This window comes from Astatotilapia calliptera, chromosome 19, assembly GCF_900246225.1.
Source record: "Astatotilapia calliptera chromosome 19, fAstCal1.2, whole genome shotgun sequence".
In the NCBI taxonomy this organism is placed as follows: domain Eukaryota; kingdom Metazoa; phylum Chordata; class Actinopteri; order Cichliformes; family Cichlidae; genus Astatotilapia; species Astatotilapia calliptera.
The window spans coordinates 13,726,882-13,860,636 of NC_039320.1; the positions used below are offsets into that span (position 1 = coordinate 13,726,882).

Below are 133,755 nucleotides of genomic sequence, written 5' to 3' on the forward strand. Positions count from 1 at the left end.
TGAAAACCCTGAATCATCCCCTCGATGGTAAACAGCCGGGGCTGAGGTAATCAGAAGGAAGCGAGGAGTGTCCAAAAGGCCCGAGTGTGTCAGAGACCAGGAGAGGAGAGACTGTTTACCCCCCTCTTCTGGAATCTGTCAGCCTCGCCTCAGCCTTTGTTGTTCACCTTCATTTTCTGAACAGCAGACTTTTGGCTTAAAATTTTACCCCCAGAAAAGACACACAGTTAGCCCAGTGAAAAAACTGTAGTGATTATGGGGTACTTTGTGTTTTGTGTGTAAGTCCAAATTCAGAGTGACATATGGGGAGTTTTCTCCCCCCCCCCAAAAAAAAAAACAACAACTCTTCAGCATATTTGGAAGGAAATGGGGAGAGGGGAGGCGGGGTGGATTTCAGAGGCTATGCAGCATTTGCGAAGCAGCGTAGGGTTGTTGATGCGAGCCATGTTGAGGATGATGGAGCTGAGAGGCTTAACTAATTTTGGAAAGAGAGAGCAGGAGGAGGAGGAGAGCGGAGGGGGGGGGGGATTTGGGGCCTTTTGTTACAGCCTGTTTGATCTGGGAATTTGGGAAAAAAATGGCCCAGAGATGTCGTGAAAATGAGAGAATTACAGTTCGGGTCCCTCACTCTTCTTCTTCTCCTTCTCTTTTTTTTCTTTTTTTTTTTAATCGAACTCGAGGAGCAGGGGAATTCTGATGCACTCCCGTGTCAAAGCAGCAGATACCCCCCTTCCCACCACCTTTTTTTTGGTTACAGATAATAACTGGATCTAGTTAAATCCTGATTGTTAATTGCTAATTACTCCTCGTGCATGAGGAGCCAGGAGAGCGTGGCTAAGCTGATCAAATGAGTCTTCGCTCTGGAGCTTGTAGGTTTTCCCGTTTTGTCTCGTCCCCGTGTTGTTGGGGCGTTTGGAAGGGCTTGTTTTCGATGGCTTTTGACAAGATAAATACTGATTTTTTTTTCTTCCCAAGAAGGGTGGGAAGCACAGAGTGGGAGGTGTGCTGGAGAGAGGAGGGGGGCCTTATTTCCCCTTGGGTGTGATCACAAGCATTTGATTTAAAGCTTTCATGGGTTAACCAAAGCACATCCCGCAGGTGTTTTTTCTCTGGAAGGCAGCTCTCGTTACCCAGCGAGCTGTTTGGCTTCGGTTCAACGTGCATGATTGTCGTAAAAGATGAAACTCAATTTGCTTAAAAATACTCAAACTGGCACCCAGAGAGAGGATTTTTGTGGCTTAATGGAGTTTTTAAAGGTAGCATTTGGCAGCAGCCTCTTATTTAAAAGCCTCAATCACTTCATTATCAGATTCCGAAAAAAGAAAGGTAAAGAAAGATGATTGAACCTCTTTGATGCCATCTAGGGTTAGGCTTCACTGCTGATGTTCTTGTGGACATCATCTGGCGGGTTATTTACACTCTTTATTTAGTCCTCTTGCTCTGCAGCTTTTCTCTTGCCCCTCACCCCCCAGATTCCTCCATCTCCCTCCTATCTTAAACCTCCCTTCCTCCAGCAGCTACCTGAGGAGCTGTCAGTCTGGATTGCCGCGCTGTCTGTTCATCCTGTCAGGCTGAGGGACGCGTCCTGATCAGCCGTGGACACTGATAGACCTGTCAGGTGAGATGACAGCCACGAGTGAAGACGCGTACAGACAGGTACATGTAATGTGACAACGCTCCTTCATCCCTCCTCCACCGCCACAACTACAGCCGCCACCCGCTCCCACTTCCCTTCACTTCCCCTCCCTCGGAAAAATAAATATCCATAAGTTGGAAGAGTGCACACGGGATGAGCATGTTTCTTGACGAGTTGGGGGAAAGTTTTCTTTTGAGCCTGAGCTGATGTGATGCAGCCACGTGATGAAGTTTGGTGTCATGTCAGCTGCAGTTTCTGCTTATGATTTGCATAAAATGTAAAAGATTTTTCTTCATCTTCTTAACATCTATTAATAAAGATAAATGATACCCCTGAACATAATGCACTTCTATAGCACTGAGACCTCAGAAATGCCACATTCGCTGTTTGGTTTAAACTTCACATGAGAGCCATTTGTTTGCAGCCTGTGTTTGACATCATTTTTAGCTCCAGTTACAAAGTCATATGGTTGACACATCGACAGTATTCAACCAGAGCTTTAAATTTTTAAAAAAGTGGAGATTTACAGCTCTCAAAACTACTGCAGGTTTCACCTATATAGCTCAAAAGACTGACATAGCTATGGTTATGGACATTTTGAAGCCTGGGTTATCAGATAGCCTGACCTTCCCATATTTGGAGACCTGTCAGCATCCATTTGGCAACCTTAGGTGGCTCCTCAAGGGTTGTTGAAGGTTGCTGACAGTTTGCTAAAGCCCCCTTAAAAAAGCCTAGAGACTGGTAAGAAGCTCCTGCTAGCCACCAGTTGCTAGGGAAAAGCCTGTATTGATCCATTGGTTGGTGAGTGGTTGCTCTTGGATAATCCTGCCTTCTGAAACACAATATGTCTAACACGTAATTCAGTATGACTCAAAATGAGTGACTGAACCTACAGAAAGCTATTTCCCCATAAAATGTGATAGAACAAGGACTCTTTCTGCAACCATGGTTATCGCCTTCTGGTGGTTATTAAAATGAGGCGCTTTAAAATTCAAAATTTTAGAGTCAGCCTTAAGTGGCTATTAGAGGAACTGCAGTTTGGTTTTTTTTTGGTAGATCTCCTTTGGCTTTTTTGTTTTTCACTTGGTTTCATCACATAAATTAGTTCTTACTGAAGAATTTATCACATAAAGGTCACTCCCACTAACTCCTGGGTATTACCACAGATTTCCTTAGAAGTAAAGCTAAATATTTCAGTGGTGGAGAAACATTGGGAAATTAATAGATGGATCAGACAGGGTGATCAGTTGGGATTGGTCATAACTTTGTTAGCTGTTTCGACACACTTGCTCGGCCATCTGGTGCACAGTTGCTAGCTGAAAATTCTTAAATACCCTGTACACTGTGCTGTATGTTAACAGGATTTCTGGAATATGTTCCTCATGAGTGGCCAACCAAAGCTGTAATACTTTGTTGAAGATAGGGTTCAGATGCTTGTAAATACCAACATTTTATGCTTCCAGCTTGTTAAATGTACGACTTTTCTGCTTTTTTTAAATGTTGGTGTCTTTTTGAGCTCTTACAAGCTTACCTTGTAAGATGGTACAAAGACCCATAGGAACAATTCGTGCTTTCACTAAGAGCTGTAATATCACAAATGTCAACCATATTAAGAAAACAAGTTCCAGGCAAGAGACTTCTTTGAAAAACATCAAACAAGCAAGTCCACAGAGGACTCATTTTGAATGACCTGAGCTTCAACTGTTTCCTGACGGGGAAACATTTGACCATAGAAGAATAGTACATCCTTTCAGCACATAAAATCTGTTATCACCAGTTTAACCGTATGTAGATATCTACACAACTTTATCAAAAAAAATTGTGTTTGGGCTGGGCAGTAGGCGTGACTGTTCAATACCTCAGCTTCACCCTACCGTCATAAGCCCAAAATATCCACTGAATGTTTTTTGTTAGTGTTTTTTTAAGCTGTATTTGGTGGAATAGTTTGAAGTTGTGCTACAACCAACACCAGATCCAGATATTATCAGCCCTTTAAATGGCCATTATCAACTGTTATCAGTCACATGCACAAAGCCAGAAGGCCCATTCTTCTACCTTCTTTAAGGCTTAGTAGCCTGTTACGATCATTGTGATAGATGTAGGTCACATGTAAAGGTTGTGTAAAATCTGCATTAAGCTACTGTATTTGACATATCTTTTGCCAAATACACTCTTTATTTTAACCTAAACCATGATCTTTTTGTAACTCTTTTATAACTAGTAATTGCATTTGGTGCCTAGAACTAAAGCAAAACACAGTAACACCAAAAAAAGTCAGGTCCAAGGAAAAAACTCAAATTTGTGAGACACAGTTGGATTGGGTGGATTAAGCCTCTACCACCCCTTCAGCTTCTAAATGGGCATTTTTGTTGCTATTTGAACATTCCCACTTCCAAAAAGACCTGTAGAAAAAAATGGTTTATCAAGTTAATGTTACTTAAATGGCTTCCATAAGAGAAAATCGCTTTACCGGGCAATAAAAAAACATTTTTATTGACACATGAAATAGACACATTTTAGGAAGTAAATGCCTAAAATACAACAAATACACTTTTCCTAGTGTTTTGGATCTGCAAACTTATTATATTACTTAGCCAAAACTGGAGCCAACAAGAAGTTGTTGTGAGTCTCCATCGTGTATGTTCTCCACAGGATTGATAATGATGTAGCTGCACATGCCCAGTAGGCCTAAAATGGTATGTGAAACGTTTAGGTACTTCATGGAGAGAATAAATGCATCAGCTTCTTGTGAGCTAAACATCACTGATTTTATATGCGTCCTTACATAAATCTTAACAAATTACACATTTATTAAGTTTTAATGTTGCAACCCAACTTAGTAAATGTCTGGTCTGACACAACCCAGGAGCTTTAAAAGGATTTACACACAATCCAGTGCTGAGAAAGGTAGCTTTCAATTGTGAGTCACTTGGTTTTAGACTTGTTAGCACCAGTTTTGAGCACTTTACATTTTCTAACATGACTGTTGAGTAAAGTTTAGTGAAATTACCAAAACCTAACTAATGCACTGGGGCCAGGTTGTATATTTGCAGGACAGGGATTTTCGGGGTGGGGTTGGAGGGGCCTAACAGAAAATCTTTGCTCAAGGAGTGCATAACAGATGAATCCAGCCATGGCAGAAAAAAAGGAGGTGGCGGGGGAATCATAAGTGAAGAACAAGGTGCCAAGAAAATCATATTCTGAAGTATTATGGGTAAAAGAATAAGAAATAGTGCCGTTACAGCAAATGTGATCAGAGCAAAACATGAGGGAAGGAAGATGTGGGGGTGGCAGTAGTGGTCGTGGGAGGAAGGGGGCGGGGGGGGGGGGGGGGGGGGGGGGGGGGATGCCAAGTGAGACAAAACCCCCTTGGCAGCCTAATTAAATTTTCCACTTTTCCACACTCACATTAAGCTTCCATCGAGCCGGAAGGAATGGACGCACCGGAGGAGTCGACCCCAGGAAGATCACCCGCCACCACCGCCTCCCCTCCCTCTTGCAGTTCCACATTTCCGTTTGACCAATCACAAACAAGGTGTGTAAGTACCAACTGAGGATATTATTCGTTTCATTAAGAACACATTAAAACCTAAAGAGCTCCTTTTTCTTTCCCCAGTGGGTTTTTCTTGACTGACATGTGTCTCCATGTATCACGATCAGTCCACGTTTCATCCATCCTTACCATCCGTCCTTGATTTGGGAACCAAATCAACGTGATATCGAGGTATAAATAGACCTCCACCTCAGGCATATTTTGCCTGTCCTTTTAAACTGTTTTTGTGTGACAATTTACAACTTTAAATGACACGCAAAGTAGCTTCAGTTAGGGAAAGGGTCAAGTCAGGATTAGGATGTTGTTCATGGAGGTCTGAAATAGCAAGTTTGATGAAACGCAGAATGTTTTTTACTTATGCCATTTCTTGATACCTGATAATATGGCAGGAAATTTAAAGGGTCTTTCCAGGAATTTTGTTCAAATGAAGTAGCACAGAGATGTTTGAAAAGGCAGATGTGATTTAATCAGAAACAGTTCTTGAGATCTTCTTTGGATGTTGGCTCCCTGTAAGAAAGATCCTATATTGCTTCAATAATGTTGTGGTTTGGGGGCTGGGGAGGCCAATCCATGACTGTTGGTGTTGAATTGTGCATTTTTCAGGGCATGGCTGGATTTTTTTCCTATTTCTTAAACACATGATTTTCAGAGAGTGTTCAGTTAGGTTTTTAGTCCTGCTACTTCTTCTTTTGTCCTCCACTTGTCCAGTTTCCTCAAAATTTTTAATAGCACAATGCACACTATGCTGATATAAACCAAGTTTCCAGCTAATAGCTATTTGGAAATCACCTTGTTGGTGCAACAATACTATTTTGTGTCTGTCAAAGTATGTTATCATTGACATTTTACATTTTAAAATAAAGAAACATTAACAAATTGTCTTTTTATGACAGTCTGCTAGGAATAAAGTGCCTAAAAATGTAATTTTAATTGGCTCATTGTTTGGTTATGTGTAATCACAACCCTGATTGGGTTATGCACCTGTTTTATACCCGAATGATGTGTTGTTCAGTGTTAAGTGACTTAAAACAGAAGCAAAAATCATTCCTTTAAAAATGGTCAGGTAAAAGCAGCTGGTGTCCAAAAAATAATTTGAAAGACTTTCAGAAAGCCTAGAGAACCTCTGCTTAAGACCCCTTTAAAACAAATGCAGAAACTCTAGTTCCTTGGAAGCTAAGTATAAAGAAAATTCCTTTTGTTCTGTATGAAAACAAAATGGTTAAAACTGTGTTCAAGGTTGTTGCTTTGCCATCAGTGTGTTCAGCTCAAAACTGTAATTAAAACATCAAATTTACTCTATGACACGTAGTAAGATATCAAAGAAGCAGCAGCGGGAGAGATCTAAAAGCGGATCACTGATGCTGTATATCTCTTCATCTTATTCCACAAAAGATTTTCCTCTGAGGACCTGGATTCACGGAGCCACAACAATGAGGATTATTCTGCAGTGAAGATACGCCTCAGAGTGCTGTAATAGCGAGCGAGTTACTGGTACACACAGCGATGAAAACAAAGCAGTCTTTATGTTTACACAGAGAAATGCAAAATTGCCTCTAAAGACACGCCAGCAATGATCTTCCCTTAAGCTGTGACAAGACATGCAGTTCTGCTCAACTGAAATCCCCCGTTTTTTTGTTCCAGAGAGGTGAATCTGCTGCTTTTACAGTAACTGATTCAACCTCATTTTTACCGCCTCCTGGGAAAATTGTTCTAGTGGACAGGAAGTGATGTGTTAGTGTTTCCAGACTTCCAGAAGAAACAGAGAGTTAGCTAAAACAGATCAAAAGCCCTGAAACTCAAACATCAGCAAGTGAAAATCCAAAGGTAAAATGATGTCACCGTCCCGCCCACACTTGTTGTTTAACAGGAGATTTCTGGGAAGTCTAGTGAAGACAATAATGCAGCATTTTAAACTTAAAGACTGAGACATTTATGTTCAACGGGAGCAGAAGGTAGTGTGATGCTCAGTCAACTGAGGTCAAGCAGCAGCAAAAGTACAATTCAACCAAAACCCATTAACATTCCAGGCTGCGCGGACCTCAGACTAGCATCCTCATAAATTACACTGATAACCTTGTTGACGGAGGGAGATAAACTCGCCCATTGTGAGAAGCGCCCACAAATGCCATTTCATTGGACTGTTTTGGGCTCAGGACGAGGAAAACAACTCGCAGGAGGAACAAAACAACACGTAAAACTTGTTTTTCTCAGGCGCCCAGCATTTTTCCTTTCCTCTCTTTCTAGAACTGGGCGAGATGAGGTGGGGAGGTGAGGGGCGGACTGTTGTTTTCTTCCACTGAGAATAAGCAGTCCAGTAAAAGTGGAAGGAATGGCGGGGTCGTGTTTATTTGCGAAATCGCAGGTGGCTGTGTTGACCTGCTCTGAAGTCCCCCGACCACTCGTGTTCTTTTCTCCTCTCGGACGCCGTTATTTGTTCACTTCTTCCACCACATGCTCCAACATTTCCCCTTCTCTCTCTGTCTCTCACTCTGTTTGTGCCTGGGCAGCGTTCCATTCTTCTTTGTGTCGAAGTGCAGCGTGCCTGTGACGCACTTCCTTCCATTGTATCAGGAACTGATACCTTAATGCTCGTGAAGCAAGTGTGCGTTCGGGCATGTATCTGTGAAGGCACGGGTGATTACGGGTGTCTTGTCGTGGCTCTTTGCCTGCGGTCACTCCATTAAATGGGGCTGTTGGGTAAATTACAGAATAAAGCCTCTTGCTGGTCTGCAATTTCCTGCAACAAAATGTATGTTAGATTTCCCACAGTGACATGAAAACAAGTGGTGGCTGAAGTCGGGTTAGATGATGTCATTTGGTTTGTTTCTCTACCACAGCAGCAAACAAGCATGAAGGCTCTCGCTCTTTTTTCAGTCAGAGTTGAAGCACATGACTGTTATGGAAAAGGTTTGCTGTTTGGTTTGTTCTCTGGAAGTTATGACAGAAATGGCAAATGCTGAAATGCATTTGTTTACTGTAAAGAGAGACAGTCATACTATAATGCATACACTTCTCATGTCCATCCTCTCATCTAAATCTCGGCAGAAGATCAGATAAACTATAATTTATCTGTTTCAGACACATAAATCCTCACACATAATATATAAATATCATAAATAACATAAATATCTCAAAACTTCAGCTCCCATGAGGTAGTGGCCCAAGGATTTGTGCTTTAATTTTCAGAATAACCCTTTAAGATATCATAATGAGTATTTTCTCAGAACTTTTCACAATCTTGTTTATAACAAGTGCTGTTTCCGCTTAAACAGATTCCTTGTTATATTTTGATATGTCGCATTTCAATCCAGTAAGTGGGGCTGTTCTCTTCGTTTGAGTTGACAAACAGTCATGGAAAAGGATTTGTTTGCCTTCTGGAAGTTATGACAGAAATTCAAATGGTTCACATGCATTTGTTTACTGTAAAGAGAGAGAGTCAGCTCCACATCCAGCAGCGGTGATGTGTAGGCAGGTTTCAGGTTGCAGCACTGTAACCACACTTCAGCCCTGCAGGAAGCGCTTCTCCCACCTGGCACCTTTTCTTTTAACTACTGATATTTATAGAAGAAGAGCCTCTTAACATAATCAATACTCTTCGAGACTGCACATTTCACATCAAGCTTAACAATTACCATAAAAAAAGAATTCAGACGTTCCCTCTGTCTTCATCTGTATAAGCCATCACTTAGAGGGAACCAATTACTTCTCATTTTCAGGTGCATATTTTATTCTTGGGCTTCACTACATTTGCTTTACATGACTCATATATATATATGTGTGTGTGTGTGTGTGTGTGTGTGTGTGTGTGTGTGTGTGTGTGTGTGTGTGTGTGTGTGTGTGTGTGTGTGTGTGTGTGTGTGTGTGTGTGTGTGTGTGTACATATATGATGAGAGCAAAAAACGGGTAGATGAACAAATATAAACACAGTTTCAGCTGATTGGGCAGGGATAGCTCAGTAGGTAGAGTGGTTGCCCCATGATCGGAAGGTCGGGGGTTCGATTCCCCTTAACAGCTACCCTGAGGTACCCCTGAGCAAGGTACCGTCCCTACACACTGCTCCCCGGGCGCCCAATGGCTGCCCACTGCTTCACTGAGTGAATGGGTTAAATGCAGAGAGCAATTTCCCCACGGGGCTCAATAAAGTACAATAATGTACACACTTTCTTTCTTTCTTTCTTTCTTCTTTCTTTATAAAAGCTGAGGAGGGGTAGCAGTTAATATCGCCAAATTAGTAGAATTAGCATGGAAGTAGAATTAACATGGGATTTATTTTTGCATCTCTTTGCTTACTATTGTAATATTGTAATATCCAGGGTGCACACCACATCTCGCTCTATGGTAGTTGGGATAGGCACTAACCACGCCCCCCATCGACCCTGTCAAGGATCAGCGAAAAAGAATGGACAGATGATTGGTCACTGTAATAATAGATACTCACCACTTTATTAGGTACACCTTGGTAGTAGAGGGTTGATTCAACAAGGTGGTGGAAACATTCCTCTGAGATTTTGATTCAAATTGACATTATAGCATCACACAGTCAATGCATCAACATCACATTACTTCCAAGATGTGAATATCCTGTTCCACGTCATCCCAAACACGCTTTACTGGATTTAGATCTCGTCACTTTTACATTTTAAACCATTAATACTCAGACTTTGAAACTTAAACCAAGCTCAGTTGGCACTACGGGCTCCAAACTTTGCCGAGGAAATGTTTTCATGTTCCAAATTCTGGTGCTACCGTCTGAATGTTGCAGTAGAAATAGACAACAGGAAACATTTTTCCAATTTGTTGTTGTCCAGTTTTGATAAGCCTGTGTAAATTGTAGCTGAGAGGTGTGGTCTTCTGCTGCAGTAGCCAATCTGCTGCAAGGTTCAAAGTGTTGTACATTCAAAGATGCTCTTCTGCATACCTTGGTTGTAACAAATGGTTATTCTAGTTACTGTTACCTTATAGCTAGTAATCTAGCTAGCTATATTCCCTGGGAACAGGGAAACATAGCTAGCTAGCCCAATTCTGTCCACGGGAGAAAAAAAATCCAATAGCAAACAAATGTAAAGCTAACTAATTAACAATGATATCTTTCTTGATTTGTCAAGAAAAAAACATGGCTTCTTTTGCTGTTTCTCCTTATTTTTCTTAGCTATGATGTAGTGCTGTCAGGGTTTATCTGGTTAAAATGATGTTAACGCCATAACTGCGTTAATGCAGAAAATCTCCGTTAGCAAGATTGGTGATCACGGCGCTAATGCATTGACGCCGTGCAGCCCTCACACGGGGCAATCTACTACTATAATAATTAAAGTTACTCAGTAATTTAAGTAAATGACAGTCTTTTTAGTTCCCATTGCACCACAACTTTACCTCCTATAATCCTAATTATAATTTAAACCATACTTCACCTACTCTAATTTTAACCCTTATAGCAACCTAAGGTCCTAGTCTTCTTTTAAAGACAATTTCTTTATTACTTTTCCTTCTTTTTGTATTGCAGGTGTTTTGTGTTACATTTTTAATGCAGAGGTTGAAAATTAGCATATCGTGTACCAAACGTTTAGTTCCATGTGTAAATGAACTACTGTCGACCATATTTGCATGTAAGCCAAAAGTGATATCAATCTTCTCATTTAACACTTAACACTTAGCAAGAAAGCAAGGTTCTTTCCCAAAATGTGAAAGCTTTCATTCGAGATAAAATCAATGTGTTTTAAATACCAAGTGATAGTGAAAGGATTTTTAAACTAAATTTAGATTTTGCTACAGAAAACTGTTTCTGTTAATGGCTTTAGAGTTGATTTGGGAAGCTAAATTTAATAATAATATTTAAAAGGGTTCAAATTTATTGTGAACACAATCTCTCATATTTAACTCAATATATCAACTTCCTAAAACACTGGATGTCACTTTTCTCCTAGTTCATAATGAAGGGTTTGCTGCTTTATTTTGATATCAGAACTGATAAAACCACATCCTCAGATTCTGAGTAAAGCTCCAATCTTGTGTAAAATGAGTAGCTCTTTTTGAGATTCTCTGTGCAGTGTTTTGAGCCATGTCTGTCCAATGCAGTCCTTCAAAGTCAGTCTCAGGTGTTCCTGAATGATTGTCATAAGTGTTTAATTAATTGTTTTGCTAAATGGGATCTGGCATTAAGGCTGAAACTACACCAAAGCAGGCCAGTTGTTTGAGTGGATTAGAATTCAGTCCATATGGACGTAGTCAGGGTGAAGATGTTGTTGAGCAGCTGCTGAGCTTTTTGCATACCTGAATGATGTGACCGGCCTTATTGGAGAGTATGCGGCCAATGAATTCATCTTCTTCTCTCTGCAATCCCACACTCCGGAGGTCAAGAACGTTCAAATTATCCCTCTGCGCTGCTGTGTTTGACTGCTTTACATGAGTCACCACAGCAACCAGTAAATGAAATCACTGAAGGATGCTTGCTTCAATTCACAGGAGCTGTCTGCCCGTCTGGCATCCAGCCTTTTTAAAGCCGTGTTCCTGCACACTGGGCTTCCTGATGAAACCGCTGATTAGATTTCCATTCAAAACCTCCAACTTGCACAAAACACTGTGACAAAGGAAGCACATGTTTGCCACAGCATTGTCAGTGCATGCGCAAGGAGGGTATCAGCTCCCTGCTAGATTTTGCTCGGCTAACTCAAAAATGCAGTGAACTCGGTGTTGCTGTTGTTGCATAATCAAACAGCACGTGAAGTGTGTTAACAGACCACTAGCACAGTCCCACTGTCGGTCACTCTGATTGTTCTTTAACCCACTCTGTGTGCTCACAGTCAGCACTTTGTTACCTACGTGTGTCCTACTGGCTGCACCTGAGCTGTGAGATTAGCCACACTGATCATGTTGAGCTATTATCCAGGTTAAGGTATTACAACATGACAACATGACAGGCGACTGACGGCAAAGGAAAAGGAAAACAAAGTGATGCAAGGGCAAAAAAGAAAAAGTGAAGGAAATATGTAGTGAATTCTGAACAGTCTCCTCCTCTCTGGCACACTGAGCTGTTTTCCAGAGAATTATGTAGCAATGAAGTGACTCAGTGTGACTGTAAATGCACTTTTCAGGAGGTTTGTATGTCATTTAACCTTCAAGTCATCCAGTTGTATATTTTTACATGTCCTGTTATGAATTTATGAAGTGGAGAAATGTTTCTTACCATAAATTTGTCATTTTACAAACAGCAGGACGTTTGTGTATATGTATATCTATATATCTATTTCTATACATATCTATCCATCCATCCATCCGCCCGCCCGCCCACGTGTGTGTATATAGATATATATGCATATACACATACACACACATGTCCTGCTGTTTGTAAAATAACAAATTTATGGTAAGAAATATTTCTCCACTTCATAAATTTTATACACACACACACACACACACACTAATGCAGTTTATCTTTCAAGCTCAGGTCCTCCAGCAGAGAGAGGCCTGGGAGCTTGAGGGTCCTGTGCAGTATCGTTGCTCTTCCTAGGACTGTGCTGTTCCTAGTGAGTGGGGGTACCACAATCCAGGATGAGACAACAAACATCCACGAGTACATCAGAAAGATGGCGGCGTGCTCAGTGAATACCTCGGGCAGCAGAAACCCAAGAAAGGGAGCAAGAGAAGAAACCATCATGGAAGGACAAGCCCCTGCATGAGACCCTTGTTCTTGGGATATATATATATTTTTGTGACTAAAATATATTCATGTATGATGTATTACTATATATAAAGCCTATAGACCAAGCTTTCAGCAGTATTCAAGTCATTAAAATAATCTCTAGCTGTACTATAAAAATATACACAATAATGATATGCACATTATGATACTGTATGCATACTATTCCTATTTAAAAAAACTCAACAATAAATCAAATAAATAAAAAACAATATTTAAACTGTGGTACAGCCACTTATCATGCAATACATTTCTATGAGGGGGACTGCAAATGAGCCGGAAAATTATACCAAATGAAATGTTTTTTACACCCATTCTCTGTATTTATTTATAATCAGATGTTCTAACTTCTGGTTCTACGTGACCCCCAAAAAATGTTTCTTCTTCTTGGATATCTTGGAAATGTCCCTGGGTGTGGGAAATTGGAGAATCAAAGCATTCAGTATTTATCATGGTTGAAGAACAACTAGAAACTGACTCCAGGGTGTATCTTATTTAGGGTAATAAATTGTTTGTGGCACTGACACCAGGAACACTCAAACAGCAGTACAATGAAAATCACACAGCAAACTTGTTGCAAAGATTTCTATACAGAACAAAACTGCAAAATGTTTTACAACGTAAAAAACACCACTTTATTTTAGAGCTGAAAGTACAGCATTGTAATTTAACGATTATTTTACAGCACACTTAAAGAAAAAAAAGTACTCTACTGGATCATTGACAGCAATGACCAAAATTAAATGGACGTCTTGTCATGGATTTGTTATTATTCCTACGATCATGCTTGCGAAACACTTCCAGTAATCTTGGGGATTCTGATGTTATGATGACTGCAATATAATCCATAACGTGCCCTATATCTAACATCTTGTTGCGCAAAATAATGTGGTTGGGAAAAAGGAGTCAAAAGTAGCTTTAAAGTACTCATAATGTGCTACACAACAGAAAAAGTGAAAATCAAAAAAACAACCCAACATCAAAGGACTGTGATCCTGCAAACGGAAAACGCTGTGTGACTGATGTCTATGATGCATGATTAGATGATCATTTCCTACTATAGGCCATGTTAGGTGGTTTCATGAAATGGGTTTTGTTGTTAAGTTATAATAACTATCTACGTTAGCGCTTATTAATATATTCTGTATGTATCCCCCCCCCCCCCCCCCCGAACCTGAATTGACTGCCCTTTGTTTACAATCTCCTCATTCGGATTTATGCGGCGGTACCTGAAGGCAGCATTAGGCATCAACTCTCCTGCGTCACGAGCACCTGAAGCGCGTCTGCCGCGGCCAGGTAAGCCTCTTGCGCACGGACGTTCAGTGGACATTCAGCGGACGTCAGGCTGAATGAGATGTTCTGTATAACAAATTCCTTCTGATGTGTGATGGATAGATAAGATGATCTCAGTGCGCACATTGAACATACACCCTCTTGTGTCACCTGACCCCTGACCTTGAGCTCCTTGAAGCTGCAGTTTTTCGGAAGTCGGAGAGTTTGCGATTTAACTCCAAGAAACTGAAGACAAACTGGAGCAGCAGCGTCTGGCTGACTGACTGTTGCGTGTCCCATGATCCTCAAAGATCAAACTTGGACCCATATAAAGGTTGTCACAGTGCCACATCGTGCTTCTCCCAAATTGACGCCCATGGGTGCGTCTCAAATGATATTACGGCATTAATTATGGGATGGCAGATTAGATTACCCACCCTTTAGCTATTTAGCAGAAAACGCGTCGCTTAGCAACACCGCTGCGTTCAAAAGATTAACCATTAATTAGTATCATTCAGATACAGAATTACTCAACATCTTCGGGAAACTAAAACGCACGACAGGCAGGGCGTCACAGATCAGTGCGCAGGTCAAAAGGTAACGGGGCGAAAATGAATGACACCCAGTAACTCTGGAAAGGGTGACATATAGGAGAGCTGCAGTACCTGTATGTGTAACTGACGTCTTCACGTTATGAGCAAGCGAACAAAGTGAGGCAACGGGCGGCTGACTGGTCACCCCAGAAACCCCCCGCAGATTATTTTTCCCTCAGCGCAACTTCCCCCGGTTCAAACTTTCTGATGGGAGCGAGGCTTTCTGGCAAAGACGCGCGCGGCACCAGCAGTTATGGTGATGCAGATTAAAATAGGAACCGTGGCAGATGGGATTAGACTTAATGCGCCATTTTATATCGTGTAACGTGTCACATTCTGGGCGCTGCGCCCTTGTTTATGAGGTGCGTCCGAATTACAATTAGCCCACATTTCACCGAGATTCCTTTGAAGCCGCCGTGCTGCACTAACCGGCGGGCCACATTAATCTGACCGTCCGTGTTGTGTGCCACCTCTCTCCAAATTAGGCACAATGCGGCGGCGCCAAAGCGCACAAAGGTTTAATTGTGCAGAAACGCCGCGTGTCCAATCGCCGAGTGTGTATATGAGCAGCAAATGAAAGCTGGTGGACATGAAATAGTTACACCCACCATGACACCCCCCTCCTCTCTGTCTTTATTTGATTTATCGAATTTTCAGGCTGTGCACAGCTACAGATATGGATTTCATTTTGAAGCTGAGAAACTTTTAATAAATGCTTTTACTGCGCAGCACTCGCTCCCGGTGTGTGCGGGTGCACGCGTATCCGTGCAGAGTCGCTTTAGTTCTAAGTTTCTAAGCTTTAATGTGTTGGTTTTTCATCACTGCCGGGTGGCCGAACCTGGACCGGCGAGCTGTGAGCTCCGAGTCCGGACCACAGCGCGCGAGGGGAGGGAATCCCTCCAGTGTCTGACGCTTCCTTTACCAAGGAAACCCACACGCGCTCGCTGACGCAACTGCCCATTTTAGGAAACATGCGTCAATGGACCCAAGCAAGTCAGACAAATAGTGAACTCCGCGGCAGCACTGACGTCCGTAACAAAAAATAAACCCCTCCACACATGTTCTGGACCACTTTTATCGAATCCCAGCTTTTCGGTTTTCTCCCTGCTGTCCGCAGAGCGCAGGATGGTGCTAACGGATCTTTTCTTTTTCACTGCCTTTTGCAGAGACAACCCCTCCCTGCTGAAGTCGCAACGCCCCATGCGTGACGTAGGCTCTTTCGTTGGTGTTGAAAAGCCGTTGCAGTTCTTCATAGTGCCATTGAAGTGAGTCATCTCTAGGAAGTGTGGTAAAAAGGAAAAGAAAAAAAAAGTTCGAAGTGTTCCGTGAGCAGCAAAGAGAGCTCAGAGGAGTGTAGCTGGCAAGGCGACGGAAAATATTGAGAAGAGTAGAGAGGCAATAGGCTTTAAAGCGAATGTTAACCTGTGTGAGTCACTCTAACTACATGTTTGATTGTCGCTGCTGGATCTGACTGCTGAAGGTGTGCTGCTGACTTTAAGCTGAAGTTTGCGCACCTGAGAGGATCTTTTGCAGCGTAGTGTAGGTCTACCTGCGGCTCCAGGAAAAAAACAACAAGAAATAGACTCTACAAGCAGGGATAATACACAAGGAAAAAAACGATTTGTATTATCAGTAAAATGTTTTAGGTCAGTTTACAGGAGCAAAATTGCACTTTTGTTTTTTTCTCCTGCTTTGGAAATTAACGACTTCTCGAATCAGAGGATTTTTTTTTCCTGTTGGTGCCTTTTTTGCATCGGGGATTTAAAAAAAAAAGGCTCTCAGAGCTCAAACAGTGCACTGAAATCTTCCTCTTTCCTGGATCATGTACCAGGACTACTCCGGGAACTACGACACCTCGTCCCGCGGCAGCAGCACCTCTCCGGCCCAGCCAGAGTCCTTCACAAGCGGCAGCAGCACGATCGGAAGTCCGATCTCTACCTCAAGCTACCAGGTAACAGAAGGAAAGGACTGGCTGCAGATTAATCTATTAATGAATGCATTCTGGATAACATGAAAGTGTCAGTTCGTTCTTGTGCAAAGTCCGATTTTTAGAAAATTATTCCATCGTGTTGCTACTTCCAGCCATTAACTGAATTTAAACAGGAATTTTCCGGGTCGCCTGGAGACACAAATCCGAATGAACCCAGTGACACGGTTCGAATCAGTGACTCAACAGGGGCAGTAGTCAATCTGTGCATAGGTGCAGTCTAATAATATTACAATGATTTTGCTTTTATAATATTTAGACACTGATTATTTTGTCTAATGTTACATTTCTCCATTAGTGCGCACCGCAGCTGGCGACAATGCGCGAGTTTGCGTAAATTTATGGTACAATTGTCTTATGCCAACAATTTACAAAAAAAAAAAAAAAGACACATACGTGGTTTGTGCCCTGTTGCAGGAAAATTTGGCACACTGGAATAAATCCGAGTCTGTGATTTACAGATGTTAATTTCGCCTTTCTTTCTGCCAAATTCCCTGTGCGTTTGTAAAACGAACATTTCTGGGTTCTTTGCGAATTGTCTCACAGAGACGAATGCGTGTAAAGCAAATGCACACCTGAGCTTTTTACACTTTTCATGCTGTGGTAATGATAAACTAGCTAGAGATGAAGCTCATAGTGGATGCAACAGGCATTTCGTGTTGGGCTGTGAGGTGTTTCAATATTCCATATGTATTGCTGCAGAATTTATCTAAGTTCCGTTTAAGTGACCACATGTTATTATTCCACATGGAATCAGAGTCTAATTCGATCAGGCGGGTCTCGGGCTGCACATGGCACGTTTTCTCCAGCTGGAAACGCGCTCTGACTGGGAGCGCAGGGCAATCAAAAGCCCGTTCTTCCTCGTTGTGTTCACGGTAGTAATTGTAGAGATGCATCTAAAACACCAAAATCTCATAAGGGTACGTTTTTACATAGTCTGAGTGAGACTTTAGATACAGTAGAGGTGTGACAGTGTAATGCCGTGAAGACGCGGTATCTCAAAAATATGAGGATATAAATCCGGGAACAGGCATGTTGTTTACCCCCACACCCTCTGCCGTGCAATTCTGTGGAAAAGCCTCCTCGGGCTCACGCAACATTACGGTAAAAGACTTTTGGACAGCGTGTATCATTGCTCTGGTTCCCTGTAATCACACGCTGGCTGCCTGTTTCCCATTACAGGGTTGGAACATGAACTCTTCGCTAGTTTATGGAGACATATGTAAACGACCCCCTCCCCCCGCGTGTTTTTGTAAGACCAGTATCATTTTAATCGGACTTGTTTGGCTCTAATGTCATGATTCCACTGAATGTCCTTTGTAGGCAGTTATTCATTTCCTGGTTTATATGTATTGTAAATTCCAGTGCTCTTATTCTGAAGCTAATCTGGCCCAAAAATTCCACTCGCATAATTCTGGATAATATGCCTGGCTTGTTACTGCTGTCTGCTTCCCCCCTTACTGGAACTGACCGCGTTTCACATGTGCTCGACAAATGCAATACACAATGACTCACCAGATAAACAAAGTTGCAAGAGACTGCCGGGATATCCGACGGAAAGTCGGGAATAACGGGGATGTGGGGACGTGCGTAATTTACGCACACGGGCTGGCAGTCCTCCTTTTTGATACCAGAAACAATGATCTAACATCACTTCTCGTGTTGACAATGTTTGTACAAGACCTTGATGCACAAATGTATATAGGCACGATATGTAAAATGTTTGTCTGTATGACAGTCTGAACAAAAATCTACCATTCTGGAACACATTATATCTTGAGATGTTCTCACAAAGCAGTGACTGCATGTTTTGTTTTGTTTTTGTTTTTTTTCCACTATTCCCCCCTGATTGCATGTTTCTTTAAAAAAAAAAAACTTCTGTGAAATAAATTTAATAAAGTTTATTCCATTAAAAATATAATTTTACATTTCCCATCTGCCCCGTCAAATCAAAAGTGAACTTAAGAAGACGTGAAATGGCTCTCTAGTGCACTGTTATGTCTCATTGTAGTAAAAATGAGATGCAGTGGACACCTTGGGCTTTCCCACATGAATCACTGCATGTGTCACTGTTTCACTCCAGGGGTTACATACAGTGTTTCGCCTATGTGGACTGAATCACCACTATAAGCTTGAAATGTGGAAAAATGTGTGACTCTGATGACGGTGGGTGGTGGTGCGTGCATCTCTGTGATGGTACTCTAAGCACAGCAGAGATGCTTCTGGAATAGATCAGAAGCAGCACATTAGGAAATAAATCTATCCTCTTCTGGAGACTTTTATCTTCATCATGCATCCTTTTTCACCATCTTTTCCCTTCTCTTTCCAGAAGTACAGGGTTGACATGCCCGGCTCCAACAGTGCCTTTATTCCCACAATCAATGCAATCACGACAAGCCAAGACCTGCAGTGGATGGTGCAGCCCACTGTCATCACCTCTATGTCCAACCCTTACTCCCGCTCCCACCCATATGGCCATCACCTGACCAATGGTCCCAGTCTGCTTGCGCACAACCCACTGGCTCGGCCTGGGGTCATCCGCTCTATCGGGGACACCAGGAGAGGACGCAAGAGGGATGAACAGGTAACGAGCCAAAGCTAACCACTGTAAAAAAACAAACAAACAAAAAAAATCTCTTTGATTGCTTTTCTGCTCACACAGAGCTCCTATTTATGCTCTTCGCTTCGTATTGATTGTGTGTGTGTCTGTCAAATACCTCATTCTACCTTTCATGCTCTTTCTTTTCTCGCCCTTAGCTGACCCCAGAGGAAGAGGAGAAGAGGAGGGTGAGGCGTGAGAGGAATAAGTTAGCAGCGGCAAAGTGCCGTAACCGTCGGCGGGAGCTCACCGAGATGCTGCAAGGGGTGAGTAGAAGACCTGCGCCAGGAGATCACCATCAAAATGTTCTTGTTTTTGTCTTCATAGAAAAATACCACAAATCTAAGTGCTGCAACATCTTGTGGTGAGAACCATTAGCCAGTAAAGCCCCATGCTTCCTGTTTTGTTTTGTTTTTTCTGTAAACTTTTTCATCTTTAATATTTTGTAGAAAAACAAAAAGGAAACAGAAACATATTTGCATACACAGAGAACACGGTGCACTTGTTTAGAGGCCTGGCAGGACTCCAGATTCTTGATGAGTGATTGAAGTCCACACCTAAATTTACAACCTCACATTACTGGTTTGACTCTCGCTGCGTCTCTGAGTGCAAGGTCTGAGTGAAGAGATGACAGGCAATGAAAAGCTTTTTGTCTCGGCCAGCTGTAGACAGAGGTAGGGCTGTCTCACAGTGCTGCCTGGCAGACAGTAACGGCATCTAAATGGACTAATTACCCAAATTACAGTGAGGTTGAGCTTGTCAGGCCTTAAAAAAAAGAACCCAGGAATGGAATTTGCTGCAGGCAGCTGTCTCCATGAATGCAGGACATTTTGTAAAAGGGGCAAATTGCTTGTCTCACAATTCCACATAGGGGTATACAGCATGCGCGCGCACACACACACACACAGTCATACAGTCACAGCCAATGCTTCAAGGAAAAACAAAAATTAAACTGCATTATTCATACACCTGCTTTAAAAAATAGAAACCTAGGAGTGTTGCTTTTCAGTGACATTAGGTTGGAGTGTTCGAACTCTCTGAATAACTGATACTATCACTTTAAGAGTCTCGCTGTGCGCCTCCTCTCTTGGCTCTTCGCGTACCACTTCCTCATACCTTTGCCCATGAGTCAAAGTTCTCAGACAGCATGTCAGCTTATCTTTATGTCTCATGTCTCACAGCCGATGAAAGCCTTTATGGTGTGGATTTGTGTCTTTTGTGTCTCACGTTAATGACACACTGTTTGATGCGGATCTCATTTCTCTGAGACACAAACAAGGCACAGTCATTATGTGGCGCTCAAATTCAAGCAGAAGGCTTCGAGATTACATGTTGTTAGTCCAAATGGTTCATGACAAATTTCTGGGTTTAATAAAATTGTGGCGCTTGGGAAAACTGAAGCAAACAGACAGTGCCCTCTTTTGGCTTCTCAGAGAACCACACGTACAGTCTGGAAACTTCATATTACATACTTCACAAGTGCTGAAGATGATTTTTATCACCTCATGTTCATTAGTAAGATGTTGCATCATGTTTTTATTAAGTTTAAACAAATCGTCTACCACTCTTTGGTGGCTTGGTGATAACAGGGATGAAGTTCCTATGTATTTATTGTCTCTGTATTTCCACTGTCCAATTAAGGCAAAATGCAAGTGGTAGTTCTAAACTTTACTTCATATTCAACAGGAAACCGAGAAGCTGGAGGAGGAGAAGGCAGACCTGCAGAAAGAGATCGAGACCCTGCAGAAGGAGAAAGACAAGCTGGAGTTCATGCTTGTTGCCCACAATCCCGTGTGCAAGCTGCCCATCGACGAGCGCCACCAGCCATCCGGGCAGCAGTGTAATCCGCTCCCACTCACCATGCGCACCAACATGGGCACACGGGCTCAGATGAATCAAGTGGTGGTGAAGCAGGAGCCCGAGGACAGGGACGAAAATATGGGCAAGCTTCAGCGCTCAATCATCAAGCCCATTTGTCTGGGAAGCAGCAGCATCGGTGGCGGGATGTACAGCCCAGATGGAGACAGCCTGAACACTCCAGTGGTGGCAGCATCTACTCCGGCTGCCACACCAAATGCTCCAAACCTCATATTCACCTACCCCAACATGGTGGAGCCCGAAAGCCCCTCGCCCTCTTCTGAATCCTGCTCCAAGGCCCACCGGCGCAGCAGCAGCAGCGGCGACCAGTCCTCAGACTCCCTCAACTCACCGACCCTCCTGGCCCTCTGAGCGAGGGCTCGTCTCGGCGCGGCTGAGAAACAAACACTGTGGCTGAAAGCAAACACAAGGATCGACTGCGCGCCCTCGTCCCCACCCTCCCTCCGGTGTCTTTAAAGACGCAAGAGCACACTGAAAAGTCCAGACCAAGCTGACCATGTGAGCCGTTTCCCCCCTTTAGAGGGAGACCCACAAGGGCTACGCTGCGTGTTTCTTCTCGTTCTGCTTCAGTGTAAAAAAATTTTTTTTTTATTCGTCAAAGTGTGTGCACCGACTCTGAAAAGCATCATCCCTTCACCATTTCAACTCCAGAGTGTCAACGTTTACTGGGCAGACAATTCTGAAGAAAGACATGCCTGCATTTGGCAGCCGTTGGTTGATGTGATTACAGCAAGAGAGCGCGTTCTTAATATAAATATATTTTTGAAAATGTTCAAAAAGCCATGTGTCCGACACTTGCACTCTGCCAAGACGAATCAATAAATAAATCACTAAACGAGGTCAGCTTTCTACTGGAAGGGGAGAAAGAGACAATGAGCAAAGACTTCCTCTCATCTCTTTTCCCACTTCGATTTGTCCTTTCAGAACTCGATTCAGGAAAAGAGTGTGTGCACATTCCTGATGTTCTTTCCATCTCTTTAATTGTATTTATGACCTGTGCTGATTAAATTTTACAGTGTTTTGTTAAGACATTGTCCTCTCCTTTAATCTGCCTGTAGAAAAGCAAAGCAGTCGTCCGCAGGGTGACCCGAGCACTCCTCAGTGTTGCAAAGGATACGAGCCAACTTTCAATCAACGACTAGTTCCTACTCTCTACTTTCTATTTTGCCATAGTGGCTTGACTTTACAGTAGTATTGGTGTGCTTTTCCTCAGTGATTCTGTACCTGAACTTTACAACCTGTTTTTGACAAAGTGTATGTGATTTACATTGATGTCAGGGATATCTCTCATGTGTAGTAGAACCCAGTTGTGAAGAGCGTTGCAGGACTGCTGGCTGCTGATTGGTCTAGCCAAAGTGTTGCAGAGGTGGTACTTTACTAAACTCCGTCGCTTCAAGAGAGGTTCGTCTTTTCGGTCGAAGAGTTTGAACGAAACCCTCCTCGGCTTCTTTGTGCCGTTCATCCTCTAAACAAAGCGCTTACCTTTTTCCAACTCTGGTCAGGTTTCAGAAAAGCCGGGGGGGGAAAAAAAAAGATTTTTATGACGCGTGTAATCTTGTAATTCGTCCGTCTTTGTCTGAAAAGGAGGGATTTTGCTTAAATTTGAAAAAGCCACTGTGGTCTAGACTGTCGCCAGCTGCCAATGATGTCAACCCTGTTTATACTGTGTTTGTAAATCTGTCACTTTTAGTAAAGAAATGATGTTTAAATTCAACTCAGATGTGGTGATTTATGGGTGCATGAATACAACATCGAGGTACTCGGTTAGAAACGTAGTGGCTTAAAACGAGGGCCAGATGTGGTTCACTTTACGAGAATAAGGAAGGGATACGAAGACTCTCTCAACAGCTGGCCTGACATGAAAGAGTGGACACCTATGACACTTCTTTGTCTTTATTTTTATGTGTGTAACTTAAAGGGTTGAGGGTTTAATGCACTGAGAAGGACACAACAGCGATATCTGAGACTTTTTTCTTTTATTTTTTTCGTTTACTTCAGACATTCCTAATGACTATCAACGTCAGGGGTAAAAGGAAGGTGCCATCGCAAACCTTTTTGCTATGAGAAGAATAAGGGATATGGTTGGGAGAGTTTTGTTGCGCTGGTTGCAGAAAACAGACTTTTCAATTCAATACAAGCTGCTGCTACTTGTTTGGAAAGGCTCGGTAATGGTTGATTTACTGTGGCTGGTTGTTATCCTGCATGAGAAGGTGGAATGATAACCAAAAACATCACCATGTCTGTATGTTGAAATATTCTGGAGCCCCTCGACACACATAGGAAAGCCATTGACTGTAGATCTTCTACTGTACATGTCATCTACTGTCTCTGTCCTCTGTTTTACTATTACTTCTTTTCCAAATGCTTTAACTGTTTAAAATGATTCAAAATTAATAAAAAACAGCAATATGTATAGCAGTGTTTGTTAATTTAAAAGAATGATGATAATAAAAAAATAATAATTTTCACCTTGAGTTTTTGTCCTTTATTGTTTTGGGTTTTTAAAAAATGCATTTCAGACAATTAATATTACTGCATTAATTATTCTGTTTGAACTAAACCAAAATATTTTTTTTACATTTATACTTGGATGAACTGTCAAGTGAAAAGCAACACAAAAGGAATTCAAGAGCATCGTAAATATAAATGGGTATTACATTTTCGGTGAAGGTGTTATGTTCAAAATTGTTCACAGAATATATTTTAAGAATATATTTGAGTCATATATAAAGAAGACAACTTCTCGTGTCATCTCTTCACCAGAGTATGGCATCAGAAAGCGGCCCATTGTGCTAAAAGAACATATTATCTACTAGTGCAAAAGATCTCAAAGTCTGGTGACTGAGTGGCACGTTGGGGAGTGAACATAAGGTTGAGAGATCCAAATGAAAAATACATCCATCAAATGAAATTATTGCACATTCAGCTTAAACTAACCTTCCAGTCAGTACAAAAGAAACCCCTGACAGCTTTGGACTAGGGTCAAGTTTGCCATCATCTTAGTTTGGGATACATAAACTGTATAGGTGCAATGCACAGAAACAGACATCTTCTAATTAGTGCTAATAGCCCAATAAAATACCAGAACTTCACTCACCAAAATGACAGCCCAGCCTACTTAGAGGGTGGTTTCGTACACATGGCATTAGAAATGTTCCAAAATGCACTGACAGGTATTTTGCCTATGAGGTGTAGAGAATCATCAGCTGATTCTGTGTTCACTTAATAATTTAAAACATGTGAAAGTGTGCATAATCATCTTAAGATCTGTCAAAGCACAGGATAAACTGACATTCTGCAGGCTTTACCGTAAAGCACACATGCAATATTATTTATTTATTATTACTTTTGTTGTGTTGTGTTATTTTTTGCGTAGTGCCAATTTCATTGTACTGTTGTACTATGTATGACTGTGCAATGACAATAAAGAGTTATCTTATCTTTTATGTATATTTTAAAGCCAACAGTCACTAAATGGGTATAATATAAAATGACTTTGCTATCATGGATAATGATAGCATGATAATGATTTAAAATTCACCTCTTAATTCGTTTGCCTTGAATATCAGGCACACTGCACTTTGAACATCTCTTACAATATTTGTCCTTTTATGAAAAACGGTGTTTTAAATCCAAACATGAGTATTTGCAGCCCCCAAGTGGTCAAATGTGGGAATTACAACAAAACGTTGAGATGGAAGTGGAAGAAGTTGGGTTTAAAATCTGTAGACCATAAAATATTACAGATGAAATTGGCATCATCATCATTGTCATTCAGTCATATTGATGGTTTTCTTCAGGAGGACAAACTTGTGGGCCCAATGGGTGGTGTGGCGATTGCCTCACAGCAAGAAGGTCCTGAGTTTGATTCCACCACCTGGACGGGGCCTTTCTGTGTGGAGTTCAGTGATGCGAATAACGGCGTTACAAGTAACGGCGTTACAAGTAACGGCGTTACTAACGGCGTAACTGAGATGAGATTGCATGAGGGACACGTGCAGGCATTGTGCATATGTGATGCCACGTGAAAAACCTCAGTTGGCATCAATGTAGCTTGCCATCACCAGTGTGTGAATGTGTGTGTGAATGGGTGGATGACTGGATATGTAAAGCGCGTTGGGATCCTTAGGGACTAGTAAAGCACTATATAAATACAGGCCATTTACCATTTACCATTTATGACTTTTTCATATTTGCATGACAGTGATATAGGATGGATTACACAGGTATCAGTTGGGATCACCGTTGTCTGTTCCCAGAAGTCAGTTTTACTTCACACAACAGAGGTAGAATGTACACTATCATCTTTATATATTCCTAAAACGTAGCCTGGTAGCTGATTAAAAGAATTTGTTGATACATGTACATATTTATTTAACTGTAAACTCTAACATTTATACCTTTCATGTGAACATAATCTGATTAATTCCAGCATTTCACATTCATAAATGTACTAATTTAATAGTTTTTCTTTTTTCCTTCTTTTTATTAGTAAGGATGTTATTGTGATATCTATAGAAAATTTAAAAAGAAATTTAATTAAATGTATTTTTGACATTTTCCCTGTTTCATCTGTTTTTTTTTTTTAGCAAATTGTCATGGTTCCGAGTCTGATGACTCAGTGTTTTGTGAGGTTTTGGTTCTGTACTCCCTCTGTTCCAGTTCAGTCGGGTCTCTGTGTAAAGCCTGTGTCTCTGAGTCTGTGTCTCTGCATGTGTGTTGCATTTCCTGTTTTACTTTGAAGGTCTTTGTCTTATTTCAGTGTATTCAGTTTTGCGTGCTCCCCATCTCGTCTGTGTGATCAGTGTCAGCCATGTCTCCCAGCTATTTCTTCTTGGTCCATTTCACCTCTTGTATTTAGCGTCTGCATCTTCCCCTGCTCATCATTCCGTCGTCCCTCATTCTACACTCTGTGTTACGTCTGCCAGCTTACCTGCCTGTTTAGTTTATTTGTATTCTCAGTTTAGCTAGTTTTCTGTTTTTTCTGCAATCCAGGAATAAAGCCGAGTGTTTTTGAGTTACGTTTGCCTCTGTGAATCCTGCTCTTGGGTCCACCATTCCCGCCTGCCTTCACACAGCCATGACGCAAATGAACTCAACTCAGTCCTGAGTGAGGCGCCAGACACACCCAAGTAAGCAACCTCAATCAGAGCAGGGATACTGTGGCCCCACCTTGGACCAAGGCCTGGGGAGGGGCTTATTTCAAATGCCTAGTGGTCAGTCCTTAGCCCGTGGGACCACACCAGAGTACATTAGAGTTATATTAAGAGTAACAGACAATATGAATTTTAGCTGATGATGCTTAGATTCATTCACTAAATTCTACCGGTATACTAACTTTAAATTGTTAAGTATAAAGACAGTATCATCAGTACACGGTCAATGTATTATATTGTTGAATTCAGTTGTGCAGTAAACCTCAGATCAGCAGCAGCAGGTTAGCTGGTCACAGCCTGTACACAAAGAAAACTGCTGTTGCAATAGCGAATGTTGGTGTGTTTTCGAAATGAAGTCAAAGTATTTCTTTCTTCATACTCTCTTAAAAGCTTTAGTTAAATTGGAATATTTTAAGATATTACTAGTCATGGGCATCGTGCAATGAGTGTCTTTAAACAAAGAATTCAGGATTACAAACAGTGACTTGATAATTGGATTATGTGAAAGGACCAGTCTAAAAAAAGAGGTATATTTGAATAAAATACAGTTTAATAAACATCAACCACTAAAACACAAACCATAAAATAGATCACACCAGATAGAAATGGCGATAAAGCACTGAGATCATCTGAGGTAGCTTTCACAGCCTTCCACCCAGATGTCTCCTAACTTGACTTACATCAACATATTCCTGTTGGATTTTCATTCTCTTATTAGCTAGAGCTTAATTTAACAAAAGAATTCTTAGTTTTCTTAATTTACAGTTTACAGGCATTTAGTGAAATATTGCAGTAAACTATTTCTGAAAAAACAAACAAAATTAGTGCTGTCAGCGTTAATCTCGATAAAATGACGTTAACGCCATAACCGCATTAACGCGGCAAATCTCCGTTAGCGAGTTAACACGGAACGCCCCGTGCGTGGGGCTGCACGGTGCTAACGCTAACGTGTTAACAAGCTAACCGCACTAATGCGTTAACCAAAAATTTTAAAACAACTATCATTTCTTCACAGGTGAGCACTGCTTGGATGTAGACAACAGCAGAAGAAAACAAGAAAAAGCTGGATGTTCAAGACATGAAAGAATCCTCACCTACCCAAACAGTAAGCTACATAAACTGTATCTCTTTCTGCTTGTACCACTTAGAATTGACTACATCAGTGGGACAGCTCACATTGAAACAAAGTAAGAAAGGCAAGGCTGAGATGGTTTGAACAAAGAAGAAGGAATAGTGAATATATTGACAGAGGCTCTTTACATCTTTACAAGATGTGAAAAAAATTGGATTTAGTTATGATAACCAAAGATAATTTGCACATCACCTGTTTCTTCTTATTAGGGCTTAAAGTTTGCATTGTGAGGTGGGCTCTTTGAGTGAAAGACGGTTCACCACGGGGGGTGACTCATACTTGCAAAGAGACTTCAAGTTGTATAATTACCCTTAGAGTCTGGTTGTTCTGGGTGTACTCAGCCTCTTTGCCTACTTAGAGATGAGATACGCTTCAGCCCATCCGTGACCATGAATTGGATGAGCCGTCAAGAAAATGGAAACGGTTAGAGTCAGAAAGGTTAAAACAGGGTATATTGCCCTTGCGGCAACTCATTAGCCAATGAGGTGAACAGACAGTCTTCCCATAAACTGCCAGGGAATCTCACATGAACCCAAGATTTATTTCTTTGCAAATCAGTGTTGTGTGCCAATCACAGGTAAACCCTTCCGCTCATAATGCTTCCAAATGTACTCAGTGATGGCGCTCTCTTGGTTAAGCTCTTTCCTGAACAAGATAATAAAACACTTGGGAGCCAAGTGACTAAAGAGGATGCTGATGCAGGAAGTAAGGATGGCTGCACCTTCTATTGCTGGTTTGTACTTCCCTGACATGGTGAGATAAAGTGGGAGGAAGATAATCCAGATAACCATGAACAGCATCATACTGACAGTGATTAAAGAAGCATTTTTATACAAATCTGGCAGCTGTCTACCCTTGAATGCAAAAAGGAAACAAGTAAGGCCCAAGCAACCATTGTAGACTAACATGGCTGAACCCAAAAGTACCCAAAGGACGTCATCTCACACTGGTGCAGGATAGTTTTGCCCACTTGGATCTCTTGAGGAGTGGGTGGGTTGAAGATCAGCCATGACACTGATACGGCCACCTGGATCCCAGAGACAACAGTCACAAGCACCAGTGGTTGATTTAGCTTCTTTATCCAGGGCCCAATCGTCAGATCAAAGTTGAAGCCCAACAAGATTTGAAACAAGTTGGCCAGAATGCAAGAGATGCAGAGGGTAAAGACTATACCAAAGAGCGGCAAACCTACGCAGTTTAAGTTCTGAGTAGGTTTGTCAATGAAAGTGAACGTAAGGCAGAAGCCAGCCAGCAGGGACAGCGGGAGTTCTAAGATTGATTGCAAACAGAACAGCAAACACAACAGTAACAATGATCCCAGTGGCTGCCAGAGAACAGAGGATGATCGAGAAAGGATCAGACCACGGGAGAAACTCAACTGTTTTGTTCAAACACCGATGCAACTTTTTAGACGAATATTGCCTTTCACTGCAGGGTTTACACCTTGAACCTGCACAGAGAAAGACAAATAATATTTAAAAACATGAAGAAAGAGAAAATATTTTCTTATTCAACATGCAAAAGCCTAAATGTAGACAACTTGGTTTTAAACATGGAAGTTTAACTGTAATATCTGATTACAGAGCAGAAGTGTGAGAGTAATATTTGAAAATATTTGCAAATTAATGTAAAAACTGATATAGGATAATTATGGAAATGAGGTCACGTTTTTAACAAATATGGATTGCATTTATATAGCGCTTTTCGAGACCCTCAAAGCGCTTTACAATTCCACTATACATTCACTCTCACATTCACACACTTGTGGAGGCAAGCTACAGTTGTAGCCGGAGCTGCCCTGGGGCAGACTGACAGAAGCGAGGCTGCCATATTGCACCATCAGCTCCTCTGGCCAACACCAGTATGCAGTAGGGTGAAGTGTCTTGCCCAAGGACACAACGACCGAGACTGTCCAAGCCGGGGCTCGAAACGGCAACCTTCCAATTACAAGACGAACTGCCAACTCTTGAGCTACGATCGCTTTAATAAAAGCACTATAGTACTTTATGGTAATAATCAACTTTATAATTGTTATTTGATTTTTTTTTAAAGAGTAATAACAATGTTTACATGCGAATCTGTTTTCTTAGAAGTACCTTTATCTTTGTTTAAGTTTCTGTGTCTTGTGTTTGAGCTGGTTTATGTGGCAAAACTGAATTTTAAAGGTTTATTGCTCAGGTATTAATAAAACCAGTGTCCAAATGGTAATAAACTATTCAAAAGTCAGTAGACGTTATTACTTTACTGTATGATGTGAGTAATTCTTGCAAATAAGTATCATAAATTTGCATTGATGTGACTATATAGGATTATTAAGCACAGCATAATTTAGATAATCATCATCTTACCTTTTCCAGGGGAAAACTCTCCAATCACACATGCAACACAACGTTGACAACACTTCCCCTCTGAAACTCGTATCCTGCTCCACAGGTTTGAGCAGTTGTAAGCGGACACCTTAAAAGGAAACAATTGCATTACTACATGATATAAATTATGTTGGGAAATAAATTCATGTTAGTTGTCCTCTCACCGTGTCATTTATCAGGTCTTTGAAAAGATATAATGGGATTTTAATTTTTCCATCTGGACTGTATTTCCCAATAGTTTCTATTTTTGCACCCTGTTTGAATTCAGACATGTTCCAGTATACGATATCATATCCCATCCTAGGATCTCCATCACTATTGAAGGATATGTGTGTGGTGCTCATGTTAAAGTTGACTCTTTGGATTTCTGAGAGAAACTGTAGAGATAAAACATTGTAAATCAACCAAACTTTTCTACAAACTAAAATATAAAGTTTAAAACATTTTTTTGTTTTACTGTTAGTAGGAAAAGGCTCTGCAACAATAACAGAAATATTGGTAACTTGTGGCAAGAAGTTAAGTTCCCAAAATCTCAGGACATTAAAAAATGATCAGCAGCGAGTTTCAAACCATTTAAAGCCATGAATGTGATGACAAATTTAAGGGTGCTCTTTGAAAAATATATTGCACAAGTTTCTATACAGGGATATGCTTGTGTAGTTCTCTTCCTGGTTTTGTGTATGTGATAGGGAGAGTGGAGGTGGGGCTCAGGAGGCAACACACCTGTTAGCAGTTGGTTAATTGTACTTTATAGAGGTTTGCTGCTAAACTTCTCACTCTCTTCTCCCCAACAAGCGGGAGACTGATTTTATTTATCCTTATTTTTTTGCAGATACCAGATACTCTTGAAAATCAAGCAAATTTATTATATAATCCTTTTTAGGGACAAATGTATAAAAATTATTTGTCAAAGACAAACAATTGATAATCAACAAGCTATCTTTACTGTACCTCTGAGGCTGTGAATTTGGGGCTATGTTCACACTGGTGGTTGTCCCACTTCAGCAAGCATCTGAGCCCCTCACCAATGACTTGAACAGCTAAATAGATCCTATAAGATTCATCCTGGTCGATGTAAGAAGCCAAGAAACTCGGTTCCAGACATTGTCTTTCTTCTTCAGACTGATTTGAACAAAGTGGATTCTGCGTCAGGTAATCTTCGAGAAGGGCGTTTTCAGTTCAATTAAACATTGAGATGACACAGTCTTTAAAGCCAGGCACCTCTTTCTGCTTAAATATGAACCCAAAAACTTCTCCTGCCAGCTCGATGCCTGACATTGCAGAGATCTTTGGAGAGCTGGACCATGCATCACTTGCAATCCACGTTCTGTTAACTTTGTGTTTAATAGCTGCTTCCAGGATGATTTCTGCATTAGTCTCCTTTGTGAAGAGAATGATGGCCTCAGCAGAGGAGTTTTTTATTTTTTCCAGTAGTTCATTTAGCTCAGTTTGGGTCTGGGAGTTGTTTGTCATAAAATCAGCTGACAAGAGGTGAACAAAGAAACTTCTTCACCAGCTCAACAATACCTCTTGCCTGATATTTATCGCTCTGCACTGTTCGCAGAAGCTTGAATCTGTCGCTGAGAAACTCACTAGTTGATGCATAACCAATCTGTTAAACAGACATAAGGAGATATTACAATACATCAGTTTCAACAGATATACAATCTAAAGATTTAGTTGCCAAAATCATTACATTTCTACTGGTCCTTATTATTATTAATGTCTCTTTGTGTTTCTAACTGAGCTTTGTAGGACAGTATCAAATGAATAGAAAACAAACCTGGGCAACTGATGACAGAGCAACAATTCTTGCTACAGCTATCGATACTTCCGAGTACCTTTCTCCAATCACCACCTTCATTTGGGGCTCTGATGGTAATAAACAGCTTCGTGGGTCTGACTGACTCTTCAGCAGCTCAAGAGTCGCTCTCACAGCGAGGCCGACATCTCCACAGGTGTCATAGATGTCGTATCCTATGGTGATGTTAGGTAGCTTGATTTTTCTGATGGCGTATATCATTACCTGACTGCGGAGGAACATTTGTACATCCTGTCCATGAAACAGTGCAATATTATGATTGTAACACTTACATTGTATTATTTTTTTTTATTTACTTTAAATATCTATGTGGGATCTATATGTATGACTAAGCTGGTGCATGACGATTTAAAGGAAAAGCCTAACCTGTTACTTTGCACAGTGAGGGGTTGTTGTTTCCCTGTGAGAGATCTTTTGTTTGCATGGTTTGCATCCACCTGTTCTCCAATCAAAAAGGTTTATGCAAAGGATGACACAGTATATCTGAGTGATCACTGTTATGGGATTGGTTTCTTCAGGATGACAATGCAGATTGATGTGTTAGACATTTCTTTCCACCATCACCATCACAAAAGCACTAAAAACAGGGGAATATTGCTCAGAAGAATGGTTTTCATTCCTCCATTAGATTTTTGTGTCTATAAATGCTGGAGATGCAAAATGCATTTGATTTCCATCCAAGATATTTTGAGAAGAGGAAAAAACATATGCAGAGCTCAAATTCTAAGTAATCCAAAGGTATTAAGACTAGGTTTCAAGTTTTTTTTAATTGAAAGACATTACTGATCCAAACATGTGGTGCAGTTTTCACAGCAACCCATGAGAGGGCAGCATGTTTCATTTAACAACCTTCATTGAGAATTATATGCCTAATAGTACAATCCGTTTTACTTTAATGAAATCAATCACTAGAAATGCTATCATTCACTATAGCTAGAGCGCTGTTTCAATGATGTTGCAAAAACTGTTTCTGTTACATTCAGTATTTAAAGTGAGGATCATGGGACCTGATCAACTCGGTGAAAGATGTGAGGATTAAGCTATCGAACTCAAATCAAATTCCTTAAGTCAAAAGAAGTAAGAATGATATTATACATTATACAAACGCCTAATCTGTATTTTTTTATTTTCTTCTTTGGTATTTCTCAAAATAATATTTATAATATTCTATGCATTTTCATATATTTCCCACATTTATATGTAATTAATTAATTAGTAGGATTATTTTATTTTGTCACGTTATGTCGCACTGCACTGTTACAGGAAACTAAGAGCAGCTTTTGCTTTGAAACCGCCCTCCTATATGGATTGGGCCTCCGGTTCCCACGCCCTATGGGCCGTGGAGCAGATCATATAAAGGCGTTACATCCAGCTGTAGCAGCGGACACCCAGAGGGCACCCTGAGGAGGACCGCAGAAAACAGACATGGCTTCATTAATGTGGGGACTGGTCTGCGTTATCGGCGTTGTCCTGGCACCGGGATCTTTAGGCACTTTCTCACAGCCCCGGTCGCACATTACGCCCCCAATTCCACGAGTGTCCCCGCAGGTCCCCCCGAAGTTCTATGGGCGCCTCGACGATAACAGATCTACTGTCCAAACCTCCGACGAAGCACTAAATGACGAAAAATTTCACCAGCACCAGGCGGATGATTTTACCGTCCAAGGAGTCCAGGAGCAGCGGAAGGCGCGAGCAGGTACCAACAACTACCTGACAGGAAGGACGTGATATCCATCCACCTGCTGTGGACGCAGTGTGCAATGGTCCTTTGCTCTCACTTTGTATATATTTCTTTATAATATAAATTCACAATAACAGTAGATAATTTCTTAACTTTGTTGTAACTGATTACTTTTTGAAACGTAATAGTTTCTTTATTTTACTTTTTATGTAGGTGACTTTTGAAACTAAAGTGAATTTAAATAGTGCTTAAAATATATGTCCAAAAACCTTTTTTAAAGCAAGCAATCTTTTTGTTACTACTAACAATCTGTTGTTTGTCTAATTATCTAGACAAACTAACAGTTTCTTTGCTTATCCATTATATTTTGATAATAATAAATAATTTTACGTTCAAGAAACGACTTTGTTTTGTTTATCTTTTATGTTTAACAACTTTTTTTCTGTATAGTTTAACAGTTTATCGGTTAACACGCCTTTCTTCTATTAAATGGTAATCTACTGTTTAACTCGTTTGTAACTAGTTTGTAAGTGTCTACCTGTACTGCCATACCTTTTTTTCTACTCACAATTTCACTTCAGTCATAGTTTCAGTTAGCTGCACTGTTTGTCACTCGCTTATTTTTATTACATACTATTAGCTAACGGTTTAATCTCTTTGGCATATATTTACTGAGTTGTTTTAACCAATTAATCATCACTTATCTATTGTACTAATTTATAATTCTGCTTATCCCTTCACTTACTGGTTAACTGCTCAGACTTGCTCAGATTCATTACCTACTTAAATTGTACGTTTCTAGAATCATTTATAGAAAAAGGTCATCGAAAATTATTTTTAGCATGACTGGTGTTTTGTTGCTTTTTCTTCTCTTTTTGCACTAAATTAAAGCAGCCAGAGCTTTAATTCTTTTCCCTCTTAACTTTTCTTTGTTGCTTGGCAAAGATGCTGGCACATATTCCACGTCTCAGCCACTACAAAAAAGTCCAAAGCTGCTTTCACCGCTGCAAGACAAAGCTGCACCGCTTGGATCCTGGAAGCCTGCTGGAGACTCCAGAGGATCCATCAGAACTAATGCAGGTACTAAACTGAAACATTAATAAATCTGTTTAATTTCTAGAATGAGTTTTGATTTGTGACTGAAAATAAAACTTTGCAGTAACTGTTGCAGTGCTTGTCTTAAGATAAACTGATTTTCATTAAAAACCACAAAAACATGCTATTTTTTTTCTTAAAGCAACAAGAACCAACTGCAGAAATCGACCAATAGATCTGGTTTTCATCATTGACAGCTCCCGCAGTGTACGTCCTGCTGAGTTTGAAAAAGCCAAGGAGTTCCTGGTGGACATGGTGGACAGTTTGGCCATTGGCTCTGATGCCACTCGAGTAGGCCTCGTCAATTATGCCAGCACCGTGCAAATCGAGTTTCTGCTGAACACATATTCTGACAAGTCCCATGTGAAGCAGGCACTGGCCCGTGTTGAGCCCCTTGCTTCAGGCACCATGACAGGGATGGCCATTAAGACGGCCATGGACAAAGCTTTCACCATGGAGGCAGGAGCCCGAGCTGGCTCTGCAAGCATCGCCAAGGTGGCCATCATAGTGACAGATGGGAGGCCCCAGGACAAGGTGGAGGAAGTGTCAGCATCAGCACGAGCAGCAGGAATCGAGATCTACGCTGTGGGAGTAGACAGAGCTGATGTGGCGTCCCTCCGACTCATGGCCAGCCAACCTTATGATGACCATGTCTTCTATGTGGAGACTTATGGTGTCATAGAGAAGCTCACTTCCAAATTTAGGGAAACTTTGTGTGGTAAGGATGAAGATGATGATGATGATGATGGGAGTGAGGATAAACGTGTAGATCCTGGAAGTGATGATTACAGCCTAGATAGCAGGAAGGAGGGTAACAGAATAAATGAGCATGATGATAAAGGAAACAACGGTACGTCAGAGCCATCCTTCTTTTATTCAGCTGTGATTGTATGGGCAGCACCATAGAGGGAATCTCCATTCTAAAGTTACAGTCCTCTTCTTTAGAACAAGGACAAGGTAACTAGTGATTTACCTCCAAAAAGGGCATCATTAACTATAGCCATTCAGATGGAGAGAAAGTAAGAATGGTGTTGATGTTGCCGGAATTAAACACGCACAAGTTATACTAACCAACTTAAAAGAGAAGACCAACCTCCTGTCACTGGTTGATCTGCTGACTTGGAGGAAACTCGAAGTACTTTGATACCTTAAAATGGTTGAAACCTGATATGATGCTGTCTTTATTTTCACAGAGAGCGTGCTCCGCTTCACGTGCAGCATTGCAGTTTGCGCCTCATGACATGTGCCTTGCTTAGTTACCTGCAGGCCTGCTCAGGTGCTCTCCAATTATGGCCTTCGCAGCCTCTCACATGAAATTAATAGCCACGTATCATAAAAAGTCAAATAATTATTTTATTTGAGTAAAATCATTTTAAGTGGAAATTTCAAGGTTTTTCAGTTAAAAAAACAGTTGATATAAAAATGCCAAGCTTAGTTTCTCCTTCCAAATTGTGGTTCCACACAAACTAACAAAGTCTATTTCTTATGCTAGCCATGCACCATTATACATTATGTCAAACTTTGCAAGACTTTTAACATGCTTTTAATATGCAAATATTTGTGTTTGGATTTTATCTGTTTGACTTGTACTTCATGGAATTGTCTTTTTTTAAGTTCTGGAAACTTGAATTTAAAAACACCTCTTTCTTCACAAATAACTCTTTGCTATAACATCACTGTAGCTGAAGCACAGAGATGAATCTAATTTGCATGATGCAGATTGCTAGAAGCATACTTGCAGCATACTAACATAGATGCGCAACACAAAATAATTGATTTCAATGAATCACTAGACCTAAGCCAATCAGACACTGGAGTGTTTCTTTTCAGGTTTGGAGCCATGTGCTCAGGGACACAACTGCCAGCATATTTGTGTCAACAGTGGCGACTCTTACAACTGTAAGTGTCGCCCGGGCTACATCCCTAACCTGGACATGAAAACATGCTCACGTAAGAGTCTTTATGTTTTTCTTCACATTTATATCCATTGTTTAACCTTTTTTCTTTTTTTACCATCCCCCCAACAGAAACATGCATTGGTGTCCTGGATGTTTGATTTGTTTTCTTATAATCCACTGGGAAAGATTTAATAAAAGGCATTTTTTGTAAACTTTCAAGGGCATTATAACCATGTGGTATGGGTAACTAACTGGTCAAACCACGTTATAGTATATGAAAGATCTAATTTTTTACCTATATTCTTTCCTATTTTTCTATATTTACCAGGCTTATTGTCTAGCTGTAGTTTCTTTGTATAACCTTTAAATATAATCACAATAAATCCAACTGCCTCAAATATGATGATATTTGAAGAACATACCAAACAAAAGTCATCTGCAGTGACAATGTGAATTATACCTTATATACTTTAAGCATTTTATCTGCCTCACTTTCATATTCTTCCTGTGCATGAACAGAGGCATTGGGAGTATATATAAACTCATATTTACTAAACTTGAGAGCAGAACATCCATGACTATTGTGCTTAGTACAGTGAACTCATCTGCTGGCTCATACTTGGATCATCCACTGATCCTGAGACTCTCTTTGATCCAGGCCCATCTGGGTGCTCACATTACAAGGAATTTGGAAAAAAGTTCCTATAAAATAAGATGATTCTAAGGGGGGTAGGTTGAAACTTTATTTCAGATTTGATTTATTTTATATTGAATGATATTAAAACTGAAAATTGCAGAGAAGGAGGTGCAGGAAGCATTTGTGTTGTGCTAACAGTCATTAAGAATGGATCATTTTAAGGAACTGTTAATTTTATCCAAGTCAAGAGGTCGGTTTTAGAGCTTTGTTACTGACAAAGTAGATGGATTTATATGCTTTATTGCATTAATTTTGGATGATTGTGGAAATACTTTTCGAAAATATCTTGAGCTGTTCATCTGTTTTGTAAATGGATGGTTCATTAAAGCTGATCCGTCCCAGGTATACTTCCCAGGTTAAAGCCCACCCATCTACACTAAGGCGGATAAGTAGCAAGCAAAATGGATAGATGTATGAAATAATTTTTTTTAACCATATGAAATTTGGATTTTGGCTGTATGCGTCCCATCTACCACAGTAGTAGACACAACTAAAACTTATATTTTTTAACTGTAATCTGGATAAGAAAGGAAAACTTATTTCAAAATTTCACATGTTGTGAAACTCCTTTTGAACATTAGCTGGTTTGGGCACTTTGTTCTGAAGACACACACACTGCATACCAACTCTTGTTACTAATGTTTTGGGTTGCTCTAAATAGATTAGGACAAACACTATTCAGCACAAATTAAATAAGCAGGGCATGGTGAAAGCCTGCATTAATGAGCGGCACAAACTCTAATAGTGCAGAAAAGCCTTCTTAGCTGTTATTTGTAAACTGAAAACTCTTTCACTCAAACGTGAATGCGTGTTTCTTTCCAGGTTCAGATCCATGTGCCCGGGGAAATGACTGCCAACACATTTGTATCAACAGTGATGACTCGTACACCTGCAAGTGTCGAGTTGGATATGTACTGAATGCGGACCAGAAAACATGCTCACGTAAGTATATGATTTTTTTTATCAATTGATTTGCTTTTGAGAATTCATATTTATTAATAATGTTGTTAATTGTGCTGAGTTTGATTTTTGGGTTTGGACATTAAAAAAACTCACCTTAACCTTTCAGCACATTGTATTTCCCATGGTCTGGAAGTAAGTAAAATCTATCCCGACCTTCAGACTTTGGCCTGTCAGGTGAATATTAGAAACCAGTACTAAGAAGAAGCACACATAAGAACTGATGTTTCCTCTCATTTGATTGAGATCTGTGGTCAAATCACAGAGCAAACAGTTTAAGGGAGACTTCAAGCTAAGGCATCGAGCACATGACAGCGCCTGTAATAAGCGCCACAAGTTCAGGAACTGCTGCTGTCAATAGAGATTCTTACCTTGGTATGTATCAAGATGGGTTAATGTTGAATGCAGACCAGAAAACATGCAGATGTATGCCAGGGGTGAAATTTCCAGGGGGGTTAGGTGGGTTATGACCCGCCCCCCCCCCCCCCCCCCCCCCCCAATAAAATTAAGAATTATCTTGCATCTGGGAATTTACCCAGATTTATTTATTTAGACAGAGATCTTCACCCCCCCCCCCCCCCCCCCCCACACACACACACACACAAAGTTACGAGAAGATGTAAGTGCGTGAATCGTGAATCGCAATTCTCCATATGCACGTCGCTCAGTTTATGTAGGGATGGCCAGATGAGGACATTAAGCTGGGAGTGCCAGCTTAATTTAACATTTATTTATAAAATACTGACCCATAATAACGTTCAGGGGCTAAAGATACAAGCAACTGTACAAGTGACTCTTTTCAGATTTGTGATATGTGACCAGAAAAATGAGTGCAAACATATTTGTGCCAGTGATAATGATCCATACCTCTGCACATGTCATGAGGAATATATGTTAAATTCAGATCAAAAACATGTTTACGTAAGAATAAATGTTATATAATGGGCCTTTGTGATCAAGAAATTTTGTTTTTCATGCTCCCAGAATAAGGATGAGGTTGTTTGTTGTTATTATTTTTAATGGCAGCAAGTTTGGTAGACAGGAACTGACAGACCAAAGGGTAAAATATTTTTAACTCACTTTGGCAAGGACTGCATAAAGCTAATATTCTCATGTATTGTTTACTGAACTATTCTGTTTTGGTCTTTTAACATTAACTCTAAAAGGCAAAATTGCCAGTCACCAAAAGGCCAAAGCTTAGCTCTGATTATATAAAACATCACATCACGTGTGATCTCTTTTCAGGTTCTGATCCATGTGCCCACGGTCATGATTGCCAGCACACTTGTGTTAACAGTGATGACTCATACATCTGCAAATGTCGAGTGGGATATGTATTGAATCCAGATAAGAAAACATGCTCACGTGAGAACCTGGATCCTTACAATTCAGATGTGTCTTGGTTTTGCTTCAGAGTCTGCTTTGTTGAACTCTGTGACTGAACCAGGTAGATGTTAAAGTTTTTTTCTTCCAGGTTCAGATACATGTCCCCAGGGACATGACTGCCAGCACATTTGTTTCAGCACTGGTGATTCATACATGTGCAAATGTAAAATGGGATACACATTGAATCCAGACCAGAAAACATGCTCACGTAAGAAACTTAAATCTCAATATGTTTGTTTTTCATAAACTAAAGGAGAGTTTTTAACAATAGAAGTGGATTGGATCGTGTCATCAGTATAAGTCAGTCAGATGTGGAGCTGTTTCTTTACAGGGTTGGACTTTTGTGCAAAAGGACATGATTGCCAGCACATTTGTGTCCACAGTGACGATTCGTATCTCTGTGAATGTCACGTGGGATATGTTTTGAATGCAGACCAGAAAACATGCTCACGTAAGACTTTTCAGTATGTCTGTTTGGTATCAGTGGTGTGATCTAGCATTTCAAAGCATGCCCACAAAACTGCTGTACTTCACCAGAGTGTAGTTTTTCATCTTTAGTGTAGCAAAACTCATCATCTCTTGTACACATGGTCTATTGTTCTGATCTGAAATTACTTCTATTCTTTCAGTGAAAGATTTAAGAGATTTGAGTTACACAGCTCTCTGCGCTTCCCTGACTGAACACCATCAGTTAGAAGTGAAAAAATGTGTATTCCTGATCAGTTGCAAGTGATTGTCAGTCACTGTGAAACTGATTGCTACATGCCACTCGCTAGAGATAACTGTGTCGTGTGAGGAGTTGGTGAGGGGTTTCTGAAGGTTGCTGGTAGTCTCTAGTATTAAATAGGCTGCAAAGAGTTATATGGTGCTGTACCAAAAACCTCTTAGTGATTGTTCTAGTTTCTTACAAGTTGCCGTGACCACCAGTAGACTTGAGGTGACTCCTGTTGTGATTTGATGCTGTATAAATAAAACTGAATTGAATTGACTTGTCTGCAAATAATCTTAAACTGCTCACCAAGTGATAGAGATGTGTGATTTGATGCAAACTTGAAATAAAGACTGTTTTCCTTCAAAGTAAGATTTTAACATTTTCTAATTTCACTGCAATTTGGAGAGTAAACAGGGAGTGTTTGCAGACAGGTCAAAATCTTTCATGCAGACTGTGGGCAACCATGGCAGTTGGCTAGCAAATCACAAAGAGGTTTTTGGTGCAGCACAATCTTTTTTTCTTATTTCATCTGGCAACAGTCAGGAAATATTTGCCAATTGGCCGGATAACACACATTTTTCCATAGTAACTGGTGGTTGGCAGTGGGCTACTGACTGGTATCTAAGCCTATGTGATTGAGGCCTAACCAAGTATTCTTTATACAGACAACTGATTATTTGTTTTATCATGAGGTGCTGAGGGGATGAGTGTTTCTTTTCAGGTTCCAGTTCAGATGCGTGTGCCCAGGGACACGACTGCCAGCACATATGTGTTAATAATGGGAATTCATACATCTGCAAATGTCGAGTGGGATATGTGCTGAACGTGGATCAGAAAACTTGCTCACGTAAGAAAGATTTGTTTTTAAATTTCTTAGAATATTTTGTTATGCCATAAAGATTCAAGAAATTGTGGAGCAAATGTATTATAGTCTAAGGAGCTTGGAAAGAAAGGTACAAAACAAAAGTATTATACATGATATATAATGCTAGAAAAATGATTCAGGGGGACCTAATGTTAATGTGTCATCAAAAAGTTCTGTGACACCTCTCATAAAAAGCTCATAAGAATGTACATTTGTACAGTTTCTGCTTTAAAGTAATCTTCTTGTGCACCTCAGGTCTGCCTCCAGCCCATCTGTGACATATGTTAGGTTTCAAGCCAACCAAGAGGCTGTAAGGGCCTTCACTAGTATCACCTCTTGGTTGGATGGTGCCTGTAAAACACACCTAGAAGCAGCATGAGATGCTTTAACTCGAATAACATTTTAAGGAAGTGGACAAATTTGCAGAGAACTAATTTGGCAGAATTGTTTGGTGATCAAGAATTGGCTCCTTCTTCTTAATCCAATGTGCATGGGTACATGCTGGCACAATGGCAGGCATTGTGAATGTCCCTGTGAATGCCAGAAAAATAACAAAAGTCCTTATGGTTGTACTATTAACCTGAAGCCTGTAGGTTTTGATACTTCAGACCCTCCGCTGTTGTTAATAAGAGCTAGGTTTTAGAGGCGCCAGCTCTTATCAACAGTAATGATTCCCAAAATGAAAGTCTGGTCAGTTTAACAAAGAATTGGATGTTTGCTCTCTGTGCATACTTGAGGTTCGTTTTGAAAGTGCAAATTCAATCTGGCACGTCGTCAGAACGGGAGTGACCGAAACTTAACAGTGGCATTTGACAAGAGGTGCATAAGAAGATAATCTTCAGGGGAGGTCAGCCAAATTTAAATGGATTTCTCTCCAACTGAGTGGGAGTGGATAACTTTTTAAGCCATGCCTCGTATTATGAGAATGAGAACAAAGCTGCGGTTGACAGAATAACCAAGTCAATTAATATTATTGCAGGTTCAGATGCTTGCGCTCAGGGACATGACTGCCAGCATATTTGTATCAACAACGGTGTTTCTTACACATGCAAGTGTCGAGAAGGATATGTGTTGAATACAGACCAGAAAACATGTTCCCGTAAGAATTTTACCTTTTTGTCAGCATAAATCTTCAAGCCTAGGTTTTCTGTAATGTGCAACTGATATGGTGGATATGCAATATTGTTTTACTAAGAGATGTGGCACATGGTTTCGGTAAGCCCTCAAAGGTGAGATGCCAGTATTATATTTGTATTTACAGTCATATTCTCTGACAGTGTCTATAGGCTTCACTATTTTCCTAAATGGAATTTGTATGTAAAAATCTGGATGAGCTCAAAGATTTATACCTATTATGTGATCCCTGGTGTCTGAGTGATTGGAAAACCCACAGGTTCTACCACATCTATCTGAGCACCCACTTTACCTGAGGGTAGGGAGGACATTGCTATTTAACATAAGCATTGACATGAGTGATATTTGTTATATGCCTTATGGATAATTTACCTAATGCAGTGGCAACATAGACTCCATCTGACCAACAGTTAATTCTGGTCATTGATGCTGTTCATGTTTGTTGGTCATAGCGATGGCCTATTGGTGTTTGATAGGCTCACCTCTGGCAAATTGGAGTCATAGAACTGAACATGTTGACTGTATTTGTTCTGTTGGTGCCTTTTGGAGCATTTTAATTGAATTAACCTACAAAGGATATAACTTGCTTTGTGATGCAGACCAAACGAATAAAGAAAAATCTGAAATGTACAGACCTGTACAGTTTATGGATGTAGACTACTAACCAAGCTTAATGGCATTAGCCAATAACTCAGCCCTCCTTCTTTATTTGTCAAAAAACAAAAAAGAAAAAACTCAACCCCCTAAGCAAACAAACAATCAAACATCAGCAGTCAAAACCCATGAGTAACAGCACATGTCATGCCATCCTTTATATACAGTCTATAATACAGATATAATAAATTCCATTGTATCTGCTTGGGAACATGGTCAAGCCTATAATACTGAATCTTCCCATTTAAGTTTACATTTTTTTGCAATGATATCTATGTATTAATGTTTTGTGTTTTTCATTTTGTATCCTTCATTTTGTGGAAAAGTCTACAGCTAACGAAGATCAGTGGCAAGCATTACATGTGCTGGTCCAGCAAAGATTATGACATGAGATGCTAGAACTGGAGTGGAAATTTTGTGATGGAGAACTCTGGCCCAACTAAAGAAAAATCTTTGACTGGAGTTATTACCTGTTATTACTGTTTCTTGTTTCTTTTTTTTTTTCATTGCTATTTGTAGTACATATATGTTGTACATGTGAATAGTATTTCTTTAAGCATTGATTATATGTCATGAAATCCATGTTTATGATCTGATCTCCCTCACAAAGGACAAATCATGTTGGTTCTTCTGATGCATATCATCTTATCAATAACCACCAACTCTTTTTATTAAAAATAACATCTAAGATTCATAAGATTTATTAATCTTTAAAACAGTTTACTTATTGAGCACTGATTCTTTGAAAGGTTTAAAACATGTTGGTTGCTGCTGTTGATCCTTAAACAAGTGGAGAGCTGAGAAGACATGAAAAAACACCTGTGATATTATTTGACTGTCTCAATAATTTTATTTTACTCTTTCAGAGGAAATGAGGAGTGAAATAACCGAGGATGCCTGCATGTGTGAAGCTCAGATTGTGTTCCAGAAAAAAGTACAGTCAACCATTCAGGAGCTGAGCAGAAAGCATATCCTTTTTCTTAAAAATGTGATAACTGCATGAAAGAAATATCTGTCTTTACTTTGTGTCTCAGCCCGAGCCAAACTATCTTAGCAACTGAAAAAACTGAGCAGGGGCATTAAATATCCTGATATATTTTTTTATAGAAATACGTCATTTTAAATCAAAATTTCATTGTTTCAGTAACACAAATGAATAAATTTTAAAAAAGCATTTATATATTTCACACACCTGTCCCATATCCTTGTTCCACTAACTGGTGATTGGTACCATATCTTGATGTTCTTCCAGAAATGATAAAAAACAGTACCATCAGTTCTACTCAAAGGTTCTACTCAAAGACACAAGGATCTCCCGGTGTTTCAAATCTAAACAAAGTAGGGAGGCTAATGTTGCTCCCATGAAACTGAGTATTCAAATCTCGAACAAGATTTGTTGTTAATTCATAAAAACAGGACAAACTTTGTCTTCTCATGTAAACGGATTATGTTTCCATGCAAAAGAGCCCACTCAGTCACTTCAAGGTTAAGTCAAAACTTGCTTTTTCTTTGACTCTGTGTCTCACTCGATGAACTCTCAGACAAAGTGAATCAGATTGAAAGCCACCAGCAATATTAAGAGCATCAATACCATCAGAGGACAAGTGCAGGGCATGCATTACATCCAGCTTCACGACCCATGGGAGTCAACCTGTAAACATCTGTAAACTGGAATGTTAACATTTCAGTGAAAGTGTGCGTGGTTTTGATTTTTGTCATATTAAATATGATTATTTTTTTTAATTTGCTGCCCAATCTGTTTTTACTTCTTGCTGTAAAGTCAGGTAAAACTGGTGTACATGTTTACATATACAGTGGGGCAAAAAAGTATTTAGTCAGCCACCGATTGTGCAAGTTCCCCCACTTAAAATGATGACAGAGGTCAGTAATTTGCACCAGAGATACACTTCAACTGTGAGAGACAGAATGTGAAAAAAAAATCCATGAATTCACATGGTAGGATTTGTAAAGAATTTATTCGTAAATCAGGGTGGAAAATAAGTATTTGGTCACCTCAAACAAGGAAAATCTCTGGCTCTCACAGACCTGTAACGTCTTCTGTACGAAGCTTTTCTGTCCCCCACTCGTTACCTGTATGAATGGCACCTGTTTGAACTCATCATCTGTATAAAAGACACCTGTCCACAGCCTCAAACAGTCAGACTCCAAACTCTGCCATGGCCAAGACCAAAGAGCTTTCGAAGGACACCAGGAAAAGTATTGTAGACCTGCACCAGACTGGGAAGAGTGAATCTACAATAGGCAAGCAGCTTGGTGTGAAAAAATCAACTGTGGGAGCAATCATCAGAAAATGGAAGACATACAAGACCACTGATAATCTCCCTCGATCTGGGGCTCCACGCAAGATCTCATCCCGTGGGGTCAAAATGATCATGAGAACGGTGAGCAAAGATCCCAGAACCACACGGGGGGACCTGGTGAATGACCTGCAGAGAGCTGGGACCAAAGTAACAAAGGTCACCATCAGTAACACACTACAACGGCAGGGAATCAAATCCCGCAGTGCCAGACGTGTTCCGCTGCTGAAGCCAGTGCATGTCCAGGCCCGTCTGAAGTTTGCCAGAGAGCACATGGATGATACAGCAGAGGATTGGGAGAATGTCATGTGGTCAGATGAAACCAAAGTAGAACTTTTTGGTATAAACTCAACTCGTCGTGTTTGGAGGAAGAAGAATACTGAGTTGCATCCCAAGAACACCATACCTACTGTGAAGCATGGGGGTGGAAACATCATGCTATGGGGCTGTTTTTCTGCCAAGGGGACAGGACGACTGATCCGTGTTAAGGACAGAATGAATGGGGCCATGTATCGTGAGATTTTGAGCCAAAACCTCCTTCCATCAGTGAGAACTTTGAAGATGAAACGAGGCTGGGTCTTCCAACATGACAATGATCCAAAACACACCGCCTGGGCAACAAAGGAGTGGCTCCGTAAGAAGCATTTGAAAGTCCTGGAGTGGCCTAGCCAGTCTCCAGACCTCAACCCCATAGAAAATCTGTGGCGGGAGTTGAAAGTCCGTGTTGCTCGGCGACAGCCCCAAAACATCACTGCTCTCGAGAAGATCTGCATGGAGGAATGGGCCAAAATACCAGCTACTGTGTGTGCAAACCTGGTAAAGACCTATAGTAAACGTTTGACCTCTGTTATTGCCAACAAAGGTTATGTTACAAAGTATTGAGTTATATTTTTGTTATTGACCAAATACTTATTTTCCACCCTGATTTACGAATAAATTCTTTACAAATCCTATCATGTGGATTCATGGATTTTTTTTTCACATTCTGTCTCTCACAGTTGAAGTGTACCTCTGGTGCAAATTACTGACCTCTGTCATCATTTTAAGTGGGGGAACTTGCACAATCGGTGGCTGACTAAATACTTTTTTGCCCCACTGTACCTGGGTTCCTATTCAAATATGGATGACAACTTGTTTATCAACATGTAGTCAACTAAACATCTCTGCTTCTATAATTGTTGTTTATTGAGTAGACAGCCTATTACTTTCCTATTGTGCATACGCTACTTTGAGAGCTTTTCTATGTCCGTGCAGTGTAGCTCTTGGCAGAACACTAAGCCTCCATAGCAGAAAAATATAAGCTAATCTCTTATGTAACAAGAGTTTTATAGTTGTCCGTCAGATTGCAGCATTCTAAAAAAGACCAAAAATGAAGGCTGATTCAACAGGCTTATGGCATGTTACATCACAACGATTTATTATACCCCTCCCTTTGATACCTGGATTGTTTGATAACCTTTTTATTATGATTATAATTATTGTTTTGCTTGCACAAATGTGATTAGTAATTACTATTTTGTTTGAAGGAGATGGAAAGTAGTTCAAAGAGTTTAAGTATTACCAACTCTTCCAGTACTTTGCACACTTGGCCATGAAAGTCTGTTTTCGTGAAAAGTTTTAAAAACCTGACTTACTCTATATACATGTGCTGTTTAAATAGACGACCATGTGCATGACATAATGTATATTCGTACTTAACTGTCTGTATATTGATTTTGTAAAGGGTATTTAGTGGCAAATGAAAAATAAATTTTCTGAAACAAAGGATTTAAAATTTCTTATATTGTGTTATTTACAAATTTATCATTCATTTTAACACTTTAACTGTCTGATAATAATCTTTATCAGACAGTCTATGATCAGGAAATGTTATATTTTTGTCTTTTAATATGTAATAACTTAAATATTTAAACGTATTTGAATAATCTTTTGGGCACATGAGAAAATACATTACCAAACATGACTGGAAGCGCTGTCCAATGCCTTTCGCCTCAGCTAATAAAAAAACTACAACTACCAGGGAGCACCGAGTCTCCCAGTTTCCGATTTACCGTTACCACGGGAGACCGAGGGAAGCTACAGGCTCTGAACACCCAAGGCAGCCACCATTAGCTACGAAACATCGATTTTGAACTGTTTTCCAATATATTTGCTGATTTAACGTACTTTATCTGCAGGGAATCTTTAAATTTGTGAGTCATGATTTTATGAACGTCTCTAGCTGACGGTAACAGTTTACCATTGGCCACTTAACACTAGCCGCTAACTAGCTAAGTCAGCAATCTATGCTAAAGTAATCGTCACATTCACCAAATGCTGGAGCCTGGAAATTTCAATGTGCCTGTTATTTGTGTAATGTAACATTATCGCCACAACCATGTTTATATACCTCAGCAAAAAGGTAAGTTCGCAGTTATCTGACACAGCTCACTGGCCACAAGTACGCCAGGAGGACGTAGTGTTGGGTAACAGTTATCTCCCGTGTCTTGTAGATCGCTATTCCCAATAATATCCATCTAAAATGTGTGTCTTGGAACAAAGATCAAGGCTTCATCGCTTGCGGAGGAGACGATGGTCTTCTGAGAGTACTGAAGCTGGAGACTCAGACAGGTAAGATAGTTAAAAAGGTGCACGACTAACAGAGGCATGCACACAGAAGGATTTCCTGCACCTCAGAGAAACCCTTTGATGGTTAGAGAAAGTAAACAATGATTTGCGTTAACGTTAACAACTATAAACACGTGCAACTAGGATGACCAGGTGTCCTCTTTTTTTAATGTGCGACTGCAAGGTAATTAATGTAAGATTATCCTCCAAAACTAAAAATTTAAACAGCATCCCACCTTTTGATTGGCTTTACAGGGTCTCAGTAAAACATGGCACACTCAAAGGAGCTTTAATCATCTTTCTTTTCCATTTTTAGTGTTCCATTCATCCTTCATCAGTTTGTCTTGACCATGTCTACGTGACTAAATTGACTAATTGATGCTGCCGTCTAATTGGTTGATGATATGTTTATGTTAAATGATAGTTGAATAGGTTTACCTAATGGGTGTACCTAAGAGCTATTTTGCATAAACAACCTGCTTGTCACTGGTAGCATTACAGTATATTGATGTCACATTGTCGCAATGACGAATAACACCCCATACATTCAGCTGTGTGCATTTGTTACAGTCCAAGTTGTTATGTAATGCAAATGTGATTCGGATTTAAGGTATTTTGAAATGCTCTTAAAGCGTCTTGGAAATCGTTTTACACTTTCATAATACTGTTGGCTCAGCTCTTGTGCCGCTATGTTCAGTCAACCTGCTGTTGTTAGTTAGGGCCACTGTTTCTTAATGTTTGAGAAAATGTGTGAAATGATTGATGAAATTAGTGTTTTTTTTGTCTGCTGCATTTTATAAGCCCTTTTATTAAATTATGTTTTATTTTTCTTTATTAATTTATACATTTGGACATTTATTGCATAATATTGTGATTTTATTATCCAATTCAGGGTCAGTTGGTGTACCTACACCAACTTTCACAGGGCAAGAGACTAGGTATATCCTAAACAGGTTGCAAGTAAAAAAAAAAAAAGAGAAAAAACAAACAAAATTTGATCAGTTTCAGCATCTTATGTCTTATTGTCTTTGTAGATCTTTTTGCATGATTTTTAAATCATTACTTTCATATTTACTTGTCCAAACCTATTTTGGGAAACATGATTGTATATTTGCTAACCATTATAAACACCTCTGGAACTACAGTTACTTGGTGATGATCTGATCTCTTTTACCGTCCTTTGTAAACAGATGATGCTAAACTTAAAGGTCTTGCTGCACCCAGTAATCTTTCAATGAACCAGACTTTAGAGGGACACAGTGGTGAGTTATTTTGTATTAAGTATTTTTTGGCCAGTTTTAGTTATAGGATATTAGTATTCACAATTCTAAAATGAGACATCAGAAAATGATCTAATATTCAATAACTGCCTCCCATGCAGGTGCAGTGCAAGTGGTCACGTGGAATGAACAGCATGAAAAGCTGACGACCAGTGATCAGAATGGACTCATCATTGTGTGGATGCTTTATAGAGGTGATTATTCCATCCAGCTTGTACTGCTGCTCCTGGTGCAGCAGTATAAGCAGAGACACCCAGACCTCCCTTTCCCTGACCACATGCTAAAGCTCTTCCAGGAGAAGACTCAGGCGTTCCCAAGCTAGCCAAGTGTTGATTCTGTTCATGTTGATGTAGCGTCTTCAGTAGGAGAAACGTTTTATCACTCATCTAAGTGACTTCTTCAGTCTCAGCTGGCTGCAGGTTTCACCAGGCTTGTAAACAGTACATTTGCATTATGAAACTAGCACCACTGACATACAAAGGACTGTGAGGTCCGTTTCTTGATCATTAATATGCAAATTGTCATGACCGTTCATGAACTACTGATCAATGGCAATTGATCAGTGGCCATGAGTACCATTCACAGAGAGTTGGGTAGTACCTTCGATTAAAGCATTGTAAGATGGTGAAAGACGCACCCTCAGGGCCTCCCATCAATTCAGAAATGGTCTTTCCCTTTTTATGTAAATGGTCTCCTTGACTACCCGCTCAAACCAGCGTTCCTCCCTGTCCAGGATGTGTACATCCTCATCATTGTCCTGGCCTGAGGAGTTAGCTCGTCTGTGTTGTGCCATCCACTTAGCCAGAGATTGTCTGGCTTCCCCGATGTTTAAATCATGACAATCCTCCTGGGACTTTACAGCGCACACTGAATTACTCTGTTTGTGCCGGGGAACCCGATCTTTGGGGTGGACCAGTTTTTGGCACAGCATGTTTTGGGCTTTGACAGCCACAGAGACACGGTGTTTAGAGAAAACGTGTCTCAGCTGTTCCGATACTCCAGACACATAAGAGATCACTAAAGGTTTTCGATTGGGCAGCAGTTGTCTTTTTTCTCTCCTGGATTGCTCGGAGCTTTCTTTAAGTTCCTTCCCAGCTTTGACAAATATCCAGCTGGGATAAGCACATTTACTCAGGGCCCTCTTGATATGATGTTCTTCTGCTTCTCTGGCCGCTGTATCTGTGTTGTAGTGTCCTGATGACACCCAGTTTGTGCTCCAGTGGATGATGAGAGTAAAACTTTAAATACTGATCCGTATGCGTTGAAAGTTGATCTCACAGCCCACATCCTGCCAGTGTCTTCCAGGTTACTTCCTTCAGAATCCCACAAGCTCGCCAAGCTTCATAGGGCTCCTTCCACAATCTGGTTCACACTTGGTTTCGAACTCATACAGTAGCTCAGGTTCCTTCCTCATCAGATAGGTGAGATTTAATGTCCTTATAAGCAGTTTTAGTAATTGGGGAGCGAGCCAGTAGAGCCTCTGACCCTGACATTGACCTTGGGTGTGACCCAGTCGACATGGCATCAGATACCTATGCCCCCTCTTATGGGTGGTGGATCCACAGGAGAATGAGGTCGTCCGTCTTTTGCGCTGAGCCAAGCCCAAGTTGTCAGGCAGTCACGCTCAATTACATACTTTCACTCTGTGTCTGGGTACAGCGTGACCCAATGGTAACCACATGCCGGACAGAGTAAGTATGTCCTTAGTTCTTTTCTTTATTAGCATTATTTGATCATTACTGCATGCAGGCAAAATACAGAAACAGGTAAAAAAAAAACATGTCTTTAACATTTTTTTTTTGGTCTATTAAGGTGCATGGTATGAAGAGATGATCAACAACAGGAACAAGTCAGTAGTGAGGAGCATGAGCTGGAATGCAGATGGTCAAAAGATCTGTATTGTGTATGAAGATGGGGCTGTCATCGTTGGATCTGTAGATGGTAAACTGCTGCTTACTTAACAAAAATAATATTTGTGGAATTTTCTGAGTATGTAAATATGAATATATCCTTTATTATATATCCTCATCTCTTAAGGAAATCGGATTTGGGGTAAGGAGCTAAAGGGAAGCCAGCTTGCTCATGTGGCATGGTCGCCGGACAGCAAGATACTCCTCTTCGGCATGGCAAATGGTGAAGTACACATCTATGACAATCAAGGAAACTTCATAGTAAGTTTGTAAGCTTAAAAACAGTTAATTCTGTATGCTACTAGAATAGCTTTGCATGATTCAGAGTTGAACATAATGCTGTTTTTTCTTATAGTTATAGTTCCTTATAGTTGAGCAAGTTAATGAATTGTCATAAACTCTAGTTTTCTAGCTACCTTAATTGTTTCCATCCCCATCTCCGCCTCTATTCCACTGTGATAAAGTATGACAGAAACTAGCATGACCATAAATAAACATGAAAACCAGCTGAGACTCGATATAAAACAAGTGCATATAAAAGTATTAAATAATGCAACTATAATATTTTTTATTTTTATTTTACTTCACTGTGACTCAAGCAGAGGAAGGATATATGCTAACTCTTATTGACTCGTGTTGGCTTTCAGATGAAAATGACCATCAGCTGTCTTGTCAATGTGACTGGAGCTGTCAGTATAGCAGGTATCCACTGGTATGCAGGAAGCGGGGGTTACGTCGAGCCGGACTGTCCATGTCTCGCCATCTGTTTTGACAATGGAAGGTGTCAGATCATGCGTTATGAAAGCGATGAAAGTAAGCCACAAAAACAAAATTTAATTTCAAATTTCGTCACTCGTGTTAAATTAAACCTTTTTACAGTTCTTTTTTTGGTGCTCATACCCCTTTTCTTCAGACCCAGTGTGCATTGATACTCTGATGAATGTGGTCAGTATCCAGTGGAACCACTGTGGCAGTGTGCTGGCAGTGGCCGGTTCCCTTCGAGGTGCAATGGAGAAAGAGTTCAATGTGGTGCAGTTCTACACTCCGTTTGGAGAGGTGAGCATTATGGCTTTGATATAAGATGGGATTTTGCTGTTCTATATACCATCTGGTACTGTCATTTGGATCCAGGTTAAGCATGCATGGGGAGCTGATATTGTTGGAAATCTTGGCTCAAAGTTCACTGATCAGAGGAGCCTGATTTTTGACTTACATAATTTTATCTAGACTTTCAACACATTTTGTACTGCTTAGTACAATAATCAGTAATCCTCAGTAATCTACGAAAGGGCAACAATATCAGCATGATCTCAGTACTGAGGAGAGTCTGTACCATAGAACGGATTTAATCGATAAAGAAGATTTTACTCTGCAGCAACAAGCAAACAAACCCACTACACCAAATTAGTTTGTCTTCAACCATCTCTCCTACAAATGCACACTTTTTTCTTTTAAGCTAGCTTTGTGTAGGGGACCGATGGGTCATTTCAAGAAAATAAGTTTATAGTTGAAACACTGAAACTTAAAAAACCTGAAAAAGATGAAAAACCACTCTTATTCATATACAAAAATGGGCATTTCATATTCCACAGGTCTGATGAAAGAGTCAGTTTATAAAGATAACAGTCTTCCTGCAAGTCTCTAGACAGTGGAATTAGAACAGCAATTTTCTTTTTATTGTTGTTGTTGTTTTTTGTTTTGTTTTGTTTGTTTTCACTTGCTTGTCAGCAATGCAAACCAAGCTCTGGATATAGATGTACAGGGACGATTCCAGGGAAGCAGTAGTGCAGTCTATTAGTCAGTCCCAGTGGGTGTTGGACTCCACCCACAAGTACAAGCCAGCAAGAGCTTGAGAGATGGATCGGTGCAGCATCAGTATTGTGGATGTGGATGCTGTATCAGTCTGTTTTGGTGAGGAGAGTTAAAATGTACTTCTGCTGTCACCTTTGACCACTGTTGGTAGTTACTAAAGAATAAAGTCTGGATATCTTTGAAATAAGTGTCAGAAAATGGATAGACAGTGTTCTTAAAGACAGCCAAACACTGTCTTTTAACTTTGTGCACATTTTGGACTGAAACCATTGTGATTACTGAGAAGAACTCTTTGGATGTTTGTACTTCACAGGTTTGGTTAGTTGAAGTGATATTAAAAAGTTGTGTGACATTTTTTTCGTTAATGATCTTCTTTGTCTGTGCAGCATCTTAGAACTCTCAAAGTGCCTGGGAAGCAGATGTCAGGAGTTGCCTGGGAGGGAGGAGGGCTGCGCATTGCCCTGGCTGTGGAGTCCTTTATCTACTTTGCCAACATTAGACCAGATTATAAGGTGCATGCCAACACATGTGATTCATGAAAAATGTCTTTTGCCCTGGTGAACATGATGGTAAATCTCTAGGTTTATCATTGTTTGGAAGGTTTAATCTGCTTTGATAGCTAAAACAGTAGAGCTAAGCAGTCTATGATCATATGTCTGGGTTTAGCTGTATCTATCCATCCTTTTTCTGTCTTGTAACAGTGGGGCTACTGCTGCAGCACGGTGGTGTACGCCTACACAAAGCCAGAACGCCAAGAGTACTGCGTGGTATTCTGGGACACTAAAAACAATGAGAAGTTTGTCAAGTATGTCAAAAGCTTGATGTCCATCACCACCTCTGGGGACTTCTGCATCCTGGCTAGCAAGGCAGATGACACCCAGCCTCAGGTATGAGCGCCTATAGATTACATGACCTTAAAGTGATAGTAGAAGCAACCAAAATACTGACAGATCTCTGCTGTTTTCAAACACTACAGACTACTTTAATACACAAATTACTACTCTGTATGACTTTAAAGGTACTTTTTGTAATTACCCTCTGCAGAATTTTACTGAAAAATTTGCCACCAGGGGGAAGCCATTTACAAGTGGGTGTGTTCTGCTCTCTGATGTGTGCTACAGTGTAACTTTTGATATTATGTTTTAGCTTCTCACCAGGCGTTGCCTCTTCCTTGGCCACCACTGCAAATAAGAATATGTTAAATAAAGGTTCCACAGACTTACAGTGCTAGTCTTCTACTGGTGCTATTTGGAAAATAGAGCACTAATTTAACTAGTTTTTCTCTTCAACACAGCATGCACATTTTGGAAGTAAAGTCATAGATCTATGACTTTACTATATGATATTATTTCTTTAAATTGTGCTGATAATTTTTATTTTTGTTATTTTTGAAAGTTTAAAAATAATTCTTAAACACAAGAATTTACAAAAAGTATCTTTAAGGTTCATACTGAAGGGCTGGGCGATATGGACCAAAATTAGATGGATGGTTGGATAGCGAGAAAGAGAGACAGAGACAGAGAGGGTTTATTTAGATGGCTTTACATTCCATCAGACCGACTTAGAGACACGGGGGAAACAAATGCTAACAAATTAGCTAACTATAAGAGCTGCAAAACAAAGAGTTAATTTATACCCAGAGTTAAGTTATTTTAACAAAATTAAAAATGACATAAGAAAAATTTTAACAAAAACTTAAATATAACTAAACAGCATAAATCATTTTTACACTACACATTCCACATTGCATTCCCTATAAGGAATACTGAATGAGTTAAAGTAAATTAAGTTCTGAACATAGACAGGTTAACATTAAGTTAACTTCTCTAATAGAACTCATGTAGATTCAATAAATGTCAGATGTAATGAGAATGTATGAAAACAAAAATTTTCTTTTGTTACTTTGTTATTTCTGTTTTTATTTATTAATTGTTGTTTTTAAGTTTTTATGCAGTGTAACTAAGATAAAGATAATTAAAATGTGTTGTGTAGAGTATTGGTGCATAAAGTTACCAACTTTATAGTCTGCAAATGTGGCCAGGGTTTAAACATGAATAAGGCACATGCCATTTTCTGAGTGATAAAAATGATTGTTTTTAATTCCTTGGCTTTGAAGAGTAATTTCCTTCTCAGTGTGCTCCAACTGCAAAACCTTGTTTGCTAAAATTTTAAGTTATTATTTGTTGTTGGACCAGAACTTCAGGTTCTGAGAGTTGGATACAAGCACTGGTGATTCTTTACATTGCTATGAAATTATGTTGCTATATCTTTTAAAAATCAATATATCGCCCAGCCATAGTTGTAGAGTTAGAGAAATCCAGCAACAGAGGTAATAAAAATAGTGGATTTGGACTAGTGTGAGGATCACAAATGTTTCTCTGCTGTTTTGCCTCCTGTTTTTTCTAATCCGTCGCCACACAGGAGGATGCTGAGGTAGAATCTGCGAGTCATGGGAGGGTAATGTACAATTTAAAAGCTCACACCCCCAAAAAAGAGGACAATTTGTTATGACATAAAGTTTTAAATTGACCTGCAGGATAATGTCACTCCATTTTGTGTTTTTCAGTATGTCCTGATTTTGTTCAACTCCATCGGGACACCACTTGACTCAAAATACATAGACATCGGTGAGTTTCATATGATGAGAAATACTTGTGGTGCAGCATTGGTATGATTAAGGCCACTGTTTGTCTTTAAGTCAGTGTGAGAGATCACACCACATTCATAGAGACATAGCTTACATCCTACCTCCAGCCACCCAGCTTCCTTTAGCACTGAACACTGGCTGCCTTTATGTTGCTCAGTGGGCTTTGCATATCCCAACTTGATAAACAGCGTTAAATGAAGTGTGTGTCAAACAGTAGGTCTGGAGACTGTTTGAGAATTTCTCCACAAAATTTAATTTGCAGAAAATGTTCAAGGTGTGCTGTGAGATTGCTGCTGTCACCCACAATAACCTTGAGCATCTGTATGAAATGAGGGTCCTCTCAAGGGCACAGCATGCTTTTACATATTGAGACCCTGATGTTTTAACCACGGAGAAGCTTTGATCTTTTCAGAGCTGGCACTGTTAGATTCACACAGTCCCATGCTGTTATATATTTTAATCTTCTCCCTCATGTGATGCTCACTTTTTTATTTCTTCAGATCCAATGTTTGTTACCATGACTAAAACCCACGTTATCGCTGCATCCAAAGAAGCTTTCTACATGTGGCAGTATAGAGTGGCAAAAAAACTGACTGCCCTGGAGATCAACCAAGTGACAAGAACAAAGAAGGAGGGAAGGGAAAGGTGAGCTCACATGTTGCAAACTGGTCACGGGGACTGGACGGGTATAGAACAAAGCCAGGTATTAGCCAGAGAGTAAATCATGGAAAGATACGGGAAGGCCAGGTCACCACAGTGTTAGAATCTGTGAGCCAGTGGATGAAACCACAGGTTTACTGTCTCACTGTTGCTGTGTGAGACTTGATAATGACGGTGCAATAAAAAGGCTTCATTCATGTGAGTTTCCAGACCAGCGGCTTGGTGTGAACTAATGTTCTGCCAGATCTATCCTAACACCTGGATTACAAGTCACGTCAGGTGAACTAGAAGCTGTTTGCCTGTCTGGCTGTCTGTCTCTGTGGCTCCTTCTCATGTGTTCTGACTTCCTGCACCTCCAGGGTCTATCACATCGACAGCACTCCATCTGGAGCTAGTGACACCAGCCCAGATTTCACAAAGGCCTTCACAGTAAGAACGTTGTGTATCTCCTGTCTTACATTTCAATAAAGTGACACTTCTTCTGTTCTAAACTTAACACTTATTATCTGATTACATTCAAATTAAACACTCTTATCTCTGAACTCTCAAGTGTTTCTGTTAATGCAATTAAAATATACAGATAAATGGCTTTAAAAGTACTTATTTAACTACTGACTGGTGAGAAAAGGATATTTTTTATAATTTAAAGTAAGATGGATTATTGTGATTCTCACGTTGTGTATGTGCACTTATGTTTTATTTCAGGCAACTCGAGATCCCATCTGTTGCATTACAGCTACAGATAAGACCCTGATTGTGGTATGTACAAACCTGAATTTATAAAAGATGCACATGAACAAAAATACAGACCGCAGAAACTTAACAACCTCACACCCCCAAATACAGCTGATTAAAGCTGTAACTATTGCATGTGAATTGTGTGCCTCCTTTCTCTCTGTCTTGTGCTCAGCCTCCCCAAGTAAAGTCTGAATGTGAAAACATTTCTTCATAGTTAAACAAATATTAACCAGAGTTTTCTTCAGTCTGAGAGGCTGGTCTGTGACATGATTAAGCTAGCTATAACTGGAGTTGATTCATATGAATATGTTGTTTTATATGTTTTTTATATAATTTGTATATGTGAATATTCATGTTTTCTTTGCTTGCTGTATCCACGTCAGTCTGGCAATGAACCATATAATGGAATCAAGAGTAAAATAACTGTGTGTACGTCTTCACAGGGTCGTGAGTCTGGCACCCTCCACAGATACAGTCTCCCAAATGTTGTTCTCGTCCAGAAGTACACTTTGAACAACAGAGCCCATTATCTCTCCCTAAACTGCAACTCAAGGTAAGTGTTGGTGTTTTATGGTGTTACAGGTTAGCACCAGTAACAGGTGTGCTTTACTGAGTAATTTTAGGTTGTATTTTTGAGTCTAATGTCGTCGTGTATAATGCTTATTTTTCTTCAGTCGTCTGGCCATAATCGACATCGCGGGTATTATGACTCTGTTGGATCTGGAAGTTCACACTTCCACAGATAATGGGACTGGAAACCAGCCATCCACAGGAGATCCATCTAAGTTTGAGCGCAAAGATGTTTGGGACATGAAGTGGGCAAATGATAACCCTGATCTGTTTGCTATGATGGAGAAGACCAGGATGTATGTATTTAGAAACTTAGACCCAGAGGTGAGTCCTTAAGTAGTATGCCTGATGTACAGCTCCAACTTAGACTGCACTAACATTAATGTTATTCTTAGTGAGGGTAATTTGTTTATTTAAAAAACAGGAACCCATCCAAACATCTGGATACATCTGCAACTTTGAAGATCTGGAAATCAAATCTGTCCTACTTGATGAAATCATGAAGGTAAATGTCTGAAACAAGTTGCATGAAGCCCAAATATAATATGTAATGCAGTCATATTTATTTTTTAACTATGTTTACACAAGTATGTCTGTTTTTGAAAGACTATAAGATGTTAAGGGTGAATATGTAGGCATTTTATTTGGAAAGTTCAGTGCTAGCTAGCTAATCTTGACTCAGCTCAGCCGACTCGGACAGGTCGGTTTTAACACGTATCCACATCATTCAGCTGCTTTTCCAGCGAGTTCCTCATCCTGCACTCAGTCTACAGTTCAATCGCCCTGCATAGGAGCTGTGACAGTAGTTTTCACTTGCTCTGCAAACTGCACAGATCATTACTCTTAACTGCTACAGGTTCTGGTCAGACTGACCAACAGCAGTTTGACACTGTGACCTTGGCAATCACCTAAATTATTGACTATGCCATGGCCCCAGCGACTGAAATTTCAAAATAAAATATTTGACACTGCTATTCTTAATTATCATTTAAATAAGGAATATTCCATTACAGGATCCAGAGAGACCAAACAAAGACAACCTCATCAACTTTGAAATCCGCTCCCTGAGAGACAGTCGGGCACTGATTGAAAAAGTGGGCATTGAAGAAGCTTCGCAGTTCATTGAAGACAATCCTCATCCAAGACTTTGGTAATTAAAAAACTTTCCACCTCTGTTCTTAATTCAATATTGTTTTTTTAAATATATATATGTAGTAATCAAGTCTTTATTTTATCCTTTTCATTCTTTCAGTGTTCTGCTACAATTTCCTTTTGCAGTGATTAAATTTTCTTTGCATGTTTTGGTGCTACATTATTTCTGTAAGCCAAAGAACACTCTCCTTTCTAAATCTGCCAGGCGTCTGCTTGCTGAGGCAGCCCTCCAGAAACTGGACCTTAAGACGGCTGAGCAGGCTTTTGTCCGTTGCAAAGACTATCAGGGCATTGAGTTTGTCAAGCGCCTGGGAAACTTGCAGAGCGAGCCAATGAAGCAGGCTGAAGTGGCGGCTTACTTTAGCAGGTTTGAGGAAGCTGAACGCATGTACCTGGATATGGATCGCAGGTACAGTGGCTTTTTCTGGTATCCCAAAAAAATCTCCCTACTACCTCCCATTTAAATTTCCTGTAGTGAAGTGAATTATTAATGTTGCTCCAGTACATATTTCTTCCCCCATCCTGTGAAATATGGTGCAAAATGACCATGTCTGTCACTGCAGGGATCTCGCTATCAGTCTCAGAATCAAGCTTGGAGACTGGTTCAAAGTGTTGGCCCTGCTCAAAAGTGGTTCTGGGGACAGTGATGATGCTCTGCTTGAACAAGCCAACAATGCCATTGGAGACTACTATGCTGACAGACAGAAGTGGTATTGAAGTTTTATTCACCCCTTTTTTCTGAGGTTGTTGATTCTCTCTTACAATCTAATCTTCAAGTGTTACTGGTTTCATTTTTTCATTTTTTAAACTTTATGATACATGCCCACAGAATCTGTCATTTTCATCCTTCATCCTTTATAGTCTATCAAATCAGATCTGCAGTGCATTCATTTGTGCGGATGGGATGAGGTGGCCAGTTCTCAGTTGAATAAAGTTGAACTTCAGGCTACTTTATGCAAACTAGAGGTGTCCTGTGTAACCGAGTGCCTCTGGATACCTGCAGACAACTTTTAACACATATGCAACCACTTCATGTTAATAATGAAGTGGCTGCTAAGATGTTATGTTAGGCCTTTTCAATCTGATCCTGAGCAGAATGTAATTGAGGAAGACATTACTCGAAATAAAAATGGAGACAATCATGGAGGCAACGAGATGAGAGGGTCTGCGTCGACTGCTCCTGTATGCCAGCCATGAGGAGAGGTGTATATCTGGTCATCAGTTGTTAGACCTCAAATTGTGGCTCTGACCTCTGTTGTTTGTGATTATTCATTTTAGAGATTATGTGCTCCTGTCATACAGTCATCAGATGTGTCTGTCAGTCTGAACAGCTGGCTCAGTCTCACTCGGAGAACACTGGATTTAAGAGCTGACTGAACTGGCATGTAGTGACTATTGTTTCACTTTCAGATTGATTGTCAGCTGATTGTTTACTGCTGTGCAGGAGACTGTCTAATATTTTCACATCTTTTATATTTCGTAAACCATTTTTAACTCGTTATCCAAGTACACTCCTTGTTGGAGAAAATTGTTGGGAAAACATTTGATTTAATCTGAAGCACTCGAACTCTTGGTTGGCAAAATGGATCAGCTGGATTGGGAGAGAAGTGCAGAGAACAGCCGCAGCTTTTTCCCCCCCTTTTTAAAAAAAAAAAAAAAACAACTTTAAATATGATTTCTTTTCAAGGGTCAGTGCTGTGCAGTACTATATTAAGGGTCGTAACCAGGAGAGACTCGCCGAATGCTACTACATGCTAGAGGACTACGATGGCCTTGAACGTTTGACCGCCGCTCTGCCAGAGAATCATAAGCTGTTACAGGTGAATCAGATGCTCTTGGATCAAATATATATATATATATATTAGGGGTGCAACGATACTCGTATCGATATTGAACTGTTCGATACAGTGCTTTCGGTTCGGTACGCATATGTATCGAACAATACAAAATTTTTAATTTATTTTATCAATTTTCCTTCTGACGATGCTGTCTGTGTTGAGCGCTCAGTGAATCTGTGTTCGACTACTCCGCCTAGGCTGCACTGTCGAGCGCAGATCCACTGAGCGCTCAACACAGAAAGCATCGTCAGAAGGAAAGTTGATAAAATAAATTAAAAATTTTGTATTGTTTGATACATATGCGTACTGAACCGAAAGCACTGCATCGAACGGTTCAATATCGATACGAGTATCGTTGCACCCCTAATAAATATATATAAAAAAGAAATAAAAGTCCCTTTACCCTTTTTAACCTTTTGCATAAGCATGCGAGTAGAATTAGTATAATATATTTTTCTGTTACTTGAAGACTTCACGGAGTGAAGTTTGTTGTCTGGCTATACAGCAATGACATTGGAATGTCGTTCGGACTGGAGAAGTGTAGTCGGATGGTAACAAAGAGAGGGAAGGTAGTCAGAACTGAGGGGATTGAACTACCAGAAGGCAACATTGCAGACATAGAGGACAGTTACAAGTACGCATATGTATCGAACAATACAAAATAAATTTTTAAATTGTTTTATCAACTTTCTTTCTGACGATGCTGTCTGTGCTGAGCGCTCAGTGGATCTGCGCTCAGCGCTCAGTGGATCTGCGCTCGACAGTGCAGCCTAGGCGGAGTAGTGGAACGCAGATTCACTGAGCGCAGGGCAAGCTAGCGAGACAGAAGTTAAGCTCTCCTTGCAACATGGCAAATTGAACCTCCCCCACCCTCATTCAGACCTGGCGTTTGGAACTATTTTGGTTTTCATGTGAGGTATGACCCTGAAGGTAAGCGTCATGGACTAAAGTAAAACAGTATGTTGGATGTGCCACGCAAAGCTCAATTACATGGGTGGGAGCTAGTGTGTTAGCGCAGTTAGCTCATTAACGTGTTGGCTGTCCAGCCCCATGCACGGGCCATCTGTGGTAGCTCGTTAACGGAGATTTGCCAACGTCATTTCAAAGAGATTTACGCTGACAGCACTAGTGGGAACACAACAAATATGACTGCACATTTACACCGACATCATCCTAGTGCAAAGACAAGTGGAAGCAGACAAAAACAACAAGCACGCATGCTACAAACTTTACCAGTTATTTAGACAGCCGTTAGCACATGATTCTTCTTATGGGGACCTGATATGTTTAATATGCTGCTGAGAATATAGCCCAGAAGAAGCATATTGTATAGCTTTTATTTTGGAAAGAGCCATTTCTCTGTAATAAACTCTCTTTTCCAAAGATGAGTGATTCCTCAATCAGATACAGGGCTCACAAAATCGCCTGCCCGACGTCCCGGGGCTAGCGATTTTTCCAGTCGGGCTACCAAAATCTATCTCTGCCCTGCCCGTCGGGCTATCGTAGGAAGGAAAAATATATGTCAATGGTTTTGCATTCTTTCGGAAATGTAGCTGGGTAATTATGTCATTGGCATCGGTGAGCCACTGCCAATATGTGACATATTGAAATCGCGTTTGAATTTGCGCTTGTTTTTTGCTTTCACTTTGCAATCGCGCGAACTGTGTATTGGTCAGTGATGATAATTTGTGCACCAATTCCTCTGACATCGTCTTATCAATCGTTAGCTTACTATGCAAACATGACAAGTGAAATCTCCTGCAGCAAGCTTAAACATGTGAGAGGTTGATCGCGCAGAGAATCGCTGAGCGTTATGTGAGTGCGTGTGTAAAAGCAGCAGGATATATATTGTAGCGGGTCAGGGCTGTTCGGGGTTCTGTTTGTACAGTTATGTTTTGTTTATGTTGCCATAGTGACGGGTGACGCCCTCTCGCTGCGACGGTGTGTCCTTCCGGGGTCAGAGGGCGCCCTGTGTGTTGTTGTTGTTGTTGTTGTTGCTGTGCGTGCTGTTGCCACGCTGAGCAGTTAGCTAGCGGCAGTGTTCTTCTGCAGATGTCAATAAACGGCTGTGCTCCCTGGCTAGCTCACGGGAAGCAAGACCAAACGATATCTCAGTCTCCTCCTTGTCTGAGCTCGCCACATTGGTGTCAGAAGTGGGATGATGGTGGCACCCCATGTTCTGACCCGAGTGACTTTTCCCCCCTCCGGTCGTGACCGGCCGGTGCGCCAAAAGAAGGCACTTGGACATTTGCAGGACTTTGTGTGGGGTAATGGGGTCGTCGGGGACGACTGACCCCTTAGGTGGGGGCTATGTAGCGGGTCAGGGCTGTTCGGGGTTCTGTTTGTACAGTTATGTTTTGTTTATGTTGCCATAGTGACGGGTGACGCCCTCTCGCTACGACGGAGTGTCCTTCCGGGGTCAGAGGGCGCCCTGTGTGCTGTTGTTGTTGCTGCTGTGCTGTTGCCGCGCTGAGCAGTTAGCTAGCGGCAGTGTTCTTCTGCAGATGTCAATAAACGGCTGTGCTCCCTGGCTAGCTCACGGGAAGCAAGACCAAACGATACCTCCGTCGCCTCCTTGTCTGAGCTCGCCACATTGGTGTCAGAAGTGGGATGATGATGGCACCCCATGTTCTGACCCGAGTGAATTTTCCCCCCTCCGGTCGTGACCGGCCGGTGCGCCAAAAGAAGGCACTTGGACATTTGCAGGACTTTGTGTGGGGTAATGGGGTCGTCGGGGACGACTGACCCCTTAGGTGGGGGCTATGTAGCGGGTCAGGGCTGTTCGGGGTTCTGTTTGTACAGTTATGTTTTGTTTATGTTGCCATAGTGACGGGTGACGCCCTCTCGCTGCGACGGTGTGTCCTTCCGGGGTCAGAGGGCGCCCTGTGTGTTGTTGTTGTTGCTGTGCTGTTGCCGCGCTGAGCAGTTAGCTAGCGGCAGTGTTCTTCTGCAGATGTCAATAAACGGCTGTGCTCCCTGGCTAGCTCACGGGAAGCAAGACCAAACGATACCTCCGTCTCCTCCTTGTCTGAGCTCGCCACAATATTTTAGTTCTGCTGAGCCAAGTAAGACAGGTCAGGGTGAAGAAGTGACAGCCAAAGAAAAGCTTACCACAAAACGGAAAAGTTATGACAAATCAGACTATAAGGCAAAAAGAAAGTGCAGCTTTATGGTTTCATGGACAAAAGAATTTCTGTGGCTGCAATATGACAAGTGAAATAACCAGGGCTGCACATAAGTGGTCCGCAGGTGCGCATTCGCTGTCAAAATAAAAAACGGGCACAAGATAAGAAGTTGCAACACGTGTTTACATACATAAGATTTTCAGGAGGAGGACAGACATTTGTTTAGAACTCTTAAAGATGTCGAAGAAGCAAGCTCCTTTAAGCAATTACTGTGATGTTCCTCCACCTCCAAAGTAATGTCAGAAGGAGTCCGAACCACAAAAGAAGCATGTATTCTCAGAAAAGTAGTTGCAGGAGGTGAGCTGGCTTCAAACAAATGATGAACGCAGAGAGATGTGGTGCGGAATGTGCCGTGAAAATTTAATAAATGAAAAATTAAAAAGGCATGAACATTTTTTTTGTATCGAAAAAATATCGAACCGTGACACCAAAGTATCGAACCGAACAGTGAATTTTGTGTATTGTTGCACCTCTAATATATATATAGATAGATAGATAGATATGTACAGTGCCAGTTTCTTTAAATATGTTACCTTAAATCACAATCACTCTTCAACATCTTTTCTATATTTATGCTGTAGGAGATCGGTCAGATGTTTGCTACAGTTGGCATGTGCGAACAGGCTGTGAACGCCTACCTGAAGTGCAACCAGCCCAAAGCTGCCGTCGATACGTGTGTCCATCTGAACCAGGTGAGAGGTGGAAAGAAAAACTTTGGCGCCACAATTTCTGAGCAACGCTGAGTGATTTACAGTCAGTGAGCCTCCTGCTGTCCTCCCACTCCCAACCTATGCCTGAGTGATATTTAGCTCCGGGGTGTGAATGCTTATCTCAAAGTCACTGGACTCTTCCAGTGTAAATGTTGGCCCAGGAAAATAGGAACGACACCTGAAAAACCAAGGATGGAGCTGTCTTACAGGTAGATTTAGTTTAAAGGATGTTAAATCTGTGCTTTATTGGCGGTCTCCTCTTCTAAAAGAATATGTCATTAGGAGCCCCAGCTTCCTTCCTTAAGGGCGGTTTCTCCTGCTGTGTTAATACTGCACATTTGACAAAAAAACAGGCAAGCTGTCAGCTACTTTGCCTGTAACCATCTTGTTGTCTTAGATCCCAGATCTCTGAAAAACAGTGTTTGTGCCTAAATTGTCCAGATCTGCTCTCCAAACCCGTCACGACACACTGCTGTTGCTTTTGTGACGAGATAATTAAGAACAGCAGTGTTACATCCGAGTAATGCCCATTGGATTCGGGATATTAATTGCAGTTCTAACATGGATTCATGTTAAAAACTGTGATTTCTCATAATAATTATAGAAATACATTATTTTTAAATGACCATTTTCTCTCGAAAGTTTTTTATTTTATGGTTTAATCATAAATTTACAAAAACAAAAAACTTTTGCCCATGAGAGATTCAGTTCTGATCATTCTTTTTGTGACAGATTCTATAGGTATACATACTGAAAATCTCAGCACTTCCCAGAAATAATAGCTTATTGTAATCTCCCTGCTGGGAGGCATTGTACACAGAGGGACAACACAGAGAGACAAACAACCAATAGTCATTTTCACACTTACAGGCAATTTGGAAACACTAATTTACTTATCTTGATGAACATGAACAACGTTTGACAGTAGTAGGAAGCAGAGGTGGGACCAAGTCATTGTTTTGCAAGTCTCAAGTAAGTCTCAAGTCTTTATCCTCAAGTCTCAAGTCAAGTCTCAAGTAATGTCAGGCAAGTCAGAGTCGAGTCTCAAGTCACTGGTGTAAAAGTCCGAGTCAAGTCACAAGTCTGAAACTTTGAATTTCAAGTCCTTTCGAGTCTTTAAAAACCCCCCGAAAAAAAGCATGTTGCAGTTATGCTAAATGTAAATATTAGACCATGTAATTTTTAAATCTGTGTTTTTCTCAACACATGACAAAATAGTGAACTTAGAAAATATACACAAATTGTGAAATTGCACCTCTTTAAAATGCAGCTCAATTAAACCTAGCTCCAAGAATAATTTTCACCGACAGTTCTGAGATAAGCTGCATGTTATTCTTGGATGCGGTTGTAGGACCGGCTTTAAAATCGCATGACAAAAATATCATACACATTAAAAAAAACTGTATCACCAACGTAGCCTGGACAACATTTGCTAGTTAGATGAAGTCAGCTATCTCATTGTAGCATATTTATATGCATATTTATAATCATACGGTTCTTGGAGTGAGTGCACACACTCATGAAGTTTAGTAACTTCAGGTCACTGCAACAAGCCCAGGTACAGTTTACCGACGGATGGGTAGAGGACCTTGAAATGCACCGTGTAGAAAGTAAAGACCATCGTACGTATCATAAGTTTACCAGTCTCACAAATCGTCTTCATAAATACACATTCGTTAACCATTTATTAATAGGACCTTTGAGCTCAACGGTAATTAATTAGTAGTGCAAATAATTTCTGGTAGCATCACAGAAATGTAGCAGTGACAATAATACTGTATGCTGTAATCGTACTGGACAATTAGTGATACAAAACAACTGTTTTATCCTGTGAATAAAAGTATGTGTTTTTGTCAATGTACCATAATAACAGAAGCGAAACGCAATATTGTGTCAGGACAATTCACTATTTATGCACAATAAATAAAGGAGCATAGCGCGACAATTTCTGTTCAGCGCTAGACTTGCTTGTAACCTATATCACTAATTATGTTAAGAAAAATGACGCATTAACTACAACAGCAGACTGACCTTTGTGGAAATGCTTGGAGCAGACTAACCTGTGAGCTGGAGTGTTCTAGGACGTTATATTTGATCTTTGAATGGCTGCAATCCAGTCGCCTCTTTGTTACTTCGGAAACATGGTTTGAACAATTTCTCTTCAACGACGTAATCCGATAACAACCGATCTCTTTACCCGTCGGCTTCCCGTGGCTGTCATGCGACCGGCTATTGCAGTTAATAATACAACAGCTTCTTGACATTTTTGTGTTTCTTTTTATCGCTGTATAACTGATTTCAATTGAAAGCCTGCGTGCGCTAGTACCGCTTGCCACGAGTTCCCAGAATCCTTTGCGGTTCTACCCGTGAATGACGTCACATTTTCAATCTCTATATAATATGCGTGTTAAATTTTATATTTGGGGTAAAATATCAAGTCTTTTCAAGTAAACCGGTTCAAGTCCAATTCAAGTCCCAAGTCATTGGTGTAAAAGTCCAAGTGAAGTCACAAGTCTTAGAACATTTTTTCAAGTCAAGTCTAAAGTCATAAAATTAATGACTCGAGTCTGACTCGAGTCCAAGTCATGTGACTCGAGTCCACACCTCTGGTAGGAAGTACCTGGAGGAAGCTCGCACCCACATGAAAAAGATGATAAAAAGACATATTTACTTTTTTTTTTTTATTTGTATTGAATGTTTTTCCTGCAGTGGAACAAAGCAGTGGAACTTGCCAGGACACACAATATGAAGGAGATTAAATCTCTCCTTTCAAAATATGCGTCACATCTTTTGGAGAAAAATAAAACTCTGGAAGCAGTGGAGCTGTATCGAAAAGCTCACCATTTTCTTGATGCAGCCAAACTCATGTTTAAGGTAAGTCAACATTCTTTTTCATGTAAACCAGCTTTATAGATTAATTTTAAACACATATATAATTTTTATTTTGCTGTATGTTTTCATTAGTCAAGTTAGGTCCTACATTTAATATGGACTTAAATTAGAAAGTCCTTAAAAAGTTAAATGTACCATGCCTTTACTCACACTTTGCCTCAAGTTTGCCAAAGTGTATTAACTCTTTACGCCTTGAAAGCCTACTAGGAGCATCCCTTAACGATATTTCCTGAATGGTTCCTGTCATATTTCAGGCTTTTTTTATAAAACAAAATGACTGGGTTTGCATGAGATGTCAGTGAGGGTGGTCTCTGCTTGTGCAGCTACGTTTTGGGGGAAAAAAAGAGAAACTAAAGGTCGTCAGATCACGTTTTTATTGAGGTCATCAAATATTATCTTTTTGGGAAAAGAGTTAACAAATAAAGATTCTGGTTTGTTCCATGAAAGATTAGTCAGTGCTTTGCAAATTATGTTGACACAGAACAAATCACATCGGGAAGATAGGCCTGGTATAAACTTGAAATAAAGCAAATAAATAATACTTGTTGATGTAATACATTTGCAAAAGTTCTGAAAACATGTTTTCACTTTGTCACTTTACGCAACTGAGTGTAGGTTGCTGAGAAAGAAAAATACGCCTCTGTCAGTGCGCCCCAGGGTGGCTGTGGCTACAATGTAGCTTGCCATCACCAGTGTGTGTGTGTGTGTGTGTGTGTGTGTGTGTGTGTGTGAATGGGTGGATGACTGGATATGTAAAGCGCTTTGGGGTCCTTAGGGACTAGTAAAGCGCTATATAAATACAGGCCATTTACCATTTACCATTTTACATTTGTGAAAGTGTGGCTTATGTTTGCAGATAGCAGATGAGGAGGCAAAGAAAAGGACACGACCTCTGAGGGTGAAGAAGCTCTACGTGCTGGCAGCACATCTAGTGGAAAATTACCACAAGCAGGTGAAGACGTCACAGCAGAGCAAAGGCAAAGGAAAGAAGACGGAGGTAAACCATGTACACACGTACTATTCCAAATCTTTCCAGTGCATTAGACATTTTTCTGCTGTAACTGTTTGAATAAATTATTTGTGATGTGTTTCAGAGAAAAGAGTCATTCTTGTGCTTATGTGGAAAGACGTCATCTGTTTGTGTACAGAGGTTTGTGTTCATATCATTGTGTGTATCTTTGTCTGTAATTAGGCAACGCATGCACTTGCTAGCCTGCTGGAGGAAGATGCAACATCTGCAGACAATCGCATTGTGGACAATGCCTGGCGAGGAGCGGAGGCATATCACTTCTTCCTGCTCGCTCAGAGGCAGCTGTACGATGGCTACTTGGAGAATGCCATGCGCACAGGTGCCAAATCACTCCTGTAGTACTTATTATATTACTTACATTATATAATCATACTTTATATTCTAATATATACACATTGATTTACCTTTTTTGTTTTTCTCTCTAAAATGTGAGAATTTTCTGCTTCTCTTTTTAAAAAACTGATGCAAATGAACTTGGTTTTGTACTTTAAGTCGAATACAAAATACCAACAAGAAACCTTTCTGCTGTTCTGTTTCTGCTGTTTTAATCTGCTGAATTCTTAAACTGTACGAAATTGAGAGACAGTGAAAATATTTTTTTTTGACTACACGAGCATTTTTGCATGTTTTGTACTGTTCTTTGTGTCTTTTAAACAGTGTGTTAGGGCTGAGCAATTAACCAAATGTCTATTTTATCATTTCCATATGCTCCAGCGGTGTGATGAAAAAATCACTGTGATAAATTTTTCCCATTTTCCCTTTCAGCTTTTTTCTTTACAGCTCATTTCCTTTACCTCTGTTGGATTTTTTTGGACCAGCAGTGTGGCCCAAAATTACTGTAGTTATTATTTGCTTATTTAATAATGGTCATAATTGAGAAACTCTCTCATTTAGTGTAACATATTTCAAGACTGCTTATTAGGCTAAAATGTTGCCCTGTTAATCTAAATCTCATTATAGCCAATGGGGCGTTGCCAGGAGATTCCCAGTTGGCATGAGGAACAGCCATCAAAAGCAGCAATATTATAAAAACAGGAATGAGTTTACAAAACTCACCTTCTCTCTGTCACCCTTACCTATAGACCTTTATGCTCTCGCCACAGTGTCCCTAAAGGTGCACAAAGGCTTGCCCTTCTCTCTCTAAGCAAGACATGGAGTGTCTACAGTGCGTGCTTCTCTACAAATAAGTTTGGACAAGTCATCAGGTGTAATGGATTGTCAAAGTTCGTTCCTGTTTCTTTCATTTAAGGAATATTTCTAAATTGCGACATATGGTCTCCTTAGCTGAACTGGAAAAAATTGTCCATGCATTTGTGTCATCGCGTTTAGGTTATTGTAATTCCCTGTTTACCAGCTTGGATAAATCATCTCTTTCTCGCCTCCAAGCTATACAAAACGCAGCAGCCAGACTACTAACTCGCTCTAGCAAGCGAGCTCACATCACTCCTATTTTATGTTCTTTACATTGGCTCCCAATAGATTTTAGAATTCGTTTTAAAATTATTGTTTTAACGTACAGAGCACTAAATGGCCAAGCCCCAGATTATTTATCCAAGCTTCTCACAAAATACACTACTGCTCGCCGTCTCCGCTCACAGACTCAGTTTGTTGGTTGCTCCCAGAACACGTCTGAAGACGAAAGGGGACAGAGCCTTTCAGTCTGTGGCACCAAGGCTGTGGAACAGTCTACCTCTACAACTATGTTTGGTTGACTCTGTGGAATCCTTTAAAAAACAGTTAAAAACTTTACTGTTTAAACAAGCTTTCTGTTGACCAATGCTTTTTACATTTTTATATTTTTAATTTACATTTAAACTCTATATTGTGTATATTGTGCATTTTGCTATTTATCGCACTGTTTATTTTAATCTCTGTGTGCAGCGCTTTGTGACTACCTGTCTATGAAAAGCGCTTAATAAATAAACTTTACTTACTTACTTAAAGGAAAGGTGTAAGCAACAGGGAGAAAGTAAGGAAAGAGATGCAGCTGAAAAATAAGTGCCAGCTAACAATGGATTTTTCACAAACGTGCATAGCAAAGGGCAGATGGTGGAGAGACTGAAGGAAGAACTCTTCAGTCATAAGCACAAGTTAAAAATGGGTTGTTGCTTTTTCTTTTTTTTATATTGCTGTGGCATATGTTCAATTTCATGTGTTTATGTCGTTTTTCGATTCTCTTTTGAAACACTGTCGTTTGTGAGAAGCAAATCATTTTCCTGGTCACGTCTGCTGGCCTTTCATAGATCTTGACATGGAGCTGAATGGTCGTATGTCTACAGTGTAAACATTCTTTGCATAGATAAGCATATTTTTACCAGATATGCAAAAAGTTCTTTTGGTTAACCGTAATCCTTCTTCTAAATTTAACATTAATCATCAGCTGCAGTGAAGCCACTGAGCCTCGATTTATGAAGGAACGATCGCAGATTAGTGCCTTGGGAAATGATCAATTTTATTTTTTCATTTACATATCTTTTGGTCTTTGGCGGTTTTGTAATTTCACTTGTCCTATACTCAGCATAAGCCTGACTTTTCACTATTTATTATTAATTGATTTTGTTGGTTTTTGTTTTGTTTTTTAAGCTCTTCACCTGCGTGAGTATGAGGACGTGATCCCTCCTGTGGACATCTATTCTCTGCTTGCTGTCTGCTCTGCAGCCAACCGCGCCTTTGGCACCTGCTCACAGGCCTTTATTAAGCTGGAATCCCTGGAGAGTCTTGATCCTGAACAGCGGCAGGCCTATGAGGATCTGGCCTTGGAGATCTTTACAAAGCACAGCCCAAAGGACAGTCGCATGATCGAGTGGAACGCATCATCAGAGGGGTGAGATTTATCGCTAATTAACTTCAAACTCTATCATCAAACTGAGAGCAGCGTCATCTCCCAAAGTTGTGAAAATTATGTCTAGATGTAAACTTTTTTTATTTTATTTTACTGTTATGTTGATTTTGGCGATGATAGTTGAAAGACATGGTGGAGTATAAAGTTTGTAGCTGGTTAGTTGATTAGCAAGCTTCATCTCTAAGCAGTGCAGTGCAATGAACAGATACAGTTACCTTGTAATTACTGCAAAGTAACCAACAAGGGAAGTCTGTGAGGACTAGTGGTCATTAGAGAAACTGCAGCTATTAGCCCCAAATGTTGTGTTGTGATTCATCTCCTTAGGTTTATGAAATAAACTAAATCTAGAACTACAAAACGAGAAAACAGCCACGACTCAAAACCAGAACCGAAGTTAAACACATTTAAAATGGAGCACCGAAAGCAGGAATCAGTGGCCTAAACTTCTGGTCTTTCCTTTGTAGCCCTTTTACTGGTGCATTGTTTTGATGACAGTATGACCTGAAGCAGCTTTCTGTCTTTTGTTTTTTTCTCCTTATTTTGTCAGGATGGAGGAAAGATTTCGCACTTGCATCGTAACTGGTCTGCCTGTCCAGGAGTACAGTTGTTGGATTTGCAGTGTGTGCAAACACTGCGCTCATGATCAAGAAATCAGCAAATATAACTGCTGCCCGCTGTGCCACACTCCTATACTGTAAAAGGAGAACAAAAGATGAGAAAATCTAAGTTATTTTCATAGAAAAAAGAGAAATGTTAAATCATTTTAACTACTTTCAGGCTTAAAGTTTAAAGTTAAAGTTCCTGAACAGGCAGCTACAGAGGAGCTACCAAAACAAGATTCACCCTAATCTTTGACTTTTACTATAAGCAGTGTAAAATACTTTGGTTCTTTGTATCTATTTTCACGTAAATAAATAATTCTGTTAATAAAACAGCTTAAACTGTTTCTTTGTTCAACCGGAGGAGACGCCAATGCTGAACCATGTTGAAGAGATCTTCAACATGGTTCAGCATTGGCGGAGACGCCAATTGGCGGAGACGCCAATTGAGTTAAGTTAAGCCCACTCTCTTAGCTGGGCCGGTGTCTTCACAGGAGAGCAGGAGAAGGTGGCCGGGGAATGGGAAGTGTGGGCATCTCCTGTGTTAAACTGCTGACTTCATGACCTGGAAGAGCTGGAAAAGAGAGAGACAAGGTTAGCACCAAGACCTTTTAAAGAAGACATTTCTAACATAAATTGGAGCAGAAAACGTGCAAAGTGGTGCAAAAAAAAAGTCACCAGAATGCAAGAAAAGAAGTGTCTCAGTACTCCTCAGGACTAAGTGCATCCAGCCACATGAAATCTCTCTTTGTGTGGTCGCCAGGGCACAGCTTCTGTTATCCATTTTATTTTTAGTACATGGAAGAAGGACGAAATTTTCGAGGTCTGTAATTTCACATAAAAAGAAAAACTACAGAGCAAGAGGAGAGGGATCAATTTTTAAGAAATAAAACTCAATGTGTGAGTTTAGGCTCAGATGTTAAAACAAAAATATACAAGAATAAACGATGAAATTTTGGGGTTTCATTGCACAAGGCTGGTTCAATCTCCTCAGCCTGCACATGTCTGTGGCTGTATATTGAATATATGGAGGTTATAATTTCCTTCATATAGCCTTTAATTTGATTACATTTCTTTCTGATTTCTTGAATATGTATGACTTCATAATAGTAGAAAATTTTATGTTTTTCTCTGATTATCGTTTTTACTAATTTTCACTTTAAACTCATAAGCTTTGAGGGTATTTTTGTCATAATTTTACGGCTTGTCATGAATATTACCCCTTCTCAAGATGTCATTATATCGTTATTTATTTCTGTATTTTATTAATAATGTTTGTAATGCAGCATTAGAAAATTGAGAAGCTTTTGAACTTTAAAAAAAAATCCACATTAATGATGTGAAATGCCTCCATCACTGTTGACTGTAGGCAGACTAGTTCTTTTGTTTCATATCTTATTCTGCCCCCTGCTGGTAGGAAACTGCATCAGTGAGCTGTGTAGGTAATTACACTATATTGCCACAAGTATTTGTTCATCTGGCTTCACGTGCATATGAACTTAATCCATATTATTGAATATGATGTCGGCCAGCCCACCCACCCTTTGCAGCTAAAACACCATCAGCTCTTCTGGGTATTTTGGGATACACAATACTCATGGGTTCACTTGCAGAAGTTAAGACATTTTATTACACTGAGAAATATAAAGGTGCTAACTAGTGCAAAAAATTGTGATGCTATAAAAGAATGATTTTCATTTCAAAATAAATAAAATAGCCGTGACAGACTGGCGGCCTGACCAGGCTGTACCCTGCCTCTCGCTCTGTTGCAGCTGGGAAGACTCCAGTAAGTAAAGCTGCCTTTTGTCTGTTTTGGGAATGTTTTCTTTGTAGCACATGCCTAAGCCAAGCTGTATTTTGCCCATGTGTGGGCACCGGACCAACACAAAGAAAAACAACCATCCTCACTTTCATCTTCTTGCTTGCTTCTTTAGTTAGGTTAAAATTATTACCTAAAATGTTGCAGCCACAGTACTAGTGAGATATTATTTCTCCCTTATTAGTTTGTCTTCGCCCTTTTAACCTAGAACTGAATTTAAAATCCTTCTTCTCAGATATAAAATCCTGAATGGCCAGGCTTTATAGTAAAGACCTCATAGAATCATATTATCCCAACGGAGCACCTCACTGGGATACAGGCTTATTTGTGGATCACAGAGTTTCTAAAAGTAGAATCAGAGGCAGATCCTTCAGCTTTCAGGCCCGTCTTTTGCATGCAGGAGACAGACGCTCTCAACTTTGAAGATCAGGTTTCAAACTTTCCTTTTTGGTTACTGCTGGATCAGATGATGCTGATCACCAGGTGTCAAGTCATTTCTCATTAAAAAGGAGCTTTTCCTCCTCAGCATCACCAATTGCTACTCACAGCGGATTATCTAATTGTTGGGGTTCTCGTGGTGCACTTGGGTCAAAGCACAGGGAGCTGGCCACTGCTTCTGATTTATACGCTGGGTTAAATGCTGAGAAGGCGTTTCCCTCAAAGGATCATTAAAGATATCCTTGTTCATTTTCCACATGTCATCAAGGCTTCTGTTCACTATTTACTCATTTTCAAGCTGCCCTATCATTAGATGCTACAAACTTTGAATTAATATTTTATGCAGGAATCATTCTTTAATGACTGCATTTGTGTTTGTATCTTACCTATACTGATAACTTTGTGACCAATATTCTAAAATTTGATATAATTATAGTTTTCAGGCATTCCAACAGATTGTTTCTTGGCTTTTGTTTTAGTAGTGATGTCTTATCTGAAACCGCACCCACTTCTGAAATGTACCAACTGTCCATCCATACAGAGATCAGTTCAATGGAGTATTTGGGTTTCCAAATAGACCAGGGAGAACAAGTTTTGTCCACTGTCTGCCCTGCTTGCTCAGTTATAACACTATATGCCCTTCAGGATATCTCGAGATTTTGCTCTTGATAGTAAATGCTATATGGACTGGTTTGCTTTCCTACTTTACATGACCACTCAAAGCACTTTGAGTGTTCTGGCCATGATTTACTGCAAAACTGGAGATTGCATAAAATTATACTCACATTACAGCCTATAAAGCTTAAAAGATACACATATTGCATATACAGTATATACAAAAATGTTCCTTTATTTTTCCATACCTGGACCAATTTGTGTAAAAACAGGGGTGTCTATTCCACCTCTCTTCTTACTGTTAGTGTGTTAGTTTTATCCACTTTTATTTTTATTTCACGACATTTGCTACATTTATTTTCTGTTCAGTATCCCATCATCGTTTTCAGCACTAATGTAATCGCAGAAAATTGTACACAGCACGGCGAAGACTGATTACAGAGTGATAAAATATTTACGCGGATCGATTTAACACACCTTAAAGGACCTGGTGCAACCTGGACGCAGTTTACACATCAAAGTTTAAATACCCACTCAGAGCCTGTTAGCGGGGCAGACGTGCCGTGCCAGCCATCCTGTGTGAAGTTGCGTCTCCACCTCTCTCACCGCAGAGCGCCTTGAACGGCACACTCCCCTCTGAACAAAGTCAGAAGATCCGCAGGACACATCGGCACATGAGCAGGTAAGCTGCTGGGCTTATTTCTCGCAGATTTGGGGGTCAACGAGATGTCTGAACAGGAAATATGATCTTACTGGGTGTTTAATTAAATTTTTTAGGGTTTTGGAGTTGAGTTCAAGCGGTGTTAGTGCAGAATATTTACTTATAAAAATAGTACTTTGTTGTTTCGCTGCATCTTTTCAGAGTCTAAAATAGTTTGATTCACCGCGTGCGTAACACAAGTCCGCACACACGGACTTGTGTTACGCACAAGAGCTGCACTGCTCCATGAAAGCCGGTATTGATTACCGCTTGGATGAAAAACGCTGCCCAGTGACATGGGTGTGTAAAAGTACATAAGTGGTTGGAAAAACACAAGTACTACAATTTGAGAAAAAGTGTTACATTTCATTATTTTATGCAGAGTATCCTATACATGCTTACAGTGCGCGCGTATGGTCTTTACACGAAACGTATAAATGTCTAATGTATAAACTTATAAATGCTATGGAAGTACCAGCCCGTTCTCACTTCTGGCGTATCATACCGACGGAAATTACACCAAAAGGTCACACAAAAATAAGGAGGAGGATGTATTTGCATAAGGATGGGTTTGGGTGATTTGTTTTTAAATTTTTGAATTAAAAATTCATCATTAAAATTAAATTCCTTTTTTCGTGTAATTATAATAAATTTAAAAGGATGTGCACTTTGAAAGAGTAGTATGTGACGTGACAATTTCTCGAGTGAAGTTCTGAAAATGAAAACGAAAAAACTGAATAATCATGAATATGCGTAAATGTATAATTCTGACAAATGATAGTCACAATCAGCTCAAGTTCTTGCCGTTTATTTATTTTTTCATATGCTGATAAAAAATGTTTTAATTTATGTGCTGTTTTCCTTTCACAACACATCTCTTTTAGAGCAGAGTGAACACATTTATTTTACTAGCCTACACTTTTCCTGTTGGGCAGTTATTACATATGGAATTAAAATTATACATCAACTACAGTAAAACATAAGGTTTCTGAAAACTCACAATTCTAAAGAAATGTTCTTAATCTAGATATTAAACAAGAACGTTTCATGACGATACGCCACATACTGGCCAGCAGGGGGAAACAATCAAATACTTGTGGCTGTAAAGAAGTCAATGAGAACCCGAGTTCCCTCATTCCAACATTTTCTAGATTACCTTACTTCCCGTTTCAGATAATACTAAATCACACATGAAGTTCATTATGTACATTAAGGTCATTGTTTAAATCAGGCAGGAGAATAAACCACTGTATCCTCATTGGTTAATCACTCACATGTCAATAGATAATGAACATGCCATACCTCTCACTTTCTCAGATTTACTCCTCAGTTGTGGCTACTAAAAAACCCACAAATACAAAAATAAGTTCTTTATTAAATAATTTAAATATCTGGATAAGTGGTAAAAACTGTGAGTGACATAATGATTTAAACAGATGACTTCGTGTTTAGAATAGATTAAAAACAAAAAAATAATATATCATGTGTGCACATGCTAATTTCACTACAACACTGCAGGACTTTTAAAAATTTTGAAAGTCCTGCAGTGTTGTAGTGAAAATTCTCCAAAGTCCACCATTGTTAGGTCCACCATATTATATCCAAACGCAGCATTTTCACTGTCTGGAACCAAAAGGAAACAAGTTTACACCACCTTTAACAAGAAGAAAAAAACATCTAGTTGATCTCTATGGTCTCAATCTTCGATGCTTCTATATCACTACTAAAGTCTTCATATCTGGGTTGACAGATTAATAAAACCCATTTGAAGTGGGTTAAAGCCACAGCAGGTGTGTAATAACCTAGGTCTTGCAGCGTGGTATCCACACTGGCCTGAAAATCTTTAGATTGTAGAAAGAAAAAAAGCACGACGAGCAAACATAACACCTCGGAGGGGACAGGGGACCCCACCTTCTTTATCAAACTCAATTTTAGATGATGTGTTTTAACATTAGGTTTCCACTCTCACAGGTATCACAGGAAGACGTGACTGGGTCATTTAAGGGCTTCTGACCGGAATTAAAACATAGAGCCTTTTCCTAACGGTTAAACACAATCTTTAACACAAAGCGCTCCATGGACTCAATCAAAGCATTATTTTCCTATGACCTACCTCTTTAGCAGGGGGCTACAAAACCCAATCTGTCGTTGTAAACATCACCCACAGGGAAACAAGCCAACCCTGCCTACAAGGGGGGATACTTAGACCTAGTTTCCACCGATTACACCAATCAGTGTCTCCATAAAACTTTTTTAAAAGGTCCTCAACCCTTTTTAAATCTCCCTCGTTTGCTCTTTAATATATTTCTTTTTCTTATTCTCTGTTCATTTTAACTTCTTGTGCATTCTTCTGGAATCCAGTCAAAATAACTTTGGTTCTGTTGGAGTTTTATTTGGAATAATGTTCTCACATATGACACTGACTTATTCTCAAAACATTGCAGGGGAATTAGTTACTTAAGGCTTAAAATTTAATTAAACTCCTCCGCAGCAGGCAGCTCTGATGATTTCAGGTCCTTCTGCACATTATTGCATAAAAAGTAAGTGAATTTTAACTTTTTAAATCTAACTCTATCCTGACTATGAAAGCTAACATTAGAAAAATTTTAAAATTATTGATATTGATTAAGAGTTTCACACATATATGTGTACAGTTGACGTGGTTCGACCGTGTGAACAGGATGCTTCCTGGGCACCTATGACACCTGCACAACTGTGAAGGGGGTGCTTTTGGCATTGAGATCCTGGGATCGATGGATGGATTTAAAATTGATTTAAAAGCCAGTAATGAAATATAAAGTACAATGGCAGTCAGGGCGTTCATAAAGAGCCGGACACTGTAATTCAATAAAGATAAAAAGAACTAAAAAAGACTAAAGCAAGCGTTAGTACGAGGTGTCCTCATTTCTGTGTTTGTTTGCAGGCACTGACTCCTTTGCAGGCACTGACTCCAGGGACTGGAGGAGCTTCATCATGACATATGGCAAGATTCTTCACCAGCCTGAGGGTTGCTTCATTAATGTCAACGTTGGAGGTTTCAAGCAGCGAATGGACCTCACCGTCCTGAAACGATTCCCGCAGACACGACTGGCTCGTCTTCTGTGCTGCAGATCCAAAGAAGCTATCCTGGAGCTCTGTGATGATTTCAGTCCCTCTGAAATGGAATACTACTTTGACCGCAACCCAAGTTTTTTCTGTTACGTTCTCAACTTTTATCTTACAGGGAAAATCCACCTGGTCGACGGGCTATGTGTGGTCTCATTCTTCCAAGAAATTGAATATTGGGGAATCAAGGAGCGTCACCTGGACTTCTGCTGCAGCACCAAGTTCCACGACCTGATGGATCTTGCTGAGGATGGAATCTGGGATCAGAGGAGCGACGAGATGCAGCTCAATAGCTCTGGTTCTTCTATTACTGATCTGTCTGTTTTGGAGGATGACGAACAAATGTTTGAAGGCTCCTGGTGTGCAAATGTCCGCCGGAGTGTTTGGATTCGACTTGAGAATCCAGGTTTCTCCACATCAGCCAAAGTTATGGCTGTAGCATCCCTCGCTGTAGTCATCACCTCCATCGTGGCCATGTGTGTTCACAGCATGCCAGACTTCCATCAGGTGGATCCTGCTGAAAAAAAAATAGAAAATCCAGTGCTGACGTTTTTTGAGAGCCTGTGCGTCGTGTTTTTCTCTGCAGAGTTTATTCTTCGCTTGGTTGTTTCACCATCAGCCAGGAAGTTCATGTGCAGCCCTCTCAACATTATCGATCTATTGTCAGTCATGCCCTTCTATGTCACTATCCTGTGTGACCTAATGAACGAGGGTGAGAGCACAGACCTTGAGAACGTTGGCAAAGTTGTGCAGATCTTGAGGCTGATGCGAGTGTTTCGTGTTTTAAAACTGGCTCGTCACTCAGCTGGCCTTCGCTCTCTTGGTGCCACCTTACGGCACAGCTCCCGTGAAGTGGGGCTGCTGGTGCTTTTCCTGTCTGTGGGCATTTCCGTGTTTTCCTCCCTCATTTACTGTGTGGAGAAAGACTCTCAAGAGTCTGAGTTGCAGACTATCCCTATTGGCTGGTGGTGGGCCACCATTAGCATGACGACAGTCGGCTATGGAGACACTTTACCTGTTACTTTGGCTGGGAAGCTCATAGGAACTCTGTGCATCATCTGCGGGCTGCTGATCGTGGCTCTGCCCATTACTAACATCTTTAACAAGTTCTCCAAGTTCTATCAGAAGCAAAGACACTTAGAGCTCAAGCCAAGCAATAACTGCACCAGCATGCACAACTAAAGAACAGCATCTAAAGAAGTCCTACCCCTACAGTCTCATTCATGATTTAACTTTACAAGAGATTACATCGGCAGGTTTAAGATTTCTTCATCGTCTTCCATGAGCAAGATAGAAGGGTTAAATAAATAGACTGCATGAAAGTTCTGAGTCATGGTCTTGTTTTTTGTAGTTTTGAATTATTTAAGTGTTTCTGTGCTTTGTAAAAGGTCACGGGATAGCTAAATATTAAACACAAAACACAGGAGGACGTTAGTGTAAATTTCAAAGATATGCAGTTTAGCATTACTGAGGACAAAGAAGACACTGTAGTTTTTACAAATGGCAGTTAGTGGGCTTTTTACAGAGAACTCACACAGTGTTGCATACTAAAATTACCAACCCCAGTCTTTGAACACAGCTGCCACTTTGTCACAGCTTCAGGATTACCAGCAATTAGCCAGATAGAAGATAACAAATACCAGCTTCAAGGTTTCCAGTTCCATGTGCCAGTAGTGTATGAATGAAAAGCTGAAATAAATGTAGATTGTCATCAGATCCTCGCCAATTGTTTTGAGACTGTATTGGAAAAATTAATGTAGTGTCCTATTAGAAATTAATTAAAACAGGAAATGGGTTAATGTCTGCATAAGTGGGAACAAACATGGAGACGGAAACAAAGCCATCAAAACAAAAACAAAAAAACTGAGTTAATGCAAATATTGAGTAATGTTGAGTAAATCTCATCCTTTTAAATTGCATTAAGGTTTAAAGTTTGCAGGGTTAGCTGTAGCTGCTAGCAGTGATCTCAGCTTTTTTTAATCTATAGACTGGAACTCTTGACTGTGTTTGTGCTATTGGAATAATAACATGACCCGCTGAGCAGTTGATTGTCCAAAAGGTCTATGTTCTAGCTTTGATGAATGCAGCTGTAGTATTTATTTAGTCTGTTACTTAGCATTTAGTAGCAAATATCTCAGTGTGGGCAATGAACTACTACAGTCTACAGATGCAACTTGGAAACCAAATCTAGTTTAGTACACTTCTCTTTTGACCAAATATGGTCCGTGCCTCTTCTTCTTCATTTTTTAAGGGGTCACTACAGCAGATTATCAGCCCTATCCCTCCTCAGAACATGTCCAAACCATTTTAGCCTTGCCTCTCTAACTTTGCGTCTAAACTTAACATCTTTCGCTCTGCAACCTCCAGCTCAGCCTCCCATCTTTTTGTCAGTTCAACTGTCTCCAAAGCATACATTACAACAGGTCTCTCTACAACCTTGTATACCCATCTTTTCTCTCTTGCTTTTATCGTTCAAACTTACTTGTTATCATCACTACTGTCTCTAAAAAAACAAAACAAAAAAACAACAACAACAAGATGGCGACGGCCACCAAGCCAAAGTTGAGGCTTCAAAATAGAGTCTACAAACAAGTGAATGACATTTCAGAGGCTGTGTTCATTGTTCAGACCCAATCTGTGATTTTTACCAACAAGTGTGAAATATAGCACAGAATTCTAGTAATGTCCTTTGTCTTTACCTATTGCTATCATGCTGCCGCAGACCTGCTATTGATCTGTGCCTCATTTCCCCTTCTCTTGCTTGTATCTTCCTTTCAAATGCAGTTAATTGCTTAATCCAGTGAGATGCCTCCTGTTGTTTGCTGGGTTATCAGTGTAATGAGCTCTTAATCAATGTCCCTGGGCTAAGAGTCAATAAAAAGAACTTGGAGGGTGCTGAATTAACAGTACATGCTATGATGAGTATTGATAGCCTGTAAATGGAGACAGTATAATGACTGTGTCGAGGTTTATTATCATTAGCAGGATTTATATTACGTCCACACAGCTCAAAGTTGACTGTGTGTGAGAGCAAACATTGAATCCTCCTCTCGCCGCAGTCACCTTCATCATCAGTATGTATGTGTGTCCTAATCTTCCACAGATAAGATCAATGAAAACAGGCCAAACGTCCTAGCTGCCCTCCAAATGCTGCCAATACTATACAGATGACTGATTTAAATACAAATCACTGAGTGCCTGTGGTGAAGTGGTGCTCTGTAGTCAGATTAGTCTCACAGACTGCTGAAAACAGTCATACTGCAGCCGTCAGCTGTCAGAGAATTGCTCAGCAGCCTGTGACTTCAGCACTTAAATAAATGTTTGCATCAGCACTCAGGAGCACGGTCACCTTTTCTGCTTGATTTCTTTCTCCTGCGCCTTTCCTTTCCGCTAAAAGTCACGCAGTATTGCAATCTAATTCACTTCACTGCGTAGGTTGCTCTAACTGGAAACCACCGTCAGCAATATCTGTGGTTACCTCAGTAATAAAGGTCAGCTGGGAACAGGAACAGAGGGGTGCTTTTTGTCCTGTCATGGTATTCAAACTCTGAAAGTCAATACATGCTGGGAGACTGATAACACAATGATGCAAAGATGCAAAGACAGACAAAGCCAACAGTTAAAACAGTTAAACAAATACAAACTGTATTTGTATTCATGCGTATCGAGTAATTACAGTGAATTTACACAAAGTGTTCAGTAAGCACAGCTTTGAAATAGCTGCAGAAAGGTGCAGAGAAAGGACAAAGCTGCAAGCAAGAGAAGACAAAGTTTATGGCATGCAGCCCGAGCCTGGAGCACCAATAACTATAAGCTTTATTAATCAGAAAGCTTTATGCCTTCTTCTACCTTTTCTGTAGTGCTGTGCAAAAATCTTGAGTCACCCCTCATTTTGTTAAAACTTTGCTGGAAAAATTGAAAATGGGTGCAGTGATCTGTTGGAAAATGTACAAACATATATGGAAATACAGCTTATAAGGCAAAAAACAGAGTTTAAATGGTTCTAATGAGCTTAAGAAGACAGTATTTGACTACTTCCAAAAGAAGATGAAGGCTTTTCACTACTCTGGCAAAATATAATTCCTGTAGATAGAGGAACAAACAAAGTACTAAAGGTCTTAATTTCTTTTTTCAGCATCACTTAAACAGATTATTTCTAGTTTGAAAATATTTTAGAGGTGAAAAGAGGCAGTCATATAGGCATGTTTTATTTAAAAATTAAAGGGGAAAGGTGACTCCAAAGTTCCCTTAAAATAGATTGCCTTTCCACAGAAATCTAAAAAGCATGAAAACATTTCTGTCTATAAATTTCTGAACTGACAGTGTTTAGATGTCTAAAAGTAGGGAGTCACAACATTTCAGTATCTCCATATCTATGTTTATTATCTCTGTTGTTAGGTTTTTAGATCTTTGCTACTTTCTAATTTACCTTCACAAGATTTAAATCCATCCCATTTAATCTCCCTCTTAATCACTGCTAACTCAGCACATTCACGCCAAAGAAGGATGTGCTGTGCTCTTGAAATGGAAGAGCAGAGGATAAAAGGACACACTCTCTCTGACTGAAGATACTGTTTTGAATTCGCTGTGAGCTGTAATCCAATCTTGGCGTGGAACTTGATTTAATCCAAATACATATAATAGCAGCAGGAAAGACAGAAACCAGATAAAATGGGCTGCCACATGTTCAAAAAATATGCATCAGAACGACAAGTCTTTTTCAGACACATCTGACTTGCACAATTGAGTCTGTCACAAATTAAGTTGTAGCTTTCTTTGCAGACAAAGCAAATTAATTTGCAATGATTAAATTACACAGTGTCTCTGCCAACTCCCTGACTCAGCCCAAACTCGGTGTTTGATTTCAACAAAAGTGCCCGTGCTTGGATTTCAGCTATTGATATTTGAAGGGTCCACAAATACAATCATGTGCACTCTGACGTGTGAGTACTGCGAGGATTAAGCAACAATCTGATGCTGCCGGATGTGAAGGACTGCGAAAAATTCCATTGTCTCAGAAACTAGGATCAGATTTTCTTTACCACATGAAAATTGATTTTTAGTTTTTTTTAGCTCTGCCTGGAAAGATGAAAAAGAAGCAGAATGACATTGAAATATATATAACATATAAAGTAATGAGAAAAGGAGCTAAAAAAAAAGTGACACACAACATTGGCTTGTATTTAGGAGAGCAGAGACTGGTGAAAGAGGGGACGGTCACATCTATTTCTGGATTATTTATTTATTTATTTAAATATTCTGATCCAATTAATATATTTTTTCCTCAAATATTTACAATGCAAATAAAATGCATGTTGCATATTATTCAAATACAGTTGGTAAAAATATCCCTTTACAAAAAGGGAACTGAATCAGGCAGGTGATCTCTGACACTTGGCCTCTATCTATGTCACCACTGGAGAGATGAACATGGTTATTTCTTAAAGCATATAGTTAGGGCTGGACCAGGTGAGCCTGAATCCTCCCTTAGTTATGCTGCAATAGGCATAGGCTCCTGGGGGACTCCCATGATGCATTGGGTTTTTCCTTTTCAGTCACCTTTTTCACTCACTATGTGTTAACAGACCTCTCTGCACTGAATCATATTTGTTATAAATCTCTGTCTCTCTTCCACAGCATGTCTTTTATCCCGTCTTCCTTCTCTCACCTCAACCGGTCGCAGCAGATGGCCGCCCCTCCCTGGGCCTGGTTCTGCCGGAGGTTTCTTCCTGTTAAAAGGGAGTTTTTCCTTCCCACTGTTGCCAAAGTGCTTGCTCGGGGCTTGGGTCCTGGTTGGTGTGTTGCCGGGGTTGTGGGCGGGTGGGTGTATGGGGGCCCAGTCCTGGCGCAGGGTTCCGCCGGTGCATCGAGCCACCTGGGGGGCACTTCAACTGGTGGGGGAGGTTGTTACATCTTGCAGGAGCTCTCCTCTCTTCAGGAACTCACTCTGCAGGAGGGGGAGATACAGGAGAGGTGGAGGAAGATCTCAGCCTGGGTGTCTATTGTCTTGTGTAGTCTGGAAGATGAGTGGAAGACGGGGTGGGTGCAGTTTTCTCTGAGGTGGGGTCGGGTGGGCTGTCCCGGGCTCTGTGGAGCCGGGTGGCGCTGCTGTACTGGGCCCCGGTCCGGATGGGCCTGGGCCCCCTTTCCCTGGCGGGTTGCAGAGTATGGGGGTGCCTACTGGGATCAGCGAGGGAGCTGGTCCAAGGGAGGGGTCACTTGCCCCTCCCTTCCTTCCCTCCCCATCACGTAGATATTGAGGGCTATCGGGAGGGGCTATGCGCTTACCTGCTGCTCTCTGGCAGGTAGCTCCATGCCCTCCTGGGTTTTAAATGCACCTTAGAACACACATGCATCAACACTACATATGAGCGGGTGGAGGGAGGTTTGGAGTCTTCACACCCCCCCGTTCTCTGCGGCCTGCTGGAGCGGGGGGGCTAGGAGGAGAAGTTGGCCTTCCGACTGGGGTCTGGAGTGTGGGGCCTCCCTGCTGCGGAGTCCGGGTGGTCTGCTTCTCCCCACCCCAGGGAAAAGGGTAACACCACCTGGGTCTGGGTGCAGTTTCCCCCTCCAGGGACAAGGGTACCTAGACCCGAGGCTTAGAGTACACTTGGGGAGTGTGATTGTGTGTAAAGTGTCTCTTTATGTCTGTCTCCACGTGGGGTGAGTGTTGAGTAAGTGCATATGAGAGCATGAGGGTGGGAATGGATGTTTGTGTCTGTGTGTGCCTGTATGTCTGTGTCTATATGTCAGGTTGGGTGTCAGACGCCACCTCTCTGGGGACATCTCAGGCCCTCCAAGGTATGGAGGCCTATCTCCACCCACCACCACTTCCCCTGCCAGTGGCGGACTCCCTCAGACATCGGTGCGTTGGTGGTTCTTTGTGTCTGGGGATGGGCGTCCAGGTACACACCGGCTCACTCCTTGGTGGCTGCTTATCGGGGCCTGGAGCCTGGGGCTCGCTCGGGCCACTTCGGGGGTGGAGTGCCCCCGGCCTGGTGCTCGGTCACTCAGGCACAGCTGGCTGCCGGCGGAGCTCACGGGCACGTCACTGCAACCCCCCCTGGCTCCTGCTCCGCGGTTGCTGAGTGACCCCTCATCTGGGACTCTCCTCAGCTCTTTCTGGGACAGTGACACGGCTGCCCCTCTGTTGGTCTTCCTTGGTCTCTTGTGTTCTGGGGGCCTCTGGATGTCTGGAGTCTTGATCTCCTCTATACCTGCTTCATGCCCTGGAGGACGGGGCTGTGGCTCCCCCACACCCTCTAGCAGATCATTACATGAAGGAACCTTTTAAATACAAGCGCGTCCATGCTCACAGGTGTACACACGGGTGCTCACACACACAAACTACACCCTTTTTGGCTCCTACCTCAAAGCACACAGTGCGCTGTCGATCTTACGTGCTGCACAATAATATTCAATATTTAGTATTTACTGTTATATTCACATACATCATCGTGATGTTGTTTATTCTATTGCTCTCGTTTTCGTCTGCTCATGTTTTCTTGTTTCATTCTCAACAGGTGATCCAGGTGGTTGATATATGTATTTTTTGTCTGCTTATTTTGTTGGTTTTTGTTTTTTGCCCTCTATCCCCGTCCCTCTTCTCCGCTGTTTTTCTTTCCCTCTTTCTTTCTCCCCTCTCTTTTCATCATTCAAGTCTGTCCCGTATCTAGCAAGTGAAAATAAAAAATAAAATAAACAATAAAAGGTGAATCAAATAGACCATTACAGCACGGGTGGGAGGGTCCATTTGGTAAAGTAAATCCGTTGGGCATCTTTCTTTGCCTTTAGACAATTATTCTGATGGCAAAAGAGCCAAACGGGACAGGCAAAAAAAAAAACAAAAAACAAAACCAACACAAAAACAAAACAAAAACAAAGTGCTCGCTCGTAGGGGGTCATTTGATTGTTGGGTTTTTCTCTGTATGTATTATTGTAGGGCCTACCTTACAATATAAAGCACTTTGAGGTGACTGTTGTTCTGATTTGGTGCTATATAAATTGAATTGAATTGAATTAAATATATTCAATAATTTGGTGTTTTGATTATGATTCTAATTGTGGTCACTTTACGTATGTTTATACATACACTGTGACTTTAAGTTTGGAGAACTGTTACTTCTTTAACAGCAAATGCCAACTATAGGTGTTGTTGGGTTATAAGAACACAGTTCATGGTACAGCTGTGCCAAACGTCATATTGAACTGACAATACTTAGAAATGAAGCTACAAAGCAAAGATGCCTCATTTTGTTAAATGCCTGTTTCCTCAAGTCCTCTTGTAGGATATCTTCCTCACCTCCTCTGCTTCCATCTCTGCAGGAGGCTCTGAAATGCAAGGAGAGGGGTCAAAAAGAGGAATCAAGGATGTGCAATCTGTAAAATAAAAAAAGGCAATGTGCGTGTGTCATTCAGTCACAGCATGCTGAGCTTGCATGAAAGGGAGAAGGTATAGCAGGTGTCCTTGTTACTTAACTTGGGACTAGTCCCCGAACTCAGTGAATGAACCATTCATGGACATTGTAAACACCGTGCCCTGTGAATCGAGACATTGTCACCCTGGACCACTCCCTAGATGGAAATTAATTCCTGGATGGAAATGCATGATTAAAGTGGAACAAATACCCAGAAGTACTTTTCAATGGTCTGCATGAACTCTTTCTGTAAGGGACAAAATGCTAAAGAAGAAAAAGGCCTCGGACAAAATGCCATTTTTTTTTCTTTTATCAGCTTAATGACATAGATAGATGCTTTTTTTAAAATCAGGGAAAAAACAACTAAAACCAAGTGTTCTCATTTACAACCATTTAAGCACATTATAAATGTTATAAAATAAATGTACAATATGCTCTCTGAGTACAGCTTGCTAATACTGGTTGGACCTCTTTCAGAACTGCCTCAATACAGCAAAAAATATTTACAATGCAAATAAAATGCATTTTGCATATTATTCAAATACAGTTGGTAAAAATATCCCTTTACAAAAAGGGAACTGAATCAGGCAGGTGATCTCTGACACTTGGCCTCTATGTCACCACTGGAGAGATGAACATGGTTATTTCTTAAAGCATATAGTTAGGGCTGGACCAGGTGAGCCTGAATCCTCCCTTACTGCCTCAATACTTAATTGCACAAATTCACCAAGGAAATATTTGTTGCTGTTCTTGTCATGTTCAAGTTTACTTTCCAAAACCATAAATATACCATTCATTTAAATGCACATGATTTATTTCATTAAATGCGTGCAAATGCTAACAGCAACCATTTAAAACTAAGTTTATTGTGGAGTATTTCTTCTCTTTTTCCCCATCGTTTCTGGATTTGTTGAGCAGATTAGATCAGAACTAATTGCTGTTTCTTTCTTTAGTTTTTTAAACCAGTTCTTTGCGTTCATAATATTTGACTGAGTAATGATTATTATTGAATGATTATTTGATTTGATTTGATTTGATATACCTTTATTAGTCCCACAAGGGGAAATTTCATGTTAAGGCTGCCGACCTATTGCACGCAATGGCAGCGCCATCTTACCCTCCGACCATACATATGTTACACAAAAACATCACATGGGGAAGACAGGTCAGAAAGGTATAACAATGTTGTCAACTGAAAACAATCCTTGTTTATTGGGCTTTTTGTACTGGGTATTAGACATTGCCTTTAACATTTTTTTTGTCCCAGACACTATTACAGGTAGTGACGGTGTCTGATGAGATCTTAATTTTTTTCTTCAGAAAGTCATTTAATGTTTTTGTTTTTTTTAAATTTATTAAGAATTAAGGGATATAAGAAAAGGCTAGATTATCTCTCACTGAGTGTGATTTTTGACTGAGTATGGTTGGTTTTTTTTATAAGTATTGTCCCTGGTGGCGATAGTTATTTCATCGTTGAGAGTTTAAATGAAGTGCAGTTATTGTTTATGGAGAACAGTTTGTCACTTACCTCAGTGAAACAGTTTGAGGATTCTGTATGGGTTAGTGGGTGGGTGAGGTGGTCCATGAATAAAGTACTTACTAATGTTAGCTTTTCAGAACAACTTTTAAATTTAACCTCCTTATTCTAACTGGTGCTTTCATTGCAAAACTGGTTTTCTGTAAGAATTGAATTGAATTGATATATCTTTATTAGTCCCACAAGGGGAAATTTCATAAGGCTGCCGACCTATTGCACGCAATGGCGGCACCATCTTACCCTCCGACCATACATACGTTACACAAAACATCACATGGGGAAGACAGGTCAGAGAGGTATAACAATGGAAAATGCACCACATGAGGAAAGATAAGGAGAAAAAAAATAACTCCCCCCAGACTGAGCTCCAACAGGAAGATCAGTTTGAGAACAGAAAAAAAACACCTCTGCACATAGCACATGAAAAAACTCTTAATACACCAAAGAAACACATGACAAGCAACAGGGGTGGGTAAAGGGTGAGAGACCGCCGAATTAGACAGTACATCCGGGCCTGCGTGCGCTGGCCTCCTTGATCCACCGTCAGCATTGGAAGGGAATAAGCGTAAAAGGCGTTTGGAAAGTGAGGGGGGATGAGTGTGTGCATATCAGTGTATATGTATGTGTGTGCGTGTCCAGAGTTCAGCTGAGACAGTGTCCTTCGCCCTGCTAGGCTAAGTAAACAGTCTTCCAGCCAACCCAGGTGGCCTTGCATGGAATGGGAAGGAACAGACTAAACACAGTCGTTATCAGGGTGTTGTTGTTCAGCTCCAGCCTTGAGACCGCAGCTGGCGCCGAAGGGGTATCCGCATGAAGTGATGGTGCTTTTTACTTTAGTGCAAACAGCTCATATGAATTTCAAAGCAGTTCTACAGTCCAACACTGGTCTCTCAATCTCCCGTTGGAGAGCCGTGGAGAGCCATACTTGCGTTCTGTGATGTTGTCATTTCTTGTGCTCAAGGAGCCAATTCTGAGAACGGCAGTGTGCCTCCCCGAGATGTCATCCAATTTGCGCCGAGAGATGTTATTCCGAGCTAGCCCTTCGAGATGTATCCAGCCTGCAGTCAGAGATCTTATTCTGAGTATTCACAGCAGCTGTAGCCTCTCCAAGATCTTATCCGTGCTGCACTCAATGAGCCCATTTTGAGAAACTCACGCCTCTCCCATCGTTCCAATCCCAGCAGGCAGCCTTGTGGGGGTTTGAACAGCCGGTTTCGCTTTCTTAATTCTTCGATAAGTCAGGGCCAAGCCAGCTCCGATCAGCCAGAACCCTGTTACCATGGTTCCAAATAGGTAGATATCTTCAGCACTCAGGCTCACCCAAGCCCAGAGACCAGTTGATCCAATCCATAATTCCTCTTTTAGGTTTTAGAGAACAGACTGTGAGAGAATGTTCCAGGGAAAAGTAAGACAAAAAACACGAGACTAGAAAAGGACATAAGAGGCTAAGCAGGGAAGCTAAGGGAGAGGAGGAGAGGAGAAAAGTGCGACCGCCTTCGTCAAGAGCAAGAGCAGCGTTTTTCTTTTTGCAGGTGTTTTTTTTTTTTTTGCAAGTGTTTTTCTTTTTGCAGGTATTTTTCTTTTTGCAGCATTTTTCTTTTTGCAGCGGGTTTTTTTTTTTTTTTTGCAAGTGTTTTCTGAAGTTGCAGTCCGTTTGGCCTCTCAGGGCCACCGTATTTATGCCTATTTCTACTCCTGTTTGAATATGTTATGTATTATCATTTAGAAAAACTTGGAAAAAATGTTTTTAATTTATTTGAACATGTTGAAACTAAAACCTAGACATCATTGTCTGTGACAAATTCAAATCATCTTGGTCTTTTCGTGTTTGGAAGATTAAAGAGGAACTCATTTGGATTGCGTTACAAAAACAATCTGATGATGCAAATGATAAACGAGTAGAAGTTTTTTATATAGCTGCTGTACAGGAACCTGGTCATACTGAAAAGAGAAGATAGACACGTGTAAATGTTCTACCTGTGCGTATCCATGATGTTTTTAATGTGGTTATTTGTCATGAGTGTGTTTCACTCCTCTTTGGGACAGAATAGTTTTCTCCGTGCATACTCTCCTGGGAATATCATCATTGGTGGACTTTTCCCCATTCATTTAAAAACTAATAGGACTAACACTTCTGCACCTCTCTCCTGTAGTGAGTAAGTACAGGCTGAGTTCATCAGCTCATTAGTGTCAAATAGATGATTTGTGAATTTAATCTGTCTTCTGTCAATCTTGCAGCTATGGTTTAAACACATTCCTGCACAGTCAAGTGATGATATACGCCATCAACAAAATCAACCTACCTAACATCACGATAGGATACGACATCTATGACACTTGTGGAGATGTCGGCCTCGCCTTGAGAGCAACTCTCCAGCTGCTGAAGAATCAGTCAGACCCAGAAAGCTGTTTAGTGCCAGCAGATGCTCAGTTCAAGTTACTTGAACCCAAAACCAAGGTGGTGATCGGGGAAAGGTACTCAGAAGTATCAATAGCTGTTGCACGACTTGTTGCTCTGTCTTCAGTTGCCCAGGTTTGTTTTCTCTTTTTCTGTCCTACAAAGCTCAGTTAGAAATATAAGAATCTAAATTTGATGAAAATCAATAATATCAGCAAATACATAATCTGTCTTTAGATTTCCATGCTTATGTGTTGAAAAATCTTTAATGAACTGTTTTCATATATGCTCTATGTCTGTTTAACAGATTAGTTATGCATCCACAAGTGAGCTGCTGAGCAGCAAGTTCAAGTTTCCCACTTTTCTGCGAACCGTGCCTAGTGACAAATATCAGACAAGAGGTATTGTTGAGCTGGTGAAGATATTCCATTGGAAAACAGTGATTATTGTGGGAAGTGATGATGAGTATGGGAAATATGGCAGTGATAGCCTTCAAGACAACTTCAACAAAAAGAGCATCTGCATTGAATTTGTTCACATCTTGTCCGCTGATTTTACGACAAACAATAATAGCATGGACCAAACTGAGCTGAATGAACTACTGGAAAAAATTCAAAACTCTTCTGCTGAGGCCATCATCATCTTCACAAAGGACACTAATGCAGAAATCATCCTGGAAGCAGCTATTGAACACAGAGTCAACAGAACGTGGATTGCAAGTGATGCATGGTCCAGCTCTTCAAAGATCTCTGCAATGTCAGACATCAAACTGGCAGGAGAAGTTTTTGGGTTCATATATAAGCAGAAAGAGGTGCCTGGCTTTAAAGACCATGTAATGTCGATGTTTAATGGAACTAATAACACAATTCTTAGAGATTACCAGACGCAGCATCTACTTTCTTTAAATAAGTCTGAAGAAGAAAGAAACCAATATCTGGCTTCTTACATCGACCAGGATGAATCTTATGGTATCTATATAGCAGTTCGAGTCATTGCTGAAGGGCTCAGACGCTTGCTGAAGTGTAACGACCATCTGTGTGAACGAAGCTCCAGTTTCACAGCCTTAGAGGTACAATAAAGATAGCTTGCCAATTATTAATTATTTGTCTTTAACAAATATTTTCAGTTACATAAGAAGTTTGTGAAATTTTGTCTGTCTTTAAAACATGAAACTTAACCAGAAATTGATATTCTTGGAGAAAAATCAACCATAATATTGCCAGGAAATCATTTATGCTGAATGGTACAAACAACATACTTTTTCTTTTCTTTTTTTTTCTTTTTTTTCTTTTGCCTGTCCCGTTTGGCTCTTTTGCCATCAGAATTATTGTCTAAAGGCAAAGAAAGATGCCCAACGGATTTACTTTACAAAATTGACCATCCCAGCCTTGCCGTAATGGTCCATTTGATTCACCTTTTATTGTTTATTTTATTTTCACTTGCTGAATACGGGACAGACTTGACTGGGGGAAAGAAAAACAGCCGAGAAGAGGGACGGGGATAGAGGGCAAAAAACAAAAACCAACAGAATAAGCAGCGAAAAAAAATTACATATATCGATCACCTGGATCACCTGTTGAGAAAGAAAAAAGAAAACAAGCAGAAGAAAACAAGAGTAATAGAATAAACAACATCACAATGATATATGGGAATATGACAGTAAATACTAAATATTAAACATTATTGTGCAGCACATAGATCAACAGAACACAGTGTGCTTTGAGGTAGGAGCCAAAAAGGGTGTAGTTTGTGTGTGTGAGCACCCGTGTGTACACCTGTGACCATGGATGCGCTTGTATTTAAAAGGTTCCTTCATGTAATGATCTGCTAGAGGGTGTGGGGGGGCCATGGCCCCGTCCCCCAGGGCATGAAGCAGGTATGGAGGAGATCAAAACTCCAGACATCCAGAGGCCCCCAGAACACAAGAGACCAAGGAAGACCAACAGAGGGGCAGCCGCGCCACTGTCCCAGAAAGAGCTGAGGAGAGTCCCAGATGAGGGCTCACTCAGCAACCGCGGGTTGCAGTGACGTGCCCGTGAGCTCGGTCGGCAGCCAGCTGTGCCTGAGTGACCGAGCCCCAGGCCGAGAGGCCGGGGGCACCCCACCTCCGAAGTGGCCCGAGCGAGCCCCAGGCTCCAGGCCCCGATAAGCGGCCACCAAGGAGTGAGCCGGCGTGTACCTGGACGCCCATCCCGGGACACAAAGAACCACCAACGCACCGATGTATGAGGGAGTCCGCTACCAGCAGGGGAAGTGGTGGTGGGGGAGATAGGCCTCCAAACCTTGGACGTTTTCATTTTCACTTCCTCTTTCAGCGAAACTGCACATATTTCAGCAGCATGGCACTTTACTAAAAACACCCTAAGCTGTCTTGCCTGCAGTCCAAATGTTCAATCATTTAAACCAGGGGTGTCAAACATACACCGAGCCAGATACAATTATATCCGGCCTGCAAGACAACTTCATTATCATTATTATTCATTATTATTCTGTTACTTAAATATAGACATGTGTGGTCCCTACAAAAATGTCAAAATCTCAGCTGAAAGTCCAAACAAACCATTTCAATAACCTCCAAACAGCTAACAATTTAAAAACAACAACAACAACAATGATTAATATTAACTTCTTAAATTTTAAATGATTTGCAAATTTTCCAATTTTCTTTTACACAATGTTGCCCTTTTTCTGGGCAGAGATGTTACACATTCCACAGCACCCACTGCTAAACTATCGACATTTGTCTTGTTTATTGGTAGATATGTAAGTTTTTCTTAGAAAAGGTTAAACATTAAAATTTCAAATATATTGCAGTTTGTGATGATTTTATTTCATAAAAATGTCTTTCTTCCTTTATGATGTTTTGGTTTTTTCACAGCTTCTATCGGAAATCCAGAAAGTAAACTTTACTGAGAACAACACACAAATATACTTCGATAGTGATGGAGATCCCAGTTTGGGATATGATATTGTATACTGGAACAGGTCTGATTGCAACAAGAGTATGATAATACAAACTATTGGAGAATACAGTCCAGATGGAAAAATTACAGTCCCAACAGACCTTTTCAGACACCTCATAAATGACATGGTGAGATGAGTTTTTAACATTCATTTATGTCCCATTAAGGTTTATGAATCATGTACTCATGCTACTGTTCCTTTTGCAGGTCTCTGTTTACAATTGCTCAAAAAAATGTGAAGCAGGACAAGGATTTACATTAAAAGGAAAGTGTTGCGGAGTTTGTGCTCCGTGTGCAAGTGGAGAGATTTCTGATGGAAATCGTAAGTCTTTTATTCCAAATCTAAATTACACTGCTCAAAAAAACAAAGGTAACGCAGATCTGAATGAATGAAATATTCAAAAACTTTGTTCTTTACATAGTTGAATGTGCTTACAACAAAATCACACAAAAATTATCAATAGAAATCAAATGTAGCAACCCATGGAGGTCTGGATTTGGAGTCACACTCAGGGTCCTGGGTCTCCTGACCTAGTGTTTTCAGTTCTTTGTGATTTTTGTGTTATGTCTGGTTCATTTGTGATTTATTTTATGCTTCCTGGGTTTTGATCCCCTCTTGTTTCTCTGTGCCCTCCAGCATTTGGTGAATGTAACGATTACTTTAGTCTTCTGTGTTTAAGTCTTCTCTGTCTGTTTGTTCTCCCTGTGTCGTTGCCTTCTGTGTCTCCCTCTGTGTGACTGTCTATATCATGATGTGCGTTATTGTGCTTTGCTCCCACCCCTTGTGTTCTGTGTTTTCGTCTTCCCTTCGTATATTTCTTCATTCTCTCTCTCTCTCTCTCTCTCTCTCTCTCTCTCTCTCTCTCTCTCTCTCTCTCTCTCTGTACTTCCTGTGTTACGTTTAAGGTCCATGTCTTGGTGTCAGCGTTTTCAGTTTCGTGTCCTCCCATTCCTGTCAAGTGTAATTGTCCTCAGCTGTGTTCCTTGTGTGCTTCCCTTCCCTCATTACCCTCTGTGTATTTATGTCAGAGTCCCCCTCTGTTCCGTGTTGCGTCGTTCCTCATGCTATGTGATCCTTTGTGTGCCACTCTGTGGAACGTTAGATTATATTTTCCCAGTCTAGTTTAGTTCATCATTAGTTGTAACATTTTCCTGCGTCTACAATAAACTGTCCTTTTGAGTTCATTCCCGTGTTGCAATTCCTGCATTTCGAGTCCTGAGTCCAGATGTAATTTTATTGCCTATCTTGTCTTCCTAAATGTGCAAAGTGCATTATGCATTCATTATACTTGCCTGTTTAATATTAATTTATGATTGCAGCTTCTTTTTCTTTCCAAATGATTATAGGATAGGAAAATATTGTCTTCTTTACTTGTGCTACTTGTGTTTTTGTTTCCTTCTGCAGATTCAACATGCAAGCATTGTGAAGATGGGGCATATTCTCATCCTGAAGAGAATACATGTTTGAAAAAAAGTGATGACTATCTCGATTGGGAAGATCCCTTCTCAATCATTCTCAGCTCCCTTGCAGTTGTTGGGATCATTGCTACCATTGTGTTTGCTGTTCTGTTTGCAGTATATCTTAAAACTCCCATTGTGAAAGCAGTTGGAGGTTATTTGTGTTTTCTGGAGCTTTTTGCATTGCTGGCTGGCTTCTGTCTTACATTCACCTTCATAGGCAAGCCTACTGAGAAGATTCACTGTGTAGGTGTTCCTCTCTTCGGCATAGCCTTTACTCTCTGCATCTCTTGCATTCTGGCAAACTTGCTTCAGATCTTCTTGGGCTTCAAGTTTGACCTTAAGGCAGAGTCTTGGATAAAGAAGCTGAATAAGCCATTGGTGGTGGTGACCATCATCTCTGGGATTCAGTTGGGCCTATCTGTCTCATGGCTGACCAAAGAACCACCACATCCTGACAATAAATCTTTAGATTACACTATCCTATACAACTGTAAGATTGAGCCCCATACATACTTTATAGCCATGTTAGTCTACAACACTTTCTTGGGCCTTATTTGTTTCCTGTTTGCATTCAAAGGTAGACAGCTGCCAGATTTGTACAAAAATGCTTCTTTGATCACCATCAGTATGCTGCTGTTTGTAGTCATCTGGATCATCTTCCTCCCCATTTATTTGACCTTGACAGGGAAATACCAACCAGCAGTACAAAGTGCAGCCATCCTCACTTCCTGCTTCAGCATCCTTGGTTGTCATTTGGCCCCGAAATGTTATATTATGTTGTTCAGGAAAGAGCTTAATCATGAGCGCGCCATTGCTGAATACATTAGGAAGTTTTATGAGCAAAAGGGTATTTCTGTGGTCCACTCGCAGTGTCACACTTAAATTGTTCTGCAAAGGAATGACTCTTCCTGTGATGACGTTTTAATCAATATGTCTTTCTAGCAATTTAATATGTGATTTTTCCATAGGCTGTATATAAAGGATGAATGCAGCCACTGCCACATTACCTATTGGTTAGTGAATTCCTGTTGTGAAGCCTCCAGCTGAGTTAGGGACTACGTTGGGAAGGCAGTATCTCTTTGGCTCATTGGCACCCTTCTGATTAATCCCTTTTTAAATGTAATTTACAAAATGAGCTATTATTGTGTTCAGCAAGTCTAATTTAACCCTAACCCCCTAACTCAGGGGTCGGTAACCCGCGGTTCCGGAGCTGCATGCGGCTCTTTAGTCTTTATTTTGCACCTCCGGGTGGTTTGGGAAATGAAATTAGAAGTATTTAGCTGAAGTGTATTTTATTTGTGTTTAGTTCTTTTTTTAACTTGTAGTTCTAAATTGGAAGATTATTGTGATTTTAAAATATATAAATAAAATTATATCTTTTTTTTTTTTCATCGCTCAAAATAAGCGTCACACTCGCGAAAGCCGGTATACCCGCCGAAACGTCGTGCATTTATCGAGACTTTCGACCCCAGGTAGGCCAATTATGGATCTTCGGATCCATATTATGTCGGCAGCTGTTCTCCACCGTGAACTATGTTAAAAACAAACACCGGGGCTCACGACTCACAGATGACAGCTTACAGTCCTGCGTGAAGATGAAAGTGACTTCGTACAGCCTCAATTTGCAGACGCTGTGCGCAGAGGTTCAGGAGCAGAAGTCCCATTATAAAGATATCACGGCAGACCCGAAGATGTTTGCATGAACATGCTTTTCAGCATCTCTTTATCGATCGCTTTTCACACACGGTTGTTGTACGCATACAGCCGGCTGTAACTTTTCAGCTCACAGCCCGACAACACAACAGCAGAGAGAGCACAGACGTTAAGGCGGCAAGGCGTGATTGTGGGTGCTGCTCAGGTGCGTTCGCCTCCCCTGCAGCGGCGCTGCAGACCACGCCCCGCAACACACATTAACCAGGTAAAATACATATTTAGGGAGAATTTTGCAAATATATATATATATATATATATATATTTTTAGCAGCATAGTGCTTTTTTTCAAATTATTTTTTAAAAGTCAGGTCAAGGCTCCAAAAGCCCAAAGGGTGGCGGCTCACAACAGTTTTTGTTTGCTACATGGATCATTTTAGTTCAGCTGGGTGTCTTTCCTTTTGTTATATTTCTTTAAGAGTTCAAAATGTGTTAATTACATAAATAAAATGTAATTTTCTCTGTAGCACTTCATGGATTTCATAAGCAACACACCTTAGTTGCTCTGTGGATTCTTTTAAAAAGCAGTTAAAAACTTTTCTGTTCAAACAAGCCTTTTGTTGATCTACCTATTTTATATTCTTTACATTATTTACATTTGATCTTTTAAATTGTGTATAATGTCTATTGATTGTATTGTTTATTTTAATATTTGTGTACAGTGCTTTGTGACTGCCTGTCTGTGAAAAGCCCTTGATAAATAAACTTTACTTACTTACTTTAGTTGTTCAAACCAAGCATAAAGGTAAAAAACACAATATATACAGTGTTATCTTCATTTTAGATTTCAAAAAGTATTTGCGGCTCCCAGTGTTTTCTTTTGCGTGGAAACTGGGTCCAAGTGGCTCTTTGGGTGTTAAAGGTTGCTGACCCCTGCCCTAACTAAAATGAAGGAATCTTGGTTTATATCAAATCAGCGTATATATCAAAGCTCATCTTGTACAGGGCTTGGTGCCCAATCTCGGGAAAACAGGGAGAATGTATGAAATAAGATCTGCCTAAATAAAATGGCATATGTTACATTAAAAATAGAAAAGATGTGTGATAAAGGTACGCCTAGCCTGCCTCCAAACAGCTGAGAAAGAGGGAAGGCAAAATTGACACAACACACAGACAAGAGAGTTTCGTAGTGTAGAGACTAGAGTAGTGGTTAGACCACCTCATAGTCTGGGTTAGTTGTAACATATTCTGGGGTGAAATGTAACACAATGAAATAAGGGTACTGACAAAATCTTAAAATGTAATCTTTTTTATTCAACACCTGAATGCACCTAGAACTATTTATGTAGCTGTGTGTGTGTGTGTGTGTGTGTGTTACGACCCCCTCTGCTAGGCGACAGGTGGGGGGGCAAACATACACAAGCCCGCTCACGAAATCAGAGTAAATAAGGGGTTTTATTGCAAACGTTAAACTGAAAACCGATGGGGCTGTTCAACAGACCACTGTGCAAATAATTAATACACAAAGAAAAGAACAGGCAAGAATAAAAGCTAAAGGTTAACTAAGGTGAGCCACTCTTCAGCCATTTATACTCCCAGGTGCAGACAATCAGCCAGTCAGTTGGTCCGGGAGTGTCGTGGGATCTCCAGGGAGCCAATCGTCCGTGTGGTCTGACACACTTCATTCTGCATAAAAGAAGGCTGGCACGGATCTCCCAGTAACCAATCACTTACAAGTCATAGCACACTTGGATTTGCATGAGAAGAAAAAAAAGCAGTCTCACTCCCTCCAAGGCCCAGGGCCGTAACAGTGTGTGAGAGAGAAAGCAGAAATCTAGCTTTTGAACCCCCCAAAAAAGACAAATTATGGAATTTCCAACTGAATATTTCATTAATTTTGGTTGGTCTTCCTTGAGCTTGGCCTCATTGGCTCAGTGGGCATTGTAACCTACAACTCTTGCACCAACTTTTGAACATAACAATGAAGCTGAAAAAATGTGGTTGATTACATTGAGAAGAATTACTTTTTTTCATGGCTTACCTTGGTGTGGTTTGCAAAGTGCTTCAGAAAGATCAGGAAATGGGTTCCTTGCACCCATCCTGATTTATTTCCACTACCAATACTTCCTACTGGCCCATCTCTGACAAAGTGGTCTGCATATAGTATGCGTGGGAACACAAACATTGGAGGAATTGTGTTGCCAATGGCATTAACCGCATGTACAAAGGTGACCAGTGAACCTCCCTCTGCTGATGTCATTGCCCCAACTTTTTTAATATAAGTTAAAGTAATAGTGTGGTAAGTTGTAATATTTGCGTGAATGTTACAACTACCTCAGGCTGTTGCTGTTACAACTAACCCAGACTCCTACAGCCATGAACTAGCTAACATTACAGCCAACGGCTAAAACATTTACACTAAAGACCTACACAGATTATATCCCCATAGACATACAAATAACACAATTTAAGTGTGATGAGTTCAACTGCAAAGCAGATAATGCAATTAGAAATTGAAATAGAGTAAAAAGAAATTTAAAAAAAAAAAACCAAACAAACACTTTTTGGCATACTGTGATCCACACAGAAATGTGGTCACAATTGTGAGTTAAGTGTCGTGATATATGGAGATTATTTTGCATGTTTTATTTTGCTGGTTTATTGGTGTAATTTAAAGCCACAATGTCATGTAAGTTCCCTGTTGCCAGGAGAGTGTATAACACTTTGGACAGTAGGGGGCAGCAGCGTGCTTTGGGAACTGAGTCGGGTGCATAGCTGCCGTAAGTTTTCCATTCTGGCAAGACTGACCAGGCGAACGGCAGCGTGTCTCCTGTGCTCACTTTCTCTCCTGTTTTACAGGTCAGTAATGTGGTCAAAAACATAAAGAAATACACAGCTGGACACTGTGATACTTAAACTTTCATGACATAAGACGGGTCTGTGATATGCGATGTATTATACTGTCACTATGTGAGCTACTTTAGCTCTGTAAGATGTTATAGCTAGGCTATATGCCTGGGTAACGCTAGCAAGCTGTTGCAACTGCGTATAATACTCCATATAATAATAAGAAGCACCTGTAACATGTTGACTCATGTGTGTATCAGCCACTAGATGGCACTGTGTTGCTGCAATGTGTGTAATTCACTCGCGAGCAAGAAGCTCCAGAGGAAATGGAGAAGTAGAGGGAATAAAGTGGAATCGGAGCAGAGATTGGTGTGTGCGTGCAGTTAATAAGAAGCTCGGTATATAAACAAAAACAAAACATGGTGTCAGAGTAGTGGTTTTCTACGCAATCCCTCGCCGTCGGACAGCGCAGACATGGAGGCTTATGGCGTTCCCACACCGCGTATGGATTGGGACTCTAGCAACCTGCCCGAGGCATGGCGGCGTTTCAAGCAGCACGCCGAGCTAATGTTCGCTGGTCCTCTTCGGGGGAAGGAGGAGGCAGACAAATGCAGCTACCTTCTTCTATGGGTCGGTGAGAAAGGACGGGACGTCTACAACACGTGGACGCTCACCGCAGACGACTCCCGAAAGCTTCAGACGTACTACGATAAGTACACTGATTACATCATACCGAAAGCTAACCCAATCTACGCCCGATATAAGTTTCATGAAAAGATGCAGGGTGAAAATGAGACATTTGAACAGTTTATTACGGAACTGAAACTACTTGCTAAAGACTGTGGGTACCCAAATACAGATGAAATGGTCAGGGATCGCATTGTATTTGCCACTAACTCGCCACACGTCCGAGAAAAGCTACTCAGCCAAGGCGCAGAGCTCACGCTAGAGAAAGCTATAGATATAGCACGATCACACGAGCTAGCAAAGCAACAGCTAAAAACTATGGGTCACTCCAGGGGCCAAGAAACTGTGCACGCCATCGGCAGGAAATCGCACAGACAAGAATATCAAACAAGAAGTGTGAGACCAAAAGAACACGCTAATGCAACACTAAAAACGTGCAGCTATTGTGCCGGACAACACAGTAATAAAGACACCTGCCCAGCAAAAGGGAAGCAATGTGCAAAATGCAAGAAAATGAACCATTTTGCGAGAGCATGCAGGTCAAGACTCCCTTCGCAGACAAAAGCCCACCTCAAATCAGTACACACTGTGAGAGAGAACATAGAAATGTCAACTATGGACACAGATGAGGACCAAGACTGTTTCTACATTGATAGCATCACCATAGAAAATGAAGGAAGAAATGATGAGCAAGCATATGCAGACATGCAGCTTGGTTCCCCCCCACAGACAGTGAGGTTTAAAGTTGACACTGGGGCACAAGCAAACACAATTCCAGCTTACATGTTCCAGACACTCTTTCCACATGTGACACTGAAGCCTGTCACACACAAGCTCACAGATTACGGGGGACACTCACTCAGCATGGAAAGGAAATGCCAGCTAAAATGCAAACACAAAGACAAGACCTGCATGTTGGAATTCCATGTTGTTAACACAAGCGCCCCACCTGTATTAGCAATGAAAGCTTGCCGTGACCTTAACCTGGTAAGGATCGTGATGGCAGTGACGGAAGAAAGAGGCAAGACAACCAACAGTTCACAGGCAATACTAGACGAATATGCAGACGTATTCAAAGGGATAGGAGAATTTCCTGGTGAATGCAGTTTCCATGTAAATCCAGACGTTGCACCCACAGTCAGCCCACCTCGTCGGATTCCCATTGCTCTGCGAGCCCGACTCAAAGACGAGCTCGACAACATGGAAAGGAATCAAATCATATGCAAGGTCACAGATCCTACGGACTGGGTGAATGCACTTGTTGTCGTGGAAAAACCCAAGACGGGCAGACTCAGAGTATGTCTGGACCCCAGACCCCTCAACAAGGCTATACAAAGACCCCATTACCCTCTACCCACCTTAGAGGATGTCACCACAAAACTTGCTGGGGCCAAGTATTTCAGTGTTTTGGACGCCAGATCAGGCTACTGGGCCATTAAGCTAAGCCACGAATCATCTCTGTTAACCACATTTAATACTGTGTTTGGCAGGTACCGCTTCCTCAGGTTGCCATTCGGCATAATCTCAGCTCAGGATGAGTTCCAGCGACGCGTGGACGAGACCTACGAGGGCCTGAGGGGCGTGGCAGCCATTGTGGACGACGTACTGGTCTTCGGAGAAACCAAACAGGAGCATGACGACAACCTGAGGGCCATGCTGCAGCGCAGCAGGGAGAGAGGTGTAAAACTGAACCCTGACAAGTGCACCATCTGCGTCAAAGAGGTCAGTTACTTCGGTCACACATTGTCACACGAAGGGCTGAAACCAGATCCACAAAAAGTAAAAGCAGTCCAAGACATGGCGCCCCCACAGAACAGGGCGGAATTGGAAACAGTGCTGGGGATGGTTAATTATCTAGCAAGATTTGCCCCACACCTGTCAGAGATAAATGCTCCGCTCCACCAGCTGTTAAAGCAGGACAGTGAGTTTGTATGGGACAAGAACCATGACAGAGCCTTTCAACGAATGAAGGAGCTGATCACTAAAGAACCAGGCCCAGTTCTCTCCTTCTTCGACCCCAAGAAAGCGCTACGACTCCAGGTCAATGCATCCAAAAGTGGCCTCGGTGCTGTGATGCTGCAGGACGGCAAGCCAGTCGCCTACGCATCCAAGTCACTTAACAGCACGGAGCAGAACTATGCCCAAATAGAAAAAGAGCTGTATGCTGTTCTCTTTGGTTGCAAGCGGTTCCACGAGTACATGTACGGTCGACATGTGACCATTGAGTCGGACCACAAGCCACTTGAGTCCATACTCAAAAAAACACTAGCGTCAGCACCACCACGGCTACAGAGGATGATACTACAGCTGCAAAAGTACGACATCAGCATCATCCACAAGCCAGGGAAAGACATCCCGGTAGCCGACACGCTCTCCCGGAAATCCATAGAGTTTCACGACAAATCACTATGTGACGGGATGGATGCGCAGATCCACTCAGTCCTCAGCAACATGCCTGTCAGTGATCAGAGACTCTCAGAGATAAGAAACGAAACAGCCCAAGATCCTCAGCTCAACAGCCTGAGACGGACCACATTGAGTGGATGGCCAGACAAACGGTCTCAATGTCCGCCTGACATCCAGGAGTTTTGGAACCACAGGGATGAGATCTCACTGATAGACGGGATCATGTTTAAAGGAGAGAAAATGATCATCCCAAAAAGGCTCAGAAAGGACATGATAGGGCGGATTCATTCCAGCCATATGGGTATAGAAAAGAGCAAAAACAGAGCCAGAGACCTTCTGTTTTGGCCAGGCATGGGAAAGCAGATTGAGGAAGCAGTCGGAGCCTGCAGCACATGCCAGGAGAGACAAGCTGCTAACCCCAAGGAACCCCTGTTGTCACATGCAATACCAGAACGACCGTGGCAGGTCATAGCCACCGATCTGTTCACTTGGAACTCGGAAGACTACATCATCATGGTAGATTACTACAGTAGATTCTTCGTGTTGGAAAGACTGCGCAGCTGCACTGCAGAAGCAGTGATCCACAAACTAAAGTCAGCCATGGCTAGGCATGGTATTCCAGAGTCGGTGATTAGTGATAACGGTCCGTGCTATGCTTCAAGTAAGTTTCAACAGTTCGCAAAGTCATGGAGTTTCACCCACACCACTACTAGTCCCCATTACCCACGGAGCAACGGCCTAGCCGAGAAAACAGTCCAGACAGCAAAGAAACTTCTGGACAAGGCCAAAGCGGAACATAAGGATCCCTACTTGAGCCTATTAGAATACCGGAACACCCCCGTGGACAACTTAAAGTCGCCTGCACAACTACTCATGAGCCGGAGACTTCGCTCCATCCTCCCTGCAACACCAAAACAGCTGGAACCCCAAGTAGTTTGCCAGCAAACAGTGCGTGAGAGGAGAGAGGTCTGCCAGCAGCGCCAGCAGACTTATTTCAACAGAGCCGCCCGACCTCTGCCTCAACTATGTCCAGGCACACTGGTCCGGTTCCGGTAACAAGACGGTTCCTGGAAGCCAGCTGTGGTCACAAGTTGTGCCGACACGTCCAGAAGCTACAACATAACCACAGATACAGGACAAGTTTACCGGCGTAACCGCCGACACCTCCGCGGACGCAGGAACAGCGTAGGAGGTGAGGAGTTCATTCAACCAACAGGCATCAGCGATGACAGCCCTGTGGTATCTCAGCCCCCGCCTGTGGAGCCCCCTGATAAAGACATTACAACACCTGGATACACGACTCGTTATGGGCATGTTACCAAACCAAGACAGGTCTTGGACCTGTAATATTGTAAAGGGTGCAGGCGGATCGCTGCCCTAAAAAAAAAAAAAAAAAGAAAGAAAAATGTTTACATGTTTGTTGTTCCAATGATGTCACTAAATGCATCTGTTTATTATGGTTGTGATGTAGCCAGTATTGAGTCGAATGCTATGTTATCAATGGATGTGCTCAGGATGTTATTCCTGTAATTTCAGTTGCCTTAGGAATTTTTCAAGCCTGAGTTGTGTTGTGTTTTTTTTAAGAAGGGAGATGTAACATGTTGACTCATGTGTGTATCAGCCACTAGATGGCACTGTGTTGCTGCAATGTGTGTAATTCACTCGCGAGCAAGAAGCTCCAGAGGAAATGGAGAAGTAGAGGGAATAAAGTGGAATCGGAGCAGAGATTGGTGTGTGTGTGCAGTTAATAAGAAGCTCGGTATATAAACAAAAACAAAACAGCACCAACCCAGTTGGGTTTACAGTTCCTGATAAACTTGTAGCTTTGTGTTCATGACAAATGTTTTGTATAACGTGTGTGTAAAGTGTTCTGAGCCTGCCTGAAGTCATGTGTAAACTTGCTGTTTCAGTGTTAGAATCTAACTGGTCTGAAAAAGACATATGAAGCGAGAGCGCTAATAAGAGTACGGCCTACAAAAATGCTGGCAAGGAAAGTAGTGCAGTAATGTTGAAAGTAGAGTTTCCTTTCTATGATAAGACACTACCATGATGATGTGAATTATTTTGTTTATCTCATTTATGGGAAAAGAGGTGTAGTTGTCATTTGTTTCATTCATTTAAACCCTTTGTTGTTTTATGCCAGTAGTGTGGACTAATATTGAAATGTACTGGTGGAAAACAAGCCATGTGAGGGAATGAGCAGTTATTGTGAAATTGAGTTAACAAAAGAGTGGAGCAGATATGCTTGTGTTGTATGAATAAATTCTGGCAAGACTGACCAGGCGAACGGCAGCGTGTCTCCTGTGCTCACTTTCTCTCCTGTTTTACAGGATCGTAATCTGGCTACGCGCCCATCATAGTGGGGCCTGTAACAATACAAATGACTTTTTTTCTTCTTAAATTGTCTGTGTTTGCCAAAATGTGATAATTTTTCACATGTGATAGAAGAACTGAGTTGGGCATGTACAGGATGAATCACATCATTTGAAACTAAGCCCTGATTAGAGAGATTGGAAGTGTTACAACTGACCCACATTGCAACTATCCCCAGTCTCCCCTACATAAGACTTTTATTTTATTTTTATCTTTAAGTTATTCGTTATACACTGAGGGCCATGGGAGCATTGCTATTTCAAATTCCTGTGTATGATCAGTACATATGGTCTTTGACAATAAAGCTGATTTTGACTTTGACTTGACTTTGCTGACTGCTTGCTGCACAGGGAGGAGTGGGGCGGAGCGGTGGAGGATCCTCTGGCTGGCTGGAGTGGCAGCAAATAACCATTTAACAAAATAAAAACAAAACAACAAAAATACCAGAAATTATGATTTATAATTTGCATCAATGTGTTTTCTAAATTCTATCACACACATACAGTGGGGCAAAAAAGTATTTAGTCAGCCACCGATTGTGCAAGTTCCCCCACCTAAAATGATGACAGAGGTCAGTAATTTGCACCAGAGGTACACTTCAACTGTGAGAGACAGAATGTGAAAAAAAAAAAAATCCATGAATTCACATGGTAGGATTTGTAAAGAATTTATTCGTAAATCAGGGTGGAAAATAAGTATTTGGTCAATAACAAAAATACAACTCAATACTTTGCAACATAACCTTTGTTGGCAATAACAGAGGTCAAACGTTTACTATAGGTCTTTACCAGGTTTGCACACACAGTAGCTGGTATTTTGGCCCATTCCTCCATGCAGATCTTCTCGAGAGCAGTGATGTTTTGGGGCTGTCGCCGAGCAACACGGACTTTCATCTCCCGCCACAGATTTTCTATGGGGTTGAGGTCTGGAGACTGGCTAGGCCACTCCAGGACTTTCAAATGCTTCTTACGGAGCCACTCCTTTGTTGCCCGGGCGGTGTGTTTTGGATCATTGTCATGTTGGAAGACCCAGCCTCGTTTCATCTCCAAAGTTCTCACTGATGGAAGGAGGTTTTGGCTCAAAATCTCACGATACATGGCCCCATTCATTCTGTCCTTAACACGGATCAGTCGTCCTGTCCCCTTGGCAGAAAAACAGCCCCATAGCATGATGTTTCCACCCCCATGCTTCACAGTAGGTATGGTGTTCTTGGGATGCAACTCAGTATTCTTCTTCCTCCAAACACGACGAGTTGAGTTTATACCAAAAAGTTCTACTTTGGTTTCATCTGACCACATGACATTCTCCCAATCCTCTGCTATATCATCCATGTGCTCTCTGGCAAACTTCAGACGGGCCTGGACATGCACTGGCTTCAGCAGCGGAACACGTCTGGCACTGCGGGATTTGATTCCCTGCCGTTGTAGTGTGTTACTGATGGTGACCTTTGTTACTTTGGTCCCAGCTCTCTGCAGGTCATTCACCAGGTCCCCCCGTGTGGTTCTGGGATCTTTGCTCACCGTTCTCATGATCATTTTGACCCCACGGGATGAGATATTGCGTGGAGCCCCAGATCGAGGGAGATTATCAGTGGTCTTGTATGTCTTCCATTTTCTGATGATTGCTCCCACAGTTGATTTTTTTCACACCAAGCTGCTTGCCTATTGTAGATTCACTCTTCCCAGTCTGGTGCAGGTCTACAATACTTTTCCTGGTGTCCTTCGAAAGCTCTTTGGTCTTGGCCATGGCGGAGTTTGGAGTCTGACTGTTTGAGGCTGTGGACAGGTGTCTTTTATACAGATGATGAGTTCAAACAGGTGCCATTCATACAGGTAACGAGTGGGGGACAGAAAAGCTTCTTACAGGAGACGTTACAGGTCTGTGAGAGCCAGAGATTTTCCTTGTTTGAGGTGACCAAATACTTATTTGCCACCCTGATTTACGGATAAATTCTTTACAAATCCTACCATGTGAATTCATGGATTTTTTTTCACATTCTGTCTCTCACAGTTGAAGTGTACCTCTGGTGCAAATTACTGACCTCTGTCATCATTTTAAGTGGGGGAACTTGCACAATCGGTGGCTGACTAAATACTTTTTTGCCCCACTGTATGCGTGAAAAGTAAGCGCAAGGGCACTCGTATGGCATTATTTTTGTAGCCCTATTCTGAACGCACGTAAATAATCTTTGCAAGTACAAATGTTGCATTTTGAGGAGAATTTTTTTTGAGCAAAGAAAATCTTAATTTGAGTGAACAAAATTAATTGCCGCGTGCAAGAAATGTATTTCAGAGTTTGCGATTATCCATATACACACACACACACGCACACAATAGCAGCCCCTCTCGCTCAGTTGTTGGCATTTGCTCTTGCTCAGATCTCTGCTCTGTGTGCTGAGAGACATCTGTGAACCTGCTCTCAGTGTGTCGCTCTCGCTCTAAACATCTCTGCTCCCTGCAAGCTCAACTCTTATTATACACCATTAAAAATGTGCCACAAAAAACAACCAAGCAGAATTGGATGCAAAAATTCTGATTGGTTGTTTTGGTCTAGCTACTACTGCATTCCAGAAACACTGTCCAAAATGTAGCTAAATCCAGTGGAGTGGTTTGGTTTAAACCTGATTGAAACCCATTTTACATCATCTTTCAAGTTTACATAGTTTGCAAGTTAGCTAGTGTCAGTTATCAGGCTAATATTAATGTACAAATGTATTTTATGTTACTTACATGTGATATCCTTAAACTAAGTAACCACAGAGGGAACTGGGGCCTGCGCCATACAAACTGGCACTACTCTCAAACAGCTTTGGCCCCTTGGTGCATAAATCCCTGCTACATTTCATTCATAATGTTGCCAATCCAAGCTCATTATGTACTAATTATTTTATTCTTGTTTGTTTGTTTGTTTTTTGCTAATACAACCTTCATCTCCGTAATCAACCACAATTGCTGAATATTGCCACAAGGGGGTGTCTAGTTCTAGTCACCAGGGTCTGGAGCCCACATCCTGTGGGATTTAATCAACAATACCCCGTGTTATAAACTGTGAATCCTTACCTGATTGTTCATTTATCTCATAATAAACACATTATCTAAACAAAGCGCCCCTTCCCATTGTGACTAAACCAAAACATCATGACATGTAACCTTAAACCTTAATTTGGTTTCTTTAATATAGGGAAAGATGCAACAACCACAACTTTTTAAAAAATAATTCCTGAAAAGTCAGTGATTTATTTTATGTAGAATATTTTTACTTTAAATTCAAATTATTTCTTTTTGCATTTCAAAATTACCTTTCGGTTCACCTTCCATCTGATCATCTTTTTGATTTGTAGCTGGATTTTGGTGAAATTCTGTTGCTTCAAAATCATCTCTGCATATCTCAGCAGCACTGACGAGGCTTATAAAAAAACAAAATGCAAGTCAGGGTGTCTTTCAAATATAAACTGTCAAGTCATTTTATTTAAAGGTACATTTAAAAACAATCAATGTCAATATCATGGTGTGAATTTACCTGATTCAAAAAATGAATTTTAACTACAAATGTGTTAACATTGATAACTTTATAGTCCAGAACTGTTTTTTTTTTGTTCTTTCTGTTATTATTAATATTACTATTCACAAAAAAAACCAAAACACAACTTTTATGTTTTCATTGTTCGATGTGTTTTGTTTTGTCTTAAACCAAATTGCCTATGTTTTGTGAGCTTCTATTTATTTTGTCTATTGATTGTGCTTTTCTCCAATTAAATGAATTACTAGATTAGCTTTGTGTGAAGTTGTAATTTGCAATCTTTCTTTTTGTTCTGTTTTATTTTGTTTTATTTTTTTGGTGTGTTTTTCAATGTAAGGTATTGTTCTATTGCCATTTGTTATATAAATGTTCAATTGAATTGCCTCAAAAACAAAGGTATTATATTTGCTACATTTTGTTACATTAATAAATTTTACAATCAAGTTGAAAGTGATCACAGTTAAGAAAGAGGAAAAATTTGCATCAAGTTAGAAAGACTGTCTGACAATGGTGAGAATGTCATAACCTTTTATAACAGCTGTTGCCCATTATTTGTCATGAATGTGTTTCATTCATGTGGCTCTAAAAACAGGAAACCTCCAAAATTTCTGCTTTTGTATTTTATTTCTGCTTCTGTTTTGCTAAACTTTTTATATAGCAACACCTGGCTTCTACTTAATCTGTTAATTGAAGCGGAAACAGTAAAAGTGTATTTACATTTTCATTTTTTTTTTAGCTCTATTATACGACTACAATCCTTACTGACCAGGATTTCTACAGAGCAGCATAACTCATTCAGAGACAGATAACCCCTCAAATTGAAAGAAAGAAAGAAAAAAAACAACCCATAACTTTTTATATTTAAGAAGTTTAGATATTAAAGTCACTGTCCACAGCAGCCCAGCAGTGGTTGATTGTGATAAGCACACGTTAAGCAGGATCCACCCATCCATGAATGAACCAATCTACAGTAGCTGTCATAGGGAGAACGGCGGGGTACATCCTGGATAGGTCGCCAGCCACTGGCTTCCTGCATCTTGAGTTAATAAATAATTAAATCAGATAGGCAGTTTAATAATCATATCAATCAAGTGGATTTTACTTGCCCTGCAGTCTGGCATTTCTTCCAGCTTCCATGATGACACGAACTCAGGAAATCAGAAAGTAATATCACCTGATTCTCTCACCTGCACTCTACATGCTTCCCTTTTTTCTTTTCATTCGTTTTTGTCACAGTACTTTTCTTTAGCATTTAGCAATAATGTTAAAGCTATAGAATGGGAAGCTAGCATCAACTTAGTTACGTTATTACATGACAGGAAATCTCAAAGGGAAAATGACTGAAAATATGCACAGACTGATTCTCCTGGAACACAATCTGTTATTCACTTAAAATACAACATCTGTACTTGAGGGGGGAAAAAGAGCTTTGCGATAACTTGAAAAGGGAGTAAGATGAAAGTGAGAACAAATAATTTAAAAAGTATTAATTGCTTTACAAGTAATGTTTGATAAAATGGAAATTTAGCTATTCTTCTCAACATTTTCAACAGTTGATCTGTATATGATGTGTTCTCAAAGTTATCTGGTTATTTCATATTTCATGCCTTTGAAAAGAAACTGAATGCTAATTTTGTGATATAATGCTGCATGAGAATATATTTAAAGCTGTAAAAAGTGCTAGTTTAGATTAATAGAGCACCTATGCCTATAGCAGGAAAGCCTGTGGCATTCGTGCTCACTCATAGGTCAAGGTTTTTCTATTTTTTTGCAATGCATTCTATTGACTTTCCATGCAAGTTTAATCTTTTTTTTACTGTACTTAAATCTTTTGAAGCATTTTGAATTGCCCTGTGTCTGAAAGGTGCCAAAACCTTGCATTGCCTAGTTTAACTCCACTGACTTTACACATCAGACTCTTGTGAATTGTTATTACCAATGTGAAAAAAGCTTTTTGCAGTTCCAGTGCAGCTGTGCTAAATCTCATATCCAAGGACCATGCCTTTTCCCTGGAACTTTTAGTAAAATGGTTATCAAGGCTATCTTTATCACTCTCTTTATTTTTATCTTTATATGTCTTTAACTTCTAGTCAATGAGAGCATTAATTTAAGCAAAAGCTTTTTTAAAAAATATTAAAAAAAATACGACATAAGAAAGACAACTTTGTGCACCACTAAAAACAAGACAGACAATCTTAGACTTTAGTTTTAAATCAATGGGTTGTTTTCATTTGGTCAAGATCATATTTTTGTGTCAGAGAAATCAGAGAAACGATGCTGCAGTGAGCTCTAGCAGTTCTGCTGAATGGGTTTTATTTGGACAGCTGGCGTCCCATTTCTTCCTGTTTCTAGCTAAGCTTTTTTTTTTTTTTGCCTGTCCCGTTTGGCTCTTTTGCCATCAGAATTGTTGTCTAAAGGCAAAGAAAGATGCCCAACGGATTTACTTTACCAAACTGACCATCCCAGCCTTGCCGTAATGGTCCATTTGATTCACCTTTTATTGTTTATTTTATTTTCACTTACTGAATACGGGACAGACTTGACTGGGGGAAAGAAGGGGAGAAAGAAAGGGAAAGAGAAACAGCTGAGAAGAGGGACGGGGGAGAAGGGCAAAAGACAAAAACCAACAGAACGGGCAGAGAAAAAAAAAGCATATATCAATCACCTGGATCACCTGCTGAGAAAGAAAAAAGAAAGCAAGCAGAAGAGAACAAGAGTAATAGAATAAACAACATCACAATGATATATGGGAATATGACAGTAAATACTAAATGTTAAACATTATTGTGCAGCACATAAGATCAACAGAACACAGTGTGCTTTGAGGTAGGAGCCAAAAAGGGTGTAGTTTGTGGGTGTGATCACCCGTGTGTACACCTGTGAGCATGGACGCGCTTGTTTTTTGTTTTTTTAAAAGATTCCTTCATGTAATAATCTGCTAGAGGGTGTGGGGGGGCCACAGCCCCGTCCTCCAGGGCGTGAAGCAGGTGTGGAGGAGATCAAAACTCCAGACATCCAGAGGCCCCCAGAACACAAGCTAAGCTTTAATAGCTTCCTGTACGTAGTCTTCATAAAGAGAACTCTTGACAAGACATCCAAATTTAAATGAATATATTCACTTTTAAATGACACTGTGCTAAAATTCCTTTTCAGGATACAATGATTGGAGGGAATTCTGTGGATTGCAGCGCATTAAGACATTGGATGATTTGTCACTGGCCGTGGGAGACTCCAGGGTTGCTAAGCGAATACTTGACATATACAAACATCCCGACAATATCGATGTATATACAGGAGGACTTGTTGAAAGGCTTTTGCCTGGCTCAAGAACTGGTCCTCTCTTTGCTTGCCTGATTGGAAGGCAGATGAAAGTGCTCCGTGATGGTGACAGGTACATAAGATTTGTCTAGGTTGAACATTCAAATGAAATCAAGGCTTCAGTGAAACTTGTGTATTTTTCATTTTCAGGTTTTGGTGGGAAGCTGATGGTGTGTTTACCCAGCAACAGAAAGAGGAACTTTTAAAATTTTCCCTATCCCATCTAATCTGTGATAATAGCGACATAGGGATGTTCCTCTTGATCCTTTCAGATTGGGGAAGTATCCATCTCATTATGTCTCCTGTGATCAGATACCCTCAATGAATTTGGAAGCTTGGAAAGACGAAATGGGCGAAGGTCAGCCTGTGAAATTTTTGGCGAATCTTTCGCCTATTATTTAAAAAAATCATTGCCTTAAATTGGTTTCCTTTTTTCTGCCACATATTAACGAGAAAATTTTACCCAATTCCAGACTTAAAACGGTGTGGCCTTCCTAAACAGATCAACAATGGAGATTATATCTTGTCCTCTACATCTCGAAAACTGGTTGCTCTATACTCTTGTTACCATGGTTTCACATTAAAGGGTGCCGCTGTCATAGTTTGCATGGGCAATCGATGGTGTAATCAACCTCTACAATGTAACAGGTATGTAAACTATTTATGAACTATCTACTTGATGTTTACCTGCAGTACTTTATGTGAGGGATTCACATTGAAATATACTTTATAATGCAGATTCACCTTTGTAGGATTTGGTTGAGCACCACAGACATTCCATTGCCTCTTTCAGGCTGTCACAGTAAACAAAATGTTTTCTCATTTTTTGTGAATCCGGTCATTGTTTTGTTTTGTCTGTTTTTAAAAAAAGAAACAAACAAAAAAAGTTACATCATGTTTTCAGGTATTTGTGGGAATACTATAAGAGAATTCCTCACCACTAATCAAAACTTGGCAATCACGTTGCACTCACTAAAGCATTTTTCTGTTCTGTAATCTTGTCTGTGCAGTTCGTATTTCTAGGAAGACAATTAAAATATTTGTATGTTTTTTCTATGAACACATTCGTTTAATGCTGGGAAAATGTTTGTGTTTCTCAGAAGATGTTCTTACTATAAAATACGCAATAAGATACCATTACGAGAACTCCGTCAACATTAAACCTCAGTGATCAAAAGGATTAATTTGATTGGAGGTTTACACTGATAGATTGTCAGTGTCAAAATGTAGGTGGGTCTCTCACTGTTATGTCAGCAATCTTAAACATTCAGGTTGTTCTTGCTTAGCTCATTCTTATTAAGCTGTCATTATTGACATAAAAATGATGAATGGTTTCAGGTTGGTTTCCTCTTAAGTTGGCAACAGCTGATAAACTTGGCTCCAATGACTCTTTCAAATAAAACCAACCTGTGAACAGATGTATAACAGTAGAATTTTGCCTGATCCCTTATAAGTATATCAATATAGACCATTTAAAAATATACATACTTATTATTATGCATGTAAACAGCATAAAACATTCTCATTTACATAAAGTCAGACTGATTAGGAAAATCTGAGTTACAGGAAAACTGTAGGATAAGTGACAGAACCCAAAACGCAAACAGGGTTTTTGTGATTTAAACTTATACTTCTCATTTTTATATTTAGTGAATTCGAGGTCAGCAGCTCATTAATGTAGCCCAACAACGTTTTTCACAATATGTTGGGCTATATTTCGGTTCTCTAATTCAAATAAAGTGACTTCAGATTACAAACAAAACCAAACTAAATTGGTGGCTATAATGACTATAGTGATAAACTTGAACCTTTAAAACAGGACTTCACAAAGTAATGGAGAACATCCCAATGGCTATGTCAATCATTATTTGATTGGCTGTTTCAATTTCACACTGTGAACCCTGTACTTGTGTTAAGTTAACCAGTTGCTATCTGCTAATTTTTACAAGACTATGTTTTAAGCGTACAGTTTCTCTCCTAACACTAAATAAAAGTACTTTTCCTGTTTCTCATTTATTAGTTTTCTTTTGTATATGTCACATTTAACCCTTGTGTGGTGTTCATATTTTTGTTACTCAGCCAGTGTTCATGGGTCTGGTGGACCCGCTAGAGTTTTGGCTTTCCAAATGAACACTATCAAACAATTTTATGTTAAATTACTCAACAGATGTTTACTTCATCCCAATTACAAGCCATATGAACAGCAAACATGGTTAATTTTTTCCCTTTACCTTTGTTAGATCACATTTATGAATTAATGTGCTTCTCGTTTTTTGTTTTTTTTTTATAAAATGTTATAAAAAAAATAAATCAGTTATAATCAAGTGGAGTGAGTGGAAAGACACAACACATTTACACGTGAAGCAATATGTTTCACAACTAAATGGGATCAGCTGCTCATCAATGGTGACATTAGGCCCAGGGTTGTAAAACAGGGAGAGGTGGTGCACACACTTATCCCACACTGCCCTGATGGCAGCTAGCTTGTCTCTCTGCCGTCGAGCTGGTCTGTCGTCTCGGTTATCAAAACGGATAATCCTGGAAATTTTGTGGAAGTTTTCCAGACACACTGATGCACGGAAAGGTTCTTGCCGGTTTCTGCATCCCACAGGGATTCTGTGGATTCCCCTTTGGACCTGAAAACTCCTGCAAGGATAAGAACCCCAAAGTAGGCCTTTGGGGTTCTTAGATGAATTTGGTACATCTCCTTCCACCTCTCTCCAAAAACACACCTTCCTTCTAGATTACTGCAATCCAGAATAATTTTCTGGATGGAATCTGGGATGAAAAGCTCAAATGAAGACTTGATGTCCTGCACATGAGTAACTGTCAGCCGTGTTAGCCCTGGCTTATCACAGTAACAGCTCTGCAGGGTGGCTCATTTCTTGGGCAAGAAGACCATTCAATTTCACCAGTTATTGACATCCATATTTCTTCACTTGCTGTCTGGTGGGCTTGTTCTGGTCCTGGAGCTGGCTGCAGATGGGGTACTCGTCTTCGTTTTGTTACTAAATGGTGCTCAACCTCATCCTCTTCTTCAAAGTCACTGTCAGACTCTGAATTTTCAGAAATGTGAAATATTCTGAAACCTCTTTGTCAACATCATCATCCGAAGCCCCTCTCTCTTCCAAAATCAATTGGATGGCCCTTGCAGCAGATAATCTTTTGCCATCTTGATCAGTTGTGATAAAGAACCACAAGTCTTATTTATAGTATTGTGCCCCTAATTTGCAGGTGGGACAGGGTATGAGAAAATAAAATTTGGATCCCTCAAGAAAGAGGGTAAAATGTGCAGGAATGTCAGAGCAGACCGTGTTGATAGTTGAATTTTCAACAATGTTGCAACTTTGTGCAGGAGGGGAAGAAAACACTATCAGCAGCACCAGAAAGGAGGAGGACAGAGTGTGGGAACACAGGACCTACACTTTCAACACTTTTATTAGACCTGGGTCCAGTGGACCCGAACACCTTGTATGTAATGTAAATGCGTGGGGGGAGGTACAGTATGTGGTCATTGAAAATTAGTTCGGATTTATGTTCTTCACAGAAAATAAGCCAAAGCCAATGAATTTCAGGTTGAAAAAATAGTTAATTGTTTCATTTTTCTTTTGAATAAAAGTGAAAACGGGTCTCACAGACCCGAACACCATACAAGGGTTAAATGTTTCAGATCATCAAATAAATTTTTATATCAGACAATGCTAACGCGAGTAAATACAAAATGATTTAAATGTTGACTTCATTGATGGGGAGAAAAAAGGCTGTCCAAACCTACCAGGCACTGTGTGAAAAAGTAAATGACCAGCTAGTTAATGTCACGTTTTAGTTAACAGACTCAGGCGCAGACCGGGAATCTTTACAGAGTTAACAATCAGTTTATTTACACAACGACACCAGGTGATGCTATTTACAACGTGCTGGAGGGAGGGGAGGAGAGTCCAGGGTTCCGGGGTATGTGAGGGGAAAGACGCGAATCAGACGCCTTCCAAAGGCTCTCTCTCTTCACTCCCCACACTGGGGAAACACAAATCCACTTACTCGTCCACGGGATGACAGGCAGGCAGGGAAAGGTCCGGGAAAGATCTGTACACAGAAACTTTAGTTAGAGACGAACAGACGGAAAGAACTCACAGATTCTGATTCTCAAACTACTGAGCGACTGACGCTGATAGCTCAACGACCCAGCGACGAGTGACACAGTGCTGATCATCCCGATAGGCAGCAGGTTCGTGGGCCAGGGGCGGGAGCCCATAATGAGCACCGCCCCGGCAGGTGAGAGAGAGAGAGAAAAAACATGTTGCCTAGTACAGGATCAGCTGGTGAGGCACAGGGACCATGACAGTTAAATCACGAATCAACTGTGATTAACAATGTTTTTTAGAAAGCTGCATTAAGTTTCACTTGCCACACCTACACCTGACAACTGTCAGACCTGGTAAACCAAGAAATCTTTTAAATAGAACAAAATGCAATATATCATTCCATGATCTGAAGAAACTTAAAAACAGGTGAGAAATAAAACCACTGACATCTATCAGTCTGGAAAGGGTTACAAGACTTATTACTCCAAGAGTGCATTGATAACTTATCCATAAGGTCCCAAAAGAACCCAGAAAAACATCTAAAGAACTGCAGGCTCACTTATCTTAGTTAAGTTCAGTGTTCCTGATACAACAAAATAAAAAAGAGACTTGTCAAAAATGGCATCCATGAGCAGAACCAGGTAATAAGTTTAGGGGGCAATTACTTTTTCACATATGACCAGGTACGTTTGGAAACATTTTTCACTTAATAAATTACATCTTCATTTAAAAGCTGCATTTTATTTTTATTTGAGTTACTTTTATCTAATATTAAAAACTTCCAAACAAATATAAAGTAAGAAATCAGTACAGAAGGATACTTTGTCACTGCGCTGTATTGCCTTTCATGTTAAACAAATGCTTTAACTAAAGTGGCTACGGATGGGCTTAGGTCAAGTACAATAAACATCATCTCAATTTAATCTTAAGCTAGCTTTACTCTAATCAAGGCAATGTGAATTTGATTTGATATGATTAAATTGATTAACATGACGAGATTTAAAACACAAGATGCAAAATAATAAAGTACAGAACTTCTCCAAAGCAGAAATAGTGAGCGTCTTAATGCACGAGTTCCTGGACAAAATTTCATATTGTGTTTGTCGGTACTTGAGAGTCAGTCGATCTACTGAAAGAAATATTGCCTGTCACATTTTTCATAACTGTCAAGAGTTTCAGTTTACTCTGGTAAGTTGGGTGTGCACAGTAAAACAACACTTGTCTGTCTTAAAGTTATGCTAGCAGGGGTGTTTGCGTTTTGATTGACTGCAGTGATTTGGTTTCAGTATTATTCTGTGAGACAATAAAAATAACACCATGTTTTTGTTTTCCTTTACAGGGAATCACCCCTAAGATGTTAGCGATGCAACAGAATGGGAAATGCTACATGAGTTTATAATCAAGTTCACATGACATTATTGATTTTTCTTTGATTTTATTATCTGCAACATTTAACTTTGGAAAAAAATACTAATATTTATGTACTTATATATGTAAACATTTCTCTTCACGCATGTGATTTTTAATTTTTATTTCACAAAAGGTAAGAAAAAAAGTAAATTCTTGTATAGCTCTGTGATAATAAACGTCCACGCATACAGCGTTACACCTGTGGTGTTTTTTTCAATTTGCAGTCAAATTTCTGCAGCAGATTTTCAGTTGCCCTCATACCACACACAGATCTCTATTCAGGTCCCGGCAGCATACTTGAAAGGGAAGAATCCCTTTGTCACTGTCACTTGGTGTTCGCTCGCTCTGTTCCTGCTCAAACACAGTGGTGTTTCTGAGTAGCTTATCTGCTTAGCAATTTAATTAAAAACATTTAAATACATTCTTTTTTCATAGTATAATCTTCACGTGCTTCATCCGAAGCACACTTTCTGTGTACTCACTACCTAATTTATAGCCAAAGTATTCACTCACTGTCTCTGTACTGTTTCGCTAGCTTAGCTTAGCTCGTAGCCGACTCGTTAGCACCATGGCTACTTCACCTGTCCCTCCTCCACTTTCTTGCTCATTGTGTCAGATGTTTAGTTACTCCTTGGCCTCCTTTAGCAGTAATGATATCAGTAACAAATGTAGCATATTTGCAGCTCTGGAGGCCAGGATTACTGAATTGGAGACTCGGCTTCGCACCCTTCATTCACCCGTAGCTAGCCAGGCCCCTGTAGCTGGTGCAGCCGAAGATAGCGTAGGCCCCGCTAGCTGTTCCCCGGCAGACCCCAAGCAGCTGGGGAAAGAGGGTGGCTGGGTGATGGTGAGGAGGAAGCATAGTCCTAAACAGAAGCCCCAGGTACACCACCTGGGGCTGGGTTCATGTGTCTAACCATTTTTCCCCACTCGGCGACACACCTGCCAGGGGTCAAACTCTGGTAATTGGTGATTCTGTTCTCAGACATGTGAAGCTAGAGACACCGGCAACCATAGTCAATTGTCTTCCAGGGGCCAGAGCAGGCGACATTGAAGGAAATTTAAAACTGCTGGCTAAGGGTAAACGTAAATTCAGTAAAATCATAATTCACGTCAGCAGTAATGACACCCGGTTACGCCAATCGGAGGTCACTAAAATCAATATTGAATCGGTGTGCAACTTTGCCAAAACAATGTCGGACTCTGTAGTTTTCTCTGGTCCCCTCCCCAATCAGACCAGGAGTGACATGTTTAGCCGCATGTTTTCTCTCTCTGCAGCTTCTCTCCTCCTGCTACCCCCCCCCAAAACCCATCTCCATAGAGACTGTGTCAGCTCCCAAAAAGACAAAGAACAAACTAAAAACCAGCAACAAACAACTTAAACATAAACAATTACAAAGAAAGAACAATACAGTATCCACATCTGAACCAAAGAGTAAAACAGTGAAATGTAGATTATTAAATATTAGGTCTCTCTCCTCCAAGTCTCTGTTAGTACATGACTTAATAATTGATCAACAAATCGATTTACTCTGCCTTACAGAAACCTGGTTGCAGCAGCATGATTATGTTAGTTTAAATGAATCAACACCCCCAAGTCATTCTAACTAGAGATGGACGGATCCGATATTACGTATCGGTATCGGTCCGATACTGACCTAAATTACTGGATCGGAAAATAAAAAATGTAATCCGATCCATTAAATATCACGAAAGCACCTCACAAAACTTGCAACACGCCGTAACTCACCTCAGAACGTTAGCACGTCGGAGCACTATGCATCACGTGATAGAGCGGCTGTGGCATGCGGGACCTGTCGGTGGTCTGGATAGCATTTGGAGCTTCGCTAGCAACCCGACATTTCATCTCCGACAAAGTTATCCCGAGAGAAGTAAAGCAAGTGTGTAAGTCCATCTCTGAATGTTTGTAAAGCATTCCTGCGTTAAGCTTAACAAGCGATATATGGAGCGACTGCCTCTTCTTGCTGCTACTTCAATCATGAAACTGCTTAATGATCAGCTGATCGGCTTTTCTGTCGCAAGTCCATCTCTCTGGTTTGTTTTTGGCCCACTTTGCACCAGAAAGAGGAAACCAGCGGCTGAACAACAGCAGCACGTTTAAGCTTGATAAGCTGTTGTTAGAATTTATTTAATATTACTTTCTACTCGAGGATCTTTTTCTACGTAGCTGACGGCTGGTAACTGTGCAGGGGCGGATCTAGCAAAGTTTAGCCAGGGGGGCCGATAGGGCATTAACAGGGAAAAGGGGGCACAAAGACATACTTTTCTTTCTTATTCTCATTTAAAATGTCTAGCTTTTAATAAATAATTATCTGACACCCAAAGTTTTAATTTGATGTAAAATGAATAGAAGTCAATTACTGGTCATTGCAACCAGGTCTAATATCTCTCCATCATCTTCTCAATATCAAACTTTTAACTTGCTCTCCTCTGATACTTGGTCGTCTTTTACTCCTGTTACATTACAAGACATCAGAGGCCTGCTTTGTCATATAAAACAGACTTCAAGCCCCCTTGATGTCCTTCCATCTTCATTTTTCACTAGTGTGTTTGATTCAATTGGCCCCTGTATTGTGGAAACGATAAATACTTCTCTTCATATTGGCTCAGTCCCCAGCTTCTTTAAACAAGCTATCGTCGAGCCAATATTAAAGAAACCCCAGCTGGATCCATCTCTTCCTAACAGTTATAGGCCAATATCCAAATTGCCTTTCATATCGAAAATTTTAGAAAAAGTAGTACTAGAACAACTTAACTATTTCCTGGATAAAAATGCTGTTATGGACACTTTCCAGTCTGGTTTTCGTAAATTGCATTCCACTGAAACGGCCTTACTTAGAGTATCTAGTGATATCTTGATGGCAGCAGACTCTGGAGAATACACAGTGCTGGTCCTGCTGGATCTCAGCTCTGCTTTTGACACTGTAGATCACAGTATCATGATAAACAGACTCGAGAACTTGTTTGGGATTACTGGTGTTGTTTTAAAATGGTTTATATCATATCTGTCTGAGAGATCTTTTACTGTTTGCATGAATCATGTCACATCAGAATCAACAGTTTTGCCGTGTGGGGTACCTCAGGGATCTGTCCTGGGTCCAATTCTCTTTTTACTTTATGTATTTCCCCTAGGCCAAATTATTAAGCGCTATAAATATATCTCCTATCATCTCTATGCTGACGACATCCAACTATACTGTTCCTTCAAAATGTCTGAGTTTTATAAATTGTCTAATTTAAGTAATTGTCTGACAGAAATCAACAAATGGTTATATGACAATTTTCTCCAACTAAACTCTGATAAAACAGAAACTCTAATTATTGCTCCAGACCATATGGTCCCAGAAATTAGACAGCATATCAGCTTCTTAGACCCTTACGTAAAATCAAGCCTTAGAAATCTCGGTGTCTTATTTGACAGCTCGATGTCGCTCGAGCAGCATTCTAAGCAGCTAGTCCGAAACTGTTTTTATCATTTACGGAATATTTATAAACTCAGACTAATGGTATCAAAGCTTGAACTTGAGATGATTATTCATGCTTTTATTTCTTCTCGTTTAGACTATTGTAATGGCCTTTTTACTTGTTTTAACAAATCAGCCTTAAATCGTCTTCAGACTGTGCAGAATGCTGCAGCACGTCTCTTAACAGGCACCAAGAGAAGATCGCATATCACTCCAGTCTTGGCCTCCCTTCACTGGTTGCCTGTAAATTTTAGGTTTCAGTTTAAAATTTTAGTTCTAACCTTTAGGGCCCTGCATGGTCAGGCTCCTCAATATTTATCTGACCTGCTGAAATCACATACATCTTCTCGGGCTTTAAGGTCATTAGATCAGAGACTGTTGGTGGTACCACGCACTCGTTTTAAAACTCGTGGTGATCGGGCCTTTCAGACTGTGGCACCACGGTTGTGGAATTCTCTCCCACTGTCTCTTCGCTGCACGGACTCCATTGATTGTTTTAAGAAACAGCTGAAGACATTTTTATTTAGAAAAGCATTTGATTAATTTCTTCTTATGCTGTTTTTATAGTTTTATTGTTTTACATTGTTTTATTTACTGTTATATTGTTTTATATTCCCATTTTCTGTGTTGTAAAGCACTTTGTGATTTTTATCTGTGAAAAGCGCTATATAAATAAATTTTACTTACTTACTTACTTACTTATATAGTGACTATTAAGTCTAACATATATACCCTAATAAGCTATAGTACTTTTTCCTTTGGGAAGGTACCATCTGTGCAGTCTGCAATTTTGTTGAAGAAAGATGTTGAATCTATTTAATATTTCTTGAAAAATAATTGATTTCTGTGCATTTTTTTTTCACACTGCATCAAATTAAGGTTGATTACGTCGATTAAGCATCATGAGGTGGAGCGTGAGGGGTGGTTCCCTATTTTTTATTTATTTATTTTTGTTGTTGCTGGGAGTTGGAACCCTATTAGTTAGGTTGCTTAATATTTACGCTAAGTACTCTTTAAAATACCAGAATATGGAGGATGGTGTAGGTTTAAGTTTATTAGATTGATCAGTATTGCTGAACTATGAAAAATTTTTTTTTTTTGCATACAGGTATAACAGAATAGCTTTAGTGTAGTTGTTGTTTGAAACTTGAGTATGAACTTATACAAAATGCATCAAGATATTAAAAAAAACAGTTTTGTTGGTTAAAAAACACTATATCGGATTCATATCGGTATCGGCAGATATCCAAATTTATGATATCGGTATCGGTATCGGACATAAAAAAGTGGTATCGTGCCATCTCTAATTCTAACTACCAGAAATCTCGAAGCACAGGCCGAGGGGGCGGTGTGGCAGCAATTTTTCACACCAGCCTATTAATTAATGAAAGACCAAGACAGACTTTTAATTCATTTGAAAGCCTGATGCTTAGCCTTGTTCACCCCAGCTTTAAAACTCAGAAACCAGTCTTACTTGTTATCATCTATCGTCCACCTGGGCCTTACACAGAGTTTCTGTCTGATTTCTCAGACTTTATATCTGATTTAGTACTCAGCTCAGATAAAATAATTATTGTGGGTGATTTTAACATCCATGTAGATGCTAAGAATGACAGCCTCAACATGGCATTTAATCTGTTATTAGACTCAATTGGCTTCTCTCAAAATGTAAAAGAACCCACCCACCACTTTAATCACACTCTAGATCTTGTTTTAACATATGGCATAGAAACTGAACATTTAACAGTGTTTCCTGAAAATCCTCTCCTGTCTGATCATTTCCTGATAACATTTACATTTACAATAATTGATTACACAGCGGTGGAGAGTAGACTTTATCAAAGTAGATGTCTTTCTGAAAGCGCTGTAACTAAGTTTAAGACTATAATCCACCCACTGTTATCATTTTCAATGCCCTGTACCAACATAGAGCAGAGCAGCTATCTGAACGCTACTACAACAGAGGTCGATTATTTTGTTAATAATTTTACCTCCTCACTACGTACGACTCTGGATACTGTAGCTCATGTGAAAACTAAGGTCTCTAATCAGAAGTACCTGACTCCGTGGTATAATTCTCAAACACGTAGCCTAAAGCAGATGACTCGTAATCTGGAGAGGAAATGGCGTGTCACAAATTTAGAGGATCATCATTTAGCCTGGAGAAATAGTTTGCTGCTTTATAAGAAAGCCCTCCGCAAAGCCAGAACATCTTACTATTCGTCACTGATTGAAGAAAATAAGAACAACCCCAGGTTTCTCTTCAGCACTGTAGCCAGGCTGACAAAAAGTCAGAGCTCTTTTGAGCCAACAATCCCTTTAACGTTAACTAGTAATGACTTCATGAACTTCTTCACAAATAAATTTTTTATCATTAGAGAAAAAATCACCAATAATCATCCCACAGATGTAATATTATCTACAGCTACTCTTAGTACCATTGATGTTAAGTTAGACTCTTTTTCTCTAATTGATCTTTCTGAGTTAACTTCAATAATTACTTTCTCCAAACCATCAACGTGTCTTTTAGACCCCATTCCTACAAAACTGCTCAAAGAAGTCCTGCCATTAATTAATTCTTCAATCTTAAATATGATCAACCTATCTCTAATGATCGGCTATGTACCACAGGCCTTCAAGCTAGCTGTAGTCAAACCTTTACTCAAAAAGCATCTCTAGACCCAGCAGTCTTAGCTAATTATAGGCCAATCTCCAACCTTCCTTTCATATCAAAAATCCTTGAAAGAGTAGTTGTCAACCAGCTAACAGATCATCTGCAGAGGAATGGTTTATTTGAAGAGTTTCAGTCAGGTTTCAGAGCTCATCACAGCACAGAAACAGCTTTAGTGAAGGTTACAAATGATCTTCTTATGGCCTCTGACAGTGGACTCATCTCTGTGCTTGTCCTGCTAGACCTTAGTGCAGCGTTCGATACTGTTGACCATAATATCCTATTAGAGCGATTAGAACATGCTGTAGGTATTAAAGGTACTGCACTGCAGTGGTTTGTATCATATTTATCTAATAGACTCCAATTTGCACATGTAAATGGAGAGTCCTCTTCACACAATGAGGTTAATTATGGAGTTCCACAGGGTTTAGTGCTAGGACCAATTCTGTTTACATTATACATGCTTCCCTTAGGCAGCATCATTAGAAGACATAGCATAAATTTTCCCTGCTATGCAGATGACACCCAGCTCTATCTGTCCATGAAGCCAGATAACACACACCAATTAGTTAAACTGCAGGAATGTCTTAAAGGCATAAAGACCTGGATGGCCGCTAACTTTCTGCTTCTTAATTCAGATAAAACTGAGGTTATTGTACTCGGCCCTGAAAATCTTAGAAATATGGTATCTAACCAGATTCTTACTCTGGATGGCATTACCTTGGCCTCCAGTAACGCTGTGAGGAACCTTGGAGTCATTTTCGACCAGGACATGTCCTTCAACGCACATATTAAACGAATATGTAAGACTGCGTTCTTCCATTTGCGCAACATCTCTAAAATTAGAAATATCCTGTCTCAGAGTGACGCTGAAAAACTAGTTCATGCATTTATTACTTCCAGGCTGGACTACTGTAATTCATTATTACCAGGATGTCCAAAAAACTCACTGAAAAGCCTTCAGCTAATCCAAAATGCTGCAGCAAGAGTACTGACAGGGACTAGAAAGAGAGAGCATATTTCTCCTGTTTTGGCTTCCCTTCATTGGCTTCCTGTTAAATCCAGAATTGAATTCAAAATCCTGCTCCTCACATACAAGGTCTTAAATAATCAGGCCCCATCTTATCTTAATGACCTTGTAGTACCATATCACCCTATTAGAGCACTTCGCTCTCGCTCTGCAGGCCTACTTGTTGTTCCTAGAGTATTTAAAAGTAGAATGGGAGCCAGAGCCTTCAGTTTTCAGGCCCCTCTTCTGTGGAACCAGCTTCCAGTTTGGATTCAGGAGACAGACACTATCTCTACTTTCAAGATTAGGCTTAAAACTTTCCTTTTTGCTAAAGCATATAGTTAGGGCTGGACCAGGTGACCCTGAATCCTCCCTTAGTTATGCTGCAATAGTCGTAGGCTGCCGGGGGATTCCCATGATGCATTGAGTTTTTCCTTTCCAGTCACCTTTCTCACTCACTATGTATTTTTATTTTATTTTTTTTTAATGACATCAGAAACAGCAGTATGCGACATTACGTGATGGCAGAGCTTCAGTTCATCCTTTGTCATTTTTTTTTTTTTTTTTTTTAATAGATAGGACAGGGGGAATGAATGAGAGAAAGAGGGGGAGAGAAAGAAAGAAAACCAAAGGGGAGAAGAGACGGTGAGAGGGGGGGGGAAGAGAGAGGAAAAAAAAAAAAGAACTCCTGGGTCACCTGTATGGAGAAAAAATAAACAAACAAAAAAAACAAACAGAGGAGACAGCAAACAACAAAGAGCAACATAATAATAGAGAAAACAAAGCACCATCACAATAAACTAGCTAGTCATAGATATCAATATTTACTAAATAATAAACGATATTGTGCAGCACGCAAGATAGACAGCGCACAGTGTGCTTTGAGGCAGCAGCCAAGAAAGCTTTAGTCCGCGTCTGTGAATACCCATGTGTGCATACCTGTGTGGATCAGCATGCTTGCATTCCAAAGGTTTCTCCATGTAATGATCTGCTCTCACTCACTATGTATTAACAGACCTCTCTGCATTGAATCATATCTGTTATTAACCTCTGTCTCTCTTCCACAGCATGTCTTTCATCCTGTCTTCCTTCTCTCACCCCAACCGGTCGCAGCAGATGGCCGCCCCTCCCTGAGCCTGGTTCTGCCGGAGGTTTCTTCCTGTTAAAAGGGAGTTTTTCCTTCCCACTGTCGCCAAAGTGCTTGCTCATAGGGGGTCATATGATTGTTGGGTTTTTCTCTGTATCTATGAAGCGCCTTGAGGAGACTTTTGTTGTGATTTGGCGCTATATAAATAAAATTGAATTGAATTGAATTGAATTGAATTCAGATGATTGCGGTCAGGTGTGTGAGTCAGCCTCCCTTTCCTGACACCACACCCTGAACACACTCTCCCAAGCACCTTTCAAGAAACATTACAAAGTGCTTCAAAACAAACTGCTAGAATGTAAAAACTAAAGCAAGTTCATAAAGATGAGTTTTTCGCTCAGAGGGAGAGAGTGCCAGTGTTGCAAAAGCTTTGTCTCCTTCGGTGTGATGCATAGCCAGTATAGGGCCCTGATGACCATGCAGCACTCTAAAGGCCAACATCCAATTCCAAAAGTGGAGTCTGAATTTAAAGAAGACCCAGTGCAGCTGGAGTGTGACATGTGAGTATTTAAAAGAAGTCTCGCAGCAGAATTCTGAGCAACACTGCTAACACAGTGGATGCAAAACAGCCTTTTCCCGTAATGGGGAATAAAATACGATCCTTTTTTGAAATCTGTCCAAATGACTCATACAAGCCACCTGTTTCACGTACTGAGTGCCAAAAACGTGTTGGTTGCGCCGGTCTGCCTTATTGTGTGATGCCACTCAACACAGAAAACCCTTTGCATGCTACCTAGAAGTGCAAGAAACAAAGCTGTGAAAAGTTTTATTATTCTTTCTGTAACTCTCTTCATCGCGACCTCATCCAACATGCACAGAAAAGAAATAAAAAAAATCTGTCTTCTACATTTATAGAAAGTAACCAATATTGGAATTTTGACTGATATCTGGTTAAAATGTAGTAAGTTCAACTAAATATGTTGCACCAGAAAAACACCCACAGTTTAAGCAAAAGACAAAGACGTCCTGTATACATACATTTACTATATATATATATATGCTCTGTCCCCACTGCTGTTCTGCATAGGCCTGAACCCCCTCAGTGAGATCATTAACAAGACTGGCTACGGATACCGACTACGGAACGGAGCAGTTGTCAGCCACCTCCTGTACATGGATGACATCAAGCTGTATGCCAAGAGTGAACGAGACATCGATTCACTGATCCACACTACCAGGCTATACAGCAATGACATTGGAATGTCGTTCGGACTGGAGAAGTGTAGTCGGATGGTAACAAAGAGAGGGAAGGTAGTCAGAACTGAGGGGATTGAACTACCAGAAGGCAACATTGCAGACATAGAGGACAGTTACAAGTACTTGGGGATCCCGCAGGCGAATGGGAACCATGAAGAGGCCGCTAGAAAAGCTGCAACCACCAAGTACCTGCAGAGGGTCAGGCAAGTCCTGAGGAGTCAGCTGAATGGTAAGAACAAGATCCGGGCCATCAACACGTACGCCCTGCCCGTGATCAGGTACCCTGCTGGGGTAATAGGCTGGCCAAAGGAGGAGATAGAAGCCACTGACATAAAGACAAGAAAGCTCCTTACCATGCATGGAGGGTTTCACCCCAAGTCCAGCACCCTGAGGCTGTACGCTAAGCGGAAGGAAGGGGGCCGGGGACTGGTGAGTGTCAGCACCACAGTCCAAGATGAGACAACGAACATCCAAGAATACATTGGGAAGATGGCCCCAACTGACCGAGTGCTCAGTGAATACCTCAGGCACCAGAAACCCAAGAAAGAGGAGGGAGACGAGGAACCATCATGGAAGGACAGAGCCCTGCACGGTATGTACCACCGGCAGATAGAGGAGGTGGCTGATATCCAGAAATCCTACCAGTGGCTGGACAAAGCTGGACTGAAAGACAGCACAGAGGCACTAATCATGGCAGCACAAGAACAAGCTCTGAGCACAAGATCCATAGAGGCTGGGGTCTATCACACCAGGCAAGACCCCAGGTGCAGGCTGTGTAAAGATGCCCCAGAGACAATCCAGCACATAACAGCAGGGTGCAAGATGCTAGCAGGCAAGGCATACATGGAACGCCATAACCAAGTGGCCGGCATAGTGTACAGGAACATCTGTGCGGAGTATAACCTGGAAGTCCCGAGGTCAAAATGGGAGATGCCCCCAAGGGTGGTGGAGAATGACCGAGCTAAGCTCCTGTGGGACTTCCAGATACAGACGGACAAAATGGTGGTGGCTAACCAACCGGACATAGTGGTGGTAGACAAACAGAAGAAGGCGGCCGTAGTGATCGATGTAGCGGTTCCGAATGACAGCAATATCAGGAAGAAGGAACACGAGAAGCTGGAGAAATACCAAGGGCTCAGAGAAGAGCTCGAGAGGATGTGGAGGGTGAAGGTAACGGTGGTCCCCGTGGTAATCGGAGCACTAGGTGCGGTGACTCCCAAGATAGGCGAGTGGCTCCAGCAGATCCCGGGAACAACATCGGAGATCTCTGTCCAGAAGAGCGGAGTCCTGGGAACAGCTAAGATACTGCGCAGGACCCTCAAGCTCCCAGGCCTCTGGTAGAGGACCCGAGCTTGAAGGATAAACCGCCCGCAGGGGCGTGCTGGGTGTTTTTTTTTTATATATATATATTTATATATATATATATATATATATTTTTTTTTTTTTCTTTTATGTAACAAAAAGCCTGCTGAGGGGAGATTGATAAACATTTAAGAATTTAGCTTTAGTTTATCCTTCACATGATCAAGAATCATTAACTATGACTTCAGACATATGTATTTAAGTTTTGTTTTGTTTTAATCAAGTATTTCTTACAGTTATTTTTAAAAAAGAGTTGGCCCATTCACATGGCAAGAACAAAGGCGCTGATGTTTTTGTTTTTTATAATATTACTAGTATTAAACTACATTTAAGTCCCCAACAGATAAGGATTGTATGAATGAATGTTCAAATGTTAAAATTAATGACAGCACAAGAAGGAAAAACACTGAACAAGCACAGCTCGGTTGGGAGGGTTGTCATGAGAAAGCTTCTCTGATACAATAAACATGGCAGCACTGCTTAGGTTTGTAAAGCAACATTTGATAAAACCACAAGACTTGAAGAGTAATCTTTTTTTTTTACAGATGACACCAAATTGAGGATGTTTGGTCATAATACACAGCACCACATTTGGAGAAAGCCAAACACCATGCCAACTGTCAGCACAGTGCGTGGAGAAGTAATGATTTGGACCTGGGCATCACCTCGCAGTCATTGAGTTGACCAAAATCCCTCTGTATATAAAAGTAGCACAAGGTGACACTTTTTTGTTGTGCCATTAGCTTAGCTAGTTTCAACAATGTATAATTCACAGCGATTTTCTTGGCACTTAACACCAACACTGCATTTTCTCTTCCATGGCTGCTGTGTCTGTTGGGATGGTGTTAGTTCTGTGTGGCAATGTCCTGATAACACAATGAGCTTGCATCAAGACGTTAGGCTAACTGCCCTTTCTAAATTGCCCATATGTGCAGATTCGAGTGTGCATCTCTGTCTCTCTATTATGGCCTTGTGACTAACTGGCAACCTGCCCAGTGTGTACTCCACCAATCACATTGCGTTACATGTGATACCTTTCAGACTCTCCCACAACTTCAAGAATAAGTGGTCACGAAAGTGGGAATAAAATAATTGGCACATAATTTGCCCTTTTCAGGTAATGAAGTTACAGGCAAGTCTTACTGATAACAATACAGGAGCTGTCTATATTCAGTTACCTTGCAGCCTCTATGAAATATTCTTAGCTTCGTCTACACCTCACACCTGATATCTGAGGGATCTCATGGTCAGTGAACAGTTATATTATTTCAATATTTGTTGCTGTTATAACCATTGTATCCTTCTTGGAGCTCTATTTTATTATTCTGTAAGCAACTTTGTAACTATATTTTGAAAAGCTTTACACAAAGCTTTTTAGTATATTAAGTTGTAGATCTCAAAGCCCACTAGGCCATAACTGTCTTCACAAATTATTAATCTCAGTGAGACCTACCTGAATAAATAAAGGATATAGATATTAATACTTTGACATTACTAGTGGTAACACTGATAGACTTTTTCACAACAGTTCATCAGGCAAAATCCCTTCTCTCAGATAAGGTATTTTGGACACTTTTGCCTACTGCTCTGCTTTCTGACTTTCATGGCTGCAGACACATAGTATAGACAGATGCCAGAGAAATACTTCAAGACCACCAATCAAATCTATTGATTGTGTTAGACAGCAGAGTTTCAGAGATTACTCTTTTGGGGAATATGCAATAAAAAATGAGAGACCTTGTGAAACAATCCTTATCATTTCTAAAGTGGTGGCGAACTTTTGTGGACTCCTCCTGTCTTATGTGACCATTTTTTGTTTGTGTTATAAGTTCTGGTGTACTCCTAATGTAGGTATTTAAAACTTTCCTGAGGCTGCTATATGAGTCATCTTGTTGAGCCCCATCAAGGCAGGGTTTCAATTTAGAGTTCCTAACAGCATCTGGTTCCAAGGATTTACCTCAGTAAATAAAGAAACAACACAACTTCATTCAACTTCATTCGCTGACTTCATTAAACAATCAGAGTAAAAAAATGTGCTGGGTGTGTGTGGGAACTAAAACACTGGTCTAAAAATAAACACTTAAACACTGGTGGAATTATTCTGCGAAATTATAACTACAAACAGGTCAAATGTGCAGTAGGAAACCTCCGTGGTACATCTTTCTTACTGATTTATATAAGTCTTATTTTCTGACACCAAGTGTGAAATATAGTGCCTTTGTCTAAATAGCTATGTTGCTGTAAGAATATCTACATTCCTCTGGTATTTTCTAAAAAAGTAAATTCTAAAGTAAAATGAGTGATTTTTTTTTCTGTCGTTGCTGTCATGTTAAAAAGAAAGTACAGCGCAACCAAAAAACATTCAAGAACATTCAATCCTCCTAGAAGTTTTTATCTCAGCAAATTCTTCCCAAGGTCAGACCATGCAGAGTGCAGATAATACGTAAGTTCAAGACTGTACTTTCCTCAGTTAGCATGATAAATGTTTGAGTTCATGACAGTACAATCAGAAAAAAGCCTGAGCAAGTATCGGAAGGCTCGCCAGGAGAAAGGAGGATTTAAGTTTCTAAAGTTGATAAACCACAAGACCTCTGTAAAAATTTTGTCTGGATAGCTGAGATGTTTGAAGAAAAACAAACATCCCATACTGTCTGTAAAACATGGTGGTGGAATGTCTGTTTTGTAGTCACAGGACCTGTACAGTCATAAAGTAGACCAAGAACTCCTATGTATACTGTACCAAAGTGATCTAGAGTCAAATTTGAGGCCATCTAAAGCTTGGCTGAAATTCTATCATGCAATAGCAAAATGATCCCAAGGTGTCGTAATTATCCAGAAACTGTCCAGACCTCAACCAGATTCACATGCTGTAGGAGGGTCTTAGGAGAGATGTGGATAAACAAATGCCTTCAAACTTTAATGAACAGCATTTTAAAGAAGAGTGACCCAAAAGTCTTCTACAAGAACATGAGGAACTAACAAAGTTATTTTGCTGCTGAAGGCCATAATACACACTGTTGAGTGATGGGAAGTACCTTCTTTTGCTCCTTCATTTTGAGACATTTTTTGTTAAGTAAATGATACAGTGTAACACTGATAAGTGTAGAAATACGTATCGTCTATGAAAAATGTGGCATTTTAGGTAATGGATCTTACATAGAATGACCATGAATAATGCTTCCACAATACAAATCTAACCACTAACCAATAGAAATGTGGCATGAAATGACATGCTAATATATTCAACACTGGCCCAATGCACAAAAAAGCTTAACAAACCTAAATGAGCTAGATAAGGGGAAAACGTACAAATATTTGTTTAGGATGTCAAAAAGAAGATACTCTAGTCACTTGTAGCAACCGGTGGTTGCATGGGAAAAATGTTTATTCCACAGCTGGTTGCAGCTGGTTGTTTGACAGTCACTGTGAAATTGATTGCTAAAATAGTAACTAAGTCTCAAGACTGGTTAATTACTCCCAGGTAACCACCTGTTGTGCTAACGTGTTTGTTTGTTTATCCACCTTGAGGAATCACCAGTTAAAACACTTTATTATGATTATTATTTATTAAAGCACTGAACAATTAAAAATTATCATGTACATGGATCTCTTCTGTTTAGAAATTTGATAGGCTGTAAAATAGTTAGCTGGAGTCAATCTTCCCAGAAGAGAATAACCTCAATTCACAGATTTTTATATGAGAATTTGCATCTATCTGATCAGTTAAAACCGATGAGGAGAAGCTACTTGCTTTGCAGGACTGAGCTATAGGAGGTGGCCGTGACCGATACCAGGCGCCAGTTATCGTGCCTTCAGCTGCCCCCGCACATTCTTTTATAGTAATATGTCTGCAGGTTTCTAAGTAATTATTCAATCAGTAAAAACTTATAGATTCTACTAATCCTAAATAAAGATCAAACCCATCAGCTGCTAGAAAATATTCATACTCTTTGGTCCAGTCATGGCAGGCCTCAGTTACACAGGCCTAGAGACCAGTCAGCGACCCTCTATCCTTTATTAGTCTATAGAATATATTTCCTGACTGGTTGGTAAATGGTTGCAGGAGGTTGCTGGCATTCACAGGTGGGAAACTGTTCACAAAGATGCATGGGCTGTTTCTCTGAAAACCAAAAACTTTAACAGGAAGTTGTTGACTATTCTCTAGAATTGTGTGACTGATATGATGTAAGAGTGGACTAAGCTATCCTGCAACTGTCTATTTGTAGATGGTAGACAGTTGCAGGATAGCTTAGTCCACTCTTGATGAAATTATTCTTGTTGGGTTATATATATAAAGTATTTCAAAGAAAAACAAGCTTTTACTTGTACAGGTATGTTGGGAAAGTCAATGATATCCATTCAATTTATTCATATGACTGTAGCTAGAGTATAACACTGCTCCAGTAGGCAGTATTACAAAAACTCCTTGCAGCCGTCTCACTTTTCTGCATGGCACAACTGGTTTTGTCACATTACCCACAATGCATCATTGTTGCTTAACACTGAATACAGAACAGTGTGCAGTGGCCAATGCAATCTCTAGCCTTAATAAAGCTGTAGTTCTGCTTTAATCAGTTCATGACTTTCTTAAGTTTTAGCATCAAACCTCATTCCCTCACCCAGCATTAAAGTCAATGATTAGTTTCATGGACCTGCTTTGTTTTCCCAAACTAATGAATCAGTGATGAAAAAAATATCTCACATATGTAGTAAATACTCACATCAGTCAGTCATATGAGCATGCACATAATCCCATTTGGAGTTTATATGACATGCTTTCAAGAAAGCAAAAGATGGAAGATGTTTCCACCTTCATGCTGTAAGTATGAATAGGTGTCAGTTATTATCCATCGAGAGTTTACTGACTAAAACAGTCCACTGCAGATTGCAACTAACTGGTAAAGACGTACCTTTTTCTAGAACTTATAGAAGTTATTATATGAAATCTAGGTAGAGTTCACGCAGGATATTATTTAGATATCTATAGTGAAAGGCTTGCTCTCATTTTAAATAGATTGTTTTAAATAGATGTTTTTTTTTTAAATTTTCCTTTCCAGTCACCTTTCTCACTCACTATGTGTTAAAATACCTCTCTGCATTGAATCATATCTGTTATTAATCACTGGACGCCCCTCCCTGAGCCTGGTTCTGTCGGAGGTTTCTTCCTGTTAAAAGGGAGTTTTTCCTTCCCACTGTCGCCAAAGTGCTTGCTCATAGGGGGTCATTGTTGATTGTTGGGTTTTTCTCTGTATCTACTGTACAATATAAAGCGCCTTGAGGCAACTTTTGTTGTGATTTGGCGCTATATAAATAAAATAAAATTGAATTGAATTGAATTGAAAATTCATCTAAATCCTTTACCTACTCTGATGCATGCTCATGTAGCTGAGCACTTGAACACAGTTGAGTGCCACTGCCAGAAAGATGGAAAAATACAGGAAATCTTTAACCTCTCATAGCACCAGCAGTAACTTTAGATTTAAGCTCCTTATTGTATCATATTTTGACTTTGGTTTACTGAGCTCTTCACTTTTTCTTAAGTGTATTTTGTAATGTTCCATACTATATTGTATTTTT

General features: G+C 40.5%; 5 protein-coding genes, 1 long non-coding RNA gene and 1 pseudogene across 12 annotated transcripts; 6 read left to right on the forward strand and 1 right to left on the reverse strand.

Moving 5' to 3' along the window:
* The first annotated feature begins 565 nt into the window (after positions 1–565).
* Positions 566–5,984, forward strand: LOC113012590 (uncharacterized). The gene is made up of 3 exons (XR_003270722.1): positions 566–1,618; positions 5,051–5,171; positions 5,253–5,984. It is a non-coding gene; the product is annotated as an uncharacterized LOC113012590 (long non-coding RNA).
* Positions 5,985–16,018: 10,034 nt separating this feature from the next.
* fosl2 (FOS like 2, AP-1 transcription factor subunit) lies at positions 16,019–22,925 on the forward strand. Its single transcript, XM_026152417.1, has 4 exons — positions 16,019–16,698; positions 19,064–19,318; positions 19,492–19,599; positions 21,020–22,925. Exons 1-4 carry the CDS (start codon positions 16,570–16,572, stop codon positions 21,560–21,562), a joined length of 1,035 nt encoding a protein of 344 aa, XP_026008202.1. The 5' UTR covers positions 16,019–16,569; the 3' UTR covers positions 21,563–22,925.
* Positions 22,926–28,400: 5,475 nt separating this feature from the next.
* Positions 28,401–32,114, reverse strand: LOC113012678 (G-protein coupled receptor family C group 6 member A-like; annotated as a pseudogene).
* An 877-nt stretch (positions 32,115–32,991) lies between these two features.
* LOC113012562 (matrilin-3-like) lies at positions 32,992–44,603 on the forward strand. Of its 5 annotated transcripts, none has more exons than XM_026152837.1 (12): positions 32,993–33,386; positions 34,317–34,451; positions 34,609–35,316; positions 36,297–36,416; positions 37,884–38,003; positions 39,267–39,386; positions 39,496–39,615; positions 39,739–39,858; positions 40,841–40,966; positions 41,964–42,083; positions 43,639–43,740; positions 44,299–44,603. In XM_026152837.1, the coding sequence occupies exons 1-12, from the start codon at positions 33,116–33,118 to the stop codon at positions 44,349–44,351; spliced, it is 2,115 nt and encodes a 704-aa protein (XP_026008622.1). In that variant the 5' UTR covers positions 32,993–33,115; the 3' UTR covers positions 44,352–44,603. The 5 variants fall into 5 exon arrangements, with proteins under 5 accessions (XP_026008623.1, XP_026008622.1, XP_026008625.1 ...); XM_026152839.1 differs by having other exon boundaries at positions 32,994–33,386; positions 34,609–35,184; XM_026152838.1 differs by lacking the exon at positions 41,964–42,083 and having other exon boundaries at positions 32,992–33,386.
* A 2,537-nt stretch (positions 44,604–47,140) lies between these two features.
* On the forward strand, positions 47,141–75,229 carry wdr35 (WD repeat domain 35). 3 transcript variants are annotated; one of them, XM_026152761.1, is made up of 28 exons: positions 47,141–47,491; positions 47,583–47,700; positions 48,888–48,959; positions 49,079–49,171; positions 50,790–50,918; positions 51,015–51,148; positions 51,535–51,700; positions 51,801–51,943; positions 53,086–53,211; positions 53,401–53,586; positions 55,121–55,156; positions 55,266–55,326; positions 55,847–55,991; positions 56,366–56,435; positions 56,712–56,765; positions 57,188–57,297; positions 57,419–57,638; positions 57,739–57,819; positions 58,328–58,464; positions 58,672–58,875; positions 59,030–59,176; positions 60,154–60,286; positions 64,071–64,181; positions 66,909–67,073; positions 67,948–68,088; positions 68,284–68,440; positions 70,705–70,945; positions 71,511–71,895. In XM_026152761.1, the coding sequence occupies exons 1-28, from the start codon at positions 47,468–47,470 to the stop codon at positions 71,659–71,661; spliced, it is 3,555 nt and encodes a 1,184-aa protein (XP_026008546.1). In that variant the 5' UTR covers positions 47,141–47,467; the 3' UTR covers positions 71,662–71,895. The 3 variants fall into 3 exon arrangements, with proteins under 3 accessions (XP_026008546.1, XP_026008547.1, XP_026008548.1); XM_026152762.1 differs by lacking the exon at positions 55,121–55,156; XM_026152763.1 differs by lacking the exons at positions 66,909–67,073; positions 67,948–68,088; positions 68,284–68,440; positions 70,705–70,945; positions 71,511–71,895 and adding an exon at positions 75,046–75,229.
* On the forward strand, positions 64,244–80,735 carry LOC113012510 (potassium voltage-gated channel subfamily S member 3-like). Its single transcript, XM_026152765.1, has 2 exons — positions 64,244–64,408; positions 78,058–80,735. Exon 2 carries the CDS (start codon positions 78,108–78,110, stop codon positions 79,419–79,421), a length of 1,314 nt encoding a protein of 437 aa, XP_026008550.1. The 5' UTR covers positions 64,244–64,408; positions 78,058–78,107; the 3' UTR covers positions 79,422–80,735.
* A 9,139-nt stretch (positions 80,736–89,874) lies between these two features.
* LOC113012508 (G-protein coupled receptor family C group 6 member A-like) lies at positions 89,875–96,328 on the forward strand. The gene is made up of 6 exons (XM_026152764.1): positions 89,875–90,349; positions 90,432–90,726; positions 90,899–91,660; positions 93,470–93,682; positions 93,762–93,876; positions 94,960–96,328. The coding sequence occupies exons 1-6, from the start codon at positions 90,162–90,164 to the stop codon at positions 95,895–95,897; spliced, it is 2,511 nt and encodes an 836-aa protein (XP_026008549.1). The 5' UTR covers positions 89,875–90,161; the 3' UTR covers positions 95,898–96,328.
* Positions 96,329–133,755: the final 37,427 nt, after the last annotated feature.

Excerpts from the sequence above, each read along its gene's own strand:
- fosl2 (XM_026152417.1), top strand. The coding sequence starts at position 16,570 with ATGTACCAGGACTACTCCGGGAACTACGACACCTCGTCCCGCGGCAGC. Across the intron at positions 16,699-19,063 it reads TCTCTACCTCAAGCTACCAG|AAGTACAGGGTTGACATGCC; the intron begins GTAACAGAAGGA and ends TTCTCTTTCCAG. Across the intron at positions 19,600-21,019 it reads TCACCGAGATGCTGCAAGGG|GAAACCGAGAAGCTGGAGGA; the intron begins GTGAGTAGAAGA and ends CATATTCAACAG.
- LOC113012562 (XM_026152837.1), top strand. The coding sequence starts at position 33,116 with ATGGCTTCATTAATGTGGGGACTGGTCTGCGTTATCGGCGTTGTCCTG. Across the intron at positions 35,317-36,296 it reads TGATGATAAAGGAAACAACG|GTTTGGAGCCATGTGCTCAG; the intron begins GTACGTCAGAGC and ends GTTTCTTTTCAG. Across the intron at positions 38,004-39,266 it reads GGACCAGAAAACATGCTCAC|GTTCTGATCCATGTGCCCAC; the intron begins GTAAGTATATGA and ends ATCTCTTTTCAG.
- LOC113012510 (XM_026152765.1), top strand. The coding sequence starts at position 78,108 with ATGACATATGGCAAGATTCTTCACCAGCCTGAGGGTTGCTTCATTAAT.
- wdr35 (XM_026152761.1), top strand. The coding sequence starts at position 47,468 with ATGTTTATATACCTCAGCAAAAAG. Across the intron at positions 51,944-53,085 it reads TCTACACTCCGTTTGGAGAG|CATCTTAGAACTCTCAAAGT; the intron begins GTGAGCATTATG and ends TTGTCTGTGCAG. Across the intron at positions 58,465-58,671 it reads AATCCTCATCCAAGACTTTG|GCGTCTGCTTGCTGAGGCAG; the intron begins GTAATTAAAAAA and ends TAAATCTGCCAG.
- LOC113012508 (XM_026152764.1), top strand. The coding sequence starts at position 90,162 with ATGTTCTACCTGTGCGTATCCATGATGTTTTTAATGTGGTTATTTGTC. Across the intron at positions 90,727-90,898 it reads CTCTGTCTTCAGTTGCCCAG|ATTAGTTATGCATCCACAAG; the intron begins GTTTGTTTTCTC and ends TCTGTTTAACAG. Across the intron at positions 93,877-94,959 it reads AGAGATTTCTGATGGAAATC|ATTCAACATGCAAGCATTGT; the intron begins GTAAGTCTTTTA and ends TTCCTTCTGCAG.